The 144,179-nt window shown below is 39.0% G+C and overlaps 1 protein-coding gene across 5 annotated transcripts; it reads right to left on the bottom strand.

Moving 5' to 3' along the window:
• Positions 1-33,412: 33,412 nt before the first annotated feature.
• On the bottom strand, positions 33,413-96,823 carry PIK3R1 (phosphoinositide-3-kinase regulatory subunit 1). 5 transcript variants are annotated; one of them, XM_081941608.1, is made up of 16 exons: positions 96,699-96,823; positions 84,017-84,730; positions 63,016-63,108; positions 59,949-60,023; positions 58,212-58,343; positions 57,096-57,297; positions 56,894-56,970; positions 45,163-45,265; positions 44,597-44,695; positions 44,314-44,494; positions 43,443-43,568; positions 42,364-42,506; positions 42,058-42,234; positions 41,890-41,958; positions 40,642-40,812; positions 33,413-37,797 (listed from the first exon to the last, which is right to left on the bottom strand). In XM_081941608.1, exons 2-16 carry the CDS (start codon positions 84,348-84,350, stop codon positions 37,608-37,610), a joined length of 2,172 nt encoding a protein of 723 aa, XP_081797734.1. In that variant the 5' UTR covers positions 84,351-84,730; positions 96,699-96,823; the 3' UTR covers positions 33,413-37,607. The 5 variants fall into 5 exon arrangements, with proteins under 5 accessions (XP_081797734.1, XP_081797735.1, XP_081797736.1 ...); XM_081941609.1 differs by having other exon boundaries at positions 57,096-57,294; XM_081941610.1 differs by having other exon boundaries at positions 84,579-84,730.
• Between the last annotated feature and the right edge of the window lie 47,356 nt (positions 96,824-144,179).

Raw genomic sequence — 144,179 nt, 5'->3', positions numbered from 1 at the left:
TAAAAATGCAAGGAACTCAAGGTCAAAACTGGTCATCTGGACCAAAGCCATTTCTATGCGGCAGCCTAAGCTCCTGGCTATTCCTTAACCAATTCTAAAATAATGCTAATAGTACTAATAATTTATTAAACACTGCCTGACTCACAGCAACTCTAGGCAGTTTTCAGATTGTTAAAAATTATATTATGAATTGAAATGGTTTGGCAATGAGGTTGGTTGGTGCTCAGTCCAGTTGATGGCCACCAGCCTATTTGCTGGTTCTCCAAACTACTCAAAATTTCCACTACCAGTTCTGCAGAACCTGTCAGAACTGGCTGATTACCACCTCTGTTCTGGTCCCTTTGCCAGTAGTCTCTGCATTTCTGCCTTTTTCTTTTAGGAAAGAAAAACCGGACAACTTCCTCATACATCTCAACAGCCTACACCCCAAAATAAATAGAAGCTAACAACCAACTTCCCTTTCTGGATGTCCTAATTACAAAAAACCCAATGGCTCCCTAGGACACACCATCTACCGGAAAAAAACACAGACCAACCGCTACTTAAACGCACAATCCCATCACCACCCTCCACAGATCAACTCTGTAGCCAAGACTCTCATCTTCAGAACCAAACGCCTAGCCGACAAAGACCACCTGAAAACTGAATTACACACTCTCACAAATGTATTAATTTCCAACGGATTCCAAAGAAACACAATTACCAACCTAATCCAAAAGGAGACACCCCCCAAGAACTGAGACACAGAACAGGACAACGGCATCCTCCTCCTCCCTTACATCAAAGGCACCACAGATAAAATCAGCAAAATTCTCCACAAACACAATTTCAAAACAGCCTTCAGCACTGACTAAAAAATAGCCAACATCTTAAGAAACCCCAAAGACAAAATCTAGCTAGAAAACCAAGGAGTCTATGAAATACCATGCAAAATCTTTCCAGCCACATACATTGGACAAACTAATAGGAGAATAAATGCACGCATCACAGAACACAAGAACGCAGTCAGAAAAGGATTCCACTTCCAGTTTCTGTGGACGACGGACATGCTGTCCGCCACTCGCCATCCTGGTGGGCTCCCCCTGACTCACGGGGGGCACAGGGTGCCTTGTAGGGGCATCCTGCCGAGGGGGCGGCTTGCTGGAGCCCTCTGGAGCGGCGGCGGCCACAGGGGGGCTACCAGCTTTGCCCTAGGCACCGGGAGGCTTTTGGGGGTGCGCTTGCCATGCGCACCTTCGTCCTGAGGAGATCGGAAGAAAACGCTCCATGTGAAGGCAACAGCAGAAATGCGGTGAGGGGGGAATTCCCCCGGGTCTTTTTCTTACTTCTTTGAACAACTAAGTAAACAAGGATTAGCAGCTCTCTTAAGACTCTTTGATCTCGTCAAAGTGTTAAGATTGGAGAGAGGGGTCTTTCTTCCCCCCCCTCTCGGAAAAGCGGCTTTAAACGATTTCTCGGAGGAGGAGAGAGAGAGAACTGGAAAAAAACTCTTTGATATTCACTTCTTTGAAGCAATGGGGTAATGACTCTCTTGAACAATTGCGAAAGAAAGAAAGTTAACTGACCTAATAAACTATGAATGGAAACTTTTTGAATGATTGTTCTCCGATCTCCTGAGAGGGCTGAGCCAAAATGGCACTTCTTCCCCCATTTTTGCTGCTGTTACAAACGAACTGTTGTCTTTGAAAAATCTTCTGGGTTGGAACTATAAAACCCTGGTGAGCCCTAGCGGAATCTCTTTATACAATCTTCCTTGGATTGGGGAAAATTGACTACAACTAGAGGGGAGCTGTATTGAAGACTGATATCCCACACTGGACCTTGCTTGCCTGTAGACCTCGCCTGGCAGCGCACTCCTATAGACGCCATCTTTTCTGTCTAGACTTATAAACTTTCTCTGAACTTCACAATGCCTGCGAAAAAGGCCCCTATTCCTAAACCAGCATTGGCTCCATCTTCTGCTGTTTCAAGTCCTGTTCCACAGCAAACACACTATCTTCCTTTTTACAACCAAAAACCTTCGAGGGGGAGCAGCAGTCTCAAGAAATGTTTCAACAAATGTTCCAGACACTCTTAAAGGGACAGGACGAAATTAAAAAACAGCTGGCGGACTTAAGGGAAGAACTCAGAGAGAATAAACAACAGACTTTACAAAATAGCCAGAAAATAAACGCTCTGGAGGAGGGGGCTGTGGGGGTGGGAGAAGAGATGAAGGCTTTACCAAAAAAAAATGCTGGGATTGAGAATTATATGGAAAAAATGGAATTTGAAAGGATGTCTCTTTTTCTTAGATTTCAAAACATACCTGAAATGGAGGGTGAAGACTTAAGGGAGATTATGATAACAATGCTAGCAGATTATATTAAAAGAGATAAACAACAGCTAGGGTGGGATATGGATTTGATATATAGAATTAACTCAGGATATGCTAGAACACACAATGTTCCAAGGGAAGTTCATGTTAAATTTTTCAGAAAGACTACAAGAGATGAGATTCTAGGAGTTCAAAGGGGGGAACATTTAAGATATAAGGACAAAGAAATAACCATTCTGAAACAGATACCAAAAAGAATAAGAGATAAGAGGAAGAAATTCTTCTTTCTAACTAAAAAATTATATGAAAAAATATCTGGTTCAGGTGGTTAATTCCAGAAGGCTTGTTGATTTTCTGGGAGGGGGATAGAGTGAGAATTAATACAGTAGTGGAGGCTGAAGCCTTCATGGAAAAACATAAGAACCTCCTAGATGAAACAAGAGACACTGCACAAGACATGAAGGGGGGAGGAGCCATGGCTCAGCCAACAGACAGGGGAGAAGAGACAGCAATGAGACTTAGGTCACAGAAATGATTTAAAAACACATTGCAATTGTTAATACAATGAAATGGTTAGAAGTGATATAAAGTATGGTTGAAGATGTTAAAGAATTTGAAGTAAACCTAAACTGCTGATATGTATGTAATAATGATATTTTGATATATATAAAATAAGAGAGAGATGTAAGACTCCGGGGAGGTACCACCTTCCGTATGATGTAGCTGTCAAAATTTTTCTCCACATTTATGTACCCTTTCCCCAAAAATACTTGAAAAAACCAATAAAACTTAAAAGAAAAAAAGAACGCAGTCAGAAAAGAAGAAAAAATGTCCTCCCTTTTCCAGCACCTTAAAGCAACAGGACATGAAATTGATTTTGAAGGAATCAAATTAATCTCCAAAACTGTACACTTCAACAAGAGAATAATTATAGAAGCCATCGAAATAGAGAAACACCCCCACAACATGAATAAATGTGATGATACCTCCCGCCTACCAGACATCTGGAAACTAGCCCTAGTCAATAAACGAATTCCAGCCATGAAAACCGACACCGGACCCAAACAACACAGGATGCCACCACCAATCACCCTTACCAGACTCAAACCCAAACCCATCCCATAGACGAAATGCAACCACCATCCAGAAGCCAAACCACGGTGGCATCACCAACTGCTGCTCCCCCGATCCCCATACAAAACAAACTGACACACGCCATGAACACATGGCCAGACCGCAAACTCGGAGCCAAACCAAAGCCTGGTATGTTACATCACAGCCATCTGCTCAGGACATTACATCACAGAACTCAAGACGTTACAACGCAAAGGCTCAGGATGTTACAACGCAGCCAACCTCCCAGGATGTTGCAGCACAGGACTCAGGATATCACTACACTAGAGCTCAGGTTGTCATCACACAGGTCGTTACAACACAAAAGACTAATGGGCACACAGCTAGTACCTCAGCCACACAGGATGTTACGAAACAGTCGACTAATCTGCATACATCAACTCCATCAACTAATCAAGATGTAACAAAACAGCCAACCAACCCGCTTACAGGAACAAAGCCAGCACTCCACACACCCCCACCATTATTTATAGAAAGACGGCAGCTCCAATCATGCTTTGCTCGCACAAGCACGAAGCCGAAGGCACCAACCTGAAGATGGCGAGTGGGACCTCATCAAAACATCGCCAAGATACTCTCAATCTTACACGGGAAAAGATCCGAATACGCCAAGGCCTGCATACACACACACACACACACACACACACACACACACACACACAGAGGTGTATGTATGTATGTATGTATGTATGTATGTATGTATGTATGTATGTATCAGGGGTGGGTTCCTGCCAGCATTACTACCGGTTCGATGGCCGGAAACAATTAAGGCGCACATGTGAGCAAAGTTCATGAAAGGCCGGGTGTATGCGCGTGCTGCAAACCAGTGGTAATGAAATGTACAACCCACCACTGAAGGTGACCTGTATTGGCCACAATATCTTCAATCTTTCTGCTTGTGCAACCACTTCCCTTGATTCTTTCCATATAAACTATTTGGTTTGTATCCTTATCTTGCTTTTCACTTGAACTCTCCTGGATACATCATTTTTGCTTACTTTAATTGATTTTGGATTGCTGATGGTCCAAAGCCTCTGTTTTATTTCTGAGTCCGTGATTGTTTGGATAGAAAAATGTAGAAAGTCCTATCTGTCTGCCAAGTACAGGACCTCCTCTGGGGAAAAGATCAGAAAGGCTGCCAAGACACTTGCTCTGTATTAATTCCTGAGCTTATAGTTTCCCATAGGTGGGAACTCTTACCTTATCCCGTCTCCAGCTTTTTCCTGCCTCCCTGCAGAAGTAAGCATGCTATTGTGTCTAAGCTTCAGCTGAGCCAAGGGGTAGCTTTTTTTGCTGTTAAAAATGTAATGAGACAAGGACAAAGGGAAGGTCAGTGCACTGGTTGGGTGCCCAAATTTTACTTTCCTGTTGGCCATCTGGAAGGAGTATTGGCTCACTCAGTGATACCACTGCATGCCAAGGGTAACTCTGCATGGCAACATAAGACACTTGCAGTTTGGTGCAAAAATTGTTCTAAGGATTTAGGATGAAATTGACACCTGAGTAAAAGCCTTCCTTCCTTCCTTCCTTCCTTCCTTCCTTCCTTCCTTCCTTCCTTCCTTCCTTCCTTCCTTCCTTCCTTCCTTCCTTCCTTCCTTTGAGAAGTTGAAATCTAACATGAAAACATTAAATGCCACTACCCCAAAATCAATGTGGGTAAAAATATGAAGTTAAGAAAGAATGGTACCATTTTTTAGTATTCCAAGACCTATTTCCCTGCCAAAAGATAAACAAGCATGTCAGAAAAAAGAGTCATGGTTTTACATCTTTTGTCGTTGAACAATGGCAACACACTCAGCAGAAAATCACAATTCCAGGAATGGATATTATTTTCCTGCTCTTGTGGTTTACATGCTGCCAACATCCTTAGTCTTTTATTTTTAGTAAAAGCAAGGATTTTCCTTTTTAAACAACCATCTATTAAGTTTTGGGGGAACATGTTACAGATGTTATAACCTGTGTTCTTACTGAATTAATCAGTTTTCATTCCTTACTAAACACTGAGTTGTTGTAACTGTATAATTAAGTCATGAATGGATTCAGAAGAGCATTTGGTGATAATATAAGCTGTAAAGGAAGCTTTTGTGTCTTTTTACTGTTTAAGTTTAGAACAAACAAACAAACAGTTACTGTAACAACTAAAAGCATCTGGGAAAGGTGACTCATTAATCAATTATGTTTATTAACTCCCTATTGATTAAAATCACAAGGATGAGCTCATCTAAAGAATTTACTTTAGAAGAATATGAAGTACAGATTTTGAGCTAGACATGCAGCTCAGCATAATAAAAAGGCAACAAATGTACTATTTTCAGAAGAGCTTTGTGACATATTCCCAAGCCATGTCCCAGAGTCATAAATTCTTCCTGAGCTAAATATTTATATTAAAGTACCATATTTTTCAGAGTATAAGGTTTCACCCTCTTTTTCCTTTGAAAAAGAGGGTGAAAATCTGAGCGTGTCTTATACACCGAATACAGCATTTTTGGACTCCCGAAACCCCACCCCTTCACCAAAATGGCCGTGCATAGCCTTTAGGAGGCTTCCAGAGTGCTCCTGGGAGTTGGGGAGGGCACAAATGAGTGAAAATGGGACATTTGTTGCTTCTTTTTGGCCCCTAGCCCCCAGGAGCACTCCATAAGCCTCCTAAAGGCTATGCATGCCCTTTTTTTGGTGAAAAATGGGCCCATTTTTGAGAAAACCATGTTTTTGGGAGGTCTGCAGAGTGGAAAACTTTTTTTTTTAATGTGCCTCTTCAAAATCTAATTATATATAATATTATTTATATATATATATATATATATGTATGTATGTATGTATGTATGTATGTATGTATATATATAAATAATATTATATTATATACATCCATCCGGCCGCGACCAGGAGCTGCGGAGGCAGAAATGTTGTCGGCGCTCCCGGATGACGAAGCCACAAAAGTGACTGGAACCCAGTCGCTTTCGTGGCTTCGTCATCCGGGAGCGCCGACAATATTTCTGCCTCTGCAGCTCCCGGGCGTGGCCGGACGGATGTAGCCAGAGTGACGCCGAGGCGGTCCGGGCGGACGAAAGAGCGAGCGAGCGACCGATGGAGGATCAGGCAGCCTGATCCTCGGTCGCTCGCCCACCGGACTGCCTCGGCGCCATACTGGCTACCTCCGCTCGTCCGCGCCCGCGAGCTGCAGAGGCAGAAATGTTGTCGGTGCTCCCGGATGACGGGGAATGGGATCACGTGTGCTGGAGGCTGAGGTAGCCTCAGTCTCCAGCACACGTGGTCCCATTCCCCGCCTTCTTGATGATGTCACCAGCCTCACCAGCCATAAACCTCACCGCACGTCACTGGTATTAATAATATATTATCAGGAGCATAAGTCTGTACAATGGAATGAAGTGACAGTAATATTTACTTTGTGTGAACTAGTGCTTCAAGAAATGCCAAAATTTGTATTAGAATTAGTAGTTATCTGGTAAATATCCAACATAGTAAATACTATAGACAAAATGAAGGAAGATGTTAAAAATTATCTAGTAAAGTCTAGGAAGTACTAAATGTAATATCAAAAGATGATTTAGTATTGAAGATGATGTATGAGTGATATTTAACACAAATTAACACATTTGTATAATTGCATATCAAATATGTGTTGGAAATATTATCAGTTATCAGTTGCAAGGAAACTTTTATCACCTTTGGTGAACAAGTAAGAAAACGCAGAGTTACAGGGTTCAGAATGCATTAATTTGGAGAATTCTTAAAATAAGTGTATAACTGAAACCAGTTTTTTTCTTCTAGATGTGATGGATAAACAGTTGGAGAAAAAAGCCAGAATTTTGTTTCTATATATAACATAATTATACAACATATAAATACGTAATGCTATTGTTAATATCATGTTATATAAAACACTACTCCAGAATAATTATGAAAGACATTGGGAATTTAAGGAAAGATGGAGATACTAAGACGTTCTACAACTGAGATAATAGAATACTAAAAACAGTTTTTGGGGAACATATTCAAGAAGTGACTCCACTAAAAATGATGAAAGGGAGCAAAATAGTGCTTAGGTAAGAAAGGCAGATGAAATCCTCATCAAATTGTTTGATTCCTTAGGTGAAGAAGTAGTTTAAATGCCAACCATTATTTTAACAAACATGGAACAGAATTGTGTGAGCAGATTGGAAGAAATTGGTGTATATGCTGAAAAGAAGATATAACATAATATATAATTATGAATTCCATTGATATTAAATGGGGTTTGCTAAAAGGTGGAAATACACCATGTAAAATAGAGAATGGAAAGGAGATAAAGAGAGGGAAAGAGGGAGAAAAACAGGAGAGAAGGAAGTAGAAGGGAAGGAAAGAGTAGGAGAGAGGGAGGGTGTGGAAAGAGAGGAGAGAAGAAGGAGAGAGCAAGGGAAAGTAGAGAAGAGAAAGAGGGTAGAGGGAAGAAGAAGGTATGGAGGAGGAGAGGAGGAGGAGAGCTGAAGACAAAATAGACTATAATATGGTGTATGGAAAGCAGAAGAGGAAATAAAAATTGAAGAGGCTTAATGGCAAAAATAATTGATATACTATTGAATACTCAAAAAATGTTTGTTAAGATGTATAGGTATGCTTTGGATTATATTATATGTATGTTAAAAAAAATTCTCAAAAAAAGGAGATGTAACAGAATGTGCAAGCTGTTGATTCACAGGTCTGCAAAAAATTTTTTTCCGAGAGCTGTTTTGGTTATTCCACGTAATCTTTATGTTTTTTGGTCAGCTGAATCCGAAAATGACCTCCATTTTGTCATAGGACATCACGTTTCCTGACAATTTAGGTAACTATGTTAAATAAGGCAATATGTCAAAATAAATGGAAATAGACTTATAAAATTAAAGTTTTATTACAATATTTTCATGAAAATCCTTTTTTGAACTGAAATGAGTTCACCTACACACACTAAACTCGATTCTTCTTCCTTGTGAGGCTCCTCTTGGTGCATTTACGCTTGTGAGTAGCATCTGGAATGTCTCTCTGAAGCATCCAACAGTAGTCTGCCATCATTGTAATGCTCCATTTTCCCTGGTATCTCCTTTCCATCTCTTTAATGTCTTGGTGGAATCGTTCACCTTGTTCCTCACTCACAGCTCCCAAATTTTCAGGAAAGTAGTCAAGGTGAAAGTGGAGGAAATGCACTTTCAAACTCATCAGGGAACCTAAAGCTTGAAATGCTTTCAGCATTCTTCCAACGATCTTTTTGTAGTGAGGATCTTTGTTATCACCTAAAAATTTCTGTACGACTTCTTTAAATGCAATCCACCCTTCTTTTTGAGGATCCATCATGGTATTGATAAACTCTTGATCAACTATAAGCCTTCTAATGTCTGGTCCGACAAACACACCTTCCTTCAATTTTGCCTCCGACAGGCATGGAAACTTGGTGATCAAGTATTTGAAGCATTCTCCATCTTTTGGAAGTGATTTTACGAATTGCTTCATCAATCCCAATTTTATGTGGAGAGGTGGTAGAAGAACTTTATGGGAAGGTACCAAAGTTTCTCCGAGGACATTCTTTTCACCGACTGTTAGCACCCTTGGCTACCAACTCTTCTTGGTCCAGCGATTTTGTCGGTCTCGACTGTCCCATAGACACAGAAAACAAGGGTATTTGGTATACCCAGCTTATTGCCCTAGCAGCATGCACAAACCTTCAAGGCCCCACACACTTGCCAACCATGGTCTTCATATTTAAGTTTACGAAGAACCAATTCCAAGTTCTCGTAGGTTTCCTTCAAGTGTATGGAATGACCTACATGTATGGAAGCATAAAAACCATGGTGGAGTAAAACTGCTTTGAGACTTCTTTTTGAAGAATCTATAAAAAGACGTCATTGGTCTGAATCATATTGGATTTTAAATTGACACATCAGACCTTCAACATCGATGCAATAAACCAACTTGTCTTCCTGGGCGAAGTAAGGAACAAACTCCTTTTCACGATGTCTGAACCATGAAGATAACACTCCTGGCAACAATAAATTCCTGCTTTTCAGCCTTGATCCAAGTAACTCAGCAGCATCTTTGGGAAGATTCAAGTCTCTTACCAAATCATCCATTTCCTCCTGAGAAAACAATTTTGGTCTTGTATCATCTTCAAAGTCAGAACTTAATTCGTCATCTGGTTCAGGTATGACTTCACCTTCATCGGAGTTAGGTATCTCTTCCAAGGTAGAAGGGGGCTTGGGTACTGGTATATCTGTGCCATGGGGGATGGGATGAATTGCTGAGTGAAGATTGGGGTATGAAATGGAATGATTCCATTTGGAATTAAACATCGCATGAACAAAAGTAACAGTCATCACTATGGTTCTTTTGCTCTCGCCATACCATAGGAATCCCATAACGGAAAGATTTTTTCTTACCCTTGAACCAGTTTCGGAGGTCCTCAATACACCATTTACACACTTTATGAGGCACCCAAACTTCATCTTGATCTCCAAATTTTAGTCCAAAGTATGCGAAGTATACTTTTTTTCACAAAGTCTGTAATATTCTGCTGTTGCTTCAACACTGTATATTCACCACAGATGAAACGGAAACCGTCTGGCGAATTAATACACTTAAGTGGAGCTATAACATAACAGTTGAAGAATGATGGAGCTAACATGAATTGCAATGAAAAAGTGTGAACAGCCTAGAACCAAGAACCTGATGATGTTTTGTGCACAGGTGTGGCATGCAGGAGAGAGCAGCTCTGTGTCTGTACACGAGATGTCACAGTGCTGGCCACGCCCCCTGCACTGACCGGAGATGCTGCTATCTGCCCTGTGTCACCCTCCCACTGGATTCTTCAGAAAGAATCAACCCCTTCTACCATTAGAAGCACAGACTAAACCTTGCTTAGCTTATGTATATATTGCTGACCATCAGATTTACAGTGCTATATTTTTTTTACATAACTCGGACAAACCCTTTAAGGTTTTTTTTTTTGGCATTTTATATCTTAAATGCACTTATGTGAATTAATTAATAGTAATTTGGACTTTAAATTTGGTTAAAAACCCATAATATTTAAAAAATACCATTTTTTTTAAAAAAATGATAAATTTGAAGACAATTTTGCATGTTGTGGCAAATCATGACGTCTAGGAGTTTTTTCAATATTTTATTTGTTTTCAGCACAACAAAATACATGGAAATTAGATGAAAATAATCAAACAGCTTTTTAGTCGCAGACCTGTGACCCGTGCTAGTACTTCATACAAGAGAAGTTTTGCTTAAGTTGTGTATTGTAATACATTGAAAAAGAAATGTCAAAAGAAAAGGTAAGTTTGAGAGAAGGCAGAGAGAAGGCTTTCTTGGTGAAAGCAAGAGAATACATAAATGTTGCTTCATTGATTATACCAAGGTTTTTGACTATAGATTATTCCAGGATAAAGAATACAGTATATTAAGGCTAATGGGTACACCAGAATACTTGCTGATTCTGACAGTGAAGGAGAAAGTACTATAACAATTGAAGTTGGAGTAACAGTGATTCAGAATGGGGCATGGAATGAGACAAGGATGCATGTTGCCTCAAATCTACTTTCATTGTACAGATAATAGATCAGAAGAATGGCAGAGTTAGGAGAGTTGACAGCTGGAATGAAAACTGAAGGTTGAAGCACCAATAATTTGATTTATACAGATAATATCACTTCGGTAACAGAAAATAAAGAAAACTCAGAAGAGTTCACTCTGAAAATTACAGTAAAATGCAAAGCGAAACATCCAGACTAATATTATATATTAAAAGAGAAAGGAATACAATATTTCCCTGTGTGCTTGGGCTCCAGAATAGATTAATTTAGACAGTGTGTTGAGCAAATGAAGAGGATACTAATCCTAGAGAGGAGGACAGTGAGAGATTTGGCTGAGATCATGAAGGATGAAGATATTTTAATAACAATAAAGATCCGATTAATTACAATAATGGCCTTTGCAATGAGTGTGTATGGCTGCGATAACTGGATCCTGAAAAGAATATGAGAACAAAGATAAGATGTTGCTGAGTTCAAATTATAGATCTGGAGGCAATTATTAAAAATGCCAGGGGTTCTTAATAATATGTAAAACCAGACTGGTCCCATGAACCAATGATCAAAAAGCAGAAACTCACATACTTTTGAAATGTGATATGAACACATGATGGATTAACAAAAAATGATTACATTGGATAAGGTTGAGGAAAGTAGAAGACAAGGAAGCCAATGGATTGATGGGGATGGAAGGGATTATGAACCTTTTCGAAGGAGCTTCAAGTTATTAGTAAGATATCAGGATGATGAACATCTGTTAATGCAACTATCAGCAGCTGAACTTTACTCAGCAGCCCTGAACTAATTAGGTATGTATAGAAATTACCGTATTTTCTATACACTCCCCAAAAAAGTGGGTGGAAAAGTCTGTGCATTTTATACAGCAAATATTGCAGTGGGGCACAGGGGGTTGGTGCAACAGTGATCAGCTGCTCTAGAATGGGCCACAGTGGCAGTGGTGAATGGGCTGCGGCAAATGGGAGGCAGTGAACAGATGGCGGCGAATGGGTGGTGGAGGCAAACGGGACATGGCGTACAGGACGCAGTGAACAGGACATGGTGGTGGCAAATGGGATGTGGCAAATGGGCTGTGGAGAACAGGCCAGATGAGTAGCAGATGGATGCTGGAAGACAGTGGCAGATTTATTTTTCTTGTTTTGCTCCCCAAAAGCTAGGTGCGTCTTATACTCCATAGTGTCTTATAGTCCAAAAATACGGTAAATTGTAACATGAAGCAGAAGAGCATCAAGATTATATTTTGCATGGATCAGTAGTGTGCATTTTCTTAGGATATGACCCTTGACAAATGCCTGATTATGGTTAATTTTCTTTCCATTGGTAAGTGGAATTGTAGACTATCCCATGGGGCAAGCCTTTATACCTTACATTATATTAGACTTTTTTTCCCCTTGATCTTTCAGGGTTATTTTTTTTTTATTAAAATTGAAAACTAAAGCATACTAAAATGGGTGGATTTTTTTTGCAAAAGCAGGTATATATTTAATCTGGTATTATCCAATAATTTGTACTTCAGTTTCATCAATCACAGACAAAATAGTCAATAATTGTTTATATAACTTCCAAAACCTGATAAACATCTGGCTGGCTGTCTCTGAGATACAGTAATGTCTCATGCCCATAGATTCAAAGATCAATCCATTAATTTTATATTTGCGATATAGAAATGAGATTATTTGATTCCATGGTAGTCCTAAAGAAGTTTTAGGCTCTTAATCCATGTTCAAAGTATGATAGCTGTGTCACAGCCTTGTGTCACTAAGAGTCTTATCTTATCTGGCTAAGAAGATAAATGCTAATTCATCTTCTGTGCAATTGCTTTATAATCTAAACAGGAAATACTTCTTGGGGGAATAAAATGAGATGAAGCCATCCCAGAATATTCAATTCTGCACTTTGCTCTTGTTTCATGACCTCTTGTTTTTAAGCTGCCTTCTGTTCTTATCTTGGGTCTTGCAAATTGAGGGGCTTTTCAAAACATCTGTCTTTAACTTCTGACCTTTTTTATTAACCTGTGCAAACTCTGGGCCAGACTTCATGCATTGACATCAGACTCAAAATGCAAATCTATATCAGACTGCTATGAGGAGCAGGTGGTGAATCTGCTTTTAAGAATATAAGGGCTATATAGTAAAGGGAGCTTATTCCTTATTCCTTCATCACTTGTGTCTTAGTTTCCTGCACCAATCATCACACAGCAAACCAAGGCTTTATTTCTCACCCACCTTTTTGATTGTAAAACTAAACCCCAATAAAGAAAAACATTTGAGGAAGGACTTATTCATTTATTTGTATAAATGAATAAAGTGATTTAAGTGCCTGGGAATGAATTGCAGATAGCTAAGCCACAAGTAGGGAAAGCCCTCAGCGCCTGTCTCCAATTTTGATGGTTCTAGCATTAGTCATACTTAAAGTAAATCCACTCAAATTAATGAGATTTAAGTTCGACCTGAATAACATAAATCTGCTTTAAGTATGACTAGGACTGGATTCAACCCAATTGTAGAAAGAGGTGGAAATTGCACGATTTACTTTAAGATGAAGGTTTTTCTTTTTAATTGTACATCCTGCCATTTCAGACTGGTGGATTTGCTGTTTGAGCTGTATGGATTAATACTGGATTTCGAGGCCTGGACATATGTATTATCATTATTATTAATTTAAGTTTGTGTGTGTGTGTGTGTGTGTTTAATCATCTGTGTGCTATGCAAAATATTGTATGTAACATAGGCAGCTATATAAATTGGGTCATTCAATTAATAAATTTCAATTACCTGTATTTTTTGGAGTATAAGACGCACCTTTTTCCCTCAAAAAAGAGAGTGAAAATCTGGATGTGTCTTATACACTGAATAAGGCACTTTTGACCTACTGAAACCCCGCCCCCTTTGCAAAAATGGACGTGCAGAGGGTTTGGGAAGCTTACAAAGTACTCCTGAAGGCTGGGTGGGGGGCAAAAATGAGGAAAACAATGGGCAGTTTTTGCTCGTTTTTGCCCTCCCCAAGCCCCCAGGAGCACTCTACAAGCCTCCCAAAGCCCTGCATGACCTTTTTTTGTTGTTGCAAAAAATGAGGCGTGCAGAGGTTTTGGGAGGTCTGCAGAGTGCAAAAACTTATTTTTTAAAAAATTACCTCTTCAAAATCATGGTGCACCTTATACTCCGATGCGTCTTATAGTCTGAAAAATACAGTACATGGTATATCTGGAACTGTTGTCTTTGCTTTCCAGTAGGAACCTCTATTACATTGTGCATTTTTTCTAATGACAAAAAACGATTAATGCAATAATTGTACAAATATCTCTGGACTGATAAGATTAATACTTTCCATCTAGAAGCTCAAACTTGGTCACTTTCTGACCAGAAATAGTCTTCACAAGCAGCAAATCTGAGAAATATATCTGAAAACAGCATTTGGAGTATAAATCCTTAGCCCCGTGATGGCAAGCCTATGGCACGCAGAGCCATTTGTCAGGGCACATGAGGCTTGCCTTGTCAGCTGGCTAGTGCGCATGAGCGCATTGGCCAGCTGACTTCGGCCTTCTTTTGAGGCCATTTTTCGCCCTCTGGAGGCCTCAGGAGGTTTCCCTCAGGGGGCTTCCCTTCAGGGAAGTCTCCTGAGGGCTCCTGAACACTCCGGAGGACTAAAACCGGCCCTATGAGCAACCCGGAAGTCTGTTCCTGAATTTCCAGTTTGCCCATAGGGCTGATTTTTTGCGCTCCGGAGGCTTCAGGGAAGCTCCTGAAGCCTCCGGAGGGTCTCCGGGGGGGGGGTCTGTTTTCTCCCTCCCCAGGCTCCTATAAAGCCTTTGGAGCCTGGAGAGGGTGAAAAAAGCACGCCAAAAATGGGGGGGGGGGGAGAGCACTGGTCATGTGCACATGTGTGTGTGTGTGTGTTTGTGTGTGTAGGTACATATGTACATACATACATACATACAGACACACATACACATACACACACACACACACACACACACACACACACACATTTTACACTGGGAAAACCCCACTATTCAACTACTTGGTGGAGAAGCTTCTCTATTCCCATTTGAATCTTTCTGGCCTTGGACAGAAGATATCACGTATCAGGGAAAGGCTTATTTTCCTCTAAGAAGGTCACAAAACCTTAGAAGACCAGCAATTGAAACAGCTATACAAACATTCACAAACTATAATTAAGTCTGTGGTTCTATTGTCTGTAAACAGTTTGGCGGGCTGAAAAATTTGCTAAAGTACATTTTGGATAAGATTGTGAGCCTTATTGTGGGAACCACTATGCAATAACTGCTTGGCTTCAAGGTTCTTAAGCCCCTTGTTTAGCAGTTAGGAGACGACACAAGTAATGGCCAAGCTATAAAAATAACTGTCAGCAGGCAATCACTTGTAAGGTATGGCATCCTTCTTGTTGACTGTAAAGATTTTAGGGTAATAGCAATAGACTTATATACCGCTTTATAGTGCTTTATAGCCCTCTCTATGCAGTTTTACAGAGTCAGCATATTGCCCCCAACAATCTGGGTCCTCATTTTACCCATTTCGGAAGGATGGAAGGCTACCGAAAAGTCAACCTTGAGTCTGATGGGATTTGAACTGCCAAATTGCAGGCAGCCAGCAGGCAGCAGAAGTAGCCTGCAGTACTGCACTCTAACCACTGCGCCACCAAGACATAATAATCAAGGCATGGTAATCAAACCATGTCTGCAAGTCTTTGACTGAGTTTAGTTTAGGAATCAAGTTGCGCTCAGGTTTAAATTATCCTGTTTGGACATAGTATTACGTGGAAACCCAGCTCCCTAGAGAAAGCTCTAATGCTGGGAAAGGGGGCAAAAAGAAGAAAAACAGGGTGACCAGCAGCTAGCTGGATGGACTCAGTGGCAATGGTGTCCTGTGGAAAACCTGAAAGGTTAGGGACAGATTGTCACAGAGAAACTCTGTCTATTCGGTTGCTAAGAGTTGACACTGACTTGATGGAAGAAAATCAATCAATCAAAACTATAAAATGACAGGATGTTAGTGATTTACTGTAGAATCCTGGTCAAGGAAGTCTGACAGTTTGATCATGAAGGAGAGCACAGTGGTTCCTGACTTGTAACAACTTTGCTGTCAGCTCAAGTCTTACTCTTCGGTATCAGAACAGGTGACAACCCTGGGAGATCAATAAGCCCAATAAATGAGACAGCTAGTCCAGGAGGTAAAATAGAATAAACCATGAAGAAAGTTTCCCTGTGGGCTTTTGACAGACAGTTGGAAAAACCCATTACTGCTGGGTTTCTCCAACTGCTGCATCCCTCAAATGCAAAAGGCCTACTTGTCTGCCAAACAATCATAATGGAAATTCAAGCAAATTTGCTGTGCTTCTTGCTTGATGCAGACACTTTCCTTTAAAGCTGATTAACCCCCCCATTTACTGAGACCATATATTAGCCTGGGGATTGAGGAAGTGCCAATCCCCTTCTGATTCAAAACAACCCTGACTTGGGCAGCTGTGAAAATATTGTGGCACTCCTTAGAACTAACTTTTAGGATTCAGTCAAACAAGTGATTGCCAACTATAAAATGCATGATCTATGGCAGTACACAGGAATATACTAATTTCGGCCATGAGTTGAGGATATAGGTACTGTAGGTTCAGATAACTAAGGTTTAAACTGGTCAGATCAGAGAGTTTTAGTTGAAACATGGGACGCATACAGTGGTGGGATTCAAACCACTTAACAACCAGTTTACTGAAAACATGGCTTCCCTGCATGCACACGCACACAGCTTCCACGCATGCACACACACGTGGCTTCTGCGCATGTGCGGCTTCCACCATGTAGTAAGGATCGACTGAGCAGCCTTTTGGGGCCTGCTCCATCTCTGTTCTCTGCGGCAGCGGCTGCTTCTCTCTGTTGCTGCTCTTGCTGGGAGAGAGAGCATCTCTTGTGCAATTTAGCAGCTGTGAGCTGACACTTTCCTCTAAGTCCCATCCGGAAAGCGCGCAGCACAGAGAAGCAGCAGCCATGTTGAATGGCTGGTTCTCTGAACTGCGCAAAATCATAACAACCGGTTTGTCCGAATCAGTCTGAACCAGCTGAATTCCATCCCTGGATGAATACATTTATGAAGGCATCCCTGGTACAATAATAGCATTAATTCACATTTGTTTGGCTTATTTACAAAAGATTAAGAATTGCAGATTGCAGCCAGAAAAGGTGGTTGGTTGGCACGTTTCACTTTCATATCCTTATTCCCCCTTTAGCCACACTTGAAAGAGTTGGTAAGTTGAGCCAATGCAGCTATGAGCCAGCAGAAGTACACCACTGTCTGATAAGAATTTGTGACAACAGACCTTTGTCTATATTAGTGTTTCCCAACCTTGATAACTTTTTGGAGTTGTGGACTTCAATCCCCAGAATTCCCCAGCTGGCTCTCAGGTCTCAGATCACAGTTTATCAACCCACATTAGCTTAATCCATTCATTTGGCAAGCTATTTTGGAGGTTACATAAGTTAATATACTCTGCAAACTAGCCTGCCAAATGTGTGGATTATACTAATATTGTTTTAAAGTGAGAAACAGAGACCTTTTCCTTCCCATTGGTTTTGTGATTGGAGCTCAGGTTTCCATGAAGCACCGCTATCCAATTTCAAATGCCCAAAGGAATTTATTCCTAAAAATTATAAAATGCTTTATTCTGTTCTTTTCCTCTTCTGTGGAACTCCTTAAGCCTCTTCCTGTAATTGAATTTTTGGAACAGTTGCAAAAGGTGTTAAGTCTAACAGTTGGATCTCATGGAACTGACCCTCATAAAAAAGAGGAGCATGGATGTTTAACTGCCTTGGGTTGTTTTTTTTTTTTGTGGGAAGTTTGGAAGTTATCCATTAGCTGATGCTCTTGCAAAGAATTATAAATCATAATTACCACGATTTTCTAGAGAGATTCTTGATTATGAATATATTCCACACCAGTGAAGTCAAGTATTCAATATTTCATTACTTCATCTTTATACTAAGATAGCTTGGGCCACCATATTTACTTGAAAGGAAGTAGAACCATTCTGCTCAAGAACACTTTATTCCATCTTGGAGAGTCCTCACCTACCACCCCAGTTAGGAACTGACAGTACTTTGGGTGTTTGCCTTTTTGCTAAAAATGTGCTCCTAATTATACTCCACTGATCACACCATTGGCTTTCTTACTAAAAAGGAGGTTCCATTTAAGCGAGATACTGATAGTCCAGCAATCTCTTTTTGGCTGAAACATGTATTTACCATATTTTTCGGAGTATTAGATGGTCTGAAGTATTAGACACACCTAGCTTCTGGGAAGGAAAACAAGGGGGAAAAATCTACCTCTGCCTCCCAGCAATTTGCCTCCTTGCAACAAACAGCAAACAGTACAGATGATATACACTGTTTGTTGTGTTACATTTCAGACTATACCCATACATATACTGTTAAAATTGATGTGACTTTCTGGAAGTATAGTTATTCTCTGCTATTTAAAAGAAGATACAATAGCACTGGGCCTCTTCAGATCAAGCATTTATTTTAAAAAGCGTCTTCATTTTGTTAAGTTGTCTAGAACAATAATAAAACAGTCTTTAAAAATAAGTCTAATAATTTGAACATTCTATAGGCATTTATAGTCATTGACTTACCTCCTTGCAGCAAATAGCCTGATTAGCACAAGAGGAAAAAATCTGCCTCTGCCTCCCAGCAATTTGCCTCGCGCATTGTGAGTTTCACTTTCAATTTCAGCATGGGCCTCCTGATCATCAGCTGTTTCAGGCTGATGGCATGTTCCTTTCTCATTAAGCCTGACATTCTGTGTTGTTCTTATGCTCAACTGCCAATAAAATAATAAAACTCAGTAAAAAAAAACCTCAATGAAATTCAGTAGAATGGAACCCTAGATTCTGGGGCTGTTGGAAACCTAAGAAAATGACATCAAGCTAGTCTTTTGTTTCATCCTGCTTTTTTTCTACTTTCTTTGTATTTTAACATTTTAACAATAAGACATGGATTGTTAAAAGAAAAAGAACTCCAAAAAGCAAATGCAGGTTAGCATTCCTGCTGCTTCCCAATCTAGTGCAGCCTTCCGCCTACAAACTGACAGTGAGTGAAAGCCCTGGCTTCAGATTTTCCAGCAAGGTAGATTCTATAATTCTTCTCCCCTGTACAGTTAATGGGAGCAATAGCAGCTGGAAGAACATTTGCTGTAGGTTGTGTGTAGGTTGTATTAAGGATCAGCATTTAAGCACACCATTTCAACATTGATGCAGAACCTATTTAGATTTCAGCTGCGAACATGTTCGATCTTGTTCAAAACTGAGCCTCTTAGAATCTCCCTGCAAAGGCTGAGAACTGAAAGAAATTTAACTTGCTTAGATGACCTTTACTGTTAAAGATTGTTGCTGACATTTTTTCAGAACAATGGCTCCTTGTATATTAGTGATGACAATAGAGTAAACATAAGCATAGGCATTCTGCTTTAGTGGAGGTTATGACTCCCCAGAATAGGGATGCTGTGGCTCAGTGGCTAAGACGCTGGCTTGTTGATCAGAAAGAACAGTAGTTCGGCGGTTCGAATCCCTAGTGCCATGTACCGGAGTGAGCTCCTGTTACTTGTCCCAGCTTCTGCCAACCCAGCAGTTCGAAAGCACATAAAAATGCAAGTAGAAAAATAGGGATCACCTTTGGTGGGAAGGTAACGGCGTTCCGTGCACCTTCAGCATTTAGTCATGCTGGCCACATGACCACGGAGATGTCTTCAGGCAACGCTGGCTCTTTGGCTTTGAAACGAACACAAGAGTTGGGAACAACTAGCATAAATGTGCAAGGGGAACCTTTACCTATGACTCCCCAGTCCCTAATATTGTGATTATTTAGACCTATATTTAATCCTTTCTTCACCCCTGGATTTTCAGCAACAGTTATCAGCCAGGAAGAAGCTGACTGGAGCATCAGGAAAAACTTTGGATATGTTGTCCCGTATCGAAATTTTCCTAATCCTGGAAAAAATGGACTTATTTCTATTGACCTTTTATGTTCTACCTTATCAATGCAAATGTAGCCAATTTGGAAGGCTTTTTAACATGGTGAATTACTCTTCAACCTCATTGGATTGTTCTGGCCCTTTGACATCATACCATATGCTACATGTTAAGCCTCTGAGTGCTTTGGATTAGAACAAGGGTGTCAAACTCACTGCGTCATGGCAGCATCACTTGACGTATCGGGACTTTCCCCCCCTTCGCTAAACCAGGGATGGGTGTGGACAGTGCATGATGTATCCAGCCTGCAGGCCAGGAGTTTGACAGTCCTGGATTAGAAAGTGAACAGGACTTAACCATGTGTAGGTACCCATTAGTGCCTGTTGACAACTCCTTAAATCAAATAGATCTTTTCCTGGGATCACATGCAGTTGTGAAGAGAAGCTGTGTGATCCCAGGAAAAGATGCAGCTGCTTTAAGGAGTTACCAACAATTCTATAAGAATATCCCCGAGTGTCCTGAAACATCTATTTCCATAGGGTTGTGCAGCACTTCAGATTAAAATACATATATCCTTTAATTCTTGCAGGTAAAGAATAAGGAGTGGGTCTCTCCAGAGAAAACGTTCTTTGATCACAGTATCCCTGAATTGAAAGAGGCAACTTGAGCCACTGAAGTTACTTCAGTACCTTAGCAGTGTGAACTCGGATTATTCTCTGATCATGTTTCTATCCATGCACATAAAAAGAGACAGGCCTCAGTCATCTAGTCTGCCCATTATTTTGACACCATTGATGCATTGCAAACACCTCTGTTTCTATTAATATTACATTTTAAAACTCTTATTTCATACTATCAGAATAATTGAGTTGGAAGGGTCTTTGGAGGTCTTCTAGTCCAGCTCCCTGTTAAGACAGGAAACCCTAGACCATTCCAGACAAATGGTTGTCCAATTTCCTCTTTAAAACCTCCCCTGTTTGAACACCCACAACTTCTGGAGGCAAATCATTCCACTGATTAATTGTTCTAACTGTCAGGAAATTTCTCCTTAGTTCAAGGTTGGTTCTCTCCTTAATTAGTTTCCATCCATTGCTTCTTGTCCTACCCTCTGGTGCTTTGGAAAATAGATTGATCCGCTTAGATATTGGAACACTGCTCTCATGTCACCCCAGTCCCTTTTTAAATTAAACTAGACATACCCAATACTTGCAACCATTCTTCATATACATTACATTCAGTCCCCTAATCATCTTTGTTGCCCTTTTCTGTACTCTTTCTAGAATCTCAACATCTTTTTTATATCGTGGTGACCAAAATTGGATGCAATATTCCAAATGTGGTCTTACCAAGGCATTATACATTGCTACTAACACTTCACGTGAACTTGATTCTATCTCTCTGTTAATGCAGCCTAGGACTGTGTTAGGTTTTTTTTTTTGGCAGTTGCAGCACACTGCTGGCTCATATTTAAGTGATTGTCCACTAGGACTCAAAGATCCCTCTTGTAGTTCTTTAAGTCTTCCTGCTCCCACATATACGCTCTTGAGCCAGAAGAGGAGTTGAGTAATACTGTGTTTTCTTTGTCACTTGTTAGTTTTTCAGTCACAAATGAGAATTCCTTCACCAATCTCAACCCATTCTCAGCTTCACATTTTCTGATGCTACATCTATACTGAAGATCAGTGATAACTCAACTGTTCTTTCGCTAACTGTCCCATCTTTCATTTCCCATAAGTGCCCTTTCTTGTTCTTAAATTTCACTAAGCATTCTGTTCCATTACATTGGCTTTTTCTTTTGTCCTCTAATTTTGTTCAATGGAATTATTTGTAACTATCGTATTTTTCAGAGTATAAGACGCACCTTTTTCCCTCAAAAAAGAGGCTGAAAATCTGGGTGCGTCTTATACATTGAATACAGCATTTTTTGCCCCCTTCATCAAAATGGCCGTGCATAGCTTTTCGGAGGCTTTCAGAGAGCTCCTGGGGACTGGGGAGGGCAGAAATGAGCAATAAATGGGCCGGGTTTTGCTCAATTTTGCCCCCCCCCCAGCCCAAGAAGCACTCTATAAGTCTCCTAAAGGCTATCCATGCTCTTATTTGGACAAATAATGGGCTGTTTTTTGCTTGTTTTTGCCCCTCCCCCCGGAGCACTTACAAGCCTCCTAAAGGCTATTTATGCCTTTTAAAAAAAACGGGCCTGTTTTCACGAAAAACGGGCTGTTTTGGGGAGGTTTGCAGAGTGCAAAAACTTTTTATTTAATTTGCCTCTTCAAAACCTTGATGCGTATTATACTCCTGTGCGTCTTATACTCCGAAAAATACAGTAGGTGTTGAGTATTTCCTCTTTTAGAAAACCCCATCCATCTTGAACCCAGTAGTTTTTCTACCCTGCCACCAAAGGATTCTTTGAAAGTCTCAAAGCTGAACTGAATAAACATCATGGAGCAGTAGTATCTGAAATTGCCCCTTGACTCTGTTGAAAGACTGTGTAAATTTAATTATGCTGCATGACGATCAAACATTTCGCCACCAGGTCAAGGCCAAAGTACAACTTGATCAACGTCAGCACCTTCATTTGAATTGTTGGCTTTAGTAAGCTGAGGAAAGGTTGTCTTCCTGTACGTAATAACTTACAGTATATTGATCTAGCCTTATGAGAGAAAGGGAAACTTAAGTTCACGGGGATAGGCTGCAAAAGAAGAAAGAGCAGGAGAGGGAAAGAGAGCAAAAAATCTGTAGAGATTCTCAGTCATCCAGGTCATGGTTGTCCCAAAGGTGCTTTTTCAGGAGGCAACTGGATTTTCTTATTTTTTCTTTTGAAGACATTTTGCTTCTCATACAAGAAGCTTCTTCAGCTCTGATAGGATAATGGGGAACGGAAGGATTTATATTTCTTGTAGACAACTGGTCACTTGCATCCTTTTAGAGGGTTGCTGAAGCACTTGGAGATTTATCTGTGTCCTCAGAGTCACCTGAGTAGTGCTTCTGTAGTCTGCATTTTTCCCCTTGTATACAATTTGGGATGAATACCCTTTGAAAGGGGTGGGAGTAGGAATGGATTTCGAGAGGAAAAAAAATTGCAGACTACAGGAACCAGGAGTGTTACTCAGGTGACTCTGAGGAGAACAGATAAACCTCCAAGTGCCTCTAAAAAGATGCAAATGACCAGCTGTTGGCAAGGAATATAAATCCTTCCATTCCCCAGTATCCTGTCAGAGGTTTTTAAACATCTTGGATAAGGAGCAAAACATCTTCAAAAGAAAAAAAAAACAAGAAAGTCCAGTTGCTTCCTGAAAAAGCACCTTTGGGAAAGAAAGAACACTGCTTGCATACAAAAAAAGTGTGAGTTTTGTATTTAAAACTTCCCTGACAGTAAGATTAGTAGTAGACCAACAATCAAGAAGCAAAAAATACCCCAGTGAGGGAACTACCAGCTCAGACAAAAAATTAACAGTAAGTAACAGCCTCATCAAGGAACCACCAAGGCTACTCCCGCCAAAACTGACAGGGCAAACCACAAGTATATAAAAAGAGCAAACCTCACTCCTTTCTAGCACAGCTGAGTAATGAAACAACAGCAAGAAAACAACCAAGCTCAGAGAACACCAAGGATTTCATAGTTCAATCTTAAGCTAAAAATATTTTCTTCTGTTGGAAGCTAGACGGACAGAAAGACAGACTCTTGAGCTCATCGACTTAATTTCTTTCTAGCTTACTGTTAGGTTAGAACGAATAAAAGGAGGGGTATGTATCATTCTGCACAGAAAATGTCAGCTTCCAACATATTTTTTTAAATTTTTAAGAAATGCTTTTATACCCAAAAATAGAGTAGGAGTGATGCAGGAAACATCCAGGATGAGGGACACAAGTGAATTGGTTACAAATAGCATTTCAGTAAATCAAAGCTTTGCATTTTAATTCTCCATAGCAGTCATTTTACAATAACTTTGGAAATTCCTGGTGTAGAATCTATTCAGTTTTCAAGGATATCTTCCTTAAAATAACATAATGTGTCTCGTTAGGAAGCAATTCCATCCCTGAACATAGTAAGAAGGGATCAAACTTCCTATCCTCAATCACTATTATTTTAAGTGAAATTCTAAAAAGAGTGTTAATCAGGTATTATTATTGGGTGGGTCTTATTATTTATTGACCATGCATCCAAAAACGTGTAGTTGTAATTCAGTAATATCAGGAAAGTCAATATTTCCTCAAAATCTACATAAAACTTGATGAACATCTGAAGACTTACTGTCAGTAACTATACAATACAATAGCAGAGTTGGAAGGGACCTTGGAGGTCTTCTAGTCCAACCCCCTGCCTAGGCAGGAAACCTTATACCAGTGATGGCGAACCTATGGCACACGTGCCATAGGTGGCATGCGGAGCCATTTGTCAGGGCACGCGAGGAGCTGCCCTGTCAGCTGGCCAGCGCGCATGTGCGTGCTGGCCAGCTGAGTTCACCCTTTTTAAAGCCATTTTTCGCCCTCCCCAGGCTCCAGAGGCTTTATAGGAGCCTGAGGAGGGCAAAAAGAGCCCCCCCGGAGGCCAGCCGGAGGCTTCATGAGCTTCCCTGAAGCCTCCGGAGCACAAAAAACCGGCCCTATGGGCAAACCGGAAATTCTGGAACGCACTTCTGGTTTGCTCGGAGGATCATTTTGAGCTCTCCAAAGGCTTCAGGGAAGCCTCTTGATGGTCCCTGAAGCCTCCGGAGCACTTAAAACGACCCTCTGAGCAAACCGGAAGTGACTTCCGGTTTGCTCGGAGGGTCATTATGACTGCTTTGGAGGCTTCAGGGAAGCATCTTGATGGTCCCTGAAGCCTTTGGAGCGCTTAAAACGACCCTCCAAGCTGACTGCTTTGGAGGCTTCAGGAAAGCCTCCTGAAAGTCCCTGAAGCCTCCAGAGGGCTTCCCGGGGGGCGGGGGAGGCTGTTTTCACCCTCCCCATGCTCCTATAAAGCCTCCTATAAAGACCAACTCTCATATAGTCTGTAACACTTTTCGTGCCCCCATCTTGCGACTTCCACAGTATTTTTTATTACTATTGCCAGGATCATCATAATCAATATCTAGCCTGCATATTAGCAGTCAACTATCAGGGAGGAGGATGCATTTTAATGGGCATTTAGATATGAAATATGCAATGAAATTCCTGCTCCACATAGTGACAACAGGTGAATATGCTTGTTGTCTGCACTCTGGATTTGAAAATGTATTGTTGTAGGAAACTAAATATCTCCAATGCTCTCTCTGTATAGAGAAACTTAAGGAAAACATCTATAGTGGCTTTTAAAATAAGTTATTGCAATAACAAACAATAATAATCACATTCTCTCCCGCCCTCCCCATTACAGCACTTCTTTAAAGCATCCATTGAATTCATGGTTCTGAAATATACTTAGTCCTTTAGGGCTGTTAGGAACCATTTGGATTTTCAACTTCATGGGTTGCCTAGCACATGGCAATGACAAACAATTAACACATTCTGAAGATCTTTCATGGATGTTTCTAGTAATCCTGGGATTCAAATGTTATTAGTCTTCCAAGAGCTTTGGAAAGTTCAAATTTTTCCTGCCTGTGTTATCCTTTCCCAGGGCATCAACAGCTGTTTTCCTTCTAATAGCTTTGTTCCAGCAGCCTTGTCCTAGTTTGTCTCCATAGTTTCTAATGGCCCCTGCAGATTCCTCTGTAGTTACAAATTTAACTTTCCCTTATACAGAATATTATGCATAGAAGAAAAATAAGGGCTGATTTAGAGGAGTAAATTACAATACAGGGCAAATCTGAAATTGAGATCTGTGTTGTTCTATCAACTTGGACTGAGTGGACTTCAGCAAAATTATTATCTTAGATTCTGGAATAAGGATATGGCAATAGAAATATGCCCAAATCGCATGTTTTATGCCACCTGCTTTTGTTTGTCAAACAAGAAGTCTCAGCTTTACCAGTACAATGACCACCTAGTGAGAGTGGGCATCTGATACTTCATTAGAGGAAACATACTTGTCTTATAACCCCCATAGCTGGGACTAAATCCTTCCTTCTGGCCATGGTCTTCACTAATTACAAGCTTTTCTCTCTCTCATTTCCAAACTTCTTGGATGAATTTCCCCATGCATTCATTAAACAAGAAACCTTGTTAAATTTACCCGCAAAGGACACAAAAGGTGGATAGAGAACAAATTATTCTGTAAGCCTGTCTTGATCATTTTTTTCCCGTCTAAAATTGGAACTGGCTCTCTAAGAGGATTTTCCAGGATGAATTTCAGTTAACTGGAGATTGACTCGAGCCTTTATGCATAGCAAAGCATACCCTCAGTCTAGCCATTGAGATAACTTAAAAATAGGGATTCAATTTTGCACCAGTTAAACTTATGTTAAATAGCAGTTGTAATCCAACAACAGCTACTAAAAGGATACTATTTGTTTTTGAGTTTGATCGCAAAAGTTCTTTTCCAAAGAAATTCATGGTTTTCTAAGCTCAACTTGAAAATCTTTCTGCATCACAGTGAATGTCACTGAGAGCATGGTAGTTACAATCACATTTCCCAACCCTTTTCCTCATGACTATGAAGAATTGCCTCCCCTCCCCCCGCTCCCCAGTCAACTTAAATAAAAGCAGGTCCTGGCAAGGACTCTCCCTGGAAACCAGCATAGTCAGACACTTGAGATGATGAAAATTAAATTCAACAATATCTGAAGGATCACCACTTTCTTTCCATTGCCCTAGCAAAAGAGAGCACTTATGCAACCTAAAGACAAGCATCATAAAAACGCTAGAGATTAAATTTCAGCTTTAGAAATGAAAACCTGCAGCTGCATGGCTGTAATTGAAAAACAAGTAAGGTAAAGGTAAAGATTCCGCTCATACATATGTGGTGGTCATTTCTGACTCTAGGGTGCAGTGCTCATCTCTGTTTCAAAGCCGAAGTGCCAGCGCTGTCCAAAGACATCTCCGCGGTCATGTGGCTGGCATGACTAAACGCCAAAGGCGCACAGAATGCTGTTACCTTCCCACCAAAGGTGGTTCCTATTTTTCTACTTGCATTTTTACATGCAGAAGCTGGGACAAGTAACGGAAGCTCACTCCATTACGTGGTGCTAGGGATTCAAACCACCGAACTGCCAACCTTTCTGATCGACAAGCTCAGCATCTTAGCCACTGAGCCACTGTGTCTCTTATTTGAAAAATACCACTTTTCAATTCTGGGAGAAGACATGGAGAAATCAAAACTGTGTAGGACAAGGAAGTACAATGGTTCTCATATAATTACTACTCCAATTAACATGAGAGCTTCAACTAGTCAAGAGCAGGCACTTTTTACCAATGATGAGTTGAATAAGATGTCCAACTTGCCTCTAAGCTAGTGCTGCAGTTTGGAACGATGCCATATGGTTGGGGACAATACTCCCACAATTGGGCAAGCAAGCATGTCCCAACAAAAACATATTTAGGGTTTGCTACCAAACGTTGTCAAAGCCTAATGAAGTTGATTGAAATGAGAAAGCTTCCTGCACAACTGCGTCCAAACATAGAACGAGGTTAGTCATGAAAGCCTCCATTCATTTGTGGAATTCACTGGATTATTCTAAATCTACTTTCTCTCAACACCATCTATTTCAAAGGGATGTTATTGTGGGAATAAAATATCAATTAGCAATAGCACTTAGACTTATATACCGCTTCACAGTGCTTTACAGCCCTCTCTAAGCAGTTTACAGAGTCAGCATATTGCCCCCAACAATATGGGTCCTCATTTTACCAACCTCGAAAGGATGGAAGGCTGAGTCAACCTTGAGCCTGGTGAGATTGAGTTACCAAATTGCAGGCAGCAGAAGTAACCTGCAGTACTGCACTCTAACCACTGCGCCACCGAGGCTCTGAAAAATGAGAGAACTCTCTTAAAATCTCAGAGGAAAGGAAGGTTAAAAATCTAATAACAAACAATGATCCTGCTCAAGGTCACAGCAAACATACTTCCTTATTTGTCTCTCAACAAAAGGAAGGACATTATCTGTTCTCCATCTTGCATCTTATTGCTGGATTTTGGCAAAGCCAGTGTTTTTTCAAATTTAGCAATTTTAAGCTATCCCAGAATTCTCCAGCCAACACTGAAGTCCACACATTTTAAAGTTGGCAAATTTGAAAAACACCGGGTTAACGCTTACCAAGGTAAGAGGAGTCATTGGTGAAATTACTCTTCATAACCACTTCTCTAAGAAATGAAATTCAGGCAGGTCTCAACATGGACAAACGTGCGATGATAGCAAAAGTGACACTGAATTCCATATTCAGCTGCTTTTTATCTAATCTAGGATTTTTTTCAGGCTGTTCCATGGAACCCTGGGGGTTATATGATAGACTGTGGTAAAAAAAAAACCTCAACCATTTCAAAGCATGCACAAATAAAATATTCACTTGAAGCTAGCTAATTTTCTATCACTGCAGCTTTGCCTTTGGGCTGAGAATTGGATTGGGGCTTCTGAGATATTATATTCAAACCAGTGGGATTCACAGCCTGAAAACATTTGAAAATCTCTGGTCATCATTTCTTACATAAATCACAATTGCCTAAGTTTACACAGCGTGCTAAACCGTCAAGCAGACTTTAAAAATTACAGTATCTAAGTGACCACAAATACTTTCTGCCAAGTTTTCTATTCTGTTGGAAAAAAAGGACATTTAACTTTTAAATAAAATTACTACCAAACGAAGTGCCAGCTTCTAGCATTATCTTCTTTTTAAAGAAATTACTCAAATCCTTGAAAGGCCTCATAAAGTTTCTTCAAAAATAAAAATGATGAGCAAAGGGTCAGCCAGGTCTTTTTTTGGAATTTGACTACTTGCCAAGGAAAAAAAAGTCAATACAAGGCTCAAGGGTGAGAACTGACATTTTAGTAAATTGAGGATTTGTAACTAGTCATGACTACTGTGAAATGGCACAGTGGCTCAGCAGTTAAGACACTGAGCTTGTCAACTGGAAAGCCAGCAGCTTAGGTTTGAGACCTGAGTGCCATGTGACAGAGTGAACTCCCATCCTCGCCCCAGTTCCTGCCAACCTAGCAGTTCAAAAGCATGCAAATGCAAGCAGATAAATAGGTACCACTTTAGTGGAAAAATAACAGCTCTCCAGGATGTCATGCTGGCCACATGACTGCGGAAATATCTTCGGACAGCACCGTCTCAATGGTCTTGAAATGAAGATGAGCCCCACCCCTTATAGACAGCAATGACTAGCAGAGTAAAATCTGCAAGGGACGACATGTTTACTGTGGCAACTATTTTGTGACTAAGCAAACTGTCCCCAGCAGAGTATCCACAACTTCTCAAAATTCAGATATGTTCACCATTTCAAAGAATTGGTGACTCTTCTCCATCATCATCTTCATCAGCTCTTCTTCTGTATACTGTTATAGTTTCAAAGTTCACTGTGATGCTTTATCTTGCTGTATCTAGGACACGTTTCATGAAATTTCATATGGAAAGAGTCACTTGGCTGTGCACTGGATTTTGAGGGGTAAGACACAATATGCTCAAAATCATTAGCGTATTACAGTTAATAATCCTCAGTTTATGATTGGTTGTTTAGTGATGGTTCAAAGTTATAATGGATCTCCCAAGAGATACTTACGTCCCAGTTTCAATGTTTCAGCTGCAGGCCCGTAATGGGTCTTGTGATCAAATTTGGGATTGTTTTCAGCATCCCATGGTCATATGACTGCAATGTTTGGCTTTTTTTTTGCCAAAAACTTGCCTTTACTTCTGACCATTGGCAAAAAATGCCCTTTGGGTACAATAGGTTCGTTTTATCTACTGCAGCGTTCAATAACTACTGCAAAAAAGATCGTAAAATTGGGTGGAGTTCTTTGGTAGCCTGTTTATCGACTGCATGACTTACAACTGTAATTCTGGCACCATTATGGTCATATGTTAAAGACCAACTGTAAAAGGAAAAGTGCTGGATGGGTAAGGAAACTAAAAAATCTGGGAAACCCAGGCAGAGAAAAAAATTTCCTGTGTAAATGCATGGCACTAAATTCATGGCGACAGAAAAAAAGCCAAATAGAAACAAGGATGTCCCAGGAGAGGAGTGATAACTACAACATAATCTAAGCATAGAGGTGTGTTCTGGTCAGAGAGATTTGGCAGATACATGATTTCTGAATCAGATGTCTGATTTTACTGTCTCTTACTTCCACCTTTTCCTGTGCTGTTCTTTGAATCCTTACCTAAACTTTTAAGCTCCAACACCAATAATATCTTTCTGGTACTTTAACAGGTGAAAGGATCAAGTGAGAAGCTATAGGAATAAAGTATTTTAAGGCTTAATGAAAGTGGAAAACAAGAGAATAGAGTGCACACCATTTCACACGTGAAGTGCAGGGGTGGGTTTCAGCTGCTGCTACTGTTGGTTTGCTCAGGGGTGCACTTTGCGCATGCGCTTGATGCATGCCACGCGTGCTTGATGCATGCTACGCATGCCTGATCTATGCTACGCATGCATGCACAGTACTAAAAATGCTTCTGCACATGCACAGAACCAAAAAGCAAGATGGCTGCGCCTATGGTGCTGCCGAGAGAACCGGTTCAGGGGTGTGGCAGGCCAAGTTACTACCTACTCGTCTGAACCGGTCTGAACCAGTAGGAACCCATCTCTGGTGAAGTGCAAATGCTCCGGAGAGGCTGTTTCATCAGATATATTCTTTTAATTTTATCTGGGATCAATGAGGCAACTAAATAAAATGTGGAATGGTTCTTGTCTTTAGTGTCTGTTCATTTAACCACAACTATGTTGTTAATGTTAGAGGCAGTGGTGGGATACGACCGGTACGCCCCGGTACGGGCGTACCGGTGCCTGCTGGGAGCACCAGGTACCGTTCCGGTACGGTGTTCCGGAGGGCCCACCCCCCCACCCGCACTCACCTGTATTTGAGCTTTTTGGGGCTTCTGCACTTGGAGCGTACAGCACCTGCGTGATCCTCTGCTAAGCAGCTGGAGCGTCACGGAGTGGGAGGTAAGTACGCATGTGCTGCACGCTTTCATGTGGCCAACGCCCAGCCCCGTTGTACTGTACCGGTTGCAACGGGATCTGGAACCCACCACTGGTCGGAGGTCTAGCTCAGTGTATGAAGCATAGGCTGGATTCTCACATTGTATTATATATGTTGTTAATAGCAATAGCATTTAGACTTATATCCCACTCCACAGTGCTTTTACAGCCCTCTCTAAACGCTTTACAGAGTCAGCATATTGCCCCCAACAATCTGGGTCCTCATTTTACCCACCTCAGAAGGATGGAAGGCTGAGTCTATCTTGAGCCTGGTGAGATTTGAACTGCTGAACTACAGCTAGCAGTCAGCTGAAGTAGCCTGCAGTACTGCACTCTAACCACTGCATCACCTTGGCTCTATAATGATAGTTCATTGAATAAGCTACACTGGCTAGGATCACACATCGTGCTAAGTCATAAACCATGGGTTTCAAATTACAAGTGGGTTTACAAAACCCACAAAGCTGAACCAAACACATACTTTGAATCCTGTCACATATAGATTCTGATCTTTCAAAAAATAAAGAGAAAAAAATTATGAATAACCCATGATGACCTACTGAGTTCATGACAGGGTAAAGACTCAAATTGGGAACTCTTTCAGTTTTGGTCCCAAACACTAAGTTACACCACTTCTGCTAAGATAAAGTAGCAATAGCAAAGCACTTACTTGTATACCGCTTCACAATGCTTTACGCTCCCAATAATCTGGGTCCTCAAAGTAGTTCTATAGGCTATCAAAATTATTTTCCGTCAACTCCTTGGATTCTTGTCAGGATTTAAAAAAAAACTGAATTAAATTTAATATTGATTAGAATTATGACATATTATAATTGTTTTATGTTGTCATGTTAGTCACCTTAAGAGCTAACAATAGGCAGGATAGGATGTGAATATTAGCTACTATAATACTAAATAGAAGATTCCTATGACTGAGGCTGATGTTTCTTTTATCAAAAAGATGTTCTTTGACACTGAACTACAATTTATCAGTCGTTGTTATCTCTTTGCATACTGTTCCCCTTGTTCCATGGTAGAAAAATGGCTATTTGTTCCACATAGAAACCTCAGGAAAACAACCCTGGAGTTATTCTAGAATAAAAACAAAACAACAGTGATATCTAGGAAAGGCTGGCATATAGAAGATATTGATAGACTCAATTGGGGCATTCTCTGTCCTAAAGCTTATAATGTCTACCCAAAACCTGGCTAGGGTAACCAAAATTGGCAGCCACAATCCAACCATATTATAGCAGAGATGCAGAACTCCTCAGTGCCATCTAGTAGTCATATGGATCTTTTTACTCTAGTGTGCAATTCCCCGCGCTGCCCCCAAGAATCTTCCCCCTCCCCCACTTAAATACTACTCATCATATATACTATTTGTATGGAAGTTTGTCAAATTTCAGAAATTATGTACTGTTGGTAAGTGATAAAATTATCAAAAACGGTTGGAGAAATATCAAAGATAGGAAAATATGATATCCCACGTCTCTAGGTTTAACTCATGGTTTTGGAGCAGAAAAGAAAAAAAAACTTAAAATATAAGTAAGTTCACTTTGTTTCACCTAAAATTTATTTGGGTGCAATGGTTGTGCTATATCATGTTATACTTAAAATGAAAAGATGCACATATCATTCTTTGGAGTTCTTCCAAGTACATGGGATTTTTGGCAGAAGAGCAGTGAAATCTGAAGTCTGTTGTGCTCACAATAGTAGTAAGTGGAAATGAGAGGTGTAACAGGAATGCACCTTTTTTTTTTAAGGGACGGTGAATTTTTGTCCCTGTTCCAGGCTTGAGGTAACATTCAAGGAAACTGGAACATTATTGATATGAGACAAAATATCCAAATCCAACAGTATTAGGGTTGAAATCAGGGGTAAAATTCAGCAGGTTCTGGAGAACAGGTAGTGGAAATTTTGAGTAGTTCGGAGAACTGGCAAATACTACCTCTGGCTGGCCCCAGAGTGGGATGGGAATGGAGATTTTGTAGTATCCTTCCCCTGCCACGCCCACCAAGCCACACCCACAGAACAGTAAAAAAAATTGAATTTCACCACCGGTTGAAATATGCCTGATGTGGCAAATAGGAACTTTTAGCTCTCTCTGATGAAGTAGGACGATATGGAGAGACCCGCACCTTAGTATGGTCTTTGAGATTGGTTTTTAGTCTAGATACATTTGTTGTACCCGTGAGTTATTTTTTCTCTCATATTTGGAATTGGGGGAAAAGGGAATTCTCTGCTACCTTTAGTCTTCTATCTACTCATTAGAAAACAAGGGTGTAAAACATAAATAAATATAAAGCAACCCCCTCCTCACTTATTATTGAGCAGTTAAGACATAAAATGCAGTTTCAAAACAATCTTTATTCATGTTGAAGACCTAGTACAATTTTTAAAGCAACTTAAGAACAGGACACAGCTCCATCAATTTCAGAAAGCCAACAACATTTTTTAAGGAGGCGCATTTGTTAATATTGCCTTTTAAAGACAACGTGCAACATCCATTTAGCCTCTGCCTCCCTAAAAAAAAATAGAAATGTTTTTAATGTTTTAAAGACATTTAACAAAATAGAGCTTATTTTTTTAAGGGGGAGAAACTAAGAATAAAAATAGCAGCATTTTGGGCAGCTAATGCAGTCTCATAGGGACAAATGGCACTGTAGCTCTTCCCTAGTTTTGTATATAACCTGTTTTCATCAGTTTTTACTAAAATCGTTTTGTACAAAAACTAAAAATATTATATTTTGAGCCATGTCCCATGGGAGGCATTGTGCTTGGAATTGCCCATTTCAAAAGCAATCCTGAATAAAAGTCACAACTGGAATTGCTTTCTCAAATGAATACCATGCATAGCAAAAGCACTGTGTTAAATCTAACTGAGGTTCTCCCCAGTGAAAAACATCACAATGATATTTTCCCCCCAAGCATCATAGCTCATTGTTAACTACAAGACAAAGCAACTTTTTTACATAACAGCTGACACTGAAACATAAGATTTGGCTTTACACATTAAAACAAATTCTAGAAACATGATCTTTTCCAAGCTCCATATACCTTTCAAATAAGATAAGGTCAAGTCTCCAATGAAACCTTGGTGATTTTCTGGAAACAGCCATATATAATTTTCTTGACAATAATTTGGACATTTATCAGATTAGTTTGCCACTGGGATTTTTTTTTCTTTTATTACCCAGTCCAGCCTGCGTACATCCATATATCATCAATATTTTATTAGTGAAGCTTTAGTTTGAAGAGATATCAGTTTGCATATTTCTTTTCAATAAAAATTAAAATATGCTGACTTTAATACGAGAATTGCATGTACAGCAAACTTTCTCTTTATTCAAGTATCATTTATAAAATTAAATTTTAATTTTCTGAATTGAATTAAAATTTCCAATGATTTTTATTTCATTTAACATGAAAAAGATTACAGAATTCTTAAAGAGTAATTGTTAACACGAATAATAACTAAGCCTTGAAAGACCCTGTCAACGTTAATTCCTTTCAGGCTATTTAGAGACTTGGGAAATCTGGAGAAAAGTTTCACTACGCATTTAGATTCACTGAAAACTGCAATCAGAACATGGCCCATTTATACACACTCTCTCTTTCACAAACACATATACAAAAGTACATCAAAACCACAAAACTAAGCCTCAAGTTACAGAATCCATAACTTGTTTTGTCTGAAGCAGCTGTATTCATGGTATAAACATGGTAGTTCATATTTCAGAAGCCCTGTAATTTTATTGTTGTAGCTCAGAAGTTTTGGGTTTGTCTCTCTACATCCTAGAGAGGGACATGGGTTGGACTAGAAGACCTCCAAGGTCCCTTCCAACTCTAATATTGTATTATTATTATTGTATTATTATGCACACACACAATGGTTTTGTGTGTGTACCAAATGTTGGATTGGTAACCATATATTAACTGTGCATGCAGGTCTCAAGGCGTGATCACTATATTCAACCTAGCTCCTGAGAGGCTGCCTGTATGATTCTCAATAGAACAACACCAACAATGCACAGCACTAAAATGGTAATGAAATACTGCTGATCAGCTGGCTTTTGTTTTAATGTGGGAGGACAGAAGCTAGGCCCCATCTATTCCCCATCAAAGGGTCCTAGAGGTAATCAGAACTGATAAAGCCAATTAGATGATGACAAATCAGATGTAGGACCCGCTGATGGACCAATCTCTCTGTCTCTCTCACACACAAAGTGCATGTTAGTAAATTACTTGCTATTCAGTGACTGGTCATAATTTGCCCTTCAAGAATAATCAAGAGCAAAATACAGATTTCTTCCTCTTGAAAAATCTAGTGGGAAGAATAAACAAACCGATTAAAATTGGCATACATTTGGCTTAATCTTTGCTCCGTGAAAAAAAAAAAGCAAATTTCCAGTCAACTTCCTTTGGAGTAGATTTGGGGAGTAATTCCATTGATTTTAGTGAGATTAAACACCAGGAGACAACTGCTTTGCAGCCCACAAACAAAACTCTACTGGGCTCTCCAGTGCTTGTAAAACCTCCATTGGCTTTTAATCTCAAGTCTGCTTATTTCTCAGGAAAGCAAAGTTAATAAGTTCTAAACAAATGTTTCCAATATAACATATATGGGTAAATAAAAATAAGAGGACTTAAGTTAATTTATTCATAGTGTTACCAAACAATAAAAAGGCATCTAGAATAACCTTCAGTGCCTCTTTAGAAGCACAGATTGGCAATGGGGTTGATACCATAAAGAGATCTTCTATAAGATCTGCTTTGTTTTTGCTTATTCGCAATATAAATGACTTCCAGAGTTCCTTAATATTAATCTGTGAAACTATATGATTTATATTGTTGGTAAAGAAATGTAGAATTTGGTTAAATACTGTAACACTGAGGTTTATATTTTTTTCATTAACTTAATTACATGGATACCTGATATATTTGTTCTTTAGGATGACTTTTTAATTCCCACCCCCCTTCATTTAAAATGTTAAAGTAACAGAAATTGATTCTGGAAGGTAAGTATCATAGTGCTTCCTAAATTTATTTTGATTCTGTTACTCAGAAAAGTATGAACTATAAAAGCCAAATGTATACCTAATTGTATATTTTTAAACAGTGGCTGGAAAACAATTCTTCCATGGGATGAAAAATGCATCTTGATGCAGTATCTAAACTGGTTGTTCAAAATGACATATTACAAATAACTCTGAAGAATTAAATTTGGTACTTTAGTAGTCAATGTTTTTCACCTGCTTATCTGCAACATTCAAAGTAAAATTTCTTTCCAATAAAACACAATCAAGATAATAATCTAAACACTAAATAAAATATAGTGGATACCATTATGTGAAGATATTTTAAAACAATATTGTTGGACTCAAGTGATATTTTTGCAATAGTCATTTATTTTTATTGAAAAAAGCAGCTTTTAAGCTTATCAGGCACTGCCCAACAAAATATTTAGCTGAGAAATTAATCTTGAACTGTAACTTTGAGCTAGCAGCTCAATATGCTACAAAAATGGGGGGAAAACCTGTTAAAATAGTTCATAGTTTTAATTCTGAAGCCAACTTTTTCCAATATCCTGTACATTTATTTAGAAAAAGGGGGGAGGGAAAGAGGACAACATGAAAACACAAAAAATATGAGCTATGAAAACATGTTGAGATGACATAAAAAAAAAATAGAAAGAGCTTATCTTTTAGTTACACATGAAACAAATATAGCCTATAGAAAATGAAGTATTGCATAGCAGTGTAAGGATTCGGATTTTGGGGAAGGGGGGGGGGGAGGAATCCAAACAAAAAATGAATGAGTTGGTTCTGACAGTATCCATCTATGATAGTTAGTCATCCCGAACTATGTACATACTATATACTGCTTGTCATAAAAGTCCAGTTCTCTTCAGTCTTAAATATCTTAAAGCAAGATTTTAAATGTCTAAACAAAAACACTTCCTGGCACTTCTATTACCACGTTCATTTCTCCAACCAACACCCTGTCAGAGTCTTAAAGTGTCCCTTAAGATTGAAAGTGCCGTTCTGCTACATATCATTCACCAGAAAATCAGCAATCCACAATGCCGGCAACTGCATCCACTGCACACTGAACACCGCATTCTCCACGTCATGACTGAGAAATTTCTGCCGCCATTTTGCATGGCCCCCCCGCTGCACGTTGGGGTCTTCAAAGTTCCAACTTTAGAGCTCCTAAAGCTTCAAAGGGATGGTCAACAAGCACCATGATTAAAGGCCACTATGTCCCTGCAGGGAGACAGGTGTAGCATTTCTTTCTCTTTCGCTGCATTTTTACTTTTGCTTAGTTTTTTTTTTTAAAGCACTTTAGATTAGAAGTGTGTGTGTCCATAGCTCTCAACCGTGACCTCTCCCGCTGCAGTTGTGAAGAAAGCTTCAGTTCCATCTGAAGGCCGTGACACCTTAGCTCCAACTCAAAAGCCTTCTTTACCCAGAAGCCTCAAGACTGCCGAATTAACTTTTGTGGGTATTTAATAAAAAGAGATAACCCCAAAGGATTAACATCTTCATCGCCTTTGCTGTGCATATACTGGATAGGCTAATGTGACATTGAGAGAGTCATTGTGCTGCACTAATGAAGTATGCTGATAATGTAGCACCAGTTCTTTCAGCGTGTTGTACAAGTTATATGGCTCTGCAAATCCATACCCAGTAGGTGTTTTGTTGATGACGCAATGCTTCACTTCACTGTCCACACTAAAAAGGAGAAAGAAAAAAAGAATTTTTTAAAAATGTTGCTAAGAGAATTTTCTTATATAACTTGCTCTTGATATAACATTTACAGCAACATTCTTTGACACATTACTATAACCCTATCATTGTTTTCATGTAATCAGTAATACTGTATTGCTCTGCCCTTCCATCATAGGTGAGGAAGATGCCGTCCTCTTTAACTCTTCCAGCATCATTCCAAATATTTCTGATAGATGTCAGATTCCAGCGCTGTTCCATTTTACTAGTGCTCTGCAGCAAATTGGTCCCCTTGGTTGATGGAAGATTGTCTTTATCAACGGTAGGAAGACAAGCAGTTTTGGCAAATAGTATTCCTCACCCCACAATCCTGCTCTTGCTTTGAAGAATTCTCCAATTCTCCAAAGCGTTTTGGCAACTGCAAAAGGTGTCTGAGTGGGATGAATGAAACTTCTGAAAACCATCACATTCTGATGGAAGCCTCCACTGAATATGTGTCAGTGGGGGGAACCCAACTGCACACTCATGGCTTATAAAATCGACTGTTATTAAGAAAGCCAAAGCCAAACCATTTTAAACATGAAGAAATCATATACATTGATATTCGCTAGAAATAAATTTAGCTACAAGGGGTGGAGCAGTAGGCAGTGTTTGGTGGGCATTTAGAATTTAAATGCATGGCATCATGCAAACAAAGGCTTAACAGAAAGAGGAACATTACAAAATAGGGATACAGTTGGATCTCTTCTGTAATATTATGGACAAAGTTAGCTGGAGCAGGTTGGTGGGAAAAATATAGATACTCCTCATTCAATAACTGTTCAAAGTTATGAGGATACTGAAGAAGGGGGATTTATGAGCAGCCTATGAAGTTGTGGCTGTTTCAACATTCCACAATCATCTAATCACAATTTGGGCCGTTGGTAACCAGCTTGCAATTATGATGTTTGTGTTATCCCATGGCCATGTGATCACCATTTGCAACCTTCCATGCTGGTTTCTCTTAAGCAATGTCACTGGTGAAGTCGGCAGGAGGTTCCCTTGTTGTTCCCACTGATTTTTTTGCCTGCCTACCCACATGCCAAAACCACCTTTCCCTGCTCTATAGCCCCTGCCTGTGGTGCCCACTTGTTGATCCTGCATTCCTGGCTGCATTCTGTAGTGTCTGTCTACAGAACCTACCTGCCCAACTGTAGCTCTCACCTACTGGCCTGCTTGCTGGAGATTTTCACCTCCACCCATGCTGCAGTCATGTGAGGTCCTTGCTTAACAACCCGTGGAGTCCTAAAGTTACATTGGCAACCAAGTCTGTGGGGATTGCCATCACTAAGCAAAGTGATTGTAAAGTTCAATGTCATGTGACTATATCATCTAGCAGCAGGAATTCCATTCACAATTTCCATTATAATTCAAGAACTAGTTGTAATCTGGTAATTAATACTGAATTTTTCTGAAAATAAGACAGGGTCTTATTTTCTTTTGATCCCCGAAATATGGCCTTGTCCTTAGTGGGGGTTGGGGGGTGTTGTATTGTTTTCTGGCAGGTGGCGGGTGGGGCAGGCGAGAAGTGAGATACACGTCTTATCTTTCCAGCTCCGTTGCGTTCCTTACTGTTGTGTCCAGAGAAACACGTGATAAAAAACCTACTTGCAAGTTCAAACTTCTTGAACTTGCGAGAAGGTTTTTTTAACAAAGTGTTTTCCTGGACACAACGATGAGGAATGTGACAGAGCTGGAAAGATAAGACACGCTGGGGCACAATTTGGAGGTTGGCAGGTGATGGGGCGGAGGCTCTGGCAACCCGCCATTCATGGTCGGAACAGCAAATCTCTGCTATCTGCCAGAGGATGAGGTGGCAGGAACCAACACCTTCCTGCACCTCGAAAGTGGCTTCGCCTGGGGGCTGGTGCGGGGACTGGTGATGGCCACCAGCAGCATGAGGGTGTTGGTGATGTCTGACCTGCTGCAGGCCAGGCGGATGGAGGTACTGAGATTGGCTGTGGGTGGCTGCCATCTGCTTCATCATCAGCACCGCTTTCTTGCGCTGCTGCAGAGCCGCCTGGAGGTATGAGCTCAGTGGTGGCGGAAAATGCTCTGGCACCAGCGGCATGAAGTCCCCCGGCAGCCAGGATAGGGGAGGGCAACAAGTGGCTCTCCAAGGCAGTTACCCTGCACCACCGCTGCTCCTAGAATCAAAATGGGGCACTGGCGGGCAGGAATTCTGCTTGGCCAGGAGAGCCGAGGGTGGCGGCTGGCCTCTCAAATAGCTGAGGAGGCACCCACTGTGCAGGCAGGAGGCGCTGGGTTTGGGCTCAAAGCCACCGCCGAAGTGCGAGACTGGTGTGCGCTCAGGCCAGGTGGCGGGCTGCTGAACGATCCGTGGAACATCTGGGCCTGGGCCAATTCCCGAGGGCTGCCGCGGTGGGTGTGGACAAGGTTCCCCGGACAAGGTTCATGGCAGTGTTGTTTTAATAGTTTTTTTGGGGGGTTATGTCCTGAAAAGCCCGATTATGCTTAGTATCAGGACTTGTCCTATTTTCGGGGAAACATGGTATTCTTTGCAAAGAATATTTATATTTATGACCTATCATATTCTGAAGTCAGGCAATCAATTTAATGGGTATCAGACTCCCATACTTTCACAACAACTTTTTGCTGAAAGGCCATGTTGCCCATGTTTTGAAAACTTCATTACCAACTATTTCAAGCCAGAAAACCAGTATGACAATAATCCTTTGAAGGGCAATCCAAGCAGATGCATGGATCCAAGCTTTGATTAATCATCACAGGGAGAGAATGAGGGAGTTCAATTCATTGCTGAAGAAACAGGGTAAATATTTGAATACATACACAACAGAACAGGCATAGCAACCCTGCTTGCTGCTTTCCCGAACGAGGAATGTTCCATCTCGTTTCCCACGTAATAAATTTTCAGCTTGGCTTCTGTTGATATTTCCAACATTCCATGTGCGTTCATCATGATGGGGCAAATCTTCATCATCTTCTACTATAGAGTATTGGCTGTTCAGAAGCAACATGAGACAGTTAAAAACCAGAAATAATAAAAGGCCAAGCATAATACAAGAATTTGTAACAAAATCAAACTGTTTGACCCAAGGCAGTTTTGTTGATCATAAGGCCCCATTGTTTGGTTTCAGAGAAGTCAATATTATATAGCTTGACACTCTTCTCTCTCTGTCCATTCATAAATTTTAGATTTATAAAAATAAATCTAACTGAATGTTGCTTTTTATTTTCCTGATATAGCATATTATATATTTTGGAGTATTCACTATAATTCAATGAAAACTTATTAAGTGGTTCTTATTCAGTTTACCCAAATAATTAAGGTTAAAACTCTTAGAAATAATAAATTTAGATTTTGGAAAAGAATAAACCACTTAAAATAAGTAGGGCAGTGCAATACTTTGGGCGTTCAAAAAGATGCCTCAAACCCAGGTGGAGAACCACCTCTATGCATTTAATGCATCCATGTCCTTTGCCTGGAATACATGCAGCTGCAAAGGCAACTGCACAAACCCAGGAAAAGATGCAGCTGCTTTAAAGAGTTATAGACAACTACTACATTCATGTTATTACTGATCTGTACATCACTAAAATGATGAATTCAGCTTTGTATGCAAGGAATTCCTACTGGAAATTATTCTTCACTGAACATAATAGAAGGGCAACATAACTTTCTGTGTAGAAAAGGTATCAGTGGGTAACAGGAATTGTAGTTTGGACCTGGATTTTAAGAACTGGTTGAAAAGAAAATCTGAATCATGATTACTTTAAAACCATGCTTATTTTATCTTTAGAAGGATTCTCGTGTTTTAGAAAACAATGCCTTGAAAGAAATGAGAAGTTTTATTTACTATTTCTGAATCTCTTTGGATCAACAGTAGGATTCAATTCTTAGGCAAAAAAGGAGGGGTTCATATAAGCGAAACTCTTGAATTGATAAAAGTACTGCATTATCGACATGGATGTTATAAAATGATTTATATTTATAAATATTTACACTGAATGATTAAAAACGCAATAATCAGAATCTGAGATAACATCCCCCCCCCCCCAAATATTTTGGATACTCACTCTTCTGAATTTTCATTGCCAAGCCATTCATTCAGTTTCTTTTGCCGAACACCTTTCTGTGTCAGCCACCTAGAAAGCGGTTTTGAAAATACAGTTAATCAAGAGAACATTCATAGAAACTCAACTGAAAGAAGTGCACTTAAAAGGCTGGAATTCGCAAATACTTACATCAAGTACTGATCTCTAGTTTTTCGGAGCTGTATAAGGTCTGGCTTAATGCTGTTCATGCGTTTGTCTATTTCTCTGTATTCTGCAGCCTGCTTCTTTAGATCTTCTTCCAGTCTATGCCGACTGTCCACAATTTCACTTATTCGAGATTTCAGCTTTTCATAGTTGTGCATAATTCTGGAGAAAATAATTTGGCATGTTTACATCTCGTTCTGGTTTCTAGCTTTACCTGAAGGCATTTATATATGAAATATATATATATATATACTTTTGACTCACTGAAATATATATATACTTTTGACTCACCTTTGTATTTCTTTTTCATTTCCTTCCCGTTTGAACTTTTCAATATATTCCTTGCTGTATCTTTCTTGCGTTTGGCACTGTTCTTCAAATATTTTTATGGTTTCATTAAATGCTTCAATAGCAGTTCTTTTCATTTGAATTTCCTGGATAGAATTAAAAACTGTTTAATAATACTTTAAAAGTAACTAATTGAGTAATACTTTAATATTTTTATGATAATGATTTTTAAAAAGAAAGTATGGCTGGCTGGGGAATTCTGGGAGTTAAAGTCCACAAGTCTTAAAGTTCCCAAGTTTGGACACCCCTGCACTAAAGGATAGGACTGAAAAAGATGTCTTGTATAGTATTTATTAGTTTACTATTATCTTCTACAACAAGAGGTATCTTTCCAAGATTTTAGTCTAGTTTTTTCCAGACCTGATTGGAAATAGTATAGATTGAGCCCACAATATTCTGCATGGAAAGGATGTGCTATTCCCACAAAGCATTTTCTACTTTTATAGTTCCTCTTTCCGCTGATGGATGCCTCATTAACCATCTTACTTTTTAAATCATTGGCCTTGAAAACTAATCTCTATATAGAACATGTATACAGAATGTAAGCATTCAAGGAATACCTTAGATAAAATGTTATCAAAATACTTTAAATAATTCTTTAGATCACTGCACTTCTATAATTTAAATAGGTCTACATATTTGTATTTATACAGAGATAACTTACAATATACTTTTAATATATTGTTATATTGTGAACATACTGTGTGAACACTTCATCTAAATAATTCTAAGCCATTACATTTTCTGTGGTTATAGCGTACCTGATTTTAAAGAAAACATTTATTACTGTTTTACTGCTGGAGTTGCTGTTCCAGAACATAGCAATACATCAGTAATATTTGGATGGTTTAGCACTATTAATCAAGCCTAATCTTGCTTCAAACCATGCTGTTTTTAAATTTGAAACTGAAAGGTCAAGATTTAGCCTCAAACTCTATCAAACTGAAATTCACTGGATTAATGGGTCTACTGGATGAACTACTTTATATTTTAAATTGTAATTGACATTCAACACTGCTAACCTGAGATGTTCTTGTATAATCTTCATAGAGTCTGTCATATTCTCTGTTCTTTTCTTGGAACTGAATATTATATTCATGTAATTTCTTTCCAACAGCTTCAATACTATCTTCTTTAACTACTTGATCCTAGGAGGATAAATATATGGAAATACATTCAATGAAAGCAGACCCTTTCTTACAGTAGTAACACTTTTCATAAAGCAGCAATCAATCAAATAATAATCCATAATTTGCAAAAGAATGATCACGTTAAAGCTTGTAAAATAGTTTCTTCACAGAACATAAGCCATTACTTATAATGCTGCCACCACAAGCAGAGCTCCAGAACTTCTCTTGCTATGAGATAAATGTATGGGTTTATTAGACTAATAAGTTATTGCATGTGAACAATTTTGTTCATGCAATTTTGTTTATTTGCTACTAAAAATTAATAGTGGTCACTGTGGAATTGGGCATCTTATACAAATTAGCTTATAATTAGCAACAAAGAAAGATAATTTCTCATTCAGCATCCTTCACACTATATGTATTCCAGGTGTGAAGCTGTATCAGCTAACAACTTGCAAAAACAAAAGCAACAACAAAAATCTTCCTTGGTTATTACCTTAGTAAATATTTCATGATATTTTTCTTCTAGGCAGGAACCCAGAATTCACTTCCAATAAACTGAACATATGAATTTTAAACATAAGAATTATTTGCAGAATTTCAGTGTAATTTCCACAGTGGGACTATTTGTTCACGCATTTTTCGGTATAATTTCCACAGCATTAACTTTAAGGATTTATGCCACATCCATATAATTTAAGGTTTTATATAATTCATTACTATTCATGCGGCAAAAAGAAAGGGAATAAGATGCATATGTTACCTGTTGATATTTGGATACTGGATAAAGTAATTTTACATCCAGTTTTGGATTATATTGAGCTAAAGATTCATTTCGATAGTGGTTTATTAGCTCAACCACAGAATTGAATGTTAATGGATCTGAAAAACCGTATTTCCCATCTCGATGAAAGATTTTTATTAATTTATTATTTCCTCCTTTCCTGTAAAGTTCAGAAAAAAAAAAGAGACTCAGCTACATTCATGATTATTTTTTTTTCTTCTGCAGTGTGATGTAAAGGTGATACCGATTCAGCTGTTTTTACCTTAGTGTGAGAGTGTAGTCACCATGCATTTTGGTGGAGGCATCTCGTACCAGGAATGTACCATCAGCAGTATCACGAAGTTTCTCATTGACTTCTTCCCTATTAGGGACCAAAAGCAACCTCAGATTTAATGTTCTCAAGAAAGAGCGCCCTTTTGTATAACTTTCCTACTTTTTCTGCTTGCAAGGTAAACCCTGGAATTTTTGAGTTATTATAATGGAACTATTCTTTTTTCTCAAAAAATTCTATTATAGAAGAGTTTGATGGTAACTCATATGCACAAAAGAAAAGAGGGAAAGGATAGATATGTTTTGTATTTCTAATCTTGTGTATTAACATAGCAAGTTTTAGATGTAAAAATCTAGCTCGATGTATCTATTCTGGACATGCTTGCAAAATAGCATAGAAATGTTTAATGAATCTCTTGTTATTTTATATTCTTGGCAATGTGTGTGTCCAGATATCAGAAGCTGTAGTACAAATGCTTTAAACCTATCACAATATAGTGCAGGTTAAACACATGTATGCATAATCAACCACGATAAAAGATATATTTTTTGTCTCACCTTGAAATATCTCCCCAGTACCATTCAGCATCTTGCAAAGACATGTTATTATTCATACCGTTATTTGTTACAGTGTTAGGTTTTGTAGGCTTTGGAGGCAATGCTGCAATGAAATTTAAAAAGAAAATAGCTTAGCTATATAGCCTGCAGGCAATATAATTTTAAATGCTTTAATGAAACTATGTTTAATTTACATCTATTAAATTATTGCAAGTTGAATTTTCATTTTTTTGTTGTTGTCTGCCATAGTTTTCAACTTGTCATTAACCAGTCCAAATAGCATGCGTGAAAAATTAATTTCTTTTTTAAAAAAAACAACAACTAATTTATCACAGTTGGAAGTGATTTCTTTTTCCTGGGTATAAGACTGCAGCCTCTGTTGTCTGACCGTCTTATGCTTCCAAGTCAAGAGCCCCTCCCCCCTCCACATAGAACAGAACACAATTTAGACTTCCAAATGCATAGATGAAGTTAGCCTCCTCTTCATGCCACATCCTTTGTTATTAATTTCTTTGTGCATCACTTTATATAATACAATTATGTTTTAAGCCGTCCTTCCCCAATTTAATTACCCAGGAGGAATTGCTTTGCTATCAACTCCAACCCTGCTGTGGTTTAAGAACAAATCAGCAAATCATCAGTATACTACATAATTTAACACACTGCCTGGATCTCTTATGCCTCCTTTCATAATCTGCTGCCCCCAAACACTTCAAGGAACCAGCCTGTGACAGCTATCCCTTGCCTTAATCTGAGCTGCCTGTAGGATAAAATTCTTTCAAATGGCAAGACTGATTCAAGCCACATACTTCTCTGTTGCTCAATGTCAAGGCTGCATACATACATACAGCCGTGGGTGGCAAAAAAAAATACTGCAGCATTCCCTGGCTTATCGGCTAAAAGGGATCATGTTTTTAAAAAATACATAAACATCAAGTTCACTCATTAAAGTTCACTCATGCCTTTGCCCACTGAACACATTTGTGAAGCGTACAAATCTAAATGACAATTGCATTTTCAGAGGTTTAAGGAGAGGTTAACAATCTGCTCATCCTGTGCTAAATGCTTGCAGATAAAACAGGATCGCATCTAATAAACTCTAACAGTGACTAATAATTTTAAATGCTAGCTTTTTTTAAAAAAAAGCCCCCTGATTGCATTCCGAGTCAATCATGATGCAGAAAACAGTACCCCCTTTTCTGTATAACCACAGACCCACAGGTGAAAGAACGAAACTAAAACAGGAACATACAACAATTGCAATTTCATCTAACACGGAAAAAAGACATTTGCACAGACCCCCTTTTCCTATGCACTAAATACAACTGAGCAATTATCACAAAATCCCTCCGAAACATTCCACCCTGCTCTAATAACAGCAACTGTTAACATTCAGGATATGCTTGCCTTTTCAATCATAATGCTGCAGTACAGTATTGCCATTACCTGGTGGATCCATTTCTATGTAAAAAATCAAGTCTGTGCCACAATTTACATCTGTCCTAGGATACTCTAGGTCCACCTCTTCCATGTTCCAGACTGTGTTGTACATTTGTGTGACTTTCAGCAAGAAAGCTCAGTTAAAATGAAACAGTCAGGATCTTTTTGTAATGGTGTCTTGGAATTCATTTTAAAACCTCCAAGGGGCTGCACTGTAACCTATTACATCATAATCCCCAGCCAATCATGTCAAAAATAATGTCACTGGACCACTCCTATTTCATCATTTTTGTTATTCATTGTTAATCTTATAACAATTGTCATTTCAGAAAGTGCAGGCACTAATGATCGGCAACTGATCTTATTTATTTAAAAAGAAAAAGGAAAAAAAGAAGACTGAGAAGGTTTCTCAGTTTACACAGATTTCCCCCCCCCTCCCCCTTAATCTTTTCTGTCTGGCATTTGGTACATTCCACTCCTGGCAGGTTGACAAAGGGTGATATGCTGCAGCAGGAAGCCTTCTCTTTCACAACTACTGTGGGATTCTTGGTGGATGGAGAGCTACTTCCCTTCTAGACACAGCAATGCAATGTCAGGGCATTGTTTAGCTTTGACGGTGGCGCTTTTAAAGAAAAAGAGAGAAAGCAGAAATCTCAAGAGGTATTGCCCAATGCCTATTTTATGGATGTTTGGTTTTGAATAAGCTTTATCCTAATAAAATGTTCTTAAGGTGTCATTTGTTTCTAGGCAGGATCGACGTATGTCATTATTTGCAGAATATTTCAATTGCTTTAGGAGTTAATATTCCAAACAGCTTTGTTTTTAAAAAGAACAAAAAAAAGCCTCAGCTGCAGAAAGGGGGGGGAGGGGAACCCAACCACTCAATGCCAATTCCCGTAAATGTTTGGGGAAACGAGAAAATGCTCTTCCAGTGTACTTGGTTTGCATGGATTTAGCTGACTTGATTCCATAATTTGCACACTTTTGCCACTCTTAAAACAAAAAGGTCTTTGTGATCCTCAGTTTATCAGACTTCATGTTTCCCCAAGAAAAATCTCTCAGCTAAAGCAAAGCAAAGTTCTTTTTAAAAAAAAAAAAATTGTTCTCTAGCCTTCAGAAAAGTCTCTCATATCGTACAACTCGTCGTGAGTTGTATTTTGAATATATAGCATAGTTTCACATATGAAGAAGGCCAGACAGGGAGAGTATTGAACTCAAGTACTGCCACACAAATGATTGCACTGGTATTGTTACAGTTCTGTCCTGCCACAGCCATGAATTTTACAATCAAAGCACTGCATATAAGAATCATCCTGTGACCCATTTTTATCTTCTGAAAGAACCAACATTTTGTAACTGCATACTTATAGCACCATATTGACGAATGCACCTCCAAACTCATTACGCTACTGCAACCATGCTTAAGCCCACCTTGAAGCTGCTTTCCCTGTCCAGTTAGGTGGATGGACACCAGAGATTCCTTCCACTTGTTTCAAGTAACAGGACACTTCAGAGAATCCCAGACACAAGCTCAAACAGTGAAGCTAGGGGTTTAGCCCACCTGCTATCCAAATAGCTCTGCTGCCAAAGCACATTGCTTACATAGGTTGCGTGAGATATAAAGCAACACAATTAACCATTAATCGGTGATTTCTTTCTCATTGTATTTCCCTTAGGTAGGTTTCAACAAAATACATTTTACAGGTGAAAGAAGAGCATTTTCTTGCTAAAATTATACAACTGGCTAAATTCTGGACAGTTGCGCTTGTATGATCAAGTTACTTCTTAACCCAAACTAGTCTAGCTTGCTATGACATCACATGGCAAACCAGAAAGAGCAAGATTCTGACAAACCAGTGATTTTCCACAGTTCCAGCATATGTTTTCATTAAAACACATTTTGACTATTAAAGCACAACTATTCAGTCTCCTTGGCTGCAGCATATATTATTCTCATGGTGACAAAGATTGAGAAATATCCATGTATATGTAAATCCATACACACACACACACACATCTACCAGAGTTCCTTCCTTTAAAGAATCAGTTTATCTCTCTCTCTCTCTCTCTCTCTCTCTCTCATTACTTCAAATTTAAACAGGAATTACTTACTTTGCATACTATGCATGGTGCACATTCACCCTTGTATATCACACAACCTGAAAATTCCAGACTGAATGCAGTTTCAGCTCAGCTTCACAGATTAAAATACAAATTAAATCAGGCTTCCCTTGGATTCAAATCTTCTCTGAAACAACTAGGAAGAAGTTATCTCGAAAACTGTAATCAATTCTTCTGCTTGGTAAATCCAGAAGAAAAAGCTGCAGGGAGTAGAATCAGAAAGCTCCATGTCTTTTCCCCTTCGGAAAGAATCAATCTCTGTTCTTGCTGAGACTATCAGCCCATTTCTGTTTCATCACTGAATTTAGCTGGCCTTTTTTTTTCTTTTTTTTTAAAAAAAGTCCTCTGTAGCTTGCACGTCTCTCCAAGATAAAGATCTCAGTTTCATGATTAACTTGGGCAGGTTCAAATATTTGCTGAGCAAGGGATTTCAGGTGGGGGAGGGGAGCTGGAGTCAAAGTCAGAGTTGTCACCGGCTAACAAGTGGCCAATGCAAGACAAACCGGTCTCTCAATTTAGCCAAGCAAATGAGAAGACCATTGTGAGTAGCCTTAAAACAGTTTCTATAACCAGCTGCTCCGTGTGCAGTGTTGAAGGAGACTGTCAAGAAAAGCATTATGAGCAGCCAAATACAGGAAGTGGCTAAGCTAATTCAGGAGGGGGGGTGGGGGGAGAGAGATAGAATGAAAGCCCTTCTTGTAAAGTTTTGTGCCTCAAAAAGCCCACAAATCCAGAAGCTCTTTAGCATTCACGACACCACCTTCCACAGTGGACCACAATGACAGGTGCTGTTTGAGGACTCCCCCAAACAAAGCCATATAACCACTGAGTCAATTTAAAATCAACTTAAAGTCTAACTCCTGCCCGACCTCTTCCTAGCTTCAGCCTCCACATTTCTTTTGTCACATAAAGAAAAACCTTGTGCATCTTTATTTGCAAATACTTCCCATGGTGGCCAATGGGGCTTGTTCTCAAGCAGATATGCCGTAAGTAAGATCCCTGAACAAGGGCATTATTTTGGTCGAGCGATAGCACTGTGCAAGATAAAGATTTTAAAATGAATGTCATTTGATCAAATCCGTTTCACTATATCTGGATAGAAAAGTTGAACAAGGAATTGCTTACCCTCCTAAGAACAATATAAATGGATTTTGAACCCACAAACTTTCATTAAAATAAGAAATTCTCTTACAGCCTGACAACAGAAAGGTAGTAGGGGGAGGGGAGGGCAGAAATATTATAGAAGTGCCTGTATCAGCCAGCCAGGCACACCCTAAGTACCTAAGCATCTATAAATCCATTAGTCTTGTGGCACAATTTTATTTTACGACTTAATGAGCGGATTTTATTTGGTTTCCTTTTTCTTCTGTCTCTCTTTTTTTTCTTGGCAAACCGACAAATATTCTTTGGAAATTAAACATTATTTTCCTTCTTTCTTTACATATTATGCTTTGGGACATTCTGCTCTTAACATCCACTCAAGGCACGGTAGAGAACGATACGGTTGTAATGGCTGCTGAAGGAGAACATCCCAGAAAAGTATTCTCCCAGCTGTGCTTTTGCTTTCTAGAAAAACTTCCACCTCTTGCTCCTCTGACTATGCCTTTGGCTTGACATACTGAAGAAGAAATGGAGGCAGAGAATAAACACAGTATGTCAGTTCCAGAATATTAAAAGGTAGGAGTTATGAAAAGGAAATTTGGGGAATAATTTTTGAAAAACTGTATGAGGAGAGAGAGAAATACACACATACATACATGCATAAAAGGTAAAGGCTCCCCTCGCACATATGTACTAGTCATTCCTGACTCTAGGGGGCGATGCTCATCTCAGTTTCAAAGCCAGCGCTGTTTCAAAGCGGAAGAGCCAGCGCTGTCTGAAGACGTCTCCATGGTCACGTGGCCGGAATGACTAAACGCCAAAGGCGCACGGAACGCTATTACCTTCCCACCAAAGGTGGTTCCTATTTTTCTACTTGCATTTTTACATGCTTTCGAAATGCTAGTGTCAGGCCTGTAATTCTGTTCCTTTTAGGATCTTTGGCCTGCCACATATTTAAAACATATATATATATATTATGCTGTTTCATTGGTATAGTAGTTGGGAGGGGGGAATAGAAAGGAGTAGGATTGTGGAATGTATTGTTATGGATTTCTTAGAAGCTCAAGGTCGTCTTTTGTCTCCGCACCTCGACACCTGGCCGGAAGAAGAGGGGTGTACATGCCAGCGTGGAGGATGAAGATTGGACCATGTGATGAATTATGGGGTGTGGGGATAGATGATGAACTTTTAACTGGGTGAATTCACCGGATGTACGTTAGAGTTGAAATTCAACAGCATAATGCCAACATGCCTGTCTTATTAAATTGGAGTTTTAAGGATCACTTTGCCTTGGACAATGATTTAATTCTGCATGATATTTGGAACGCTGACAGCTAGATTGGCAGAAGCTGGGACAAGTAACGGGAGCTCACTCTGTTACACAGTGCTAGGGTTTTGAACCACCGAACTGCCAACCTTTCTGATTGGCAAGCTCAGCTTAGCCACTGAGCCACCATGCATCCATGCACCTTACATCCATGCATACGCCCACTTAATAAATCTTCTTCCTAACGCTATTCCTGCGCTATGGCAGGGTCTGCATACGCATACTTAATAAATAATTCAGGAGAAAAGAGATGCCCAAACTATTCTTGACATTGACAACAGAAGACTTATGTTATATGGTAGTAATTCTCAAGAGCGAAGATAAATATACGTATCCCAGGATAATGTTGCAGAATCCAATCTGAGTCGGTCAGTGGGACCAAAAATTTATTTTTCCACGTTTTGTGGCTCATGCTGGAGTCCATCATTGGGGAACTTTTCTCTCTCCAAAATATATGGACTGGTCTGGTTTGTGCCTTGCATTTATATGGTTCCTGGTTGTGTATAACTTTTAGTTGTTAAATAATTAGTTGTTAATTTTGGTTGCTAATAGCCAGCTATTAAGTCATTAATTTTTGTTTTCTTATACTGCCATGCCCTCGATTCCTAAGCACCAGATTGGCTGGTCATGAATCAGCACTCTTATTGATTGACGAAGGACCCATTTACCAAACTTCAGTCATTTCTATCACTATTTCTCTGGTAGTAATTCTCCTTTGGATTTTCCCCAAAAATGGATTGATTATTATAGGTATGGACATTGAGTTCCTGCCCTGCAGCCAAACTGACTTGGATTCTTGTCCTCTAACATGACTGCTAGCTTATAGACCTAATTATCATTTGGTTTTCTTTTTCCTTCTCGGCTCCTAATGAAGCCCACCAGTAGAAATAGAACAATTTGGACAACCATGTTTATTTTCTTACTTTTAAAAAAATATCAAGCCTTAAGAGTGAGCTTTTTAATGTTATTTGATTTTTAAACTTTGACTACAATCTATAACTATATTTAACATCTTTTGTAACACTATGCTATGCAATACTTGGAAGAGTCCTGCCCTACATATACCGTAGTCTACCATTCTCCAGCAATAAATGAGCTATACCGGACAGACACAAATTCTCCACAAACATGATCTTTTCACACATTTTGAATTTTTTCACTTTTGGTGACAGAAAAATTGGATAACCGCGGATTAAATAACCTTCTGGCACTTCCCACAAGGCAGCAGCAACATAACTAACGAGGCTGCTCATTTTATATTTCCTCTTAATAGCAGAAAAGCGCTATTTATTTAGCTCCAATCTTGGCTAAGACTTTAATCAGGAGTGGGAAATCCACAATTACTCCATCTTCATGGTACTTAGCAGACAACAAACTGATTAGCAACCAACTTTTGCTGGGAGGAAGAAAGAAGCGACTACTTCCAAATCTAAATATTTGTAAATTCATTGCAATAAAAAAAAATAGTGATTGCAACATCCCAAAGATAAGAAATTGTTCCATGTTATGTTTAATTATTCATGGAAGAGTTTGCATAGATTTTATCTGGAGTGTTATAATTGGAGGTGGTATTTAATGGGCCCCCAGTCTAGCCCTCCCATTACTAGAGGCAACCCTTTTATATAGCTCCGCACACATAGGAGAGTAAAGTCAGGTTATTGCATGGAGGAACTAGCTTGTGATTTCTGCTTCCTCCCCCCCCCCCCCCTTTTATTAAGTGCTGTAAAAGGCAGACTTTCGACATTTGATGACAATTCTCAAGCAGAAACTGAATGAGTACACAGGGTCTAACATTCAACTGTGGCTGCTTCAGTGATTCTATCTACAATTGATATTAAAGAATAACAAGCCTCTCATGCAAACTGCAGTGCTAAATTTAGTACTGAATTATATTACAACGCATGCGACTTGGTTATTATTCACTAAAAAAGAGAGCCCTCTGCTGGACAAATATTGTAATACTGATTAGCTTCAAGTTGAATAAAGGGGTTGGAATGATGTAATGTCGAATACATTAGATTCTAAGCACAAATGACTTATGATTCATGTTGATACTGATATTTGTCTTTAATATTTCTCTATTATAAAATATGTCATATCTTCATTTAATTACCATAATATCTTCTCTTCACTCAGTTATTTATTCATTCATTTCCCACCTTTAATATTTTTACGAATAACTCAAGGCAGCAAACATAAACATTCCTCTTCCTACTTTCACCACAACAACCAACCTGTGAGGGGAGTTGGGCTGGGAGTGAGTGAGTGATTAAGTCATTCAGCTGGCTTTCATGGCTAAGGCAGGACTTGAATTCACAGTTTTCTGCTTTCTTGCCGGGGGCCTAACCACTAATTTGTTACAGAACAAGCATCGATTTACACCTATGTATTTCCAATACAGGGGCTAAGGGGCTAAAATGCAGAATTTGTCGATCAAAAAGGTTGGCAGTTCGGTGGTTCGAATCCCTAGCACTGCGTAATGGAGTGAGCTCCCGTTACTTGTCCCGGCTTCTGCCAACCTAGCAGTTCGAAAGCATGTAAAAATGTAAGTAAAAAAATAGGGACCACCTTTGGTGGGAAGATAACAGTGTTCCGTGCACCTTCGGCGTTTAGTCATGCCGGCCACGTGACCATGGAGACGTCTTTAGACAGGGCTGGCTCTTCGGCTTTGAAACAAAGATGAGCACTGCCCCTAGGCTGGGAACAACTAGCATATATGTGCAAGGGAAAACTTTACCTTTACTTTTTATAGTTCCTGATAGGGCATTCTAGGTGTACTTACACAAAGCAAATGCAACTGGTTTCAAAGAGCTTATTCTAGAAAGGTCTGCACAACTTAATCTTTGGGGAGAGGGTTTTTCTTTGCTCCTTTTGGCCAAAGTTCTCATAAAATATATATTATACATAGTATTTTTTAAAAGACTCATATGTATGCCTTTCTTAATTTACTGTGTACTAACATAGATTTCTCACCTAAGTTTTATGCTCATATTCAGTAGTTAGTTAAAAATCCTGTACTAGTTAAACTGTATTGGATACATTGTAGTTTAAGAAAGAAGAATTTGGAGTCCAGAGAGTAGGCCAAAAAAGCAGGCTAAAAAGTATTCACCATCTTGATGGAACTCCTTTATTTGTGTTTTCACATATTCTAACTTTCTAACTTTCCTATGTTGAAGGATACCTAACCAGTCCAGTAGGGTTTAGAAACACTTTTGTCTGAAAACTGAGGCAATTGTGGACCACAACTTTATTATATAAACCAATAATCTGACCTGTTTTTAAATACTTTCCTGTCCACAAAATAAGAACACTTAGCAGAGAAGAAAAGTATAATTTAAAGAATACATCACAAAGCAGAGTTTAAGGTCTCACTAAACACTGTCTGATTTGAGAAAAACTATTAGTATTGAGCCAGGGTGGCGCAGTGGTTACAATGCAGAACTGGAGGCTATTTCTGCTGACTGCCAGCTGCCAGCAATTTGGCAGTTCTATTCTTATAGGCTCAAGATTGACTCAGCTTTCCAACCTTCCAAGGCTGGCCAAATGAGGACCCAGATTGTTGGGGGCAATATGCTGACTCTGTAAACTGCTTGGAGAGGGATGTAAACGGTGGTGGGTTGCAGGGGGTACGCCCCAGTATGGGGGTACCAGAGCCTGTCCAAAGCACCAGGTACCATTCTGGTGTGGTGCTCCACCCACCCACCTGCACTCCTTACCTGTCTTTAAAGTCTTCGGTGCTTCCGCGCGGCACATACAACGCCTGCACAATACTCCGCCGAGGAGCTGGACGGTAAGATGTATGTGGTGCTGCGCGTGCGTTCATGTGGAGGACGCCGGGCCCCGTTGCAACCGTATCGGTTGCAATGAGATCTGGAACCCACCACTGGATGTAAAGCACTGTGAAGCTGTATACTGTATATCTAAATTCTATTGCTATTATGGCAGCATATGATATAATCCCTATCAGGACCACATGGGGCATCTTCAATTTTATTACCATCTATATTGTTAGCATTAATAAAAACAAGTTGCTCAATTAATCAAGATTTTTTGTTGAGTTAATTAATGGATTGTATTTATTTCGTATATACAATTAAAATAATCCCTATGATTCCTCTACAAATTTTTGGCCACTATTAAAATCTGCAACACAAGTATGTATGTATGTATGTATGTATGTATGTATGTATGTACGTACGTACGCACGCACGCACGTATGTATTTGTGTTACAACCCCTGGTATGCCCAATTCGAATCCCAGTAAGGGTATGGCTAGCTGATGAGAGCTAAATAGCTTGAAATAGATCTATACTAGTCTCCCTTTATTTATTTATCAGCACAAATACAACACATATATATATGGCATACCAGTGGTTGCAACACAAATACATATATATACTTGTAATTAACAAATTACTACTGTTCCCTAAAATCAATCAAACCTCAGTTCCGCTTTTAAGAAAATCATTTTGCAAACAAGTAAATGAGATAAAGACACGTTTATGTTTGACGCTCAAAAAAATCAGCTAAAGACACGTTTATGCCATAAAATGTGACATCTTTTGCTAAGTTCTGTATGTTTTCTATGCATTGCATTTGTGGCAAAGGGAGCCTATTATTTCATATACAAATGTTTCTACTGAAATGTGCTAATTGGTAACAAAAATGTAAAATTGATGAAATCAATGACAAGAAACTGCAGTATGCAATCATTTGAAGCACCTCATAATGTATCTGCCCTTCTACACCTCTGGGTAGTATCTGCCATTCTACACCTCTCCCTGGTTATATAACAGTTTTTCCTCCTAAGGATTGTTGAACTTCTATAAACTGAAGGGTTCACTAAATATGCCGATGTTCCCCCTGTGTATTTTTGAGTTACATAAGGACTAGTATTCAGACAACTCAGAATATCAGCTGCTAACCCTAATTTAAGCAAGTTCTTTGCCATTGTGCAAGAACAACAGTCTTAGGATGGCATTGCAAAAACTTTAAAGCTTTTACATGGCTATCTAGGAAGTTCAAGTCAAAGAACTTATTTGAATTCAACTTACATTACTCCTCTGTGCTACACCAAATATGAAGTCTACTAGCAGTTACTGTTGTGTTCTTAAGTACTGAACAAATATTTATGGCAATTTGTTTAAAGCCACATCCATGAGAAAACACATATTCACTGCAACATTATTGTAAAACAACTAATAAAGACCATGTTGTTGACTTTAAGTTGGGATATATTCACACTCAAATTGTATTTGGGTGATAAATCTAAACCAGACTAGCAGGAAATACACAATCTTCACATACCATGTAAAATGGCTTTACCATTCGACACAGTCCAACATATCCGACAGATACCTGGCGCAGTTTTTATTCTCCACATAGCTTACAGAGGGGTTATGTGCTACAGCTTTGAACTATCTTGTGCCAAGATGCACTTGCTGCTAGTATTATGAGAAAAACAACTTTTAGTAGAGTCCTTGCTATTTCCCTTCTGCACACTATTACAAACACCTAACTGTTCAAAGAAGCAAAGAAATCTTTGCTATGTACCAAATTAAAAAGCGATAGGCAAAAGAACATCAAATATTAGCCAAAAAAAAATATCAGGCTGCAATTAAATATATTATTCTTAAAATGCATCCCATCTGACATAAACTTCATCAAATGTAGCAGTCATTGGATGCAAAAGAAAACAAAGACGGCAACTTCAAAAAGTTTCCAAAATACATGTTTTCTTACCTGGTGCAGGTTGTCTCTCATTCAGTTCACTTGTAATTAACACTTCCATTATTTTTATATGTTGATCACTGTCCGAGCTGTAAAAAAATAACGAGAAAAATGACTGTGTTACAGTAAAATAAAAAAAGTTGGAAGGAAAAAAATTATGATTGTCATTGAAGAAAAATTTGTAATTATCAAGACTCAGGAACACGTATCTTACCTGGCTATTGGAGATCTGAACAGCAAAAGGCTAAAAATTTCAGCCAGAGATTTTGCATTTAAAGCGTTTTTGGTAGAGACCTGGCAAAGTCTAGCGAGATGTTTAAGGAGATACTGGAGTGTGAGCCAATACTGTTGAGGTATGTTAGGAGATCTGATGAGTCTTTTCAACGCTTGAGCATATTCTTCTGAGTTCTGTGCTTCTGGGAGGGAAAAAAAATCCTTGTCGACTTTAAATCACCAGCAATTGTTCTAAACAGCCATGGAAAAGCATCGACTTTGCAAGAAGACATCAATCCCTTTAATGTAAACTAAAACACTTTTCCTTACAACAATGAAAAATTAAGCAAGCGTGGATAGGAAAAAAATCAATTATATCAAAGTCAAATTGAAACTGAAATATAATTAGATGAAAACCACTAAACATTCAGTTAATGCTGGCAGAAATCTCCCCTTCGCCTCATGTGACTGAGTAATTTCTGAGATGTAGCTGATAAGACTCAAGAAAGCAATTCTAATTTTGAAAGTTGTATCCTGTCCCCATAATGAGCAACTTGAATTTGAAAACTGAAAAGGTTAAATACACGGTCTGCATCCATAATGAAGAGACAAACCTTAACTCTAAGTCTTTATTGCACTGCATCCCAAATTGCAAATGGACTTCAGAATCATGTCTAGCTAATACATTTACCTTGTGCATACAGATAAAAGGTTAACAATTAGCTTTTTCTACATACGAATCCTTGATTGGCTAACCAGTATTTGAACAAATAATATACTCGCCAAGTGACATGGAGTTCTTAACGCCAAGATCTATTTTGTACATTAGGTTTTTAAAATGTACACATACACTTTCAATCATGTGTGTCTTACAGGTATGCATGCCAGAGAACAAGGTTAGCTGCAGAGAATCCCAATTTATGTATATCATGTAATGGAAGAAGTTATAATAATGTCCTTTTACATTATTACGTTGGAAAAAGAAACAAAACTCATCAGCAGCATCCCACAACAGACCAAAATAATAATTACACAATGGTTGCATCATGAGCATGCCCTGTAAAAATAAGGATTCTCCAACCCCCAACTCTACCAAAATAAACATTTATAAACATACCTTGTGCTACAGAAATCATTTCATTGTAAACAGATGCTGGAATGACAGGATTTGGCAAGTCGAGAAAGTACCTCTTCAATGCATCTGTTAAAATGTGAAGTTCAATTCCCTCAAAATCCACTGAAGAAACCTCTAAAAAAACACAGACACAAACATGTTATGCACTACATTTTGCCAAGAGCTATACTTCACTCAGCGAAGTATATTGAAACGAATGATGAGACCTGGGCATTTTAGCAATAGCACTTAGACTTATATACCACTTCACAGTGGTTTAAAGCCCACTCTAAGCGGTTTACAGAGTCAGAATATTGTCCCCAATAATCTGGGTCCTCATTTTACTCACCTCCGAAGGATGGAAGACTGAGTCAACCTTGAGCCTGGTTGAGATTTTAACTGCCAAATTGCAGGCAGCTGGCAGTCAGCAGAAGTAGCCCGCAGTACTGCACTCTAACCACTGTACCACTGAGGCTCATTTTATGGCCCATGGGACACATCTGTCCCTTTGGCTGTCCCTGTCGGGCAGGGTGCAAGGATAGAGGTCCTCCATATCAATCCCAGTTTCTCATGTGGCCCCTTGGGAAAATTAATTGCCCATTTCTGATCTACAGCAACCTGACATTTTATCCAAATGTTGGATAAATGTCTCATGACAGAAAAGCACAAAATGGTGTGTTGTGATGCACATTCCTTTGTTCTCCCCACAACAAGCAGTGTTGAATAATATCTGCATTTAACTCTCACAAGAATTCTTTCTAGGAAGGGAATCCTGTGTAAATAACACTTTTTGCAGTATTTTTCTTCCTATCCCCACTCAATAAATTCTGGAAAATGCTGATTTATGATCAGTTGCAATGCCCTGCAGCTATGTGATTGTGCTTTTGCTGATTTTTAGCAAAAAAAAAGGCCATAGGATTAGCTGGATTCGCTTAACAGAAATTGTCATACAACAGGGTCCAAATTGACTTACGATTGCAACAGTTTAGGATGGAAATTTTGGTCCCAATTGTAGTTGTTGAGCACTCCCTGTGCAGTAGGTGATTGTGGGTACTTTTGGGTATGTCTCACTCGTGGATTCCAGATCCTGTTGCAACTGGTACGGTTGCAAGGGGATCCGGCGTCCAGTACATGAACATGCGTAGCGTGCGCGTACATGCGTCCTTACCTCTTCGGATGCCTCTGCGACGCTCCAGCTGCTCGGCAGAGCGTTGCGCAGGCACCATGCGCTCTGTGTGCGGAAGCGCCAAAGAGCTCAAATACAGGTAAGGAGCTCGGGCAGGCGGGTGGCACCGGGCAGGCGGGTGGCACCGGTACGGCTGTACCGGGGTGTATTGCCTGCAACCCACCAGTGGTATGTCTTGAACCTTGCTTGCAGAGACTTTTGCAATGATGATGTGTTTTTACTGTGACTGAGTTCCTCGGTATACATATGACAGAGAGAAACTTTAACTTATTGGTAAGGATAGTGGTATTTTCAAAGATTCTATGTTTGGGTCTGTTATGATCTACTTTTCAATTTACTGGAATGTCATTAATAACAAGCACCTCTCCCCCCCTTCCTTAGCCCATTTAATGAAGTTTCCATCAACCACTATTACAAATACGATTTCTGCCACAGTATTTGATATATCTCATATAATGAAATTTGAATGTAATAAATGGCATTGCTGTCTGAAAGGCAAATTACACAGATATTAAATATTTCCCAGTTTGATTTTTGAAAATAGTTGTGCTTACCACACTCAATAATCTGTCTTAATTCAACACTGCTGCTTGATCCTTGTGATCTATACAATGACAAACATTCCAGACCTTAAAAAAAGAAAGGAAAGAAAAAGAACGTATTAAGTTTGTGATGCTAAAAATTTCCTGTAGTGTAACTTTCAGTTGTTTACGTTTCCTCCATGTTCTTGTATGAATCTGTTTTCTATCACTCCTGTGCGGGAACAGTATGGCAAACTCTTGCAAACTCTTGATTTGTGTAACATTATTAATCTAATTTTATATCCAAAATCTCTAACCTGAGAAAGGCCAAATCAAGTATTACAACTAAAAAACAACAACGAACCCGAACCAAACCTTTAAAGTTTATGAGTTCCTAAAAGGAGTGCTGAGGATCTTACTGTAAGTTACAACTTGAAGATTCTAGCCATTACAATAATATTCTACACTAGTTTAGTTAGAAGGGAAAGGTAAGGTATTTTCTATTGCAATAGGTCTTGATTTTATTTAGAGTCTCCTGTACCTTATTTTAATTTTTAGAGAACTATGTATAGCAACATTTTAATGAAAGAGAAGAACCCAATCTCGTATGTCAGGGGTCCCCAGTTCCTGGTCCATGGCCCAGTATCAGTCCGTGGCGGGTGAGCTTCATTTGCATATGTGTAGGTTACATACAGAATTATCCCTTCCCCTCCACCGCTGCTATTGCGGGTCCATGAACCCAGAAGGGCTGGGAACCTTTAACCTAGGTCAGGGATGGCAAACCTTTTCGGCATCGAGTGCCCAAACTGGATCGTGCATGCATGAGTGATGGCCAGCGTGCGCATGCCTGGTTTTTTGGCCATTTTTGGCCGTTTTTAAGACCGGTTTTGGGGCTGTTTTTTGGCGCTCCAGCACCTGTGAACATCAGCTGCGTGCTGGAAACTAGAAGAGCAGCTGGCGATGGCGCACGTGCCCACAGAGAGAGCTTTGTGTGCCACCTCTGGCACATGTGCCATAGGTTCGCCACCATGGCCCTAGGTAATGTAGGACTCTTTAGTTGCTGTGACATGCATGAAGGCCAATTTTGAGCCAATCACTCCTAGCACCATATACCCTGACTAGTTTCTATGGTCGAAAATGGGAATAGTAAGAACGCTGCCTTGAGCTCCCAAATAAAGGATAAGGAATAAATGTAATATATAAAAGTAGAACTGCAAGTATCCAATGTTGCAAGGCAAAGGGAACTGAGGACTGCATCAAGTATTTTTATAGTAGTTTCTGAGGAGCTCAGATTCAGGAAATCAAATCAAATCAAATTTTGCATTAGGCAGCAATCTCATTATTTGAAATGATCAAGACTGTTCTTTCGGTGATTTTTTTTTCTTCATTCATAATTTTGTAACTACAGCAGTACTTGTAATCCTCTTATCAACTGCTTCATTTCGTGAACATGATGGCATAACCCCCCTCCCATTTACAATGGTCACACCACTCTGGTGTCCCATGATTTCCATTACTGTGCTTCACACAGCTGGAGCCTGACAAGCAGTCTCAATGGAGAATGCAGAAATAGCATTGCTAGTGTCCTGTGATGCCTCACTTAATGACTGCAGCACTTAACAGCCAAAGGACTACCTGCACTAATATTTCAACTGATGCGTAACAGAATGCCTCTGAACATTCATTTTCTTGTTCAGAAAAGCTGTCATCTTTCATTGAGTATTTGTTTGGAAGACCTGGGAGACCCTGATCTTAGAAGCTGGAAAGCCTAATTTTAGTTTATAGGAGTTGTTTTGAATATAACTTGTGGGAGTTTTTTGCCTTTTGTTTTTCAGAAACCGACTGCAAAAAATGTATCTGTACATTTGCTTCATATACCTTTTCGTATAATACATTTGGAAATAGAGAAAACCTAGGGCAAGTTGGAGTGAATAGCTTGTTCAGTGTAAAACAAAATCAGGCTGTGTTGTATGTGTTGAAGGTAGCGCAATTGCTATTTTGTTATCAAAGGAAGTATTTGAGGTTGTTGCCATTTAACACTTGGCCCACGCAAGAGAAGTTGTGGGCAGCAAGCACAATACTAAGAAATTTCATCCAACTCCCTTACGCTCTTTGCACTATCACCAATAGTGGAAGTTTTTTTTAAAACTTCAGTATCAATTGAAAAACTTAGCAAAGTAAGTTCTAAATTTAGGTAAGAAGAGATAAAGTGAAAATAGTTTGATGGAGAGGAAACAGTATGGTAGAGTGTTAAGGCTAGAAAGTGAGAGACCATAGTTGTAAAATCCTGCCTTAGGCATGAAGGAGCCAGTTCTTCTCCCTCAGCCCTAGGAAGGAAGCAATGGCAAACCACTTTTGAAAAACCTTGCTAAGAAAATTAGTCCAGATAATCACGAGAAGACAACATTGTTTTGAAGATACAATAGGATTAGGAGGGAGGGAGAGAGAGGAAGGGACCGAGGGAGGGAGAGGAAGAATAATTCCTTGGCATAGGAACTACTTCTCTTGTTATGTACTTTGCTTGTTTGTGCCATTCTTAAGAAAATAAAAGTATGTGAGGTAACTTAGATGGACTTTATAAAAGAGATTCTTTTGTCAAACCTTAAATACAAAATAACTTGCTTCAGTTAAGCAAAGTACGTTGTCTTCTATTTTATGTCCGTTTCTTAGCTGTTTTAGGTAAACTTACAATAATACAATAGTAGAGTTGGAAGGGACCTTGGAGGTCTTCTAGTCCAACCCCGCCTAGGCAGGAAACCTATACCGTTTCAGACAAATGGCTATCCAACATCTTCTTAAAGACTTCCAGTGTTGGGGCATTCACAACTTCTGGAGGCAAGCTGTTCCTCTGATTAATTGTTCTAACTGTCAGGAAACTTTGTTAAATATGTTAATAAACTCACTAGCTGCATTTAATTCCACAGGAATCATAGACTCATTCTGCAAGTTTGCACAGTTTAGGTACCACAATTCAAAAATTGTTGCCCTAAAATGCACTGTTTCATCCAGTGAAAGGTTACACAGAGAAAAATGTGAGTGTTTTAGTAGTATGCAGATTATTACATCAATTTATTAACGTTTATATTCTACCTATTCATACCTTTTCTTTCAATAGCTTCCACTAATTTCACAAGAAGAGGTGGTGCAATTTCTGGAGGTGAAAACTGCTCACAAAGATCCGAAAGTATAAACACTGTAAAACAAACAAACACATAAAATTCAGCTACACTTGAAATCTATAAAAAAGACTGAGGTATAATGCACCTGATTAAATTTAAAATACTGGACAACTTCTCTTTTTCAACTGTACTTGTGTCTTTTTCTTCTGTCCTTCATATACACGATAATTTTTGTTTAGAATAAAATTCGATGCTGCAACATCGAAGTTCATGTTTAAATCAAATTATAGACAAATCAGTGGTAGCATGAAGTGGGCATTCCCATGTCATAATTTTCCTTCTTTAAAAAAAAATGGGTTTCCATGAAGTGAGGCAGCTGGCTTGCATTTATGTAGTCGTAATTTTCAGCATTCTTGCTATTATTTCTTGTCCATCTCCCTTGTCATTAGTGTCACAAATTAGGTAGTGATTTCTACATTAATGCAGTGAGGTTTTAAAGCAAACATTTTGAAAAAAAATACAGGAGATAAATTAATTCTCTCTCCTTTCCTCTCTCCCTCCCTCTCTCTCTCTTTCTGTGTATGAATTCATATATATGTTACTGTGAAAGTCCGAAATCTGGTGAATGTCGACATTCACCGGTGAATGTCGACATTCACATAGTCGCTTGGTGTATGTCCGAAATATTTGCTAAATACCCTTATCCTCTCGACACCCTTACCATAAAACCCTTACCCTAATACCTCGGCTCCTCGCTTCCTTTTAAGCGTCTTCTATTCGCGGGCTTTTTTTTTTTAAACCTGCGATCCTGCGCGGTTAGAACGAGTAGTTTCCAGGACCGCGAATTGAAAAGCAAAAGGAAAGCGTTACGCTGAAATTTCGGACTTTCACGGTAACAATATGTCACCGTGAAAGACCGAAATTGGTATGTGTCGACATTCACCAGTGAATGTCGACATTCACCAACATTCACCGGTGAATGTCGACATTCACCAATTTCGGTCTTTCACGGTGACATATACACATACACCCACAACTTCTATATTAAATATATATACTAAACATTGGAATAAACTTTTTTCATCCTTTTTGTATGCCATTAGCAAAACTAAATGATTCAGACTTAGAAATATTTTTGCAATCAACCTGGATGCTACACTGAACGGAAAGCTGAGCTCGAAAAAATGTCAAGTGCTATCCAATTTATATTTATTTGAATATAAATCCAGTGCTCAGTGGGGATTATTTCTAAATGTGAACCTACTATGATAACCTTAATGTGCTGGACAATTTAATTAAACTCTTTCTAATTTCCTGCAAAGTAATCATTCCAGAAAACAAGATTTAAAAAATAATATTTTAATGAGGGAAGGAAATGGGGCGTTTTTTTTCTTCCAAGAAGATGTTTATAATGTTCCTGGAAATGAATCTATGTTTTAGATGGAATCTCCAATTTATCTAGGAGAATTAGGATTTTCTTTCTTGCATTTGCTTCCCCCCGCCATCCCCGCTTTCGTCCAGTTCAACATTCCAATACGTTTTATTAAAATTAATTGAAATTTGGTGGAAATGAAAGGTACCAATAAAGAGTATTTGTAGATCAGGGTTCAAATGAGGAATAATTGGTGAGCTTGGTGGTTTCCTTGCAGTTGTTTCATTACTCAAACTAGATAAGGTCATCAGTACTAGATTGAAATGAAAAGGGTTAGACTTCTTTCTTCCTGTGCCCTGTCGTTGATTACATACTCTTCACTTTTCCATTTCAGAGAATTTGGGGCCCAAAAGGAACTCATTTCTTTTACAGAATCTGCTTACAGTGAACAAACATCCCAGTAGATTCTAATCATAGTAATTAAACAGATAATTAAACCAGGATGAACAAATTATTACCTTGCCAAAAAGGGGCATTTTAAGAAACTTTAATTTTTTTTTAAAGGAACCTCTTCTATTTTGCAAAGCTTTTGTATAAACTTCCTATACCATTACAAGTAGACCTCGACTTACATCCATTCATTTAGTGACCATTCAATGGCACTGAAAAAAGTGACTTATGACTGCTTTGCCACACTTAGGACAAATGCAGCAGCCTCACAGTCACATGATCAAAATTCAGGCACTTGGCAACTGGCATGTATTTATGACGGTTGCACTGTCCCACACGGTCATATGGTTACCGTTTGTAACCTTCAGCTCGCTTCCAAGAAGCAAAATCAATGACGGAAGCCAGATTTGTTTAACGACTGCATGATTCAATTACCAACTGCAGTGATTTGCTTAACAACTGCGGCAAAAAGGTCATAAAATGGGGCAAAACTCACTTAGCAACTGTCTTGCTTAGCAACAGAAATGTTGGGTTCAAGGAAGGACTACTTGTACTTTCTAATTGGGACTTTCAACATTAACTTGCCCACCTTCGGTGGTGGTGGCGGGGAAAATCAAACCTTTTGTGCTCATTTAAGTTAAGAAAAGAAAAATCAGGAAAGATTTGCGTTCCAAATTAAGCATCCCATAATATTCTTAGAACAAAATACCATTTTACATGATTTGCAAAAAAGGCCAGATTTAGTTTGGATGCTTTTACTTTTTAAATTGATGCTGCACACATATGATAACAGATTGGAATAAAATTTAATAATCCGCCTATCAATGTCAAAACAAGCTTTGAGTATGGATAGAGCAGAAAAATTTTACATGTATCAAAATATAATGAGAACTAAGCTAAACCAAGAAGTACAGAATGACCAAAGTAATGAAACCTCTCCATGGGTACTTAAGACCAGATTCTGAAGTTCCAAATGGTCCATCTCCAGGGTAAGTGACTGCATTTCGGGCGCTCGGCAACTGACCCATATTTAAGCTGCCTGCAATGACTCAATGGCCATGTGACCAGGTTTTATTAAATTTTTGCTGAAAAACAGCATTTATTTCCCCACTTCCAGCAAGATTAGCCCATAGTGAACAATGGATTTCTTAACAATTGCTGCAAAAAAGGTCAACATTTTTTATCAGTCACGGGGGATGGGAGTGGGGGGGAGATCTATTTTATGCCCATCATGACTTATGACTTTAATGGGTAGGCTCCATTCTGGTCATTAAATTGAGGACTATCTATAAATCAAACCAAACTATAAAAAGAAATACGTTAAGAATATAACTAACCAAATTAGCCTACAAGTAAGACTTTATCAAGATACTATATTAATGCCAACATGCAATCTGTAATGATCATGCACAAAATAAAACAAAAACAAAATGTAAAAAGTAGCCATCAACCAGTACCTGACTTTAAAACTATCTTCTGTTTTGAAGTGCGTTGTAAAACTGTCCAGAGATTTGGAGACCCAAGTCCACTCTTAAGAATCTGAACAACTTTACAGATTTCTTTGCTACAATCCAGTATCAATTTTTCGCTTAAAGTAATCATCTTAGTTTTCCCACATGAAAAAAGCACACTCTTCCGTTTTATTTTAAGCCATATTCTCTCCAAAATGTACAAGCCACTGAAAGTGTCCCACTGAGCCTTCTTCACTGGTCATTAAGCATTTACCCCAGGTTTAACGATAAGGCAGAAATGCTAGTTCTATTTTTATCTTGTCTCCGTAATAACCAATCAAATTAAAAAGAGATTGGGATTCCTCCAATCTACAAGCTCTCCGCTTTCACTGATGGAGACAGGCCTGAACAGCATTTAGCAACGACAACGTGTGAGCTGACAACATACCTTGTACTTAAACACTGCCAACATAGTTACAACTGCAAGATGAAACCAGCACACAGCTGCACATTTTGGAGGAGTTCTCAGTAAAAAGAGATCTTCAGAGTTATTACCTGGCAAAGGTGCATGGAAAATTAAAGCTAGAAAATTGGCTCTGCAAGTTCTCAAACTTTTCATTACTGCTTGAGGAAGCATGAAAGTGGATATAACAAAATTTATATCTGCCCTCTACAATGTAATTGGACAAAGCATGGAAAAAAGAGATTTATTTAGTACAAGATATACAGGAGACAAATATTATGATTTACCTCCAAAGCCAAATTATTCTTTTATGTTTAGAGACTTGTGTTGGAGGAGAACTCTTAGGAATTATGATGTATCTTCTCAACAGATTGTTGTCATATAGATAAATATGACTCAGGCATGTGAATTTTATAGTCAAAGTTCATGCTGTACAAACACAAACCAGACTTCCATAGGCAGCCACTTTCAACTAAATCAGTGATTCTCAACCTGTCGGTCGGGACCCCTTTGGGGGTTGAATGACCCTTTCACAGGGGTCGCCTAAGACCATCGGAAAACACATATTTCAAAAAATACGGAAAACATAAAATAATTTTATGGTTGGGGGTCACTAAACATGAGGAACTGTATTAAAGGGTCGCGGCATTAGGAAGGTTGAAACCCACTGAACTAAATAGACAACTGAAAAGATGCTCAGGTTTACCTAATCTGGAAAATGACAATGACCAAGGAGAAAGAGGAGATTGTGTTTCAGAAGGAAATTAAAGCTTCTCAAGAACCTAGTTAATGAGATTTGTACTCAATGATTCAACGGGGATTCAGTAAGGTAACTTTCTCTATAAAGGTAAAGGTTCCCCTTGTACATATATGCTAGTCGTTCCCGACTCTAGGGAGCGGTGCTCATCTCCGTTTCAAAGTCGAAGAGCCAGTGCTGTCCGAAGATGTCTCCGTGGTCATGTGGCCAGCATGACTAAACACCAAAGGCGCACGGAACGTTGTTACCTTCCCACCAAAGGTGGTCCCTATTTTTCTACTTGCATTTTTTACATGCTTTTGAACTGCTAGGTTGGCAGAAGTAACAGGAGTTCATTCCGTTACGCAGCGCTAGGGATTCGAACCGCCGAACTGCTGATCTTTCTGATTGACAAGCTCAGCGTCTTACCCACCCTTAACTTTCTCTATAATTGTACCCAATACACTCAATTAAGAGGATGAGAGGATTAATACAAAACATCCTGTTACCAATAAAACCTGAACTCAGTCTTGATTTGAGGGATAGTTTATTTTTTAGATTGACCCCATTTTATAAAGGGCATTCCACCACCTGCAAGTACGTGTATTAATATAGCTTTGTTTTGAAATTTCCTCCTTTTTCAGAGCCAATCATCAGACTGTGTGAAGTGGCTGCTTGATTTAGCAAACGTTTTAAATCAGAATCAATATAATATAAAGTGAAACAGATTTGGGGAATGAAAGAAAATTTGGCTTCTAACAAAACACAGTGGGGATATGCTAATAAAATGCATCTTCCAATAGCGAGTTCCTGATTTTGAGTCAGCTTTTTGTAATAGTACAGTATCATGGCCCTTTGATTATCTTTTAATTATTATAATGAGTGCTCCAAAGGATGTAGGCTACCAATTTAATATGCAGCACAGTATCTCGTGTTAAAAGGAAGTGATATTGTCTGTATGATAGGGAGGAGTTTTGTACATGATGTACTATCAGGGTAGGCTGTGGTAACTTTATGAATTATGAGCTGTCATCCAGTTTTTCGTGTGCTAAAGAATTTACTTCTTGGAAATGGGAGCTATAAATAAGGCAACAGATGTTTTTTATTGGCTCCAACTGGGACCTCTTTTTTTTCCCCCAGTATGACTATGAGTGAAAATATCTGTTATATGCTGCTACTCTATAAACTGCGGATAAAGTAGCATTTTCATTCGCGAAGGTTATGACTTTTTCTACCAGCTTTCTTTTTACAAAAATCCCCAAAGAACAATAACATGAAGATGTCATATGCATTTTGGAAGAACAAAAGTAATACATAAATATGGTGAGCTTCCTAGGGCAACTGTAACTGTGTATGTGTGTGTGTGTAGGTAACATACCATGAACATAAATGTTGTTGTTAAAAAGCCAGACTGTATGACATCTTCAAACAGGTTTGGACCTGTGGTCCCTGGAATCAAGAATGAACCTTCAATAAATGACACTGCCTAGAATTCCTTTTGATCTGCCAGTCATTACCTATAATGCAGGGGTGTCCAAACTTGGGAACTTTAAGACTTGTGGACTTCAACTCCCAGAATTCCCCAGCCAGCATGGCTGGCTGGGGAATTCTGGGAGTTGAAGTCCACAAGTCTTAAAGTTCCCAAGTTTGGACACCCCTGCTATAATGGAATTGTTGGAAGAAATGTCCACCTTGGTTCAATTTCAAGTGGGGAGAAAGACACTGGAAACATGGTGGCTGTTTGCAAAGATGATTTTAATGGTGGACAGAATCACATGCCTTGAAGATGTTAGGTGAAGGAAAAAAAGGGGAAGAGATGCTGAGAATGTCTGAGTTTTATACTCAGCTCTCTGGGCTTTTGAATTTGAGCTTGCATTCTGATTGGTTGTCAGACTCCCATGGGGCCATGTAGGGACAACTCTGTAGTTGTCCCTGCATGTCCCCAGTCCCCGGCTTGGTTGAGCCTTGCTGGGTGATGTAATCTTCCCAGGTGCCATGTGGTGAAATGGGCTAATCCTACCTTTGTTGGATCTTGGGTGAGGGCATCTGCCTATGAATAGACTCTTCATCTCTTAAGTGCGGACATCTGCTGTGGAATATTGAGAACGGTAGGTACTATTAAGAGTGAATCTGTTTCCTGCCTAAAATATGTTTCTCCATTTCTCATCCAGGGAAATATAATATTCTGCTTATTTAATATTTCCTAGAATAGTTCATTTTTCTAGGAGAGGTGTGGGTGTTAACTTCCTACAATAAGCGGGAAAGATCCTTGGCAAAGAGATATTGATAAGATAATGGTCAGAGAAGAGACTGTAACTGGATAAATGGAAAAGAAACTGAGAAGACCCTTTTTACTTTCTTCTCATCTTGAAATAATGACAAGCACCTCCACTGGAAACTATACTACACTTATCCAAGATTATCTGACTATGTTTAAAAGAAAAAAAAAACAGACATTTAGAACCATCCAATATTTCTAGAAGTTAGAAATGTAATAAATAAATAAATCAGCATAGATACTTAGTGATTCAAAATTTGTAATTTACTTCTACTTCATTTTACCCACTTTTACCCAATAAGATTTAAAGATTTCTAAACAGACAATGTTCCAGGTTTTCAGATTCCCCAGCAAGTTGTAATAGTATCAGCAGATAAGCTTCAATATGTCGATCTTCCAACTCAACAAGACTCTCTTAAAACAATCAAATAATGAAGAGCGGACACATGTACTTTCCTATAATCTGTCAGAACTTGCTCTGTCCAGCACAAATGGGTTCCTGCAGTAACTGCCTTTATATAAGTCTACATTCACAATTCCTTGACATTCACAAATTATAGTTATTATTATGTTCCGTCCATCTCTTGTTCACCGCTCCTATTCTCCCTCTCATTTTTTATTAAATGTCAGAGTTTTAAAAGGCAGAGGAAAAAAAAACAGGAAACAAAAATAGGTATGCAAATGAAAGCATGGCATATAGTCACGGTCCAAAGAAATAAATGGAGATCGTATTTACAAATGAAGTTAATAAAAGTCAATAAAATTCTATTTTGATTATTATATATGTTGTACACAGTTATGAAAAGCAAAGTGTTCTATTTTTAAAAAGAAATAAATGAAGTTAAAGTTTAAAGAAACTGGCAAAAAAAATCTGACGCAGAACAATTTGAAAAGATACTCTCAGGATATTGAAGAGCTGAAAGACCAAAACAGGCACTTTACATCTTGTACAAAGCTTCAATGTATGGAGGGGACATTTTGGCTCTTTTTTTCTCATGATATAGCAGTGATGTCAAACCTTTTCGGCACAGAGTACCCAAACCGGAACATCTGTGCATATGCGTGCACCAGAGCACCAGAAACCCAAAGATCAGCTTGCCAGCAGGCACATGCTTATTTTTCAGGCTATTTTCAGGCTGGTTTTGGCCTGAAAAATGGCCAAAAAAAATCATGAAAAAGGCCCGAAAACAACCTGAAAAGGACCTGAAAAACAAACTAGTTTTTGGGCCATTCTCAGGCCTTTTTTCCAGGCCTTTTCCCAGGCCGTTTTCTGGTGCTCCAGTGCCCACGAAAACCAGCTGGCCAGTGCACATGTGCGCACCAAGAAACACAAGAGCAGCTGGTGACGGCACGCATGCCGATAGAGAGGGCTCTGTGCGTCACCTCTGGCAGGTATGCCATAGGTTCACCATCACGGTGATATAGTGTATTTAGAAATGTCCCTTTATTATCTTTATATTCACATTATTTTTTGTTTTGAACTAAAATCCACATTGTTAAAAGATGATAAAGAGCCAGTTTGGTTAAGTTAAGACATCAGGCCAAAAACTTGGAGATTGAGTTCCAGCCTGATTTAGGCCCAAAGGCAGCTGGGCCAGTCTCTCTCTCTCTAAGCCAGGGGTGTCAAACTCAATTTCATTGAGCGCTGCATCAGGATTGTGTTTGACCTTGGGGGGGCTGAGATGGGCATGACCAGCTGGATGTCACTCGTGTCAGGGTCGCCTGTGGTGGCCCGATTGCTTTGCCAGAGAAAACGGGCTCCCAATCTCCCTTTTTGGGCTGGCACGGCCTCCTGCAACCCTCTGCCAGCGAAAACAGAGCTCGGGATGGCCGTGGCCCATTTTCGCTGGCAGAAGCACCCGCAGGCCAGTCCGTTGCTGTTTCCAGGGTGGCCCTGTGGGCTGGATATAGGCATCCCGCGGGATGAAAAATAAAATGCAAGGCCTTGTACAGACAATCTCCAGGAATCAATACTGTTTTTGGCTTTGACTACAGGTTGATGGACTTTTTAAACTATATTTTATTGTACACATATCTGAAGTTGTTCCTGGATGAAGTCAAAAGATTTGTGCCTGTACTTGTACGCAGAGGCAGCCAAAAAGCAGATGCCAAAGAGTGGAGAGGAGCCCAGAAAAAAATGTAGCTATGTTCAAGTATATATGATTGGAAATACATTCTTGAGTGTTCTGAAGCATCTAAGGAAATGCATACAGATTTCAAAAACAGTATTTAGTCCACCAGCATTAAAAGTATCTGCTTTAGTGAGAAGCAAAGACAAAGTTTAGGGACAGAACTTTTTTTCATTAAAAAAAAAATCTATCTAGATGGCTGCTAAGAGTTGCCCTCAACTTGATAGCACATAATATATCAATCGTGTTGCTTTTAAGTATGATGCACTTATTTAGGGCTTGTATTATAGTTGCTATGTATTTCCCATCTCAAAACTGTGGGAAACTATTGTCAGTTTTCAACAGTCATAGCCAGAAAAAAAGGGGAACTTGGAGACTACATGGCTGCTCTGTGGCTACAAACTTTCTAGCTTCTCTCTGTATTACAAAATCTACAGCATATAAAAGGAATTGGATTTCTCATGGCTATACCTAGAAACTCCTTATACAGGTAGCCCTTGACTTGCGTTCATTTAACAACCATTTGAAGTTACAAAAGACTTCCTCAAATTGACTTACAACCCATTTTAATGACAGCCACGCGGCCCCCATGGTCATGGGATCACATTTTGGGCACTTTGCAACCAATTTACCATTATGGCTGTTTGCAACACCCCACAATCATATGACTAAAATTTTTGACTTTTGGGGGGAAGTTGGAAGTATTTACTTCCGGTTTCTGGGGGGGAAAACCCATCCATTGGGAAAATGGATTTGCTTAATGATTTTGCTGCTTTCTTTTAATGACTGTCATAAGAAATAGTTGTTAACTTTGAATCTGGTTTTATGACCACAATGACTTACCATCAAAATGATATATGACTCAGTTACAGTCATAAGCTAAGGACTATCTGTACTCTATTCCAGTCAACAGCACTGTAGGAACTCACAAATATTAAGGAGTTTAGTTTCCATTTTCCAAGATCACATCGAATTAAATCTGTAATGAAAGGTTACAATGTCAGAACATTTCCATCAATTCTCTAAGAGCTTTTGTTCATGGATGTTTCAATTTCCAAAGGAAGAAGACAGGAAGAAGGAAGGAAGGAAGGTCATGTGGCTGAACAACTGACCCAAGAAAGGATGTTTTAAGGATTATTTTAGAAAAGACAAACAGGGCTGAGGGGAGACATAAGTCCCAAAGGAGATTGCAGAACTAATTTTCTTTAATACTAATACAAATGTCACTGCAGAAAGATATTCTACAAGAGTCAGGAGGACAAGCCACAAAGCTTTGGAGAACTGCCTACAGCAACACGTAATATGCAATGCACCACTTATATAAGATCTACTTAGAGCATGTGTAATACATAAAGTGGATACTATAGCACTGATAGTCACTCACTTTGAGGGAAAAAAATAGGTGATCAGTTATCAAAATAGCTCAGAAATGCTTGCTGCACCATCTATCTGGTGATGCAATGGGATGCAAAGTAATATTTCCCTTACTTTGTTCTATTCTGTACATAACTTCAAATCTGTTAAAGAAGATCCCCAATGAGAGATGCATGAGGGAAAGAGAATTTGAAATGTCATACTACACGTAATTAGGGTCTTTTACCAATATACTTGAAGAGAGCCACAAAGATGACCTTAGAATAAATATACAGAAATAGTTTCAAAAACAAGTATACGTTAAGCCCAGGAAATGCGTGAGAAAGTAGCTAAAACGTCACTCTAAGGCACTGGGGTTTGAGAGAGAGGAAAGCAGACTTTCAAGATTCTGTTACTACAGTCTATGTAGTATTTTTATAGTCAACTTTATGATGTTTCTTTCCTGACCTGGCCTTCAAAGGGCTGATAGTACAATTCTAGCTACCTAGAAAAAAAGCTTTTGACATTAATTTCCCAGTAGCCAAGTATGTATCTGTGTATGCATGTATGTACAGTATGTGTGTGTATATGTGTGCATTTACTTTTTATTTAAGCACCTACCTATATCACTGTCTTACAAGACTTATTTCAACTATTGCAGACTGCAACTAGTTTATGTATCATATCAAAGAAATAACTGTATTTCAATCCACATGCAAAACATGAGCTAGTTATGCAGCTAGCTAAAAAAGCAACTACTCTCATAGATGTTTTTCACAGGTTTTTCCATAAATATTAGCTGAACCTAAAAAAGTCAACCATTTAGCTCCTATGGAGTGTTTAATAATACTTTCCAAACAATATAGAACTCAAATGATTATTCATGAGAATAGCAATAATTAATACTGGTTTTTTTAGATCTAACAACAATCCAAGGCTATTTTTGAAGTCCTATTTTATGCTACTTTCTCAGACAAAATCTACAAATTTCTATGAAATAGATGAGAACAAAAACAAGAATCTTGTGATAACTTTGTTATTAAAATATTTTAGCCAGTGAGATTTAGGAAAGAGAGAATGTCATCCTTGATTTTGTTTTAAAAAAATATAGATTCTTTCAACTAAAATAGTACATGTAAGATTTTTTACATAAGCTAAAAAAAAGAGACTTTTTCTTCAATAAACTGACTTCACATGTGTATGTTAGAGGAAACATCTGGAGTTTAAAAAACTACACAAACCTATATCAATCTTCCCCTTTTCAATGCAATCTGAATGAATATCTCTTGATAGTGGTTTTTATTTTAATGGTGCTTTCAACAATTACAGTATGTATGTTAATATACCTTAATTTGAAGTATCATGTTTCAATAAGGGTAGTAAACAGAGATGTATAGTTTCATGCAATCTAAGAATTTTCTGCCCTCAGGCATAGAAAATTTACAGAGTGAAGTTTGATGTGGACTTGGAGCTTTTATGAATTGTTTCTAAAAGATATTTAATTTGGTCAATCACACAAAAAATATTACTGTCTTGCCAACAACCACACCTAATTCACCATTATATCATTTCATATCATTTTACATTGGGAAAAGAAAAGAAGAGAACATAAACTCTGCATAACCAATCAATTAACCACACACACACACACACACACACACACACACACACACACACACACACACACACTGCAGAACAAGAATTATTGTTTTTTTTCGCAAACAGAGAAATGGCTGCAGGATCCAATCTGGGTCAATCACCGGGACCAGAGATTTTATTTTTTGAACTTTTGGACTCATGCTGGAGCCTATCCAAAATTTCTGGTCCCGGTAACCGACCCACATTAAATCCTGCAACATTATCCTGGGAGATGTATATTTTGCCTTCATTCATGAGATAAATGACTAGTTAAAACTCAGGAAGATAGTAAAACATGTCTTATTAGAACGCAGTTGGGGAAGGTTTCGAATGACAGACATGTTGATTAAATAGCAGCCAAAACCTCTACGCTATCTAGAATAGTCCAATGAACAGGGCTATTCTAGCCAGTCATGCTTTTAAGGAGCTGAAACACACCTGCAGTTATCAAGAATCTGTTCTGGTCTGCTGCATCTCACATGCTTTTCCTTCCTCATTCAAATTGTTCTGCAATATCTCACCACAACACTTACCTTAAAAATTATCAAGTGTTTAACCGATCCATCTTATAGTGTGCGTAAGTTAGCAGATCTGTCAATAATGCACTGTAAGTTAGAAGTTCCATCAATAGTGCACTAATTTAAAGATGCATTTTGTGTGAACTCTGAAGAGTGAATCACTAAAGACAGTTGCCAATGTAGTATAAACAGGAAATGTGTTAGAGATCTCTTTTTCATAGCGCGTAACCAGAACTAGCTAAAGATGCCTAGCAGTTAAAATTATTCAGTTTAAAGAGGGTTATTACTGTCACTATTAAAAAAAAACTGTAGCAATTTTTTTTTTGCAAAAAACCCGAACTAGTACGGTACTTAATTTATTTTTAACACTTTTTAAAAAAAAATAAAAGCAGAATATGAAGCATCACTGCACTTGAGCAGTCCCTTTACTTGGATGATTAAAGATTAAATATCTATTGTAAAACAAAACAACTCTTGATATTTACCATTGTAAATATGCATTCGTCGGCACTTTCTTCTACTACCAGGCAAGATTCTGAAGCCCACAAATAGGTCAAGTCAAAATTAAATGCTGCTGGGGGGAAAATCTCTCAATAATGCTTTTCATGAAATTGCTTATATAGGCCAATTATGTGCTATTTTGAATTTGAAGCATCACATGAATTTACAAGATGTTCAGGTCTTACTTAATACGTTTAAAAGTTTAAGATCAACAACTTACTATTTTTTGAGTTTGTCTCAATGGACAATAATAATAAATTTATAGATATAATAGTAAAATTTAACTAGAAACTATATAATTTTGCTGTTCTGTTCCTAAGGTGTTAAGATTTAAAAAACCATACACACTTTTTCTATTTCTTAAAAGGGGGTGGGGGTGGAAACCCATTGGTAATGACATTTTTATATGCCAAATACCCATAAATGGGAAGTATGAATAAACAGTATCTAGATTATATGTCTATATGATTTTGACTTGCATAGGTTGTTATTTCAGAGTGAGAAAGAATCAGGGCATCAGAGAGTAAACGGTAGAGAAAAATCCAAATGTTAGCATTATTCAGTATGTAGGGAAATATTTGTAGCATTAACATTCTTACAAAAGCATGGGCTTTCTTTTTTTTAATGGTATTTTTCCATAAACATTTTAAAGAAAAATTCCATGACAAAGTTTGCATCTATCCACATTATTGCTAAGAACATAAAAAGAGAATAATTATTTTATCAGACTTCATTTGTTAAGCAACATTGAAGGAGGAAACCTTAACTAGAGCTGAATATGAATTTTCCAATTTGAAATCAGAACTGAAATCTCTTTCACTAAATCCCATAAGCCTATTTTACAATGCAATCCTGTACTTCAAGAATAAATATCTGAGCATCATAAAAGCAGACTTTTTACACAAAAGGACAGAAGGCAGTGTTCATTTCTACATTTTTGCAGCTGGTCAGTACAGGGTAATTTCCACTCCAACAATAGTTGGAGTAGATTGCTAGTTTCCAAGGATTATCAGATTTCCATTCTCAGAAATAACCTTTGAGATGGTTACAACAAGATCATGCAGTCAAAGGGGCAAACTTTGACTATTAATAAAATGAAACACAAATGCAAACGATGACTTAGAAATCCTGAATGTGCAATTCAGTGCAATTATGGCAAAATTATCACTTAGAACAAAAAGTAGTCAAGGGCAGACAAATTGAACTATTCATCTATTTGCAACGTATCAGGAACCTTATATAATATTCAGTTAGTGCCAATGATCAGTGAAAGATCTGCGCTAACTACACTGGCAAAGAATTTTGTATTCAGCAACATATAAACAGTGCTTTCCTTCCCCAATGTCTATTTCATCTGGGCTTAGGAAATGCACAGGCTGAAACTTGTCAAAGACACTTCAGTTCTGAATATAGAGGAGTTACTTGTACAAGCTGGTAAATTAAAAGAAATAATCTCCTACTTAATGAAAATAATTTACTAAATGTGTATGTTCTTTTTTTTTTGCCAGACTTTTTCTATCCTGGTGGGATGCAGATCAATTAGGATTAAAACTTTCAAAATACCAAACTAGCAGGGGAGGGGGGTAGCAGCTATATTTACCCAATAAATAAATCTTACTGAAATCATAAAAGGATTTGCTTCTGAGTGGTAATTTAAATGTGGCGGAATCTGGCGCTGAATTACAGGAGGGGGAAGAGAAACATCAACCTTGAGTTGTTGCTTGCAGGAAGCAGAATGGAAGGGCTCCTTCCTAGTTTCTTCTCAGACTTTATCAGATAGTTATGCAGAATGTGCTTTAGACTGGCAAGATTTTGTCCATAGGTAAAGAGCAATAAAGAAATTGCTTAGAGCATTAAACTGTGTCATTCTTGGATTCCCATGCCTGACACAAAATGTTTTACTTCTAAAATAAGCAATCAAATAAATACATTGAAATAATTTTAACTACTGGAACATATATTCATGTAGCACATAAAATTATTGTGGTGTCCTTTTTGAAAGTGTCAACTATCACTAAATATGATAGTTTCAATTAATTATATTAATTTTGTGGCAATTAATCAAGTTCGAGCATCAGAATATTTTCTGGACCTATTTTATTTATGATTTTGGGACTATAGAGAGTTTCAAACATGTGCTACAAGTGGCTGTGTCACCGCTGGGAAATTGCCCTTCTCTTATACTACAAATATTGTCAATTTAAGCACTATAAGACCTTCAGATTTAGTCGACAGAGCTTTTAAGGATTCTTATATGAATTGTGTGTTATATGTATGTTTGTGCAAGGATACAATTATTGCAATAAATTTTGGAGTAGGAATCAGAAATTTTAATAATCAATTACAATATGTTAACAGTACAGCCTTTCTTTTGAAATATATTTAAATCGAGTACTGTAACTATACTGAAACAAGGTACCCTAACTCTCCAAATGACAAACTATTACAACGTAATAGATTTCAATCTATAAACTGTACTATTAAATATAACACAAGCACATTTTTCATTCCAAGCTATTAAATTTTTATAATTCCTCAGATTTTAGCCATCAAACTGATTTCATGGTTGTTCATGGTTGCACAGGCAAAGCGCTTATAAGCAGCTGCAATGCAGACATCTGGGTTCTTTCACAAGAGGCAGCATATCTCTAAATAGCATTAAATAAAGATTTAAGAGGACAGAATGGTATAGAATTATCCTTGGCAAGAATTCAGCAGTTGCAAACAACCACATGTTGCAGAAAAAAAGTGTTCCTTTTAAATCTTTCTAACTGAAACATAACTAACCTATTCCTGGCTTTTCCTGATAGTAAAAATTACCCCAATTAAAAGGTTTCTCAGATAATGATTAGGCCTTACACTGGGGAGGAGGAAGGGAGGAGAAATTTTATTCATTATGCATTCAATGTGGCATTAAAAAAATAAATCCAAAAATAGACAACTTGAAAATCAATGTATGTTTTGCTTCAGGAGAAATTACCAAGTTAAACACAATTATTTACAGTGGTTGGTGAAGCATCACTGTATTACAGAAATTACATTTCTTTCAAAACTGGAAAAAATATGCCTGTTTCTTTTTTTCCAATTTAAAATCCAATTTGGCATCAGGTGTATTTCCAGTATTAACCAGCAGGTGGAGTCAAAGAACAGTTTAAAGATAGTTACCAATTTTACTACAGATTTCCTATTGGTAATTTTAACTCACTCAACCTCTGACATGCCATATTCTTAATACTTTACAATGATTGTTAAGGGAACAATTTGGTTGTTAAGTAAATCCAATATACTCCATGGAGGGTTCCCACCCCCGTTTTCTGCTCTGTGGAAATTAACTACCATTACTAATAAAGACTAATATAAGTTATAACTGAAGCATAAAGGGGGAATCCACTTCCTTTTCATAACCTCAGTGTGCCCATTTTCCAATGCCTCATTTCTAACAATGCCTCTAGAAACATCTTTCAAAAGGAAGGCAACTGACTTTCTTGTTTTTCTTTGAAGATTTTTCGCTTCTCATCCAAGAAGCTTCTTTAGCTCTGCCTCTTGAAAAAGCACTTTTGGGACAACTATGACCAAGATGGCTGAAAAATCTCCATAGACATTTAACTATGCACATCTTTCTTCTTTTTTCTAATTCCTCCATGAACTGACCTCATTATCAGCAGACTATTTTCAGTTTCTATATAGAATAGTGTGTGTGTATACGTGTATGTGTATATATATACACACATTTGGCTTAGTGGCTAAGACTCCTGCCTAAGATATAATACAGCCCAGGTTCAAATCCCAGTAAGGGTATGGCTAGCTGATGAGAGCTAATTAGCTCGAAATAGATCTATACTAGTCTCCCTTTATTTATTTATCAGTACAAATATAACACAAATATAAAAAGGCAACATTAAAAATAAAAATATGGTTTTCTGCCTGCATGGTCTTCTGTGATGAGCCGAAGGACAGAAAGAGGGAGTAGTGACCTTCCTCCCATATTTAGGCATACCAGGGGTTGTAACACAAATACATACACACATTTGTTTACACTTTTCATCTTTAAGTAGCCCTACTGAAACAAACTACCAAGCAAGCCACATCAGTAAACAGATATACTTGTGATGCAATATTCACACTTGTAAAAATGGCTCTGGGTATTCCTGCAGATTCTAGTGAGACTATGGACTACAGCTACTGCATAAACAGCTATATTATATTTACTGTGCCCAGGGAACAACGGACAAGATGACATTCCTTTATCATGGGCTCTAATGATCTAATTCTTAAAGAAAATGCATTTAGAAAACCACATAATTTCTCAATATTCTCTATTTAAAGAAACGGTGTAAAGAAAGGAAGGAAGTGGATGTTTCTATGCATTTTCAACAGTATTATTATACTGTATTTAGATTTTCATAAATAGGCAAAAGTTACTTGGGTATTTTCTTCTAATATACAATTTCCAAACTACTCTTGATATTACTTGTGTACATTTGTGGCTTTTCCTGATAATATACATTGGAAATGCTTACTGAGGATTACCCATTCCCTATAATGTTCCTAACTACATTTTTAAAATAATTCTTTGATCAGAATATTATAAAATATTGTGTTGCCTAGTTTTGTATATTTTATCAATAAAATATACAATACTAACAAAATACATTTCCCCCTTTTTAAAAACGTTATTTTGAAAAATCTCACTGAATGGGCTAAAAAACCCTGCTTGCCTGGGAAACAGATCCAACGTGCAATGAAGTCTCATGACTTCTATATAATTATATTTAAGAGGAACTGAAGAGGCTTGCTAAGCATTTGCTTTAGCCAACTTTTGTCATATGTGATCATTTGGCTAAAGGGGAATAAGGAAACACTGATATTGGGTATATGGATACAGAATGAGATGATTTATATTTTTCTCTCAAGACTGCGAAAATCAGCAAGAGCACATACAAAACCTAAAGGTCTAAAATTTTAATATAAATTATGACGCGCTAGAATTTTATTTAGTGAAGTCTAGCAGTGGTGGTTGCTACTTAGTACTGACTACTTTCTCATAGTGTCCAAGAATAGAGATCATAGGGTCTGAGTAAATAATCTGCATCACTGGAAGAAATGTTCTAGTATTTGAAGGCCACAATGTTTATGCACATTGTATGATTCTTCTTTCAAAATATGAACAGAACAAAAAGCACTACAATCAAGGGAGTTATAAGCTCCAAGACTAGAAGAAAATGAAATGCAAACAGTACAAACCATAATAATCATGTCACTGGCAATGATAAGTGAATATAATTGGTACTAAGCAATTTGTTAAGATTTTAAAGCTGCCACAACAACAAAAAAATTATTACAGCGAATCAACAGTTGCTGTATCAATCTTAGTTCTGCATAAAATTTGCACCACTACTTGGAATTTCTCTGCTGTAGGAAAAGAGAATAAACTGTTTTTAACAGCATTACTGTGTCAACTTTATGAATTAAAATTATCTCAACTGTAAATAAAGCTGAATTGAAACATCAGCCTTCCAAACATGGGATTAGAGTTCCAATCAGAGGAAAAGTAGCGTAAGTGCTCCTAAAAACAACAAAACACTTGTCTGATTAACCAAAGCAACTGAACTAAGTGTCAAGCTGTTTAGTTTGATTAACATAAGCAAAAACACAAGTAGAACATGTTTATAGAAAACCTTACATGTTTAGGAAAACTTTGTAGAAAATGTATCATAGCTAATGTATTGGAGGGAAAACACAACAGAGATGTACTTTGTAAACCACACAAATGGCTTTGTCAATCTAATTCCAAACAGTAAAGTAAAACATTTTTTCAGACTCTTCACCATTTAGTGGCACAAAGGAGTTTGAAACTATGAAGTTTAGAAAAGATAAAACTTGACCAAATAAAGTCAAGCAGATCTTATACCACGGTCTATATTCAAATTGCAAAACAAGTTTATTACTCTGGTTTGCTGCCCACATCCAATCTGCGCTATATAAACCATTAACCATTTTATTCTCTGGAAATTTCTATTTTACCATATTTAATAGTTGAAGCTCTAAATCCAATGATTAGGCACTAGTGTTAGCATCTCAGATATTCTGTGTATGTATGTATGTATGTATGTATGTATGTATGTATGTATGTATGTATGTATATGACATTCTGCAATCATACTGCAGCTAAGCAATAATCATGTTGGAAAAGAGACACAGACTTATTAATCTGTAAAGTTGCAGCAATCGAGAAGTAACTCCCACATATGCTAACAGAATGCTTAAATGCACCTATACAGTTTTTTTTTATTTTGAGTGGAAGTCCTAAGAAAAGCTTATATTTATATCAATAATCTGAACAGCTTTCTTCCCACCTCCAGAAAACTGATAAAATGTGTAACTATAAAAAAGACTCTAGATAGCAGGTAGTCCTCAAGTTACGGATGTAATGGAGCCTACCAATTACACTCACAACCTGAGGATTCGTAGGAGTAAATTTCATAACTTGAACATGATCACTCCCTGTTTTCACCCACATATTCACTAATCAAATGTACAGGTCATTAAATGCAATGGTATCTCAAAGTCGGGAAGGCCCTGGGGTCCTAGTGCTTCTGACCACCCAAGGCTTCCTCCGACTGCAGAACTTGTCCAGGCTTCTGTTTGCAGACAAGAGATGCTTAAAGTACCATGAAATCATATGAGATCAGTAACGCAAGATCTCTTGCTGATCTTGCATGATCTGGCTGTACTTAGGCCTTCATTCACTGAGAATGGCCTGAGGTATGGAAGCAGGCCAAGAAACCGAAGGCTTGCTAGATCTTCATAAGATGAATATCCACAGGCCCAGCACAGGCAGGGGGTGGGGGGAATAGGCAGGGTGGTCATTCATAAAGGGGAATGACTGCTGTGATGCTGCAACATTCATAACTTTGGGACTGTGTCATAAGTATTGAAGGGAAGGTTATGTCACAACTTCCATCACTAAATGAACTGTTGTAACTCGGGAATTACCTATATACAGTATGCATGCTATATGACCTCTTTTAGTTTGGGAAGAATCTGGCTACCAGTGTAATGCTTCACATGCAATAGACAGACTCAATGGAGAGTCCATTTCTAAGCATCCTTCTCTCCGAACATTATTGGAAAACTTTCGGGGATAAATCTGGGGACACATGGTGCTAAGGATAAGAAAAGGAGGCGAAATTCCATTTTAGAAATCTGTTCATATACTTTGGACAGGGTACTGTTTTATTTTATAGCAGAAGCATGGTGGAAGAGAAACAGAAGAAAGATAACAACCACTTACATAAAGTATATTGCCACTGACTTCAAATTGGGCAATGTTGACATATTCCATAATTAGTTAACTCTATTTAAATGTTAGGTTTCTTATCTTTTAATTGGTAATACACAAAGCCATCCACATAATTTGATTTCATGTTTTCAATTTTAATTATCCCAGCCTAATTATCGGTCAAGTTATTAAAAAGATTTTGAATAGAAACCAATATGCACATACTGTGACTACAAACAACAAACTTATAATGAAAAAAATTGTACATGTTTATAGTGCAATAGATCCATGGTTTTAAATAAATTCAGAAGCAGCAGTTAAATATGTCACAATTTTCTCCTTTCTGTATACTGGAACAACCATTTACGTATCTGTCAGAATGTTTTACGGGACTTGATTTTTCTGAGATGGGAACTCAGGGCCTGATCAGATCTGCAATCTTTGCAGATTGATTATGTGCCTTATAATACTGGGCTTCTTTTTCCTCCCATGCTTGTATCAGAAATCCCTCAAGTGTAGAAGAAACATTTTTAGAAGAGTGTGGTAAATATTTCCCTACTTATAATAGATGTTTGCCTACTTAAAATAATTATGAAGACAGTGTGAAATAATTTCTAGTCACATTTGTTATCAAATGAACTTGCTTCTTTTACATTTATTTACATTGTCTAATTTCTTCCCACCTGCAGTGTTAATATTCTACAGCATGAAGTGCTAAAGAATTGAAATTACCCGAGGGGAAAGAAGCAAGGTAATTAGTGTCTTGGTATTCAGTTTGTTTGGGCAATTATAATAACAAGAAGTCACTAACCTGATTGATCACTCTCTGTTCCGACTCTTGCAGGACTTGGTGCCATAGGTAGTGGTCGAACTGGACGAGGCTTTGGAGTAGGGGGAGAAATTTTTTTCCTTCCAATATATTCTACATAAGTTCCTGGAAAGTCTCCCCTCTCTCCAGTCATTTCATTATAGCCATTCAACCAACCAATTTCCTCAGGTTTTCCTTCTTCTCCATCACTGAATCCAAGAGCAACTAAAATACCTTTATTCACAGTTAAAATATCTCCCAAATGTAGGTCAATGTCTTCTTCTCGTTCTTTTTTGTAATCGTATAAAGCTTTGTACTGGTATCCTTCTGCACTCATTTTGGCAAAGTTTTAGCACAGTTATTCTAATGAATAATAGCAAGCCAGTTCTAACTTGGATTTATTGTATATACAACTAAAGGAGTTCTAAATACGGTGACACATATGAATTATGAGGACTGAAACTCAAATATGAAAAAGGCACCACAACCTGCGGCTGTGCACTGATGTTATTGTTGTTTCTTTGTAATTAGATCAGGAGAAATTGTGATTTAAATTCCCAGTTACCGGTAATTCTTTTTCGGATCTGTTTGGCACTTAATGGCAGCATTTTTCAACGTGGGATGAACGTTACTTTTTGCTGAACTTCCTTCTGGTGACTTTGCCATAACGTTCACTTTTCTTAAAACCTTTGTTGTGGAATTCTGCACATACTTTACCTATGAAGAAAAAAACAACAACGAGACACCAAATTAGTGCAATTGTTCAGGCATCAATGAGGGTCATCCAAATGATCATGCATGACAAATCTCAATATTTCTGACTTATTGATATGCAGGAGAGGACTGATGGGAGTTAAGACTTGGAGGACAACAATACTTGCATGACCACAGTGGAAACTTTTCTTCATGGTAACTTTTTCACAAAGAGAACATGGCCATAGATAAAAACCAAAACAGAAGATAAAAGTTCTGATTTTTTTTTTAAAGTTTGCATACTTAATTCCGAAAAAGATTCTTTTGATTGCAAATAGATTGCAAACTACTCTGAACACTAATATGTGTCTGCTAACAATTCCCTGATGTCAAGCTATTTTATATGTTTTTAATAAATGATACTCTGGTGAACTCTGTACTATGAAGTTTCCACCAGCTTGCAAGACAAGCTTTGCCAAAAACTGACAGAAAACTATGTGTGATGTCACACCTAAGGTTTCTACAATAATGGACTTCCAGTGCCTTCCTTATAATAAACTCTGTAGTTCCAAACTTGGACTTCAGAGGCACCTCTGTATCCAAAGATAAACTGCCCAACAATATATATTCTTCAAACCCAAAGGACTACTATTTGGATAATTGAGTAGTAAATATACACAAAGCAAAAATATTCTGAAGCATAATCTATCTTTTTCAACAATGCATTGGGATCCATTCAGATCATAGAGCAGAGTTCCCCAACCTTTCCAGCTTCTCAGACTGGCCTGGGGGGGGGGGGGGGCAGAGAGGAGATGGTTCTGTGTAAGCACAGAAAGTGGGTGATCAGTTCCATTTGCATAATCACCTGTGCTTGCCCACTGCTTGCTCAAGTGGGGAATGCGTACACATGTGCATTCACCGCCACTTCTGCAGCCTGTTTCTGAAGGTCTCAGGGACTGGTAGTGGGCGTCAGTCTGGGCATTGGGGACCCGTGCCTTGAAAGATTCTTAGAAACTAAAATGGTGGATGGCTGCAGACCAATACTTGCCACATTTGCCAGGAAAAAGAGCTTAGTTAATAGAGACCAAACATGTAGAACAGATGAAACAGTGAAGAGCCATTTAAGCTTATGCCTTCAAATAACTCTGTCTTCTGTAACTAAGTATATCATGGTTTCCTTTTTTAAAGAATGCCAATAATGTGCTCTCAAAATTGCATGTGTCCAGCAAAACCCCTCCCTCCAAACACACAACCTGCAACAAATTTGGGGAGACTTGTCAATTGCATTTCAGCACCCTACAGAGACTACTCTCTGATTTAAGACAAGTTATTTCCAAGTTATTCTAAGAGTAAAATGAACAAAATATAATTGTGAAGCCACATTAATCGGAGCATGGAAGATTGTCTCTTAATGGCCATGCCATTATTGTATCTATTTAATGCAATCCTCTTCTCAAACTACAGAACCTCTGGTCTTCCACTTCATGCAATATATAACAGCAGCATAATGCCATGGCAAATCACTGACCACCTGATTTTACACACTGAAGCTAAATTCATTCCCTAAGCTAAAACGTATGCAGAACTTTCACAGATAGTATGTGGCTAGATAAGAATCTTTACAGCAAACAAGAATGAAGCCAAGCAAACCAGATAATTGGGGATCTAATGGCTTTTATTATCACAATGGTTCATACTTGCAGCTTTTTCTTCCTAGTTTTCCCACAAGGTAACATGTTCTTTGAGTAATGTAAGAAGAAGTTGAGCTGTTGTAGCGTATTCCCAAAGATGTCAATGGTGAATCACAGGCTGTCCACTTATTTCCCAACATGAAAACCACATGATTATATAATGGTGGCTTCATCTTATCTGCAGCCATGATTTAAATAGTCCATTTCTCATCACTTTACATATTCGGGGAAAAAGTACTGTAGTTCTCACTTACCCACAATCCAACAATTTCCCACCAATTTCAAGCTACGTAAAATCTGTAACTTTTTGCTGACTATTAGTAGTAAGGTCATGTGATTTATTGTAGTTATGGCCGGAAATGTATTTTGGAGCTATTTGTGCAGTCTTGAGCAGCTAGTTCTCTCCTGAAATGTGTCCTCTCACTTTGGGCTTATTTATGTTTTCATCTATCACCTATCCCTGAGCCCACCCAGTCAATTTTAAAAATCAGCCATACTTTGGGCTTCCAAAGTAATAGAAAAGAGGAGCTCAGACCACACCACCCTTCCATCTGAAGAGAAGAAAGGGAATACCTGGACAATTTTTAAATGTCATATATGAAGAACCTTTATATATAGCTGCTGCACACTGTTCAATATCCTAAAATACAATAGCTCAAATAATGGGAAATGTATTGAGTTTTGGAAAATTATTTGCCATATTTCTGCACTGCTTGTGTGTGTGCGCGCGTGCATGCACGCAGCCACCCCTACACACATAATCTTCACTTAATGTCAGTAAACAATTGTTCAAAGTTATGACAAATCTTCCTAAAGCTACTGATGACCCAGTCCCAGAGTTCTGATGGCAAGCACTGCCTGCCCCTTGTGGTCATGTGATCATATTTTGGGCGTGGTTGTTCGCAGTGTCCATGTTCAAGTGACTGTGATTTTGGGCATTTTTTTTGCCAGTTTCCACTTAGTGATCCTCACAACTTACAATCATGATTATGGGCTCAATTATGGAATCCAAATTGCACTGGAGATGTGCAGCCCATAGATTTAAATAAATAACTAAATAAAATACTCTCCAGTGACTTAGATGCTCAAATTCAGTGAGAATAATTAGGCCTCTGCCCTTTTCTTATATAACTTTGGGGAGGGGGGGAGAACACCTGTGCTATGAGTTCAGGCTCTCCCCTTCAGCAGGTGGATTGTCCACTTTGGCCTGGCAGCTTGCTGGTTTCCTAGCCATGGGATCTATTGAAATGCAACTAAATAGAACGAGGACAAATATTTACTTGAACTGCCTGTAGCCTTGTTCTCTCTCTTCTTTTATCTAAGTCTGTATTTACACTTTTGATTTTTTTAAAAAAAAGATACAATTCTTAACCGTTTTGAAACCAGCATGGGGCCCTAGAATTCTATCAGTAATTTTTCAGTACTGGAGTTCTGGATATGTTTCTTCTTTTACTCACTTTAATTCCCTTTGGGTAATTCAACTTCCCAGAGCAAATGCAAATTTATTTTATGTGGACTCCTTCTCCTTGCGTAATTTAGTTTTGGGTTTTTTGTACCCTCTAAAAATATGGAATAAAGTGTAAAAAATTGAAATGTTTGGCACTGCTCAGTTAATGTTTAATTTTTATTAAGTACATATTTATAATGGGGTACCTTATTCCCAATTATTTCTTTATTTTATATAATTTTAAATTTATATATAAATTTCAAAATTATAGAACAATGCCAGCTTCACCTCATATATACCGATTGGTAGATATTTTCTACACGATGATGAGAGGTTGACAAGAAAAATGGCAATGAAATCAGAGGAGGAAACCAATCAACTTGCTTATAATATTAGATACATTTGCAATTTGGACAATGAATGACTATAGGGAAGGGGAAGGACTGACAATTAAGACAACTTATTTTATGATGGTGTTATTTTGCACTGACATAAGAGGTGCAGACCACAGTTTATATCAACAGGAACAAAATAGCCCCTACTTCAGCGATGGCGAACCTTTTTTTGGCTCGTGTGCCATAAGTGGGGGGAGCGCAGGGAGGTCGTGTGCAGGCGTGCCGCACCCATAATGCAATGCGCGACCCGCAGTGCGCATGCATGCACTACAGGCACTCCCCCTCCCATTTTACATGCTTTTTTCGCCCTCCCCAGGCTCCAGAGGCTTTATAGGAGTCTCGGGAGGGCGAAAACAGCTTCCCCTGCCCCCCTGGATGCCCTCCGGAGGCGTCAGGGAAGCCTCCGGAGAGTCCCTGAAGCCTTCGGAGCACTCAAAATGACTCTCCGAGCTAACCGGAAGTCACTTCTGGTTTGCTCGGAGGGTCGTTTTAAGCATTCCGAAGGCTTCAGGGAAGCCTCCGGAGGGCTTCCGGGGGGGGGGGGGACGACAGGCTGTTTTCGCCCTCTCCAGGCTCCTATAAAGCCTCTGGAGCCTGAGGAGGGCGAAAAATGGCTTTTAAAAACGGTGAACTTCTTTTTTAAACTCCCTGAACTCTCTGACAAATGGCTCTGCGTGCCACCTGTGGCACGCGTGCCATAGGTTCGCCATCACTGCCCTACTTCATGCCTTCTTCAAGAAGTCAAGAAAAAACTGTTTTTCTACTAAATCATGAAACTGTCAAGGCCAACAATTCTCTAAATGCAGGCAGCCCCTTCCCGACAGAATTGGGTAATGCCAAACAACAAACGTAACTATATCACCTTATTCATAATTATTCTTAATCAATTCAATATGATTACAGTAATTCGTATCTTCATTGGTCAACTGTGTTTGAACATCAAACTGACAAAGCCAACATTTCTCCTTTTGCCTATACAACCAAAAACAATACACAATGAGATAATCTTTTGCACTGAATCACACTTAATAGCTTTTATATTTTTTATCACACTATAACAATGAAAATATTAATATATTTTCTTGTCAAATTTACTACTATGGCTAGGACCTTTATCTTAAAGAACTACTATATTGCTATTATTCACTATTCTTTTCTCTGGTAATCTTTTCCCCAGAGTTGCACTGAGAAAAACCCTCAGAATTATAGTGTCATTTTTTTCTTTTCTTTTCTAAATCAGAATAACCTTTTTAACACTTGGCGTCTGGGCAAATATGTCTTGTTGCTCTGAGATGAAACTTTTGAAAAGCATCATGGTTTCCATACAACTGTTTCTCCTTAGATGAAGCCATGTTCCTCCCTATCTTCTTTTTTTATATTCATTTGTCATGTATCCATCCATTCATCCATCTAACCACTGAGCCACTCAGTGACTTACACCCGTATGCAGTCATATGCACACCTATGCATGCTTATTTACACCTACAAAGTAGAAGTATTTGAAGAAATCTGGGACGAATCTTAAAAACCCACTGATTCGATTATGGAATACTGAAAACAGTTACAGACCAGACCAGGAAAAAAATCAACAGCATATCATAGACAAAAAAAAAATTATAAGCAAAACAAAATTATTTTTATAGGAAGAAAAAAAACTTATGACCATTTCATTCATAGTTTTATGCATGGTTTGCAGGTATCTGAATATTGCAAAGTTCAACACTGCTTTTGATACTTTCATTGAGAAAACACAATACTTAATAATTACTCGTTTATCACCGATTCATAAGCAACAGCAATGTAAAGAGAGCACAGTGACACCAGAGAACTCCTTATGTACACTGAGAGCATATACACCAAAGACAAATTCCTTGTGTGTCCAATCACACTTGACCAATAAAGGATTCTATTCTATTGTATTCAAACTCTGGAGATACCATTCTGTAAGGCAGCATTATTTAATATTCAGTAGAAATGTTTCTATATTTCAAGTACATATATTTTGTGTCCCAGCAAGTAGCAGCACCTGTGGCAGCACCTGGCTGATGTTACCTGGATTAAAAGCTAAGCAGGGTCAGTCGTAGGATGGGGGACCTCCAGGGAACCCTACATTAGACTAGTAGATAAAACGCACACACACACAAACACACACACACAGACAAAGATTCTAAAAGGCTGGAATCTCAAAACTCTGTCTTATTTTCAAGATACCTAACTGGTTGCATCCATCAAGTTCAACTGAAGGTAGATGTTATTTTTATGAATCTGGATTGATCACTCATGCTAAAATGGAAAATTAAGTTTAAATTATAATCCATAGGTCAATCATAATAGCTTTTAATTTTCATTATCATCAGCTGCAACTCCAGGGAAATGCAGATTTGAGCAATAATTATTAGTTAACTTTCCCATATTGCTATTCCCATTTATTATCAATATTTTTGTAAAACCCAAAACAATTACATTCACCATTCGGATACAGCAGTTGTATGCCATTCATTTAATAGCTCAAGGCAGCACACAGGTAGTCCTTACTCCACAAGGTTGCTAGGCAACCATTCACAATTATGACAAATTCTCTAAAAGGTACTTACAACTTGATTCCGAAGCTCCAATAGCCGCCACCTCTCACCCCACAATCATGAGATTGCATTTAGGGCACTAGGCCACTGCTCACATTTACATTGTGGGCTTTGCAATATCCCACAGTCACATTTCCAATTATTTTTGCCTGTTTCCAGCATTTATTTCCCGTTTCTGGCAAAAAAAAAATCTGTCATTTGGGGATAATGGATTCATGAAACTACTATGACCGTTTGCTTAACCACTGCTGCAAAAAAAGGTCACAAAATATGAGTGGTCATGTTAACTGCCACAACTTAGAATCATAATTCCGGGTTCAATTATGATTCTAAATCAAGGACTACTTATACTCAGCATCTTCTCCTCCAATGTCTCTTAAAATAGTTCCCTAAAGCAATTTGGGCTGGGAGAAATTAATTGCCCCAAAGCTCCCTCACCTGAAATTAAGTAGAAACGAGCTCTAATCCAGTACTTTAAGCACTATACCACCCAACCTCTCCAAGCTGTTACATCTAGAAAAAAGTCCTATGAATATAAAATATCAGAAAGTACTTCTGCACCAACCAACATCTTTCTAACACAACTGAAAAGTGTGTTGCAGAAAAACAAAACAAACAGGGCCTGGCCAAACAAGGGTTACATGAACAGCAAATTGACTTCTTAAAGGTGCCTATTGTCCTTCTCTGCTTATTGCAAGGTTTACCTTCTTAATCTAAAGAAGTCATCGGTAATTATTCATGTGCATTGCAGAGTTTCTCTTCAATAGTTCTTTTCCATTGTTTTCTATGCTTTCCAAATGAAAGAATTAACATGCATTATTAAGATAAGTTACTTCTGCCCATTTCCAGACACTGCCTAAGAGTATTTTGTTTAGAGATTTATGCATAATGGCAAACTGTGTATCAAAAGAATCCAGAGGCAGTAACATACAGAGAAGCATTGAGATCAAAGTACCACTGAAATCTTAGATTTTTTTTTAAATTTTACACACTTGTGCATGCAGGCACACACAAATATATCCTTATCCTATAATAATTATTTTATATTAAACTCAGATTCTTGGAGAATATTTCAGTGATTTGGAACTCATGTTTAAATTTGTAGCTTAACTTGATAAACACCACCAAAGCATTTCACATTAATTTGTAAGTTTATCAATCTACTGCTTATTTTACAACTTTCACACTACACACAATTAAAAACTGGACACAAAGGATGAGCATGTTTAAGTATGAATTAAATTGTTCTGCAGTCCTTTTAACTGCATTGTTTTCCTTCCTAACTTCTGCAGAAAACAAGAAAGTATACTTTTAAATACACCTTGCCTTGAGATGTTGGAACACTGCCAACACTCAATTTAATATGCGTACACTATGTACCAGAAAATTAACACTTGCCCAAATATTCTAAACGCTTTGAAATATTTATTATCTTCTTGGGAAATAGTTTTGAGTTCAATAGGGGTGTCAGGAAGTATTCTCAGTTTATTTTTATTACCATGCGTATTCTGATAGGCAAATAGCTTCTCTAAACCCTACAAAAACTGATTACTCAGGTTTTGTCTCCTAATGTGCTACAGTAGGATACAATTCAGTCCCCCACATGTTAAAACATAAAATGATTATTATAATATAAACAAGGTTTATCAGGAACTCTAACCCATTGGGATTAATGATATATAATACGGAAAAAGAATATGTTTGACTTTCTTAGGTACAAGTACTTTCTTACACCCAATCGTCCATGGTAAATTTTAGTATGTTGCCTACTACGAAAATACCGATAAAGGAGAAGGTCTGTAACTCAGGGTGAGCTTATTATGAAAGATTTCCCTTTCTCCTATTTGCCCATAGAAGTTATCATCATTCTCTTATCCAACTCCTCTTTGGTTCTTCAGCTTTATTTCTATATACTGGTATTTAGCACAGCTGGCAATACTGGACATATTATCTGCTTTACAGCACTCTTGTCTGCAGCCCATCAGAGGAAAACGATTTTCGCGTGACAAGCCCAGTTATATTCTTGGGCAATAGCCTTAGTATCAATGTTCTGCTTCTGGAGATATGCTGATGTACTCTGCCTAAGCATATTTGCATGACCTAATATTTAGAAAACAAAATCAGAAGTTTTTGAAGGAAGACACACAGACCTGTCCTATTTAATCCAAACCTAAGCCATTGCCTATAGCTATGATTACATAAACTGTCTAGAACTGATTAATTATAGAAGTCTTTACACAGCTTATTCATATACATGAATGCCAGATAATACATGTAGGATTATGGATTTAGAATAGTCAAAGAGAAACACGGAGCCTCCATTAAATAAATATGGCTCACATTTTATCTATCTGCAGTTAACATGATCCTAAGTAATGAAGATCATCCAGATGCATCTCTGCAAAGATCTGCTTTATTATAAAGTATTTAAAAACAAACAAACCCTGAATGTAAACTGAAATCAATAGAATGCCACCAGATGAAGGCTGCAATCTTAAATCTATTTTCCTGATTATAAATCCCAGTGAACTCAGTAAAACCTATTTCCGAGAAGACAAGATAAGAATCATTGTTCACACTAGGGAGCTATTAACTTATTTTCCATATACACATTCAAACTATTTTTATATTGTTTTAAATATTATACATATCCCAAGCAGTTACTTCCATATCAGGGCTCCTAACATTATGATAGAACAGAACAAAATAACAGAGTTGGAAGGGACCTTGGCTTCTAATCCAACCCCCTACTCAAGCAAAAGACCCTATACCAGTGGGTCTCAACCTGCCAAATGCCGCGACCCTTTAATACAGTCCTCATGTTGTGGTGACCCCCAACCATAAAATTATTTTATGTTTTCCGTATTTTTTCGAAAACATGTGTTTTCCGATGGTCTTAGGCGACCCCTGTGAAAGGGCCGTTCGACCCCCAAAGGGGTCCCGACCCACAGGTTGAGAACCACTGCCCTATACCATTCCAGATAAATAGTTGTCAAATCTCTGATTTTTTAAGCAATTTAGTAAATGACAGTTCACACAAACTATGTTAAAGTATTTGACTTCGCTTAAAATATTTTTTTCAATTCACTACACAGCGTTTTGCATTTGCCATCCTGAAAGCAAAAAGTTGCGTTTACATTTTCAGTTGGTGCACTCATCTTAAAACTTTTTCCTAGGACTGTATTCATAATTTAATCTAACATAGTTTTCAAAGTTTTCCGGAGCCAGCAAAGTTATAATAAAAAAATCATCAACCAAAAGAAGAAGATGTCTCAAAACAATGAATGCATATATATGAAAGTGAATAATAGAAATTTAAAATTGTCCCAATTCTGAAAAGTTATTTTAAGCATAACTCCTACTCAAGTTAATCTACTTTCATTTACATCAATATGTTTTGGATATTTAATTACTTCTACAATAAAATAGACTACAATAAGTAGGAACCATGTACTACTTAAATTTCATTCCAGTGATTTTTTTTAAAGTGTTGCAAGACAATTTATTTGTCCTGGTATTGATATGGGATTTCTCAGGAGTAAACGTAACCAGGAATCCCACCAATTTGGTTTATCATACAATTAATTCCTATATGCAGTTTAAATCATCCTTCCAATTTTTGGTTTTTGCCAACTTAGTTAGCTTATACATACTTTATTCCACAAACACTTCTCACAAGATGTGCCACAAATGTAGAGTCATAGGGTCTCCTAACAGCCAAAACAGTGAGAGAGAGGCCACTTGCTTTCCAAAGATTTTTGGCCAGAACTGGTATCACAACTCCTTGCCTCACAAAGTTGTCAGATACAATTTGCACATGCAGCTATTCCAATCGCTGGGAAGAAGAATTTGGCATTAAAAACCCACCAGATTTTTGTCCCTCCCATGCGCTCAAAACCTTCAAACACTCATTTGTTCTTTTCAGAAACAGACACCCTGATTTCCAAGAAAGTCACAATACTCCTTAATAAGAGCTATTCTTCCCAAATGCCACTAATAAAGAAGCAAAAGACAAAAGCAGTGTTCTCAGCAGCACAAGAAGTTCTCTCAACAGCTCACTACGCTTTTTCACTGAAATTTACACAGGCCTCCTAAAATATCATTGCTATTGATTCAACCCATGGCACCTCCACTGTACACAGCAGCAATCAAACCTTTCCCACCCATCCAATTGTGATGGTTATAGTTGTGTGCAATTTTAGTACCAAGCTTTAGTTAGCATTTACTAGTCTTAAAGCACCTGGGTTTACAGCCCCTGCAGACTGTTTCTAGGCAAGATAGAAGGGTCACTCACTTCTCGATTGCAGCAATAATAATAATAATAATAATAATGCTTTATTTTGGCAGCTCAAGAACAAGCCTTAGCCACAAACTACATGAAGGCAAAAATTCAACATCCAACATCCAACAGCAAATGTCACCTCTGTAATGAGAAAGACGAGACAGTCGACCACTTGATCAGTGGGTGCAGCAAAATTTCACAAACTGACTACCTACAACGCCATGACCGCGTTGCTAAGATCATTCACTGGAAATTGTGCCAAAAGTTTGGATTTGAGTACAGCAAAAACCACTGGGACCATCAGGTTGAGAAGGTTTTAGAGAATGAGAAAGTCAAGATCTTGTGGGACTTCAGAATCCAGACTGACAGGCACTTGGCCCACAACACACCTGACATAACAATAGTTGAAAAGAAAAAAGTATGGTTCATTGACATTGCAATACCTGGAGATGTACGAATTGAAGATAAACAGCAAGAAAAAATCACAAAGTACCAGGACTTGCAAATTGAAGTTGAGCAACTGTGGAAAAAGAAATCGTTTATTGTTCCGATTGTAATTGGAGCCCTTGGAGCAATACCTAAAGGACTACCTCGCTATTTGGAAATTTTAAATTTATCAAATTTGAACATTGTGATTCTACAAAAAACCGCCCTACTTGGAACAGCTTATATCCTTCGACGTTACCTTAACAGTTCCTAGGTCCTTGGTTAGGACTCGAGCTGTTGAGCTACCAACCAGCCCCAAAGGCTGTGAATCTCACCAAAGATTAACCACGCAATAATAATAATAATAAAAAGCTAGCAATGTTTCCTCGCCCCTGATGCCCAGACGAGATGCGTTGGATAAAAAGAAACGGGGAAACGGTACAGAATATTAGAAGGGCAATTAATGTCTATCTTCAACTACAGAGCCAAAAAACCCGGAGAGGCTCGGGCATTTATCGGATTCAACAGCCCTTTCAACAGTTCTCCTACTCGTGTTGCAATTCAGTGCAAATTTACAGTGACTGCGGCCAGGACTTATTATCTTCGGTGGACAGGAAAAAACGTGTTGAACGTGGGCATTTCTGCAATATCTTCTGCCAACGCCGTCTGCCCGCAGTCTCCGGCAGTCCCGCGTGCCTGGGGTTAGTTAGGAGCTGCCCTGTAACGCAACCATTATGACGGCGGCTAAACGCTTAAGCGCATTTTCTTCCCGAAGCCGCCTCCGCTTCCAAGCCGCAGGGCACGGGGACTTCCACGGAACCCCACGCAGGTCGGGCTCCCAGCGCTTTGCAGCGGCTCCTGGAACTTCCTCTGCTCGGCAAAAGCTCAGCCAAGCGCTGGCGGGGAGGAGAGGAGAGGCGGGCAGGAATAGGAAGCGGCTTTCCACGCGCCGCGCTTGCAGCCCCGAGCCCGTCGCGGGGGAGGGGGGGAGCAGCAGCCCAGCCAGCAGCCAAGCCCGCGGCCTCGCGCGCCCCTTCCAGCCCCGGGCTTGCAAGAGGCCTCGCTGAGCCCGCACAGGATATGATATCGCCCAGCCGCGCAGCGTCCCGGTCCCCTTGGCGTCGCCCTCGCTAGGCCGCCCAAATCTCCGCGGCACCCCCGCTCCTCACCTTCCGCAGCCAGCTCTCCGGAGCCTGTGTCCGCGCGTCTCCCCACCGAGGCAGGGGAAAGGAGGCGATTCTGCAGAAGCCGCCCGTTTCCTTCGCCTTCCACCGCAGCCGCGCCGCTCCCTCCCGCCGCCTCCGCCTCCGTCCCAGCTAAGGCAGCCCTAGCCGCGCAAAGGCTGGCCGCCCTTCTCAGCTCGCCATTCGCTCCTCCTCCGCTCCGTCGCCCCTGCCAACCCAACCCGCCCCGCGCCTTGGGGACCCAAGCACCGCCTCCCCGCCTGGCTGGGCTGTCGCGCTGCTAGCTGGCAGGCGGAGGAGCCGACGGGCTGGTTGCTGGTGGCGGCTCGGAGCGCTCCGCTGCTGCTGGCCCCCCCTCGCGCTTTGCCACCCCGTCTTCTTTGCGCGGGGGGTGGGGGGAGCAAGGAAAACGAGGCGCTGGTGCCCCCCCCCGGAGAGGGGCGCAGTAGAAGGGGAAAGCGTAGACTTGGATGTGTCCCTCCCCCACCGCTTGGCCCTTTCTCACCCGCTATTGAGACTCGGAAGGGAACTGGCCAAAGCGACGCCAGAGCCTCGGTTGCTTCATGCGGGATTGCGCTGCAGCCCCGTCCGCAGAGCGTGTTGTGTGTGTGTGTGTAACTCCTGCACTGAAATTCCAACGCAGGCAGACACGTGCGCGCGCCCCCGCACAGCCCGCTGCCTTAATCACATTAATTTAGTAGTCGGGCTCGTGTGTTGCGCGACGTCGGTGTCTGAGGCGGGTCTTGTCTTCGCGTTAAAAGTTTGGTGATAGAAATAGTAGGCAAGGAGAGGGATTAAAAAGGAACAACCTGAACTTTCTCCTCTAGTGGAATTCCAGAGGTAATCAAAACAGCCTTCCCTGATCTGCTGGAAGGTACAGGCAGCCTTCGACTTACAACAGTTTGTTTATTTATTTATTTGATTTGTCAAACGTTTACAAAAGAATAGGTATAAGAATAAACATGAGCGTGAATGAAATAGGGACGAACAAATGGGGACAGTAGGCACGATGGTGTGCTTATGCGCACCCCTTGCAGACCTCTTAGTGACCATTCAAACTTACAACATCACTGGGGAAAAAATAACTTCTGACCATTTTTTCCCACAGTTACGAACTTTGTAGCATTCCCCCGTGGTCAGATGATCAAAATTTGGATGCTTGATAACTGGTTCAAACTTATGACAGTTGCTGTGTCCCAAGGTCGTGGGATCAATGTTTGCAATCTTTTGACAAGCAAAATCGATTGACTTAACCATGTTACTAATTTATCAACTGCAGTGATTTACTTAAGCGTGGCAAGAAAGATCGTAAAATGGGGCAAAATTCACTTAACAAATGTCTCACTTAGCAATGGGAATGTTAGTCTCAATTCTGGCTGTAATTCCTGTACTCTGCAAATATGGCCCCAAAACACAAATTTCAAAAAGCTTAGTTTTAATATGGCCTATAGCTTTATAAATAATCTAAGGAAATGAAAGACCATCTCATACAGAGTATTAAAAGTGCTGATTCAACATGAGATAAAATATTTAAATAAGATACAGATACAGATGAGTTGGTTGTAAATTTTAAATTGCAACAGATCATTATGATTGTGAATATACTCATATTACACAAACCAGCAGGGTGTGCAGTCCTGTGCATTTATCGGAGAGTACCAAAAACATTGGATTGAAATGCATTTTTAATGAGAAATGTGAACAATTTGGCGAAGGGATCTTGCCATTTAAACATCTGTAGGATTGTATCCAGTAAAAAATAATAATCAGCCTTTCATGATTACATTCCTCATTCTCTTACTTTCCTCATACTAATTTATCACAACCAGAAGCTCCACTCTTAACTTTCTCATTTACCAAATCCAAAAAAGGTTTGCTTTTTTTCTGACATTCTGTCACGTGATGTCAGAACTTGTACTTTGGGAAAACAACAAAAAAGTTTCCGAAGCTGTCCCTGTTTGGGTTCATTCCACTAATAAATGATTGTGTAGCTGGGAGGAAACCCTTTCAATAATTTGCTGGAGGATGAAGAGAAGTTATATTCCACCATTTAGGATGGGGAAGCAGCTGAAGGTGAGGGCAGTGGTGGACAAGGAGCTGTTGAAAGATGCTGGTTGCACATTCAATAGGGAGGAAAAAGTTACTTATTTCAGATTATTCTCTTGTAGAAAAATCCCAGTACACCTTTCCACTTGCTTGTGTGAGGTGCAGGAAATTGGGAGCCAAGATAGAATTCAAAAGCATTACGAGTTTATTCCAAGCACAAGAATCTAATCTACTAATAGTCAAGGCAAATTGGCAAGAACGGACTTCAAGTGGGGCTGGATTTAGGTCTCTCTGAGGGTGGCAGATGACTTCAAACTGAGGGTGCATTTGACCCTTCCCTTGGAGGTTAGCTGGGTCAACTCCTGCATCATGTTTGTTGATCCAAACACAGGCAACACTCCCTCGATTACACTAAAATAATACATTCATACTAACCGTCATGCTATTCTTTTTTGTGAGAAGCAACATCATGCAAAGTGCATAAAAGGAATAGGAATTAATAAGGAAAAGAAATTAAAAACAGGTGCTGGGAATAAAATAAAGAAAATCTTTACCAGTCTAATTTATACCAGCAGTCCCTATACAGTACAGCACCTTACCATAGTCTCTGTCCTTGGAGTCCACTATTGTTTCCATTGTATCTGAACATCTTTTAATCTTTAGACTTCTCGCCTCTTTTTGAAGACCCCATCCATTCCATCCAGCTATAACTCTTTCAGAACTTTTCTCGGTCTTTTCCTATCTTTGTTTTGTAATTCCACTCTTATACCTTCTTTTTCTTTCACCAAACCACCACTGTGTATTTCTTTTATATTTGTTTCTCAGTTTTCTATTCTATCCATATTTATTCAACCCCATTTATTCTTGATCTATTTCTGTTCTACCATTTGCATTCTTAAATAATTCACTACCTTGCGTTCAGTTTACTTTGGTGTCTCTCTGACAGTCCACCTCTCATCATCCTATAACAAAGTGGGCAGAGGCGTGCTTTTATGACGGAGCATTTTTCTTAGTTTGACAGTTATCCCCCTCAACAAACTACAAGCTACCCATTACCAGTCTGCCCACTGTTATGAGTGAATATCTAAGTATTTGTGTGTATGTGCCTCCTCGTAGGTGGGATATGAGGTGAAGTTTGTTTGCTTCCAAGGAAATATCCAGATAAGAGATCTTAGTTTGTACAGAATAGGATGAACCTGCTTGGTTTAAAATGGATTTGATTATATTTGCCATCTACTGGCGCAAACTGACTACGTTTGTCTTATTAGCCTGGAAGGCTGCATATGGCATAATTAAGATGAAGACTGGTAAATTTATCATACTAAAAATTGCATTAACATCCTAAGAGCACAAAGCACAACCATATTATATTACCTGAAACCCTAGATAACCGCCTGACAAAAAAGCTCATGACATACAGAAAAACGGGGTGGAAATCACAATACACAAATGGATAGGTCCTCTTTTCAAAGACATTTAATGTGTTGGGTATCCTGAAGGTATCAGAAATCTAACTGTTTTGATGTCTTGGATTCAAGGTTAATATAAAGTTTAAACAGAACCACTGTAAAATTAAATGAATACTTGTACGTAGTTTCACTTGTTCTGGACTTAAAAATGAATATTGCTTCTTATACAAGTATTCTTCAATTTACAATTGTAGTGGAGCCCAGTGTTTCCATCATATGTCATGATGGTCATAAGTCAAGCACCTGCATGACTAACTGATTTTACATATTTTTGCGGTTGTTGTTAGGCGAGCATGTTGGTTGTAAAGCAAGCACTGGTTGTTAAGTGAATCATTAAGGAAACCTATTGTTGGCAATAGGCATTTCTTTGTCAGAAATTCGAAGTAAACCCTGGTTTTCAGCAAAAAAAAAGAAGTCATTAATCACAGTTGGCTGCTAAGCACCCAAAATGCAATCACATGACTTCCAGGGCCATGCTGCTAGAACAATGAATCTGGGTTGTAAGTATCTTTTGGAAGGGCTAAGTGACTGGTAGTTTTTAAGCGGATAGTTGGTTCGTTTGGTTTTTTTTATACATGAGTGTATGCTTGAAGACACAACATATGAGTAGGCAGCTTATAATATTTCAGAAACAAATAAAGGTAAAACAATTAGATCTGTATCTGCTGAATAAAAAAGTTTTTTTAATTGCAATATGTCATGTCTGATACATTACCAGACACAATTACGTTTCCCTAACAGCATGATGCTGCAGGCCAATTGTTTCCTAAAAACTGTCAGCTCTGTTTAAAAAGGTCTGTGCTACAAAATCTAAAACACTAGAGGTTTTTTTTTGGCAAGTTTAGAATGAGTGATAGATGCTCAAACTTGCAGGAACATTTAATTACAGACCAGTCTTGATAAAACACTAGAAGAAGCAGGTTTTTTTTAATGAGCTACAACTTTTCCAGCAATAATCTAGATGACCATTAAGGACAATAAGAAATGCACAAAACGCAGGTTCTCTGTCACCCTCTACTGGTTGCTTTGGTTTTTGTAGCCTACATAGAGCCATGTTTTCAAAGGTGTTGTTTTTTTAAAAAAATATATAGCAAAGTGATACTGTATAATTAAGTTATAGCATGATTCTCAAAGTTTGAATTACCATATATAAAGCAAAAAACATTGACTTCCGTCTCTTCTTGGCACAGTATAATAGGGTAATGTTGTGACCCAGCAGCGGCCAGCTGAGCTATTGGTGGACTCTGACAGCAATGACCATTATGGGACTGCTCTGGAGGATGAGGAAGACTCTGGAGGGTGTTTGGAGTCAGAGCAGGGACTAGAGATGCCTGTTGGCCACCAGGTGGCATCTGAGTCAGGGAGCAGTGAGGAGGAACAGAGGGAGGTTGTCCCTGATGTGCATGTGCGTAGAGCTGAGGAGAAGGGAGCAGCTGTGGAGAAGACGTCATAGAAGGAAGTAGGGACAGCTGGCTACGGTTGTGGCCCCTCCCAAAGAGTTTATAGGTGGAGCGACGGCAGGGGAATCTTTGCAGGAAACAACAGTCCATTTTACTAGCTGTTGAGAAAGCATTCCGTAAGTCTAATCTTGGTTTCTTGAAGATAGCGTTCTAGGCTCCTAGCCAAGGGGTGGCTGTATATCTGTAATTAGTCATGGCAGACAGCCAAGCCTGTGTCTGCATATTCATTAGAATCACGGGACAGAACAGATAATAACATGCAACTTACGGTATCTAATCAGCAAAACCCAAAATCAAAGTTTCATTTTTTTCCACCTCAAACACAAAGTCCAGAAGTGATTTCCAAGTAGAATCAAAATTTATTGTATTCTTTTTATTTAATCAAAGCAGTCAATGTAGCCATCTCTGCTAATTTCATCAACTTTTGCAGCCGTTTTTCCTGTGTGGGAATCAAAGTATCCTTTTATTTTTGTGCATAGAGTATTCTTGCTGCTGTCAACAGCTCCTTCAACTCCTAAAAAAAATAGTGTGATCTCCACCATGAACATAATGACTGCATTGATGTTAGAGCTGGGCAACAGATAAATATGCCGCTTTTGATCATTATATTTTAATCTAGAAAACACAGGAATTCCCAAGGCCCTGTAGTATAACAACGGCACACCATGGATATGCACAGACAAAGATACAAGCGAAGTTTGAAAGTGGATCAGCATAGAATATCTTCATGTTTCATTTAACAAAACTTACCATGTGCTACTGTACCTGTATCTTTGCACAATAAAGATTCACTTATCTTTTTTTATCAGGATAGAAATTTGAGAAATTTTCAGAGGTTACTGCTTCTGAACATTTTACACACTGATAACTGAATACAGTATCTGAACCTTTATTAGATGAATCAGTGCAAGTATGAAATGCAGTGACTACAAACTTTATCTGGTAGTGTGACATCTGTGTCTATTTTTCACCCTTGTAAAATGGTGATAAGCGATCTGACTTATATGACAAAAGGCTTTTTCTGACGACAGAATCACAATAAAACAAGAATCACATTATCAGAGAGTTAATTAAGGCCTGTATATATATTTGACAATCACAGAGACAAAAGTCTACTTTTTAGAGTTATCCGTGACAGAAGAAACACTTTTAAAAAAGTTATATATTATATGTTAAAGTAAGCATAAAGTATGACCTGCCAGAAACTCCTCTAGAAATTGCAATGTATTTTATGTCATTCTCCTGTCTTCTGTTATGCTTAAATTAAAAACTTAAAGCTGGGCATACAATGAAAGGAAGCTTCTCCCCCCTCCCTCCCCAAGAATCATGTGGCAGATGGAAGGAAGATTTGGAAATCCCCGAAAATAGGGCCTACCCTGAAAGTAAGTCCTAGCCTGATTTTTACACGTGTGCCCAATATAAGCCCTATCACCCCCCAAATAAGCCCTAATTAAGACCCCGCCCACTCCAGGGTACATGGATAAAAATTAAGCTAGGGTGGGTGGAGCTGCCCTACTACTTAACTTTGGACAGTTGCAGCTAGGCCTGGCACATTCCGATAACTGTCTTTCTGGCGCATTTCTTTTGTAGCCGGCAAGGCCTCTGCAGCCAATAACAGAGTTCCAGATCCACCTGGAGCTTTGTTATTGGCTACAGAGACCTTCAGGAATCCAACCAGAGCTTTGTTATTGGCTACAGAGACCTAGCCAGCCTTGCCGGCCACAGAAGAAGCTCCTGAAGGCCAGCAAAAAGGAGGCCAAGGGCGATGGGTGCAAGTGAGGTGAGTCTGTGGGCGACATCCCTCCAGAAAATAAACTTGGTGCCTTTTTTGGTGACCAAAAAAAATGGTCTTATTTTCAGGGAAACAAGGGTATGTACGTATATATACATATGCATATGTATATTCCATTTTTTCCAGCGTTATTGTCCAAACACAATTTTATTTTATTGTGTGTATGATGATTTGTAGCAATCTGTCTATAAATCGGGAGACTGGGAGTCCTACTTTCACTTTAGGCATCAACCTTACAAGGTGACCTTGGGCCAGTCACTCTGTCAAGAGATAATGGCAAACTACTTCTGAAAATGTTGTCAAGAATACAGCAGGGACTTATCCAGGCTGTTCTTAAGAGTCAAAAATGACTTAAAGGCATGAAAAGAAAAGGAAAGGAAACAAAAAGAAAAAAAGAAAAAGAAAAACTATGGACACATAATATGCATTCCTAAGGGTGCAGATTAATGAAGTAATGTATTGTAGTTTTGTATTGTTGGTTACTAGAATCTTAAGGTGTTTACAATAATAGAATAGAATTCTTTATTGGCCAAGCGTGATTGGACACACAAGGAATTTGTCTTCGGTGCATAAGCTCTCAGTGTCATGAAACAGTATTGTCTAAGAAAGAGAACAAAGCCACTATTGATATTTCATACCATGCACAAAAGGGGCTGGTAAATTAATATGATTTCAGCTTTGTAATGATGCAGAGTATTCTGCACATATGAAAACTCAGTTTTCCTTTAGAGCTACAGAGTAAGCCTAGGGCACAGATAGAGTATATGGGTGAGCTTCTCTACAACATCTGAGACTGGAAATTGTTTTTCCATTTAATGATTAGAGCCAGCCTATTGTATGACATAGAATGGAGTCACTCTATTTTGTAAGCTTTATGTCTCCTCTACTTTATGTCTCCTCTATTTCTCCTCCACTTACAGTCCTAACAAGTGAGGTTTGATGAAGGTTTTTGCAGTCTCACTGAAAATCAAGTCAGTTAATAAAAGGGGAATACAAAATGCAGCTTTCCCCAAAACTGGACACTTTCCAGAATTGTGGGGTCGGATTTCCAGAATTTTCAGCATTTGCCATCCTGATTGAGAAATTCTGGGATTTGATCCAAATATCTGAAAAATGCCCAAATTTAGGATGACTGATGCAGAAAAAGAGGCAAAGAAGAGAAGCAGGTTGTGATAATGTTCATGTTTAGTTGCACTAGAGGCCACTCATAGATACCATAGTAACACCTTCATTTAAGAGAGCTCAATTTAACGGATTTCTCAATGGACAATATTTTAGACTTTGCTAAATCCAAATGAAGTTCCAGAAAACTGATCAAATTTACATAATTATGAAATATACATTATTAAATATATAGGAACAACATAAATTTGAATGTAAAGGGCATTCATACTTAATGAGCAACCCTTCCTGCAAAAGATTCATTAAACTGTGGTATCTCTACATTAGTGATATCTACTATATGTGACTGAGGGTACCACATCATCTCACAAATTAGAATAGAATAACAGAGTTGGAAGGGACCTTGGAGGTCTTCTAGTCCAACCCACTTAGGTTGGTTGCTTACGCAGGAAAACCTATATCACTTCAGACAAATGGTTATTCAACATCTTCTTAAAAACTTCCAGTGTTGGAGCATTCACAACTTCTGGAGGCAAGTTGTTACACTGATTAATTGTTCTGTCAGGAAATTTCTCCTTAATTCTAAGTTGCTTTTCTCCTTGATTAGTTTCTATACATTGCTTCCTGCCCTCAGGTGCTTTGGAGAATAGTTTGACTCCCCTCTTCTTTGTGGCAGAAATTATAAAACAATGTACTATCTAGCTTCAAAAATATGTGTTTCTGTGGATGTACATAAAACATGCAAATGGCTAGATGGCGCATTTAGCAGTTGTAAACAGGAAGCACATGTACATGTGAAACAAATATTTAAAGAAAAATATATTGCTATGAAACATTGCAAAGTGTTGATAAAACTATTTAATTATTCATCATGATTGTCAAAATGGGAAGAGAACATAAATAGATCGGCTGAATAATTAATTAGTGCCAGTTTTATAAGATTGCTGTAATGTATACTTATAAAGCCATCGTTTTCAAGATAACTGAATTTAGGATTCTGCTATGATGGTTTATTTCATTCTTTGCTTGTCTTATTTTGAAAGTTTATGGTGAGTAATACCATCTTTTTTTACAGTAATATTAAGGATAAACTCACAAGTCACTTTCACCAAAACCTGATAGTCTGAGCAACTTGACCAGAACAGGAAAGTAATCCAAGAATATTAAAATATGTTAACCCATAAAATATTGTCCTAGTGTTTCCTTAGTAATGTATTTGTAAGGAAACCAAATATTGGAAAATGAATTTTGATTCCATTGTTCCCTTTCTCCAAAGAGACCCATCTAAGGCAGAAAAGCATAGCCCCCAATATGTATTGAAATGGGGAACATAAAATTTAAGTTTGCAAACTAAAAAGAAAAGTAAAAACACTTTTTTAAAAAATGCAAATGTTGCCTAGCTTAAGAGTGTTATTGTTTTTTAATTGATAATAGTTGAACCAATAGACAAGAGGGGAAGGTCAAAAGCACCTTTTATCCAAACTGCTGGTCATTTAAATAGAGAATTGCCATGTAGTAAAGATATGTTGTTAGAATGAATGTGAAAAGAGAGAAGGAAGAAAACTTTATATCAGAACAAATAGTGGAAATTGCCAAGAAAAAGGAATAGCCAAAGGTAGGAAAGACAAGACCTTAGGAAAAGACTTAACAAATAATTTCAAAGACTCCTGGGGAGTCACCAAATAATGTTACAATAATAGCTGTAAAGATATTGAGAATGGAAACAGACATGGAAAAGAAGTAAAGTCTTCCAAAAGATCTCAACACTCAGAAGATGGTTCCAACTTCAAATAAACATGCTAAAAGATGCCAAAGGAGAGGTAGTAATTTGAATCAAACTGTACTAATTAGATCAAACAAAGCTGGAAGAAGTATACTGAAACTTTGTACATTTGGGTTGTCAACAACTAGAGTAATTTACAAGATAGGTCTTATTTAGAAGAATCTATAGTATTAGAAATTATATTAGCACTCTGTTCATTGCCAAGTCAGACAGCTACAAAAATTGATGGACTGACTGTAGTAATATGACTCATAATGGGAGAAGGATTAATAAAGATTTTAACCAAACAATGTCAGAAAATCTGGAGAATAACACAGTGGTCACAGTTTGGAAGACCTCAGTCTACATATCAATACCAAAGAAAAGAGATTTAGTATGTGAAAACTATTGTAGAATATACTTATTTTCACTACTAAAAATATGTTAGGATGAGCCAATTTGGATTAGAGCCTACATGGAAAGGGAGATGCCATATTATTCAAACTCTAACTCTACCTAATCCTAACCCAAAGAATAGGAGACATTGCTGATGTATGTGGGACAATTGAGAAAGCCAAAGAATATAAAAAAGAAGTCAATATCATTATGTGCTTCATTATTATAGTAAGACATCCACCAAGGTTGTGGTGGAATGTCCTTAGAAAAAATGGAAATCCTACAAAAACTGAATGTCTTCCATGAGAAATAAACTGATTGATTATATGCAATCAAGTTATTTTTGACTTCTAGCAACTACATAGATGGATCTTCCCCATGATGATCTATCCTTAACATGTTCCTTCAAGTCTCCCAACAGTACATTCACCACAACTGTTACTGAGTTTAGCTACCTTGCTGCTGATCATCCTCATCTCCACTTTTCTTCTACTTTCCAAACATATCATTAGTATCAAGTCTATACTGACTTGATGCTACGTAATCACAGGCTACGTGATGTGTGGACCTCATGTTCTAACTCTTTCAATAAGTTCCAAGTCCTATATGTCTTTCAAGAAAGGGAATTCCTATCTTCATTACCTAGTTATTTCCTCTTTAAGTCCTAATACATCATCACTGGACAATTGAAAGTAAGCAAAATTATAGAGCTAACGTTATAGTTTGAAGTAAGCTTGCATAAGTTTGCTGTTCCAATTACTGTGAACATGTATCATTCTTCTAAGAATTCTGTATTTAGTAAAAAGTGTGAACATGTTAAGTATTATTATAGTAGCAGTTCATTCAGTGTTACATAATGTAATGGAACATGGTAGAGAAGTTTTCGCTGAGATCAACAGACCACAAATATTTTGTTTTCTTTTTAATGATAATCTTGGAGTAAAATTATCCCCATAGTTCAGCTGCTATTTCATAATATCAGCAATGCACAGCATAACCAACTGATTTAATGCTTTTTAACACATACAAAGTAGTTCAAGTTCTACCAGCTGTTTTTTATCATTCAAACCACAAAAACCGTAATAAAACAATAAAGAAAAAACATGGAAATTGAAAGATAAGACTGAAACTCTGCCTCTTACTTTTGATAATGTTCCTAACTACTGTTAAACTGTACAGAGCTCCATATATGTGTAAGTAAATGATGCATGGATAAAGTCATCTGCAGTCATACCTTTGTTTTTATTTTTATGTAGAAAATGCAACCTAGGGAGTATTAAAGGTGAACAGAATAAGAGAAAAGTGGAAGAAAGGATTAGGTACTGTCTTTGTGTTACTAATAGTCAAATTTAACCCTCATGCCTGTATTTTGTGTACCTCAGCAAATCATATGTAAAATTTCACCAGTTTTATTAGCTATATTCAATCTCATCTGTTTTGCAGTGTCCATGTTTTTCTGTACAGTTGCTCTAAAATGTGCATTTTATATGCATTATTCCCCAATAATAAACTTTTTATAAATTTAACGCCAACATAATTTGAAATCATTTGCTCGTACTTTCTCCATGCAACCTTAATGTATCAATTTTGTGAACACTTCATCTAGGTACTTAAGCATGAATTCTTAAAGTTCTGAGCTGATTCACTAAAGTTGCCATGTGAATCATTCTGGTTTTCAAAGCAGTTCATAAAATGTCAATTGGAGAAGTTTGTATTCTAATCAGAATAAGTGTTTTCCTTACCCTACTGTTGGGCAACATTCATTTGTGAAATTAATTTAAGATTTAGCTCTACCTTTTTTTAGAAATTACTAGATTATACTATATAGCGTTCTAAAGTGATATAGTTATTATTAAAATAATTTCAATGCCTCATCATACCTCTTGGCAGATATATTTTAATTGGGTAATTTTAATTGGGTATTTTTTAAGATTGTTTATATACTGTTTTTATCTGCTTTACCTGTACAGTGTTGTATTGCCTCCTCTTCTATGTTTTTATGTTTGCATGTTTGTAGTCCATTTTATCTATTTCATTTGACTGTACACCGCCCCGAGTCCCTTTGGGGAGAGGGGGCGGTATAAAAATCGAAATAAAGGTAAAGGTAAGGTAAAGATTATTGTATTTGTTCTCAAGCTCTGAATACTGGGAATTGTTCTATTTTCCTCTTTCTTTCTCCCTTTTGGTCAATAGACATGGACTCCTGTGAAAGTGAAGGTCTGGCCTGAATCATATGTGAAAATTCCCACCAAATCTCTTCCCAGAGAAGCTTTCAACATCCACAAAAAATCTTTGTGATATTATTTGTGCCAAGAAAGAAGCTGAAAATGGCTGTTTTGGCAAAGAATATCAACTTTTACTTGAGACTAGTTATATTCCACTAGGCGTGCATCTAATGCATTTTCAAATAAAGTTGACTATTCATTGTGCCATCTCTTCCCAATTACAGAGGCTGAGAATACTGTAATCAGCACATCTAAAAGTTGCCAGTTTAGGGAAAGTTGCTTTATTCTAAATAAATCAGGGATCAGGAACGCTGCAAGATTTGAGTGATCTTCAACTTCTGGGCTCTGTTCCCTAGCAAGGTTCCAAGTGCTACCCGCTTCCTTATCTTGCTTGTGGGAGCGATGATGGCAAAAACAATGGAAACATCACTCCTCCATTCCTTATAGGAGTGGATTACTGCCAAATAGTGGAAAGGTTACAATATGGGCAGAGGTTGCCGCTACCTACCGTTGAAGATAAGGTCAATTTTTCAGTTCAAATGTTTTGGGGTGTCTAACTAATGAGGATGGAAAATGTGAGAGTGATGGCTTCATTTGATACCAGTCCAAAGGTAGCATCTGATTCCTGCTGCTACTCGTGGACAGCATGTGTGAATACTGAGCTATGGTGGCGCAGTGGTTAGAGTGCAGTACTGCAGGATATTTCTGCTGCCTGCCGGCTGCCTGCAATTTGGCAGTTTGAATTTCACCAGGCTCAAAGTTGACTCAGCCTTCCATCCTTCTGAGGTCTGTAAAATGAGGATCCAGATTGTTGGGGGCAATATGCTGACTCTGTAAACCGCTTAGAGAGGGCTGTAAAGCACTGTGAAGTGGTATCTAAGTCTTAAGTGCTATTGCAGGCCATGGAGAAAAACTGGGATAGCTTTCTGATGAATCTGAAGATAGAAATAATAATTTGGTTCCAATGCAGTATGCACATTAATATATATAAATGTGTGATAGAATAAATAATTTCTCTTTTATTCTTTGCTCTTAATATTCTCTTAAAGCAAGAAAATGTGTGTGTGTGTATTGTTTCCTGGTTGGATGGGAATCCTAATATCAAGAAGATTGTCAGGGTTATTTGTCAGAGGATGGAAACACTTGACTACAGGTTTATTAGAATTCATTTTTCATAAAAGGTTTGTTTCAACAAGGACTTAATAGCTGGTATGCCTCCTTCTCTCATACATAAAAAGACACATTCGTTTGGGTAGCCATTCTTCTTGTTTTTCTTTTGTTTCTCAAAAAGAGTGTCATGTTCAGTAAGGTGACCTTAAGACAAGTCTGGAACGTGAGCCTTATGCACTTATCTTTATTTAGTTACTGTTTTTTAAAAAAGCCTTAGAGTGAAAATAAACAACTGAAACTGCACATACTTTTTAATGATAAGCAAGCAACCGTCCAACTGTTCTGTAAAATGAAATGCCCCAACTTTTCATGAGAAACCAGAAGCATTTTCATTTTTGATAATAAATGTATAGTTCTGATACAGTGGTATTTTCCTTGCTGTTGAAATTTTCTTTCTGTCATTTTAGCAATTCTCTCTTTCAAAAGTTCTGCTTGCTTTTTGTATAATAGTGTGTGGGAACAATTAATTCTGTTGCTCTGATACCAAAGTACAACAGTGTGAAAAAGAAAGACTAATTTTGTTATTGACAAAGAACAGCATATTTAATTTATCATAAGGACATCTTGGCTAGATTTACAAGTACATTTTACCTCTGCAAATTAGTATTCTATAAGGACTATTTTGACAAAAAATACCAAAACAGAGAACTAGTTACCACTTCAGATGTGAGTTATCTTCTATAGCAAAGAGAGGCAGTTTTGGGAAAGCAGGCTGTTTTAACATTATATATTTCTCTGATAATAGTGCCACAGCTAGCCTAATTTATTTCCCACATCTCATTGGACAGTATGCAGAAAAGTACAAATAAAAAATGCCAAAATATTTCATCTTGTGCTTCCTTCTGTAATATGCAAGTGGGAGTTGGAAGCAACTTTAAATTGGCAGAGTAACCCAGAGAAGATTTATTAAGCCTAACAGATTACTAATGAGTTGTTTTAAAAATAAGCAACACACTTGGAAGAGAGATCCATTGTGCAGCAATGGAAGAGAGATCTGTTGTTTACACTTCTCTATAACCTTTTTTTACTCTTATACTCCTGCAAATTGGGTCTCATTATTGTTGGAAACTATTATCAGAAAGAATGAATATGACCCTTCTTAGCTGAATTTAAGTTTTTATTTTAGTGTATTATTGTATAAAAACATATTGATCTACTAAGTAAGCTTTCAGTTGAAAGCTTTGGATTTTTCTAAAGAAAATGTCATAAAGGAATGAAAACTGCAACGAAAACAACATGGATTTATTAAACGTTTATTTAATACCGGAGTTTTTTTGGCAAATGTGATTATAGATGGCATTATTAATTCATCTATTTTATTTATATAATAGCTCGGATTGAATGAGTAATTATTCTTTGGTTTAGATGTTAAAGTCGTATATGTCCACATCCAATTTTTACAAGAAGGAGGATTTGACAAGAAAACTAGTATTTGTCTCAACAAACATGATTATACATTGATGTGCAAATTCAAGCAAGAATCTTGATCTTTCATATGTTTTTCTCAATCTGGAAGGAAAATGGGACAAAAATAAGACAGAGGTTTCTACACATATGAGAAATGACCTAGCTTCACAGAAAGTATAGAGTTATACTGTTCCATGGCAATGAAAGAATTTTGAACAAAAGATGTGTAAGGAAGTCATGAAATATATTTTAATTTTCAACCAAAGGTGCCCACAGCATATTCTGTCAGGGAAATTATGCATAGTTTTACTATGGGGAGGACCTCATGTTACAGATGTTGAGAGTTGGGAACCAGCATTGGCAGCTATTCTTTTGGGACACCTTTGTCATTCTTCTCACTGGGAGGAAAAGAGGTACCTGCCTTGCAACCCTTAAACTTCTTCAGTGCCTTTGCAAGACTCACAAGCCGTCCTGTCATCTAAGAAGAAAGAATCATCATTAATCCTTTGCTTCAAGCAGCAAAGCATCCTGGAAAAGAACGTATCTTTCAACTAAGAATCATTTTAGTGAAGATGATCCATTTCCTGTCAAGCTAATGAGAGAGAAAAGATCTCTCAGTTGAAGAATGAAAGAAGCAGAAGTTTTGAAAATGAGAGAAAGAGAAAATAAATTAAGCAGCAATCTGAATGCATCTGGAAGTGTTATGCAGTCTGCTTCCACCCATGCTCAACTGTTTATCTGTAAAGAAACTCAACATTGCAAAATACAGAGTGCCTCCAGTGCTTTCTCTTTCAAAGAGAACCACTAAAAGATGTCTCAGCACTAATCAACATGAGGAGCATGTTTAAGCACATAGGCAAAAAGAAAACAAAGGTCCTTGAAAAAACGTTTCACACAATGCCAGTGGTGGGTTCCGGATCCCGGTGCAACTGGTACAGTGCAACGGGGCTGGGCGTCCACCACATGAATATGAGCAGTGTGCGCATGTGTACTTACCACCCATGATGCTCTGTGACGCCTTTGCGATGTTCCAGCTGCTCGGCGGAGCATCGCACATGCACCTTATGCTCTGTGCACGTGCACGGAAGCCCCAAAACTTCAAATACCGGTAAGGAACGCGGGCGGGTGGGCCCACTGGAGCACTGTACCAGAACGGTACCTGGTGCTCCTGGCAGGCACCGGTACGCCCGTACCGGGACATACCGGTCGTAATCCACCACTTCACAATGCCTGACCAAAACTTGTTTGTTCCTTGTTTTTCTATCCATAATATTTGAATCAACTGAGAGGAGAATGGATCCGAAGCCCTTTCTCCCAGCCTGATGTTATGCGGGATTTTAACTTCCATAATGATAGACTTCCATTATCAACTGTGGCCCTTTGGGGGAGGCTAATGAAGTAGCCTGTGTGCACTTTGCTCCCTCACTCTCCATTCAGGTTAGTGTTCTTTTAATTGAATTTTCAATGTATGAACCTTATTTATTGTTTTGATGTTTTACAGTGCATTTTAATTGCATATCTGTATGCCACCTAGAGTCCCCTCTTGTGAGATAGGCAGCATACAATTTTGATAGATAGAGAGATGATAGATAGATAGATGATAGATAGATAGATAGATAGATAGATAGATAGATAGATGATAGATAGATAGATAGATAGATAGATAGATAGATGATAGATAGATAGATAGATAGATAGATAGATAGATAGATAGATAGATAGATACATGGATGATAGAAATAAGTTGCTAAAATCCATTGATAGTTTCAAGTAGTCATCTGTATGGAATATAAGATTGAATTAAAGGGAGTGTACTGTGATCTTACTCCTCATTAGCATTAGATATTTTAGAAAGATGGTTAGAATTTGAAATGAATATAGTTGAGGCTATGAGATTGAATGATTAAAAAGACCCCCATGGGACCATTTTCAGCATTATGACACACTTCTGCCGCTTCATTGCTACATCTTTAGAGTCTCAAGAAGTCACACAACTGAAGTACAGAATCCTTGTCGTGTATAGAAATGTTCAGTATATAACATTAAGAGCCACAGTGGCACAGTGCTTAGAGTACAGTACTGCAGGCTACTTCTGCTGCCTGCCGGCTGCCTGTAATTTGGCATTTCAAATGTCACCAGGCTCAAGGTTGGTAAATGAGGACCCAGATTGTTGGGGGCAATATGCTGAGTCTTTAAACGACTTAGAGAGGGCAGTAAAGCACTGTGAAGCAGTGTATAAGTCTTAAGTGCTATTGCCTTTAAAACATTTTAGGCTGAAGAGTATAGAAAAATTGAATGAGTTTTCCTGAAACATTCCTCTATGAGGCTGGAGCATATGACCATTCCTTTCTAGTTTGGCTCACTATCTTATTTTAGTGATATGTTTTTTGTTTGACACTGTCCTCTATCCAAAAATAAGATCCCAACTAGCTTAGGATGTGCACATCTTACTAAGCTATGGTTTTTTTTTAACTGCTGTGTACTGAATAAGAAACAATTGACTAAATTTATGCAGCTGATGTTCATATCACATCCAAATTGATTGTTTAATCAAGTCTTCTCCAATTCAGAAAAACCGGTTCTACAGAATGCATCCAGCATTGTTAGGGAACTAGAAATAGAATAATTAAACATTCTAAAGTCCTTTCAAGTGCATATTTCTTAGTGTGAGATCAGTAATATTGCTCGTCTCTGTTTCTAAGCTAGAAATCCTCGAAGGAACATGTGGTTTAATGTCTATCACAAACAGAGAAACATAAAAAGCACTAATGAGGACATCATGTGATATGAAAAAAATGCGGGAACTGTTTTGCTGCTTAGACTGAAGTTTAAAGGAAGTGGTCTCATATTGGTTTAGACCAGGGGCTCCTAAACATTTTGCCAGCACACTTCCTTTCAGTCAGTGTAATCTCAATGCACACACCTCCCCTAAAGCTCCAAACATCAAAATAAACACAAATGAACAATAAAATAATACAATGAAACTTGGGAAAAGCAGATTTATGTAGCAATAGAACTACAGGTCATCCTCAGTTAACAACTGCAATTGGGACCAGAATTTCTTTAGCTAAACAACAGTCATAAAGGGTGACATCACATGACTGCATTGCTTAGGAATGACGGTTCTGGCAGTTCCGGTTGTTAGTATTAAATAAATTCCACATTCTTGTTAAACCTGATATCACTGGTCACTATTTGCATCCTGCTACTGGCTTTTGCATTGACTATGCTTGTCAGAAACTGGCAGTAACAGTTGAAAAAGGTAATCGTGACTGTGGGATGCTGCAACATTATAATTGCTTGTCAATTGCCAAGCAATTGTAGTCATACAATTATGGAGATGCTGTGATGGCTGCAACTACGAGGAACAGTAATAAGTCCCCCTTGTTTAGCATCATCAAAGTGTGAACAATCATTGAGCAAGTGGTTGTTAAAGGAAGGCCACCTATTAAAGGTTGTTCACACCTTCCTTGGGCTCTGTCTACACTATCCAAGGGAGGTACAACTCACAGTTCTGGAAATCCTGGTTTAAGCCAATGCACTATTGACGCTGCCAAAAATTCTTCAACATTTCAATAGTATTTGGTCCAACCCTATAGTGAAATTTTGGAGACTCTACATCAAAAGCACCAGCTTTTTTACTAAGACATTCAGTGGTATATATTACCGTATTTGAGTGATGGCTCAAATTATTCCTGTTCCGCTTTCTCTCTTGATCTGATCCATTCATATACTCTTACAGTTGGCCAAGGTTTTTTGACTCACTAATTCATTTCCTTTCCTAGTATGGGGAATACAGAGTTAAACTTACAAACCAATTAATTAATTAATTATGAACAGTGGTCCAACATCTGCTTGGAGTCTGCTCTCACATTACAGGAAATGATAGATTTACTACTTACGATTAAGACACCTCTTCTCATGTTCAATTGAAATCTAACCTGCCATTAAATCATAGCAGGGAAGTGGTGATGCTATATATACTTTCAAAACTATGATCTTAGATATATTCAAGATGCTGTAACATACCTTTCCCAACTTGGTGTTTGTCAGACTGAATAGAAATTCTGGGAGTTGAAATGCAGCATATTTGTCAATGTTCAGTCAAGGGAATCTGCACTACAGCATTCAAACAGTGTCATATGCCAAGTGTTTGATTTGAGTCATGATGTAGAAAGAACAAGTTCAATCTTTCATTGCTTCTCAGGGGATTTCTTAATCTTTGCCAGCTAATAGAGAATGCTGGATAAATCTCTGGGGTTGAGCAGTATTATAATCCTAAACAAGCTGGCAGTGCCAGTGCTGACACTGACCTTCTTATAGGTCAGACCCTCTTGACTCTGTTCTCCCCGCCTCCTTTAGCTGATGTCCTCATCTATTTCTTTCTTGACTTCTATAACACTTTTCTTCATTCGCTGCTGAAATGAGGGTAAATGCTTCTGACAGATACTAATTTCACTCTGCAAAGTAACAGCAGATGAATTCAGCTGGCTATCTACTCTGGCCCTATAAGCAAATGGATTACTGATTTGGAAATGCTCCTCTTAATAATACATCTATCTCGTGATGCCTTGGACAAGGGCAAGAGGATGATGTCCTCCCATATCAGAAAATTCTTTCTATGGAATTTTTGCAAAAGTTCAATTGTTTTCTGAATTATTCCAGCACTCTTGAGCTGAACCTGCAGGAAGTTGAATACAAAGGTTGACTTAGGTAGCAGTTGTGGGGGGTGCGGGGAAAAGGAGAGAACTCAGCAACAGTGTAGGGGGGGGGGCAAGAGCTTTAGTGTTTCATCATTAGCCCTGCACTCCCTGAACTAGAATTAGCTTGACATTTCAGCCTATAATGGAAGATGTACCTTTTCTTGACCAATTGTTGTATGTATGCATGCATTTCCCTGTGCCATGTTTTAATTTGGCTTGGACAACAAATCGTCCTGAGTCATTTCTGTAAGCATCAGGTGTCTTTATAATTATGAATGCTCTTCTACATTACCAGATGAATGATTTATCTCTTTTTTTTTTTTTTAGTGAGAGGTAATGGCCAGATGTTTGTTTTGTTTTTTCGGGCACCAGGTAACTGCAAAAACAAGTCATGATTATAAAGATGTATCCTAATTTTACAATAGGGACGTGGTGGCTCGGTGGCTAAGACACTGAGCTTATCAATCAGAAAGGTCGGCAGTTCAGTGGTTCAAATCCCTAGCACTGCATAATGGAGTGAGCTCCCGTTACTTATCCCAGCTTCTGCCAACCTAGCAGTTCGAAAGCATTTAAAATTTCAAGTAGAAAAATAGGAACCACCTTTGGTGGGAAGGTAGCAGCGCTCCGTGTGCCTTTGGCGTTTAGTCATGCTGTCCACATGACCATGGAGACATCTTCAGACACTGCTGGCTCTTCGGCTTTGAAACAGAGATGAGCATCGCCCCCTAGAGTTGGGAATGACTAGCACATATGTGTGAGGGGAACCTTTACCTTTAATTTTATGATTAGATGGATCCACTATTGATATCTTGCATAAAAGAGAGATTTTAAACCTAACCCGGATATAAACAATGTAAACTAATAAGGATGAACCAAACCAATTATAATGCTACCTGACTGCCTTATGCAATAAACATATCCTACATCCTCCACAACCTGAGGAGCATTCAGGAGTTCAACTTGTACAAAATACAAGGGGGCAAGCAGTTATGTGTGCCCCTAGGATGGCACATGTTACACCTCCGCTCTATGAACAGCATTGGTTTCTAGTTTGCTATTGGGTTCAATGCAAAGTACTGGTTTTGATTTTCAAAGCCCTATCTGGCATGGGGACAGGTTATTTAAGGTACTGATTCTTTCCTATTACATCTACCCATCCCATCAGATCTGGCAAGAGGTATGGGCCCTATCTGCTAAATAATTCCATCTGATAAATCCAGAAGATGAGTATTTTCTGCTGTGGCTTCCACCTTCTGGAAAAGCATCCCACTTGACATCTCTACCAGTCTCTTGGAACTCTTAGAACATGTTTTTCCCCCTAGCAACTTTATGTATGGAAACATGGAACTCATGAAATGGTTGTGTGTGTGTGTGTGTGTGTGTGTGTGTGTGTGTGTGTGTGTGTGTGTGTGTCTGTTTAGGATGTGGTCCATTGCCCTTCAGTCTTTATTTTTAGGCTTAATTGCTTTTAATAGTCATTATTTATTTTTGCATGTCCATACTGTCCAAAGTCACCTTTATTTATATCCCGCCTTTATTATTTTTACAAATAACTCAAGGTGGCAAAATGTCCCACACACCTTCCTCCTCCTATTTTCTTCTATTGTTTGTGAGATGAGTTGGGCTGAAAGAGTGTGTCTGGCCGAGGGTCACGCAGCCAGTTCTCATGGCTAAGGCGGGACTTGAACTCACACACTCCTGCTTTCTAGCCTGGTGCCTTAACCATTAGGACTCATGGACTTCAACTCCCAGAAGTCCATGCATCTTAAAAGTTTGCTACGATTGAGAAACACTGATCTACCTTATTATTATCTTCTTCTTCTTCTTCTTCTTCTTCTTCTTCTTCTTCTTCTTCTTCTTCTTCTTCTTCTTCTTCATCATCATCATCATCATCATCATCATCATCATCATGTGCAACTGTGGTATGAAAACAGCTGTTGGATAACTGTTGGCCACTCAGGTAAGTCAAAATTGGGCTGCAGCTAACTTAGCTTTACTAATAAAACAGAATTGCCTTTGATCTCTCTCTTCATAAATTGACTATATCTTTTTCAGCCCATTGGATCTAAATGATTCTATTTTTCCAGGCTCAGGTTGCCAGAGAAAAAGCCCATGTACAATAGGTCCAATCATCTGAGGAACTGTCTTGATAGTATTTTTCACCCAAGTTGCTTACGGAGCTGGGAAAGTAATCTAAAATTTAATTTGTCAGTGGGAATCAGATCTGACTCTTCAGCAAAATGAACTCAAAAGAATCTTCCAGCATTTCAGCTTATTTGTAAAGACAGCTTTGAAAATGAATCCTCTCCGAATGCGGGCCAGTTGGTCAGCTGCAAACTTGGCACAGCCCTGAAGTATGTTTGCTGGGCTGTTTTCAGGAACACAATGTTCTTTTTCGCATCTAAGCACTGAGGAGAATGAAATCATGGCTCAGCCCAAGACATAGTTGGATCAACACAGAAAGATACAAAGTGCAAAATGAAGGGAGGAAGGAATAATCCCAAAGGCTTGCCTTAAATAGCAGTAGTTTGGGATGGGGGAGAGAGAAATCTCGTTTAAAAACCCACATGGGGAGTGAAGAATAAATACAAAGCTTTGTTTCAGTTTAGAAATCAATTGTTTGGGTTATTGTCTGAATTGGATCACACAAGGAGAATTCACTGGCAAAGCATATGGAATCTGATCTTTTCCTCCTTCCAGGAGGGATATCATGTATAATTCCTGGAGGAGGGAGGAAAATAAACAATAAACACCCACTTAACTTTGGAATCCTAATTATAAAATCAATTTTAAAAGGCGGAAAGATCCCATGAAACCAAAAAATACCTCTAAATAAAATTGAATATGCATATTATAAAGAAACAAGCTTCATCCTCATCCAAGATGTTCTGTTTACCTTGATACTTCCCTTATACCACCAGGCTCAAAATTTTGGACTTTGACAACCTGGAACTACGCCGCCTACAGTCTGGACCTAAGCACAGTACACAAAATTATCTGCTACAATGTCTTACTTGTCAACAACTACTTCAGCTTCAACCGCAATAATATACGGGCAAACAATAGATTCATACTTAAGGTAAAGTGATCCAAACTCGATTGCAGAAAATACAACTTCAGCAACAGAGTGGTCAACACCTGGAATGCTCTACCTGACTCCGTTGTTACATCCTCAAACCTTAAAGCTTCAACCTTAAAACTGTTTACCGTGGACCTCACCCCATTTCTAAGAGGTCGTAAAGGGAGCGTGCATAAGCGCACCTGCGCTCTGTCCTACTGTCCCCGTTTATTTGTACTCATTTCCTTGTTTATGTCCATGTTTATACTTATACCTGTTACCTTGTGCGTGTTCGACAAACTAAATAAATACAAATAAATACTTGCATTAATGGCACCTTCCTGAAGACCATTTAATTCTTACTTTTTTTTTATCTTGCCCAGTTTTGTGGGTTTTGACAACTGAAGACCAAAAGATCTAGCTTGCCTTGTATGACCACAGAAGAAGAGATAAAATGATTCTTTGATACAAGTTCTCACCTTACTTCCTGGTAGTAAAATTGCCAACTGAATACTATGCAACTTAATCCGCAGATGAGAACATTATTTTGATGTGTGTTCAGTGGACCCACCATTCACCAGTCAGGCACTTGTGTGCTTTCTCCAGCAGAGCTGGGTGAGCAGTTTTAACATGGAGGAAGCAACAAAGAAGTCTTTGGATTTGGAGACCTATAGATCTGAATAAATAAATGAAGAGTTGCTTCTCCACACTTCTCCCAACAACTCTCTGATCCCATGGGAAAACTCTGCGGAATAGAACTGGTGGCTAAAGAGCTTTCCCCATCATGCAATTCCCTTGGGGATGCTTCCAGATGTGCTGGGCTAGCATGAGATGTGGATTATACAGTAAAATTTGAAACATCTTACTCTCTGCTCTGCTCTGCTAATAGCCAAATAGCCCTGAAAAAAGTAGTCAGTGAGTCTGCACATCTTCAGCAGCCTCAAGTGGTCAGCAGGAGCAAGACTGCATCCTGCCTCAATCTTAGTTTAGTGTTATGTGTCATCAGATCATGATGGCTTGCCTGTGCTTCTAAGAATCCTGGTTTTATATTACCCAGATGAAGTGCCCCATCATAACCATCACTGAAAACTGAACAAGGGAATTTTATGTTTGCATGGGATCCCGTGAGCTTTCCAAACTTTTATCAAGTGCTTCCTAATATCATTTAAAAACTCTCCCTCGCCTATTATTTGACCACACATGACATTTTAAATATCCTTGACAAGAAGCAAAATAACTAAAAAAACTTTACTCCTGCTTGTTAAGCAGAAACAAGAAACAACCCACCCACCTCCCTGTAAATTCAAATTCAGTTCCAGGATTTTTCTATGTGGAGCCATTCTTTCTCCAACCCATCTGCATAGAAAACCACATATCCTCAGCGAGTGTAATAGCCATCCAGCTTTTTAAAACTAAGTATGACAGATAATGCCACAATGCCACCTGTAGCTATGAAATCTAGATTAAAAATGCACCAATTGCCAAATGATACCAATGTAGAATGCCAACATAATTATTCATGCATTCAAGAAATGTATATATGACGTCACTGTCTAAGATCCATGCTTCTGAAAATCATTTTTTTTTGGCCTTCAGACATTTCTGGCATGTCAAGATGAATGTTTTATATTCAAGATTACAATACTGTTTTACAATGATGATACAACTCTATCCATATAGGGGTGTTGGTCTACATTCCTTCAGAACTGCATCCAGCTGGATCTATGAGTAATCTGCATTCCAACTGTTTGGAGTAGGTAATTTTTAAAGAGAAACTCACATAGCATACAACCTGATCCTTCAGATGTGTAGGTATGTCCATCTCAACAGAACCAGCCGTGCCAGCTCCAACTAGTTTGATGCACAGAAATAAACCTATGGTTGGACAGTGGTCTTCTATGGATGACATTTTCCAGAAAAACAAAATTGGAAACACCAAGTTCAGATTAACAGAGTTGGAAGTGACCTTGTAGGTCATCTAGTCCAAACCCCCCCCCCCATACAATTTCTGACAGAAATGACTTGAAAGCTTCCAGTGATGAAGGTCCCACAACTTCTGAAGGCAAGCTGTTCCTTTGGTTGACTGCTCTTACTCTCAGTTTCCTTCATCTCTCTTTATCTAACAAGAAGTGCCTTTGGAAAATAGAAGGAGTACATTTATTAGCCAGCAGCCTCTTAGACTTTTTAAAAATCTGCATGAAAAGGTGTTCGGTTCCATAAAGACCTATGTAAGGGTAACGAGTGGAGTAGAGTGAGACCCAATTATTCCTTTTACAAAATGTTTATTTTAAAAAGCTAGTTTGTGACCTGAAGTAAATACTGTAGAATTATAGCACAGAGCTGAAGTTTAAATGCAGGAGTTACATCTATAGAACATAATAGCTGGTCTGCAGCAAATAAATAATGCATTTCAAAACGTAGAGTTGTTAACCATGCATATCCGTGTCTCCTGCCACCCAAGAAGAACAAACCACAACATCAATGCACTTTCGTAAGCAGAGTGCTATTTCAACTAATTTGATAAATTCCTCTTTAAAGAAGGATATAATAAAACTGGATGTAAGTGCTTTAAAACATATACATTTTCAGGCTAACATGAAAGAAAAACGTGTTAAAATTCAGATGGCATTATTTTTATTTTTATTTTATTTTCTAAGTTCATATAAACTGTCAGACCTGAATGTCTCATCTATTCCTTATAAACTTTTGTTTATAGCATTTAGATAAAATAGCTAAACCTGAGAATTGTCCTTCTTGGCTATCTGGTGGTTTCATTTGTTTTCAGTGGTTATGACCTTTCTAAATTTGATTCCATCAAAAGCTGGGATGGATTAAACAAAATAAAGAAAGGGTTAATAACAGTATTTTAAACTTTTAAAGAAGTGCAAATTAATCCAAGGCAACTGCAATTCTCACATAGATGTGAATTGATGAATCACTCACTGGTTTCCCTGGTAATATGTGTTCATTTGAGGAAGAGATGTAATTTTGAGAAATATTTCATTATGTGTTTATTTACAGAGGCAACTTTGTTTTGGTAAAAAAGCTACATTTCTTTCAGGGAAAATCAGTGGTGGGTGGGGAGGAACCAAACGTATGGAGCAAGAGCCAAAAATAGGAATGGTTTTTGTCCACATCATCCTTCTTCTCCTTCTCCATCTCCTCCTCTTCCTCCTCCTCCATCTCCATCTCTATTTCCTTCTCTCCCACCTCCACCCCTGCCTTCTTCTTCTCCATCTCCATCTTCTTCTCTTCCACCACCTCCACCTCCACTCCCATCCCTGCCTCCTCCTTTTCCTCTCCTTCTCCTTGATAAATTCCTTTCCTCTTTCCCTTAGTCTTTTTCCTTTGTCCCTTTCCAAGAAAAAAATTCATTTCAGAGATTTATATTACTTATCCATATATAGCTTCTGAAATTAGATAAAACAACCCTGCAAAGTGCATTGGGCTGAAAATGACTAACCCGATGTACATTACAGGTAATCCTTAACTTACATAATGGAGGCTGGCATTTCTATTGTAAGTCATGGTGGAATGCCTTACCTCCAGAAATTGTGAGTGTTCCATCATTGGAGGCTTCCAAGAAAAGATTGTCCAAAATTGTATAAGGTCTCCAGCTTGAGCAGGGGGTTGGCCTAGAAACCCCCGAGTTCCCTTCCAACATTTTTATTCTATGTTCTATGATGCTTGTAAGTTGAGGCACAATGATTTTTGGCAGAAGTCATTAAATGGGCATTCAATTCCAATGGGCATCTTTGCCAAAAACATGTCCAAAATCTGGAAACAAGTAAAAAATATATAAATTACAGTCAATGACCATAGAATGCTGCAACTGGCTGTAAATGTGAGCCACTTGCCAAGTGCTTGAAATATGGTTATGCAACTACAAAGTCTGTTCGGCCATTGGAATATTAGAACTGTGTTGTCAGCTGTTGGACAATTATGGTGGCACAGTGGTTAAAATGTAATATTGTAGGCTAATTCTGCATTCCACTGCCAGGAGTTCAATCCTGACTGGCTTAAGGTTGACTCAGCCTTCCATCTTTCCAAGGTTGATAAAATGAGGATTCAGATTGTTGGGGGCAATATGCTGACTCCGGAAACTGAAGAGTGCTATAAAGTTCTATGAAGCAGTATATAAGTCTAAGTGCTATTGCTATCATAACTTCAAATGGTTGTTAAGTGAGGGCTACCTGTAGTTCAGACAGAGTGTAGACTTAAACTTGCATATGTCTGTTCTTAACCCAGTCATTTAACCATTATAAAAGTAGTCTATTACTGTAGAATGACTATAGAATCTAGAAAGAATTAAGGTTATGTGCACTAATTTTTGCTGTAGGGATACCCATAATATTAAAAAATGTCCCCTTTATTACATGACTTTCAACCAACACTTAGATAAACAAGAAGGGTATTGCATCAGTAGAAGGAGATAACATGCCAATCATTTAGAAAACAATAACAACAACACAATATACCAAATCACATACAAGACTAGTAGAACAAGCTACTATACATGCTACACTTGACCAACTAACTTCATTTCCCCAAGATGATAGCACTAAATATGTTATCTTGGCAGGTATTTTAACATCTGCCAATGGGAAACCAAACTCAGAAAACCCCTGCAACCTAACACTGCAGTCCTAAGCTAAAGACATTCTCTACCATCAAAACCCCTTTTGTTATTTCTGATATTAATTTATGAGTCATTTTGATACATATTGGTAGGTAGGGCACTAGTCTAAGAATGAATACATTGGACAATGCTAGAAATAGGTGTCTCCAGAGGTGGTATTCAGCAGGTTTTGACCAGTTCTGGAAAACCGGTTTGGTAAAATGGGGATCCAGATTGTTGGGGAAAATTTTGAGTAGTTCAGAAAACCAGTAAATACCACCTCTGACTGGTCCCACCCCATCTATTCTCTGCCTCACAAATCCCACCTGATTGGGAGGAAATGGAGATTTTGCAATAACCTTCCCCTGAAGTGGGGAGGAAATGGAGATCCTTCCCCTGGAGTAGGATGGGAATGCATATTTTACAGTATCCTTCCCCTGCTATGTCCACCAAACCATGCCCACAGAACAGTAGTAAAATATTTCGAATCCCACCACTGCTTGTCTCCTGAAAAATGAGTATTGGTAAGTGTCAATGAAGCATAACGCCAATCTCATTTCCTAGAGTTGTTTTATCAACACAGTGTCAAATAAGGTTATAGAAGGAATAATGTTTCAGAACTGATTTAATCCAAGGAAATTGACTTCTTGGAAAAATCTTATTGGGATGACTAACATCTGATGAAGAAATCCCCCTTTCCCTAATTGAATTGGTAGGGTTTGAATTTATATTTTAAAATGCTAAGTTTATAATGAGAACTTTGTCCAAGCACATTACAATGAAAGTTTTATGTCTATGAAGTTTAAATTTGACATGTGGAATGCTTCAGACTTTGCTGCATTTAGATTGAAATAGATTACACAGATGAGAGGATTATAAAATCCAGTTTCCTAAGGTTCTGCTGGTGATAAGGATCCAGTTCCAGTAAATGTAATCAGCAGTAGAAAAATATAACCCATAAACAACACATTAATCTCACAGGAAAAGTAATATTTTTCATTATTGAAATTTTGGAAGATAGTATTTGTTGTTGTCATATCAGTATTATTGTAAAACATATATTTTCCAGAATCCCATGTCCAAAATATAGTATTACAAAGGAAAATCAGGTTTGCTGAGGTACCACAGCAAGATAGTTCTGGAGATCACAAGAATTATCACTTTTATTCCAAAAGAGAAATTTATTCTATATTTATGTGTATGGAATGTTTAGAAATAAAATTGTATTACAATTATGCAGAACAGCAAACATGTATAAAAATTCATAAAAATATAAAGGTGATTGTTTAGCATTAAAAATATCACTAGATGAATGTTAGGCAAATCTCTCTGACTGGATTATTACTGTATACCTCAAAATATGAGGCTGTTTTCTACATGGCATTATACTAACTGTGTAGAGTCTCTAATTTCTGAATTGGTGTTTTCCAAATGATTAATTGATTTATGTATTTATTAGCAGCGTAATTCTGTTTCAAGGAGTTTCACCAGCCTTGTGCTTTGACAAGAACAAATAGCATTTATCGTTTCCATGGCATGTTCCCAACAAATCCAGCTTCTAGGAACCTTGAGATCTTGTTGGCCTTTAGACAGGGACACACTTTTGATAAACTGCTGAACAGAAAGTTGTAAATGGAACAGCATGAAACATTATATGCATTCAAATTTTGAAATATATAATGCGTTAGAATTTTCTTCCAAGACGTAAAACAACCATATTCATCATCTGAAAACAATTTAGCAAATAATGTGATATAAACCAATATTCTCTTCTTTTCAGACAGTGATGATAGTTTTGGCATTTATATCAGGCAAGTATAAGAAAAGTAATAATCTCTCCCCCCTGCCCCCCCCCCCACCGACCAGAAACTCTTAAACACTTTAAGCACAGCAAATTCTCTGGATCAAGTATTGTGACACAAGGTCAACTAGTTTAAGGAAGAGTTAATGTTAGTGATTTATGAGAAATTAATAAAAAGCAATATGAAATGTTATTAAAATAAATCCAAAGGAATGCATTATAGAAGGAATGCAGAGAGAAAAAGACAGGCAAAAAATAAGCTGAAAGACTTATGAAAAATATATTTTGACCAGTGGTTATATATTTTTGACTGTAAGAATAATATGCATATATATGCCAGAGTTTTTCTGTTAGCCACTTCATTCCTGCTGTTCATACTAAACTTGTGGTTACTTGAATTCATTCCAGTTCATAAAACAAAGGGTTTACTTTAAAGCTCAGCAGACTAAAAGATGGGAATAGGCAAATAATTCCAAATTCCAAATGGAATTAGTGTGAAATGAGAGCTTTTCTTAACATGTCAGTAACTGATGTCTTTTCTTCTTCTTCTTCTTCTTCTTCTTCTTCTTCTTCTTCTTCTTCTTCTTCTTCTTCTTCTTCTTCTTCTTCTTCTTCTTCTTCTTCTTCTTCTTCTTCTTCTTCTTCTTCTTCTTCTCCTTCTCCCTCTCCCTCTCCCTCTCCCTCTCCCTCTCCTCCTCCTCTTTCTTCTTCTTCTTCTCCTTCTCCCTCTCCTCCTCCTCCTCCTCCTCTTTTTTCTCCTCCTCCTCCTCCTCCTTCTCCCTCTCCCTCTCCTCCTCCTCCTCCTCTTTCTTCTTCTTCTTCTCCTTCTCCCTTTCCTCCTCCTCCTCCTCCTCCTCCTCCTCCTCCTCCTCCTCCTCCTCCTCCTTTTTCTTCTCCTCCTCCTCCTCCTCCTCCTCCTCCTCCTCCTCCTCCTCCTCTTTCTTCTTCTTCTTCTTCTTCTTCTTCTTCTTCTTCTTCTTCTTCTTCTTCTTCTTCTTCTTCTTCTTCTTCTTCTTCTCCCTCTCCCTCTCCCTCTCCTCCTCCTCCTCCTCTTTCTTCTTCTTCTTCTCCTTCTCCCTCTCCTCCTCCTCCTCCTCTTTTTTCTCCCCCTCCTCCTCCTCCTCCTCCTCCTCCTCCTCCTCTTCTCCTCCTTCTCCCTCTCCTTCTCCCTCTCCCTCTCCTCCTCCTCTTTCTTCTTCTTCTTCTCCCTCTCCCTCTCCTCCTCCTCCTCTTTTTTCTCCTCCTCCTCCTCCTCCTCCTCCTCCTCCTCCTCCTCCTCCTCCTCCTCCTCCTCCTCCTCCTCCTCCTCTTCCCCTCCCCCCCTCCTCCTTCCTCCTCCCCTTGGAATCATTTATTCACTCACTGCTTTCATCTTGTTCCACCTCCCCTTGAAATGACTATTTGAGCAGTCGGTCTGGTCTTTTATGGAAGCAGAAATCAATGGATCTACATATATCAATATGATGCAAAAGCGTGAACTACTGATGAAGGCCAAGACCAGTGGCTCACTAACATCATGGGAATTTGGCTTGAATTAAGAAATTCAGAAAGGATATTGCCCCCCCCCCCAAAAAAAAAGATTGCCTCTTTCCTGGGGGCTATCATTATGGAAGCAGATACCCAAAATATAAGCCATTCCATTCTACCACATTTTATGCAGATGGTTCATCTAGCGGCACTTTTTTAAAATGAGCTTTTTAATGAGAACACAGTGCTGAATGCAGGCTTCAATCAACACAATATTTACATTTATATTACTAGAAAATAGGGCCATGCAAAGTATTTGAACTCATAAAGTGAGTTGGTGTGAACAAAGTACAATTCCTTGAAGCACTCAGGCAACACTTCAATCCTCTGAAGAACCTGATGTGGCTTTTAAAAGGTTTTCTTAGGTCATCTTAACATGCTCATTCATGTACAATTGCTTTGCTTTATTGGCAATTCCAGAGGTTTAGTCTGTTCCTGCACACTACTTTTATACGATCTTCTCTGGATTTGCATAGATAAAGCATTAACAGGCCTACCTACCTACAAGAACCTTATCTGCACAATGGGGAAAAGAACGCTTTTGGGGCTGTGCAATGCATTTATCAATAATTTCGTAAATCAATGAAGTATTTTCCTGAAATCACCCTTGTTATAGATTATTAGCAGAAATATTTTACAAACTACCAAACAAACATACAGTACACAAATACATTAGGACAAATACATGAACGATGTGAATCGTTTTTAAAAATGTAGTTGTTTCTCTTCATTGTGATGGAAGACTTTTTTTTTAAAAAAAGAAATCTCACAGTGCTTGATCCTCTGAAGGCTGCACAGTCAACAATTGGTCAATTTGAAACGGGAAAAAATGAGCAATAATTGGTTAATATTCTCTGTACTCAGCTGATTCGCTAGTTTGGACAGAGCAGTGATTGGCTGGGGAAAAAACCCGCTCTTCAAGCGCCAAACTTGCGATACGTAGACAATACTGGATTGAAACAGTTTATAAGTGTGCAGATGAGGAAAACATTATGAACAAATTGCAGGGTGGTTTATTGAACTGAGAATTATTAGTGGAAAGACTGGTATTGTGGTAGATCCCACTAATAATCCAACTCTGTGCATGACTAATCAGTACAGCTGTACACACTTCCAAAATGATTCAGAAGCAGTTTGAGACCTTGTGAGTGCACTCTTGCTATTCATTAACCAGAATTTTCTGGGGCTTTCATGAGAGCCTTTGAAAATGTTTTAATGAATCCACTGATTAAAATTAATGTGATTCTTAAAACAGGGGTGCCTTTTGGGGGGGGACTTGCAAATGGGATAGGTTAATGTTTATTGGACCCGTGTCCCTCCTGGTTGGTACTGGCCTCCTGGGAGGGCTCACGAGGCTGGCTACTGGGGCTGGTGAACGTTTCGCTGGGTGAGGGCCTTTTACCAACCGCCTTGAAAGAGGCGGTGGTGAGGCCCCTGCTCAAGAAGCCTTCTCTGGACCCAACGGAGCTAGCAAATTACCGTCCTGTCTCCAACCTTCCTTTCTTAGCGAAGGTTGTTGAGAGTGTGGTGGCTCAGCAGTTTCCGCGCCACCTGGAGGAAGCTGATTATCTAGACCCGCGCCAGTCCGGCTTCCCACCCGGTCACAGCACGGAGACAGCCTTGGTCGCGTTGGTGGATGATCTCTGGAGGGCAAAGGATGGGGGTTGTTCCTCCATCCTTGTCCTATTAGACCTCTCGGCGGCCTTCGATACCATCGACCATGGTATCCTATTGTGCCGTCTGGAGGGGTTGGGGGTCGGGGGCACCGTATTACGATGGTTCCGCTCCTACCTCTCTGGCCGGACGCAATGTGTGTTGGCAGGAGAGGAGAGGTCGACCGCGAGGCCCCTTATCTGTGGGGTCCCACAGGGGTCGATCCTCTCGCCTCTCCTGTTCAACATATATATGAAGCCGCTGGGCGAGATCATCCGTGGTTTTGGGGTGGGATACCATCTGTACGCTGATGACACTCAGCTGTACATTTCCACCCCAAACCACCCCAACGAGGCTGTTGAAGTGATGTCCCGGTGTCTGGAAGCCGTACGGGTCTGGATGGATGACAACAGGCTCAGGCTCAACCCCTCCAAGACAGAGTGGCTGTGGCTTCCGGCTTCCCGGTTCAACCAGCATATGCCATCGCTGGCCATCGGGGACGATCAATTAGCCCCGGTGGAAGGGGCACGCAATTTGGGCGTCCTCCTTGATGCCCGGCTGTCTATGGAAGATCACGTGGCAGCCGTGGCGAGGGGGGCGTTCCACCAGGTTCGCCTGGTGTGCCAATTGCGGCCCCTTTTGGACCGGGAGGCCTTGCGCACAGTCACTCACGCGCTGGTGACGTCTCGCCTGGACTACTGTAACGCTCTCTACATGGGGCTCCCCTTGAGGTGCACCCGGAGACTGCAGTTGGTCCAGAATGCAGCTGCGCGGGTAATTATGGGGAGATCGAGGTTCTCCCATATAACACCCATCCTGCGCGAGCTGCACTGGCTTCCTGTGGCCTACCGGGTGCGCTTCAAGGTGCTGGTTACCACCTTCAAAGCGCTCCATGGCACAGGGCCTAGTTACCTGCGGGATCGCGTCCTGCCCCATACATCCCTGCGACCCGTCCGCTCACACAGAGAGGGACTACTCCGGGTGCCGTCCTCCAGAGAGTGCCAGAGGGCGACGCCCAGGAGTAGGGCCTTCTCTGTAGTGGGCCCCACCCTTTGGAATGACCTCCCCCCAGACATCAGGACAACAACCGACCTTCGCTCCTTCCGTATGAAGCTGAAAACCTACCTGTTTCGACTAGCTGACCTGGCATAATACTACAATCTCTCCAGCCCAGGGCATTTTTAATTGGTAATTTTAGTTTTTAAGGGTTAATTTCACTGGGGTTTTAACTTTTTTAGGTATTGTAACTTATTTATTTATTCTTACCTCCTCTGTACGCTATATAATACTTTTGTACGTCGCCCCGAGTCCTTGTGGGGAGAGGGGGCGACTAATAAGTTCAAGTAATAAATAAATAAATAAATGTGCAGATTATTTAATGAACAGGAGAGTGATCTGATTGTCTTCTCCTGAAACATTTATGGTATTCCTCCTTGGTAATTATACTTGTCTTCCATTTTATATATTTGTCTCTTTTAAATCCATTTTTATCCACAACTTTTTTCTAAGCTAACTTCCATTTTTTTTTGTCATTGGAAAGCTATGCAAATCTATTTTCAGTATATTTTTCTTTAGAGGTTCCAATCCTCTAGTCTGACCTTTAATGTAACAATTTCTGTCCATAAATTCACTTATGACTTCTCAGCTGATTCTCATGGAATCTAGAACTTCAACTTCTCTTTCTGTAGTTTCTTGAAACCCAAGTTAACACCGTCACTTCCTCTCAAAGTTCCCACTTCAACTGCCTCTTCCCTATTGGTTAGGATCTGATATAGGAGAGATAATCTAATTTCTATTTTAGCCTCTTGGAAAATAATCAGCAGCATCTCTGAAGAATTTATGGGATCTTGAAGTCATAGCTGAATTGGTTTTCCAACTAATGTCTGGGTTTTTGAAGGCTCCAATTACTACTTTGTCTCTATTCCTTGAAAGGTTTGTAATCTAGTCCAGATCTTCTGCCTGGCTTGTGTTCTATAGCACATTGATAAAATCTTGTTGTTTTCTCTTCCTCATGCTCCAAATATTCCAAATGTTCAGATTCCTGCCATCGCATATAAAACCACTGCTCCTCCTCCATTATTTGGTGATTTCCATTTTAATAAATTACATTAATATTTTCATCCCAATGGTTTTCCCCACTGGCTTTTAGTAATGTATACTAAGTTGTATTTATATTTTTCACATTAAGACATTTAATTCTTCTTGTTCATTCCTCATATTTTGTATACTGACAGAGACACTGAAATCCTTGGGTTTCATAACTTAGCCTATTTCTTCTTGTATTTATATCCAAAATGTATATCCATAATTATTAGCCAATCTTCTGTCTAGGCACTAACCACATCCAAAGCTACTCAGCTTGAAAAGATTGCAGCGCTATTTGCTTCAGATAATAAATTCAGTTGTTGATTTCCCAGCTTCATGAACTATTTAAAATTAAAAGTTGAATCCTGAGACCAAAGCAATTCTCTCCATTTAAACTGCCAGCATATTTCCAAAACCTATTCTTAAGGATGAGAAGCAACCCCAAATTATCAGGATGAGGGTGATTGTATTCTAAATAGGAGCTATCAACGTATCTCAAGGAGATACTATGTTTAAGCTTCATTCCTCTATTCATAGCATTGGGTCCTACAGAAGAGATATGATTCTCTAGTAAGAGGGCGTGATTAACCATGTTCAGAAATGAAATCCCCACATCACTAACAAGCTACCTTTGGACCCAACGTGTACATTGGGAAGTTTGAGAAACAAGTCTCATAAATGTGGTTGTTGATATTGTTTACCACTTCAGCTGGTCTTTTTGAAAAGCAAAGGGACACACCACTAATCAAAGTACTGGTGAAAGCTATTGCCCAGAATGTCCACAGGATTGGATGCTTCACTTGATGTCATGAGTCAAGAACTAAAGGAGCTTGTGTCACAACGGTGAAACATTTATTTATTTAAACAATGTATATGCCTGCTCGTATAAAATAATACAAAATGGGAGGAAAAGCTCCTCTATGTATAACTCTGTATTGCCCCATCCATTTCTGAGAAACCCTAAAAGGCACAGGATCCAGAAGCATTCTAACACAGGGGTGTCAAACTCAATTTCATTGAGGGCCGCACCAGGGTTGTGTTTGACCTTAGGAGGGAAGTGGGTGTGGCCAGGGTGGGTGTGGCCAGGGTGGGCATGACCAGCATGACATCACTTTTGTCAGGGATGCCTGTGCTGGCCCAAGTACTCTGCCAGTGAAAATGGGCTCCCAAACTCCGTTTTTGGCTCTGACAGCCTCCTGCAACTCTCTGCCAGTGAAAATAAAGCTTGGGAGGGCCACACACAGCCCTTGCAAGCTCCTTTTTCACTGGAAGAGGCACCGTGGGCTGGTCCTTCACTATTTCTAAGCACCCCATGGGCCGGATCCGCACCCCCCCAAGCCTTAAGTTTGACACCCCTGTTCTAACAAATAAAGATGGTTCTAATGGCTGGCCCTTTGCTTTGCAGCATTTCTGGTATCAGGAGAGATGACTTTGAACAAATTGATATCATGCAGTTTACAATATAACTTACACATTCAAAGAATTTGCGGGAAGGATTAAGGTGAGAGTGAAGTTTCGTTTTCCCAGCTTGTGGATTGGTTTCCAAACATTTCTTTACCAGGCTAGGTAATATCTTCAGCAGATAAAGGATTAAAGGTTTTTAGCTAATAGACCTGCTTCCAGTATTGTTTTCAAGCCAATCCCCCGCCCCATCATTTTTAGAGTTCAGTAGGCACATCTCTGTACTATTATCGGTATTCCAATGGAGTAGAGTTACCAATTGCAGGAAGAATTTTCCAACTATATTCATCCAAGTGCCTTCACAACGTACAGGGTTAGGTTGAGCAGGACAGGACTAGCTTTTACAATTCTCTTCCCCTCCAGGAATGTACACAAAGTTGAGAGGAATGGCTTATGAAGGAGGCTAATATTGTAGAGCCTATGCGTGCCTAATCCAAGCTGCAGCTAAAGCAAATAATTTAGGCATTCTTTTCTCTGCTTTCAGAGCCTATAAAAACATTGTCTTGGATTCAAAACATAATTCAAAGGAAAGTAACCTCTTAAATCAGGGGTGTCCAAACTTGGGAACTTTAAGACTTGTGGACTTCATCTCCCAGAATTCCCCAGCCAGCATCTTAAAGTTCCCAAGTTTGGACACCCCTGTCTTAAATTCAAGCCCTTTGATTAAATGGCTGTAAACATGATTGCCACAGCAACTTCATCAGGACTGTTTTGTCTTACTGCAGTTTTGCAGCATAATTTTTTATAGCTGAACATTGCTTGTTAACTTTCTTGAATTCAAACCATGTTGTAGTAATTTGATTTAGGAAACCAACCCACACAGCTTTCAGGCAATAACTAATTGCAACATCATTTCAGGACTGGACTCAACTCAAAGAGAAGTTATTTTGCTTTTCAGGAGTCTAGTTTTCCACCCTGGATGTTTCAGCCAGTTTTTGAAATAGATAAAATAGTGCCAGCTTAACCACTGAACAGATTATTCCTGCTTTTTTTTTGTAATGAACATTGTTCGCCATCTCATATAAACCACATATTTCTATGACCCTTCTTCCTTTTAGTTTGATCCAATCTTTAATTCATTGTTTAATTAAATTTATATGCCACCCATCTCACCAAAGGTGACTCTAGGTGCCTTACCTTTATTTAATACAAATGCCGTATAAAACATTAAAATAATAAATAGAGATCTGAACTTTAAAATTCAATGAAAATTAAATTGACCAAAATGGAGAGGAAAGGCAGCAAAGCGTGCACCGGGAAGAAATTCTGGAGAGGATTAACCATCTCCAGAATGCCACACACTCCTTTGGCAATCCGGCCAGGTGGCAGAACCGTGTTTTCAAGTCACTTTGGAAGGCCAAAAGAGTGGCTGTGGATTTCACCTTGGGGTGGCACCAGAGGTGGATTGCCAGTTTCTTTACTATCAGTTCAGGTGCGCTCCCGTGATGCTTCTGCGCATCCGCCTACCCGCCACTGCTACTACCGGTTCGACCAATCCGGGCCGAACCGGCAGCAACCCACCTCTGGGTGGCACAATATTCCAGAGGTTAGGAGCCATGGCAGAAAAGACTCTTCTTTATTAAACTTCTAAAATAATTTAATAACAAACTATTTTAGTGTGTGATACACATTTGCCAGTTTTCTGCCTGTGTTTTCTGCCTGTGTATGTATGTATGTATGTATGTACGTACGTACATACATACATGTTCTGGCCTCCCTCCCTCCGGTAATGAATGCCGACACAGGCTTAGCTGTTTGGCACTCTTTATTTACAGTAATTATAATCCTGTTGGCTGAAAGCCCAAACACGACTCACAGGCAAGACATTGGCAGCAACCCAGACTCCAACAGATGCAGACAAGAGTTTCTCCAGATTGTTACGAACGGTTGTGTCCTGCAAAAGGACTCCTCCCAAAGTCTCTTCTTATATACTCTCTTGGGAGGGGCCAAGCCACAACCACCTGAGCTTGATTATCTCTTATGAGTCTGTCTCCGTAACTGCTGCCTCCGTTTCTCTGCCCTCTGTTGCCTGGCGTCAGGGACCAACTCCCTTTGATCTTCCCCACCGCTCCATGCCTCAATTAGCCCCGGTGGAAGGGGCGCGCAATTTGGGCGTCCTCCTTGATGCCCGGCTGTCTATGGAAGATCACGTGGCAGCCGTGGCGAGGGGGGGCGTTCCACCAGGTTCGCCTGGTGCGCCAATTGGTTCCTGCTCTGAGTCTGAACCCTGCCCGGGGTCCTCCACATCTTCCATAGCCGACTCATAGGATTAGTCGCTATCTGAGTCCCTCAGCAGCTCCAACGGATCCTGCTGGGCCACAGCACATACATACATACCAGATCATCAGATGTTCCATTCAGGCTACACAAGATCTGAATAGATGCTCTTTAATACTTTTTAAAATGTTAATATTTCTTAACATGAATCATGGAAGTATGGAAATACTTTATTAAAAATGAAAATAAACTGCAATTTGCATTAAAAATTAATTGATTTGGATTTAAAAGGATGAAAGGGCAAAATGAGGATGGTTCTGCTAAAAGCAGAGTTGACAACTACAGCAGAATGAGTGAATAGTCCAGCTCTTTATAATTCCTGTCCGGACAAGGAGTGGACTTGAGATCATCCACAAGTGCTCCAGATAGTTGCTCCCCAGTAGGAGAATGCAAGATAGTGATCTCTGATGGGTTTAAAGCTCTGGAAGATTAAGGAATATCCATTTTACCATACTGTAACCACCGTCAGTACCTTGAAAAAGGACTAGATTTGCCTACTTTCTTTTCTACTCATTTTTGGATCTTGATTGTTAACTACTTTTCAGCTATTAGGAACTTTTGGATTAGTATATTTTAGAGCACCAAGCGAATTTCCTTAGATCCTCAGTGGGGGGAAAAAATAAACACAAGTGTAGAGATTTTAGGAAAAAAATGGGACAAAAACCAAGATGGTAATTTTAACTTTGATTTTGAAAAGCTGTAAACAGACTAAGGAGCCAGATAGATTTGAAATAACATTTTGGAATGAATAGTAAAGCATCCTTCCAATAGGAAAATGCTTGAATACTCTTTAAAAAAAAAAAAAAGATAGGATAAGCCTTTAAGCATTGGACACTAGAAGGAACCAGAACAAACTAAAGATTATAATTAAAGAATAAGAACACTTAAATTTGACTTATTAATAGGGAATGAAGCAAAATATTTTACCACTGGATATTTGAATGATATTTTTGAACAATGGCCTCCAAAGTTAATTTTAAGAATGTCTGCCTGTATAAAGAGCCTGTGTTCAAAATATATTATGAAAGAGGAACAAACTATAATGTGATTGAGACTAATCTGAAAATTGGTTTAAAAATGACTACCTACAAAAATGATATGGAAAAAGATGCTACATTGGGCATACCAAAAAAAGAAAAAAGCCAGTGGATATCTTAATAATTAAACAGGATGTATAAATAACAAAGCAATAAAGGTAAAGGTTCCCCTCACACATATGCACTAGTTGTTCCTGACTCTAGGGGGCCATGCTCATCTCCGTTTCAAAGCCGAAGAGCCAGTGCTTTCCAAAGACATCTCTGTGGTCATGTGGCCAGCATGACTAAATGCCAAAGGTGCACTGAATGCTGTTCCTATTTTTCTACTTGCATTTTTACCTGCTTTCAAACTGCTAGGTTGACAGAAGCTAGGACAAATAATGGGAGCTAACCCCATTTACGCAACACTGGGATTTGAACCACTGAATTGCCGACCTTTCAATTGGCAAGCTCAGCGTCTTAGCCACTGAGCCACTGCATCCCAACAAAGCAATTGAGCAACCTAAATATTTTCCCATATTTGATTTACAAAAGAAGATTGTTGAAGTTTTGAAGATTTTTGTTTTTGGGTGGGAACAAAGAAAAATGAATAGAAATCAAGTTCAAGGAACCTTATTTGAACTAAAAATCAAATTAAAAAGGAGTGTAAAATAGATGTATTTGATCAGTTAAATAGAAATATGTTGTTCTTGCTGATAACCCTTGATGGAATTTTGCTGATAAGGACCGAAACAAGAGGTTTTAAATATTTTTTTAATAGTTAAGATATAGGAAAGATTTTTTTTTAAAAAGAGAAGGTGATATGCTACTAAAATAATTTTTACTTGTGATGAAGAGGAAAGTCATTTCTTTATATATTTCTTTTCTTTTTCTTTACCAAAGTTTTTAAATTTTCTTTTCTAATTTTTTCTGCATTTTCTATTTTTCTTGGTCTTTTGGTATTAGTTTTTATCATTTTAATGGTAAATAGAGTCATTTAATAAAACTCCAAAAAAAAACCCACCCCCAAAGTGAAGTGAACTTAAGTTAACTGCATTCTAGAACAAAACAAGCATACTGTGACCTTTTCAGTAAACAGTTTTACATTTTAATAAGAGATACACCCATCAGCTACCACCAAAAAGGTTCTTTTCTCTGAGCAGTCAATTACTATTCAACAGAACTGGAAGTGTTCATTATGTAAGCCCAGATGTTGGATGCCAGGAAAAGTGTCATATTTTGGGGATAGATACGATGTGTCCAGGACTTTTAATATAGTTTTCTATTTTTACACAAACCTCTATTCTGGGAACTAATCTCCCTGATATAAATGACAACAATATCCACAAATGAGCATCTACCTATTAACATACATACATACTTCATCTTTTTTTTAAAGAAAATGGGAAATAAATAAGTTACTTAGAACAAATTAGAAATACTGCAGAAATGTTTACACACTTGTCCATCCAGAATTTCTATTTTCCTATCTAATATCTAACTTTCTATTCAGAATTTTTTTTTTTGGGGGGGGGGGGTTGTTTCTATCTCCAAATGGAATTCTGAGCATCTTTTCTGTAATTCTTAGGGTTGAGTGGATGGGTTATGAGAATAATTGACATAGCATTCCTATACTATGGTAAAAGGAGCAGCTTTTTTTTTATATTTGGGTTTATGCATGAGAGGTCTTTTTAAAAATTGAACATTTAACTGGAATGAATTGTTTTATGTATTAAAAGGATTCTCTGAGACTGTTTAAGCTGAAAAGGCACCTATTAGAAACAACTTTCGGGAGAGGGGGCGGTCTAGAAATCTAAATAAAGTAAAGTAAGTAAGTAAAAGAGCCCTTTATATCAGGGTCACCATTTCAAAAAGATAAAATGGAGAAAGAAAAGAAAAATCACTGGCAAGGAAAAAAGGGAAACAAGGAAACAATAATTCTTTTTTTAAAAAAAGTTTTATTGATTTTTCAAGTATTTTGGGGAAAAGGGTACATAAATGTGGAGAAAATTTTTGACAGCTACATCATACGGAAGGTGGTACTTCCCCGGGGTCTTACATCTCTCTCTTATTTTATATATATCAAAATATCATTATTACATACATATTAGCAGTTTAGGTTTACTTCAAATTCTTTAACATCTTCAACCATACTATATATCACTTCTAACCATTTCATTGTGTTAACAATTGCAATGTGTTTTTAAATCATTTCTGTGACCTAAGTCTCATTGCTGTCTCTTCTCCCCTGTCTGTTGGCTGAGCCATGGCTCCTCCCCTCTTCATGTCTTGTGCACTGTCCCTTGTTTCGTCTAGGAGGTTCTTGTGTTTTTCCATGAAGGCTTCTGCCTCCACTACTGTATTAATTCTCACTCTACCCCCCTCCCAGAAAATCAACAAGCCTTCTGGAATTAACCACCTGAACCAGATATTTTTTTCATATAATCTTTTAGTTAGAAAGAAGAATTTCTTCCTCTTATCTCTTATTCTTTTTGGTATCTGTTTCAGAATGGTTATTTCTTTGTCCTTATATCTTAAAGGTTCCCCCCTTTGAACTCCTAGAATCTCATCTCTTGTAGTCTTTCTAAAAAATTTAACATGAACTTCCCTTGGAACATTGTGTGTTCTAGCATATGCTGAGTTAATTCTATATATCAAATCCATATCCCACCCTAGCTGTTGTTTATCTCTTTTAATATAATCGGCTAGCATTGTTATCATAATCTCCCTTAAGTCTTCACCCTCCATTTCAGGTATGTTTTGAAATCTAAGAAAAAGAGACATCCTTTCAAATTCCATTTTTTCCATATAATTCTCAATCCCAGCATTTTTTTTGTAAAGCCTTCATCTCTTCTCCCACCCCCACAGCACCCTCCTCCAGAGCGTCTATTTTCTGGCTATTTTGTAAAGTCTGTTGTTTATTCTCTCTGAGTTCTTCCCTTAAGTCCACCAACTGTTTTTTTATTTCGTCCTGACCCTTTAAGAGTGTCTGGAACATTTGTTGAAACATTTCTTGAGACTGCTGTTCCCCCTCGGAGGCTTTTGGTTGTAAAAAGGAAGATAGTTGTGTTTGTTGTGGGACAGGACTTGAAACAGAAGAAGATGGAGCCAAGGCTGGTTTAGGAATGGGGCCTTTTTCGCAGGCATTGTAAAGTTCAGAGAAAGTTTATAAGTCTAGACAGAAAAGATGGCGTCTATAGGAGCGCGCTGTCGGGTGAGGTCTACAGGCAGACAAGATCCAGTGTGGGATATCAGTCTTCAATACAGCTCCCCTCTAGTTGTAGTCAATTTTCCCCAATCCAAGGAAGATTGTATAAAGAGATTCCTCTAGGGTTCACCAGGGTTTTATAGTTCCAACCCAGAAGATTTTTCAAAGAAAACAATTCATTTGTAACGGCAGCAAAAACGGGGGAAGAAGCGCCATTTTTGCTCAGCCCTCTCAGGGGATCGGAGAACAATCATTCAAAAACTTTCCATTCATAGTTTATTAGGTCAGTTCACTTTTTTCTTTCGCAATTGTTCAAGAGAGTCATTACCCCATTGCTTGAAAGAAGTGAATATCAAAGAGTTTTTTCCCAATTCTCTCTCTCTCCTCCGAGAGTGAGATAGTTTAAAGCCGCTTTTCTGAGAGGGGGGAAGAAAGACCCCCCTCTCAAATCTTAACACTTTGCCGAGATCAAAGAATCTTAAGAAAGCTGCTAATCCTTGTTTACTTAATTGTTCAAAGAAGTAGGAAAAAGACCCTGGGGGAATTCCCCCCTCACCGCATTTCTGCTGTTGCCTTCACATAGAGCATTTTCTTCCAATCTCCTCAGGACGAAGGCGCGCATGGCAAGCGCACCCCCCAAAAGCCTCCCGGTGCCTAGGGCAAAGCTGGTAGCCCCCCTGCAGCCGCTGCCTCTCCAGGGGGCTCCAGCAAGCCGCCCCCTCGGCAGGACGCCCTTACAAGGCACCCTGTGCCCCCCCGTGAGTCAGGGGGGGCCCACCAGGACGGCGAGCGGCGGACAGCATGTCCATCATCCACAGAAACCGGAAGTGGAATCCCCAAGGAAACAATAATTCTTATAGTTCAATGATGACGAACCTTTTCGTAAAGGCATGCCAAAATTGTGTTTGCGTGTGCCCACACCCACAATTCATTGCGCCCTACCCACCTGCATATGCACGTGTGACCCCCGTCCCATGCATGCATGCATGACCCCCCCCCCATGGGGGGAGTTTTCACCCTCCCCAGCCTCTGGAGGCTTTCCTGAAGCCTGGGGAGGGCAGCTCACTGGAGGCCCTCCGGAAGCCAAAACAGATTGTTTCTGAACTTCCAGTTGGCCCATTGGGACCGTTTTTCACTGTCCCCAGGTTCTGGAGGCTTTCCTGAAGCCTGGGGGTGATGGCGGTGGTGAAAATGGCTTTCCCTGGCCCTCCGGAAGGCCAAAAATCACCTGGCCGGCATGCGCATGCGCGCCGGAGCTGACAGCTCACATGCCGGCAAATATTGGCTCCGTATGCTACCTGTGGCACATTATGGTTATAGTTTAAAATACATCAAAGTTCTAATGAACAATGGGAATCAAATGGACTGCTCATAATTAAAAACTACATCTCAGTAAGTATTTGGTACCCGTCAAAATGATCAGAATTTTTTTTATTTCCCAAGACTAATTAAAAGAGGCCAAGCTAATGAGATTTTTTTACACCCATCTAAAGTCCATTATTTATTTCATTTAAAAATATTCTAAGTTCACACAACACGATGATCTATCCATTAACCATACTATATCAATTCATTCCACATGAAATATGACTGATTAATCTATGAGTCAGTGAAATTTATTATCCTAGCTGGTGAGGCCATAGCCATCTGGGGCCATATTCTTAGAATCATAGAGTTAGATGAGACTTTTGAGACCACAAATTCAATGAACAGAACTATCTGCTCAGTACAGGAATCCAGATTGAATCATCCCAAATAAATTACTTTCTAGATGTCTTCTGAATATACCCTGAAAAAAGTACCTGGATACTTTTCAGATCATTGATTCCTAATGAACTTTTTATAATGTTAGCAAGTCCCCCTCCCCCCAGCTTATAGCTAAAATTCATTATTTCAGGTCACGATCTTTTTGTGACATACTTTCAGGTATTTGTAGAGTATTTTCACATCATTATCATGTCTCTCAGGGGAAACATACAAAACTCTTTTAATCTCTCTTTATAGAATTAATTAATTTCTAGTCTTCTAATAATTTTTCTTGCCTTTTCCTCAATTGGTTCCATTTTGTCTCAAACCACTCTTAAAGTATGGTGTCCCAAATTAGATATATTGAGTGTGAAGGTGGACCAAACATTGTTATCCATGGTTTGGAAATTTATTTCTGTTGATGTAGCTAAAATTGCATTTCCCTTCATTGCAGCAATATCACACTGCAGATTTATATTATGCAATGAACTGCTGTTACAAAATCTTTTTCCAACATAAGTATCACGTATTTGGTTTTTGCTCTTATCTCTATTTCATTTCTTTATTTTCAGCTTATTTCTCCAACTTATCTAAGTTGTTTTGAATTTTATGTCTCTATTTTCTTCCCCCTTACGAAGGCATTTGTTCTTCTAATCTTTCACAGCGTATAAAATTCAATCAGATTTTCAGTTATTTTACTTAGTTTTATATCATCTGCAAAGCATTACCTATATTTTTTTGAATATTTTATAAATACAAATAATAAAGTGTATAGGATTATCCAGTGACGTGCGGTGAGGTTTATGACTGGTGAGGCACTGACACAGTGCTGGGTTTCAAATATTTTTAGACTTGTGGACTTCAGCTCCCAGAATTCCACAGCCAGGCATGCTCAGTTCCAATTTAAAGCGACAGCATTTGTTTTTCTCCTTTGCTCCTTCTTTCTTTTTCTTTTTCTTCTCCTTCCCCTCCTTCCTCCCTCTCTCCCTTCCTCCCCCTCTCTCAAACACACACACACACACACACACACACACACACACAGAAGTTGGATTGGACTATCTCTCCTACCCCTTCCCTCTCTCACTCACTCTCAAACAAACCCCCCCACACACACACAAAAGTTGGACTGGATATCTTTTCCAGTGGCTTGAAAGCAGCTCCTCTGCCATCCCCCCCCCCATTCCCCTGCTGCCTTTCCCAAACACCTCCACCATTGCAAATGCAGCCTGCTGTCTGGGTGGGAAATGCCTGGAACACAATAAAGCCCACCCACCACCTCCTGCTGGCAGGCTGGGGTGAGAGGAGAGGCAGAGAAGCCAGAGGGGAGCCTTCCAAAAGAAAGAGGCTGGGGGGAAGTGTGTGTACTACAGCATGGCTCTTTGCCTGGCTTCCTGCCTCCTCCTGTGGTCTCCTCAGTGCTCTCGCTTGTGCTCTCCCTCCCCAAGTGTAGTTTGATTGCAGGTGGAGCCACGTTGCCTTTTCAAACTTGTAATCAGTGAAGCTGGGCTAGATTTTTATATAGTTTTATCCAGCTGTGTGTGTGAGAGAGAGAAATGAATGGGGGCTTGGGGAGGAAGTCACTACACTTGGGGAGGGAGAGCACCAGTGAGGTTAAGCAGAGTCATCCATGGTGAGGCAGCAACTAGCTCAGCTTTTTCCTTTTACTTTTTTTTTCATGATGAGAGTGGTGAGGCTGTGCCTCACTTGCCTCACCTGACTGCACGTCACTGGGATTATCTAATCCTTGTAACATCCCATGTGATACTTCCCTAATGAGTACCCTTTGAGTATGATTTTTGAGCCAAGTATATGTTTCAAGTTAATTGTCATGTCATTCATCTAGATCAGTGGTTCCCAAATATTTTCAGTCCACCGCCCCCTTGGTGCTACAAACTGATCCTCAGTGCCCCCCACCCAGTGGTGGAATTCAATTTTTTTTACTACCGGTTCTGTGGGTGTGGCTTGGTGGGTGTGGTTGGGGGGGGTCATGTGACTGGGCGGTTTGCACGACGGAAGGAAGATAGTAACAGTAAAATTCAAAACTGTAACAATTAATTGCAGATTTATTCAAAATCCAATTTAAAAACCTTTTTAGTTAATGTTAATTCAACAAAATTGTTGAACATGATCCAGTGATACCAGGTTTTCAAAGTCTGATAGTCATATATCAAGAATCTTAGTAACTAGTAACTTAGTAAACTCAGTAAAATTTAGTAACTACTTCACTGTTCAATAAATTCTTAATGTGATGGATGGTTTGATGAAGTGGTACCAATTTCCCAATGTCTGGTTTTAAGTCACTTAGCAGAGTGCAATGTTTCCCAACCTTGGCAACTTGAAGATGTCTGGACTTCAACTCCCAGAATTCACCAGCCAGGGAATATGGCTGGGGAAATCTGGGAGTTGAAGTCCAAACATCTTCAAGTTGCCAAGGTTGAGAGACACTGCTCTAAAAGCATCAAAACTGTTTTCCTCTCCTCTCCTATTATGGTATCAGAGGAGCCTTTTCGGTGGCATTAACTCCTGGCTCTAGTTTCCAGTAGTTTTGGGTGATGGTTTGTCTTAAAAAGAGCGGCCTGTTTCCTATCAGTTTGCCCCTGGAGTTCATGCAAAACTTGCTTCGTTGTCACCCATGTCGAAATTCCCTTTGGCCATTGCCCCACTGCCCCCTTCCCACCCAAGGAACACCATCCACCCACCCCTTTTTTGTATTGCCGGAGGATTTTAGTTGCCATATGCACATATGGGGATCCCCATCTGGGATCGCCCTTTGCGCACCTGCAGAAAAGAGGGTTCCCTGCCTGCGGAACCCGGTACTGCCTCCCTTGGCACACAGCCAAGATTGACCGAGCATGCGCCGACTGGCTACCTCGAGGAATGTGCGGTATGCAAGAGGCCAGAAGCAACCATTCGACAGGATGAGGAGGGGAGAGGATGGGAGCGGCCCATGTCTGCGGCAGGTTCAGGGAGCATGCGCATTCCAAGCCGTGGCGCTTGGTCCGGAGAGGGGGGGGAAGCCCTGAGCGGTGTGTGCCTAGCTGCCGCGTGGGAGCAGCTCGGTGTCTTCCGATTTAGTTGTTTCGACTCCCTCCCCCTCCTCTGCTCGGTTGTGTGCTCTCTATATGTTTTTCCTCTCTCTCTCTCTCTCTTTTGCTGGGCGGTGGTTGAGGCTGCTGGTAGTTAGGATCGATTCTGCTGTTGCTTAAGTTGCCGCGGCGGATAGCAGCAGCAACGAGAAGTAGCAGTGGTAGTATCGAGTAGATCAATGAAGAAGGGGCATTTATGGCAGGCTAGCCAGCTGAAGCTGTAGGCTCAGCGCTGCTCCTTCTCTGCCGCCTGCTGCCCCCCTTGCCTCTTAGCGTCCCCTTACTGCCCCCTTGCCTCTTAGAGCCCCCCTAAGTCATCTCACCGCCCCCTAGAGAGCAGTACCGCCCACTTTGGGAACCACTGATCTAGATCATCAG

This window comes from Natrix helvetica, assembly GCF_964273705.1.
Source record: "Natrix helvetica genome assembly, chromosome: 2".
NCBI classification, from domain to species: Eukaryota; Metazoa; Chordata; class Lepidosauria; order Squamata; family Natricidae; genus Natrix; species Natrix helvetica.
The sequence above is the reverse complement of the archived record's forward strand: the minus strand, read 5'-3'. Positions and strand labels throughout refer to the sequence as shown.

Bases quoted from the DNA above. Each gene is read 5' to 3' on its own strand.
- PIK3R1 (XM_081941608.1), bottom strand. From the start codon at position 84,350: ATGAGTGCAGAAGGATACCAGTACAAAGCTTTATACGATTACAAAAAA. The intron at 58,344-59,948 runs GTAAGCACAACT...GTGTTTTTTTAG, and splicing joins AAGACAGATTATTGAGTGTG to AGGTTTCTTCAGTGGATTTT. The intron at 57,298-58,211 runs GTATGTTTATAA...TTTCCCTCCCAG, and splicing joins AATGATTTCTGTAGCACAAG to AAGCACAGAACTCAGAAGAA.